The 144,179-nt window shown below is 40.2% G+C and overlaps 1 protein-coding gene across 3 annotated transcripts; it reads left to right on the top strand.

The window, feature by feature from the left end:
- The first annotated feature begins 35,199 nt into the window (after positions 1 to 35,199).
- GNG2 (G protein subunit gamma 2) lies at positions 35,200 to 141,095 on the top strand. 3 transcript variants are annotated; one of them, XM_076004028.1, is made up of 4 exons: positions 35,200 to 35,281; positions 54,945 to 54,985; positions 123,936 to 124,051; positions 140,633 to 141,095. In XM_076004028.1, exons 3-4 carry the CDS (start codon positions 123,965 to 123,967, stop codon positions 140,759 to 140,761), a joined length of 216 nt encoding a protein of 71 aa, XP_075860143.1. In that variant the 5' UTR covers positions 35,200 to 35,281; positions 54,945 to 54,985; positions 123,936 to 123,964; the 3' UTR covers positions 140,762 to 141,095. The 3 variants fall into 3 exon arrangements, with proteins under 3 accessions (XP_075860143.1, XP_020141414.1, XP_020141415.1); XM_020285825.2 differs by lacking the exon at positions 35,200 to 35,281 and adding an exon at positions 38,783 to 38,983; XM_020285826.2 differs by lacking the exons at positions 35,200 to 35,281; positions 54,945 to 54,985 and adding an exon at positions 38,783 to 38,983.
- The last annotated feature ends 3,084 nt before the right edge of the window (positions 141,096 to 144,179 follow it).

The following is a 144,179-nucleotide window of genomic DNA, read 5'->3' as shown; positions in this document are numbered from 1 at the left end:
TGTACTTCTGCAGATTCCTTTAGCCATTATGAAATCAGAAACATTTTCCTGTGCCATCAAAAATACTTCCCAAATATTTTTTAATAACTGCATTAAAATCCTTTATATAGTTGCTCCATAATTTATTCGACTACTCCTCTAATGTTGGACTTTCAGACTGTTTCCAATTTGTTCTAAATTGTTGTAAATAATATCCTTATATAAATATTGTGTGTTTTATAAGGTAAATTCCTGGTAGTAGAATTAATCTGTCAAAACATATGAATATTTAAAAGGCATTTGATACATATTGTCAAAATGCCTTCCAGAGAGTTATTATCAATTTGTCTTCCCACTAAATAGGAGAAGGCATTTCTCACTGAACTCTCCCTCAACAATGAGAAGTTACTATCAGATTGACAACTCCTAAAAAACCCTCAGATCTTACTGTTGCTTTAATTTTTATTTCTTTCACTGCAAATGAGATTGAAGCCTTCAACATTTTTAAATGGATATTTATAAATTGGCTTTTTTAATAAATCGCCTGTTTATGCCCATTGGGATATTAGTTTTTTATAGAAATGTTATTTTAATATTAGTACTATTTTCCATATTGATTTATATAAGTTCGCATTATACAAACATTAACTTTTGTTGATATTATTCACAAACATTTTTTGTTAGCTCATCATTTACTCTTTAATTTTATGAATTTTGTTTGTTTGTTTGTTTGTTTGTTTTGAGACAAAGTCTCACTCTGTTGCCCAGGCTAGAGTGAGTGCTGTGGCGTGAGCCTAGCTCACAGCAACCTCAAACTCCTGGGCTCAGCTGATCCTCCTGCCTCAGCCTCTCAAGTAGCTGGGACTACAGGCATGCACCACCATGCCCGGCTAATTTTTTTTTTCTATGTATATTAGTTGGACAATTAGTTTCTTTCTATTTGTAGTAGAGACGGGGTCTCGCTCTTGCTAAGGCTGGTTTTGAACTCCTGACCTTGAGCAATCCGCCCACCTTGGCCTCCCAGAATGCTAGGATTATAGGCGTGAGCCACCGCACCCAGCCATGAATTTTTTTTATAGATAGATGATTTCACTATATAGTCAATCCATAGCTTCTTTTATTATTTCTTCTATTGATTTTAACCTTATAAAGGGCCTCCCTATCCTTAAATCAAATATTTAGCTACCCTTTTCTTTTAGTACTTTTATGTTTTATGTATTTTGTGTTTTGATGTACATTTACAGTTAATGTTTTCATCCACTTGAATTAATTTTGGCAGGTCATATGAAATAATGATATAACTTGATTTTTTTCTCCCAAGAATTAAGCAACTGGGTAAGCATCATTTTTATAACATTATAATATTTTGCATTGAATTGCATTTCAAGACAAGATTGCTAAAAGGAAGTCAGGATACTGTTTCTGATGACATAAACCTCATAATGTAATTTGGAACATGAGTGAAGGGTATGTCCTCCCACGATGTGGACAGGGTCAGCTGAGCAAGAGTTAGGCTTTGGAAGCAGGAATGAGTTCTATTTCTGGAGGTATCTTCTGCTGGTGCAGGTGCAGATAGCAAAAGTAGGAACGTGATTACAGAACCTCTCAGGCCCAGGTGCATTCACACATACAAAAGATTGTGCAATGCCTAGCTATGATATTGCCACTTCCATTTCTATGGAGGTCTATAAATACAATGAGATGGCAATAAGAGAGAGCAGATGGGAAAGATATTATTTTAATTTGCATCACTTCATACCCAGACCTCAATCCCGACCCTATGTTAAACAATGACTCATGTCTCCACTAGTTAAAAGGCTATAGGAACTCTATATAAAACTGAATGCAAATTTGTCTGCAAAAACCTAGGATGCCTTAATGTGCGCAATTCATGTTTACTCAAAAGTCAGTGGTGACTTTCCAATAGGAGAGGAATCACTAATGAGGCCACTCCTTCCACCATGGGTGTGAACTGAGAGTGTCAGTACATATGACGGTTGTCTGCCTTTACTTGACAGATACGGGTTTTGTTTGAAAACTCAAGTACAAGGCCTAGTACCACATGCCAAGGCCCTCTGGTTAGCTTTGGTAGGCTGAGATCAGTCCTGGGGAATTGCCTTGTGTCCATTTTAGCCATCATGACAAAAAGATTTTAATTCCCATGAATTAAAATTCATTGGCATGCAGAACTGAGGGCCTCAGCAGAGAAAAAAGAGAGAGAGAGAGAAGGAAAAAATATTGCAGCTGCATACACACAACACACACACACACACACACACACACACACACACACACGTTTGGCTCAGCTTTCCTGATGAGATCTTGACTTGGAAATGAAACAATTTTGTAATTCATGCAATTTACGAAACAGACCAAAAAACAGCACTAAGTAAGTAGTTGTCACAGAAACATAACAAATTCTTGTTACCCAGCCATAGCCTATACACAAACTACCCAGAATTTTCTCTAAAAAAAAAAAAAGATGGTAGAATATCCAAGTTTGAAGGAACTCAAACTATATTGTAGTACAACCCCTTTGTTTCACATTTTGAGGTTTTCAACTTGATTTTACGATGTTTTCTTATCCTTTACTAATTGTTTCTTGATAGCCATTTCTTAGCTTTCTTCCTCAGCCTGGTTACCAATTCCTTGAGCACAGAGGCCCAATCACCTTGTCATGCTCACCAGCCTAGCTCATTGCCTCCCGTGTGAAAGACACTCATGCAGAGGATGGTGTTGGTCCTGCAATACTTTTCGGGACAATCCCAGACAGAAAATACGACAGGTGCACTGATTCTGTGTTGTTGGATGGCCCTTAAGGGTGGACAAAGGCAGCAGGTCAGCTTTCATCATAGCTAACATATGATGGCAAAATTAACTGGAGCCAGGCAAAAAGATGAGTTAGCTGTCTTGTTATTCAAGAATGGTTATGAGGTTTGTGGATTGTCCAGGCCTCTGACTTTCCTCACCTTTGGAAGGGAAAGTGAGAAGAGAGGAACACAGACTTTTCAATCTGAGTGTCAGTGCCAGTTTCTTGTATCAGTCTGGTCAAGCACAGGGTTGGCCATGTGCGTGAACTGCTTGAAGCTTCCAGATACCTCTTCTCTCAGTGTGCTGTTTTCACTCATGTTTTAATTCCTAGCAATTAAAAATGGAAATTGGGTTCATCAGTAATTTGAAGAATGACAAATTGTAAACTTTTTATTTTAAAGCTTTATTGAGGAATCATTAAAATAATCCAGCTTTAGAGCATTTCCATTCCCTTAAAAAGTATCTCAATGCCTGTTTGTGGTAAATCATGGCTCCTACCCCAGCTCTAGGCAACCACTAATCTGTTTCTGTTTCTATAAATTGCCTTTGCTGAACACTTCATATAAGTGGAATCATACATGCAATCTGCAGTCTTTTGTATCTGGTCTCCTTCACTTGGTGTAATGTTTCTGCAGTTCATCTATGTCGTAGTCTGAATCAGTAGTTCTTTCATTTTAATTGTTGAATATTATTCCATTGTATGGATTTACCATGTCTTGTTTATGTATTCTCCAGCTGATGGATATTTAATGTTCCCATGAACATTCACATCCATGTCCCTGTGTTTGACATGTATTTTTGTTTCTCTTGTAAAAATTTCTAGGAGTGTAATTATTGGGTCATATAAGTTTATGTTTAACTTTTTAAGAAACCACCAAACTGTTTTTCAAAGTGGCTGTATCATTTTACATTCCCATGAGCAGTGCATGAAGTTTCCAGTTTCTCCACATCCTCACTAACATGTGGTCTTTTGTCTGTCTTTTTGATTATAGCCATTTTCGTGGATGTGTAATGGTATCTCATCATGGTTGTAATTTGCGTTACCCTACTGACTAACATCATTTCATGTTCTTATTTTCATTCCTGTATCTTCTTTGCTGAAATGTCTGTTCATATCTTTTGCCTATTTTAAAAAATTAGGTTGTTTTCTTCTTATTTAGTTGTAAGAGTTCTTTACATATTCTGGATACAAGTCCTTTATCAGATGTATGATTTGTAACTATTTTCTCTCAGTATGTGACTCATCTTTTTATTTTCTTAATGGTGTCTTTTTTTTAAATTTTTTTTTTTTATTTTTTGAGACAGAGTCTCGCTTTGCTGCCCAGGCTAGAGTGAGTGCCGTGGCGTCAGCCTAGCTCACAGCAACCTCAAACACCTAGGCTCAAGCAATCCTGCTGCCTCAGCCTCCAGAGTAGCTGGGGACTATAGGCATGTGCCACCATGCCTGGCTAATTTTTTTCTATATATATTAGTTGGCCAATTAATTTCTTTCTATTTATAGTAGAGACGGGGTATTGCTCTTGCTCAGGCTAGTTTCGAATGCCTGTTCTCAAGCAATCCGCCTGCCTCGGCCACTCTCGGAGTGCTAGGATTACAGGCATGAGCCACCGCACTTGGCCTTAATGGTGTCTTTTGAAGCATAAAAGTTTTTAGCTTTGATAAGGTCCAACTTATCAATTATTTATTTTATGTATCATGCTTTTAATATCAACTATATTATGTCAAAAAGAAATTTCATATAAATACAATAATATATGTAATATATAATTTTATATAAAATTTTAATATTATATTAAATATATGTTATGAGGGAAATTAGTATCAAAGCTTTCTCCATTATCCCTCCTGAGACCTATTTTGTATTTTGAATAGAGGCAACAGTAATGCTCTGTTATAAACTCATATTAAGGTTTTTAAAGCCACAGTGAAAGAGACTCACTGCATATCACCTAGTGCCAGAGACCCACTCTGACACCTGGGCCACAGTGCCAATGCAAGCACATTTCCTACACCAAATTTTATGTAATTGTATTAGTTGAGCAAACAAAACTACACAGACACTCATCTGTCTGACTTGTTGATTTCCTTCCTGTACTGTGCTTCCTGTTTGTGTTTTTGTCATTTTCCTTTGTGTGTGTGTGTGTGTGTGTGTGTGTGTACGTTTCCTGCCTCTGCTGGAGTTGTCACCATGTGTACAGGAGACCCTCAAATCCCCGGACAAATGGTTTCCCAACAGGTTGCTGGATTTGTTGCTTTTCATTGTGCCGACAAAGGCATGTGCTTGCCTTTGTTGAACAGTAAATGCTGGAAGCGAGAGCATCACTGACATTATGCTTTATGCTTCTGATGCAGCTTTCTCACTAGTGCCCAGCATACTGAGCACAGAAGTCAGATTCTAGAAATAAAGACGAGTGTGCTGTTGACAATGCAAGCACAGTGCCCTTTCCTTGTGGCAGTGCAGGAGGTTAAAAAAGAAAGAAAGAAATTTTAAGAATCCTGAATACCAAATTTGAAAGCTTTTAAAGGAGGCATCTGGAGGAATTTACTCCTACTCTTGAATCAGCCATCAGTGGGCAGCAAGAGCTGACAAATGGATGCTGGGATTGTATGTGAGAGGCGATGAGGAAAACAGGGAGAGCCGGAGTCTAGTGAGGCTCAGTGTTGAAGCACAGGGTCCAGAGACAGCAGACACGCAACAGTGGGTCCTCCATGTCCGTGGGTTCTGCATCTTCAGGGTAACCAACCTGGGATTATATATATATACGTATGTGTGTACAATATAAAACAATAAAAAAATATAAATTTTAAAAATACGATATAACAACTATTTACATAGCATTCATCTTGTATTAGGTATTACAAGTAATCTAGACATGATTTAAAATATAGCGAAGATGTGCATAGGTTAAATGCAAATACTATGCCATTTTATAGGAGGGACTTGAGCATTCGTAGGTTTCAGTATTGGGAAGGTCCTGGAACCAACATCCCTGAGAATACTGAGGGACAACTGTATACTAAAGGAGCATGTAATTAATCATGCTAAGTGCCAGCGAAGTGCAGTGATGTAGATGGCAGGGTGGAGGCATTGATCTTGACCTGGAGTAGGGATGTATCATCCTCTGAAGGGGTAAGAAGGAAGAAAAGGTGTGGCTACAGATGAACTTGTTGTTTGGGTGGAGTAAAAAACAGAGAGCATGCCTGACGGAACCAATTTTACTTGCTGAAGTAGGAGATGAGGTCTTCTGAAGAGTTCAAGGAGGGGAATTAGAATGGTGAAATTCTGGAATTATCAGTGAAGCTGATGGAGACTAGAGAAGCCAAGGATAAGTTAAAAGATTCATAAGTAAGCCACAGAATGAGATGACTCTGTGCTTTCCTCCAGCTACACTTGGTGGCTGGTACTTAGGAGCAATGAGAAAATGGGTCGACACAGGTTTGAGGTTTCGTGGGGAAGGGGTGAGGCTGACACGAGCATGCAGGTGAGAGGTGTGGTTTGGGTGATTACCTATGCCCTTCAGGATGGGTAGGAGGGGAAGGGAAGCTAGAAGGTGTTGACACTAGCAGCTCCTAAACTTATCTGTACATAGAATCACCTTGGGATCTTTAAAAGATTCCAAAGGCCAAGCCACATCCCAGGTGACTTTAATCACCATTCCTGGGCGTGGGACACAGGCAAAGACATTATACTTTTTGAATTTCCCCAGGTGATTCTAACATGAAGACAAGCTTGGAAAATATTGGGCACATCTGTTAGGACTGTGGTTGTCAAAGTGTGCCTCCCAAACTAGCAGTATCACCTGGGGAGCTTGTTAGAAGTGTAACCTCTTGAGCTCCACTCCAGACCTACTGATTCAGAAATTCTGAGAGCGGGATTCAGAAATCCGTGTTTTAGCAAGCCCTCCAAGTGATTCTGATGCCTGTTCAAGTTTGACTATCATAGCATTAGGAGGACAAGAAGGAATTCTGTGCTGCTGATCCCTCTGAGAGCAGGTGTAGTGAGGAGGCCGGGAGTGATGGCGTGAAGCTCCAGCTTCGAACTAGCTCGGCTTTGAGCCTTGAAAAGGTCAAGGGATTAAAGTGTTAAGCCGCGTGTTGGATGGTCAGCCACATACACGCTTAAACACCCCAGAATCATGTCAGGGTTTGGGGATGGGGAGGAAGCTTGTGGGGCAGGCCGTGTGTCTCGGTCTGCAGCGTTGATGGGAGGAGGCCGGGCACTGCCCTGCGTCTTACCCCGGTGGAGCAGCCGCGAGTCCGCCGCGAGTCCGAGTTGAACCCCCGCCCCACCAGAGAGGTAAGCGAAGGCGGTGCACCTTCGGGACAAGGTGGGCTTCAAGTAATGGTGCTGGAAGGGCTCTGTCAAGAAGAAAATGTTGAAGCGATTGTTCTCTGTAGGGTGGTGGCTTAAGAGGGAATGGCGGAAAGGGGAGAGGGTCTGGAGAGAGGGTGAGAGTGGGAGGACACAACGGAGGCAGCATAAAGCTTCAGAAGCTGGAGGAGGATACAGGGTTGATGTTTACTCAAACATCTAGAAGCGTGGGGGAGGGCAAGTTCCTTTTGCTTCTGGGCCTGGTGGGCATGAGAGGCCTGGGGAGAGCGACTGTAGTTTCCTCCACGTGAGTTATTTGGGGCCACTGTGGCCCATTGTCCCAGATAGTCCTGCCTCCAGTCCCAGGGAGCTGAGTCCCCGTGCGGTGAGGGCCTTGGCTGCTTTGTGAGGGGCAGGGCGGCTGCAGGGGCTGGGGAAGCCACCTCCAGGTGAGCGGTGGTGGCAGAGGCTGGTGTGCTGTTAGTCCCTTGGCAGGATCGGCTGTCCTGCCATACAAAGGGCAGAGCCCCGGTTTTCTCCTACCCCGCAGGCAGCTCTGCTGGCCTGGAAAGGGTTCCTGGGCTCCATTGTTATTATAAAGGAAAGTAGGCCCAGAAAAACCTTGAAAGCTTTTAGATATTGCTTATCCTGGCTCTGACTGATAAGAGGACAGGAGGAGAAAGGGAGGAAGGGATAAACCAAGGAGATAATAACAAAAGCAGAAGCAAACAGGTCCTTTTTGCTGGGCTGAGCAGTCTGGCCTATGATTTCTGTCTGGCTCATGGCCACACTGAGGACTCTGGAACACAGCATCCCAGGTACAAATGAGGGATTCTGACAGCCACAAGGTGTGGCTTGGTTTACACGGCCATAAAACTGCCGGGATGACTGGCTGGATTGTGAAGCTGGTGAAATTTGTTTCTGACTCTACTCTGTTTGCACGCCTCTTTTCCTCCTCCAGGAATTCTTCTTCTTGGGTTCTCCTCACCTATAGCCCTGCCTTCACCCTTCCAGAATATCCCCAGGGCTCTGGGCTAGGGACAGAAGAGGTGGAGCCCCCTCCTCCTGCCTGGTGTTTTGATGTGCAGGCGTTACAGACTCTGGCTCCCAAGAACAGACACCAGCTGTGATGCCTCAGTGAAGCAGCGAGGCCTGTGCTGGCTGCCTGGCCTCTGCTGTCCACTCTGTGGGTGTAGCCTAGATTTGTCATTACCACCCATGGCAACCCCTTCTCAGTCATCATCTGTTGCCCTTCCAGCTTGTCTCCCCAACTCCAAATGTTCTTTGAATCCAACAGCTCTGTGAGATACCTACAAGCTGTCGATCCACCACCTTTTCACTGTCCCCATCCCCTGAAACCCTTATTCCCTCTGTACCCAGCTCAGATTCCAGAGTCCATTGTCATTATCACACACTCATCCTGCTTGCCTCTCTCTCTCACTGCAGTGTACTCTGTGACAACCCCCCTCCTGGTTAAACTCAACTCATCACACTACATTTGCACAGGCCTACATTTGCACAGCTGGTATTTCCTACCCTCTTATAAATAAAAAAACCTATTCTGATCCCACATTGCCCTCCAGCCAGTGACCCCTGCCCCTGCTCTCTTTCAAGTAAAATCCCTTAGAAAGAGGCACTATGTCCGATTCCTCCCCTCCCATTCTCTATTAAACTCTCCCCTGGCAGGACTTCACCTCACTCCAGCTCTGCTCCCATCACAGCCCCCGGAGACTTCCACTGCTGCGTCCAATGGTCATTCTCCATGTTCATCCTATTTGACCTATCAGCAACATTTCATAGTTGATCACTCCCTGCTTCTTGAAGAACCTTCTTCTTTTGACTTTCAGGATTCCTCTTCTGCAATTGCCCATTCCTCCTTCCCCTCCCCTTCCCCCTCCTCTAGGTTTTTCCTGGTTCTTTGTCATCTTACTGATTTCAAAATGGTGGAGTACTCCAGGACTCAGTCTTTGGACCTCTTCTCTATCAATACTCACTTACTGAGCTCATCTCTTCTTGTGGCTTTAAATACCATCTTTGTCCTGGTGACTACAAGTTTATATTTCTAGCTAAGACCTCTCACCTGAACTCCAGTCTCATATGCTAACTGCCTGTCAGACTTCTCCACTTGATGGCCAAAAGGCGTCTCATATTTAATGTGTCCAAAATAAAGTTTCTGCTATTACCTTCAAACTATCCTTCCTACAGTTCTCCTGGCTCAGCAAATTGCAACTGTGTCTTTCCAATTACTCAAGTCAAAAAGCACAGAACCATTCATACGTCTTCTTTTTATTCTCAGGCTCTACATCACACCCATCAGCAAACTTTGTCAGCTCAGCCTTCAATATATATTTGGCAGCTGACCACTCTCATCGCCCCTTGTGCCATGGCCCGAGCTGCCGATGTTTCTGACCTGAATTATTGAAACAGCATCATAAATTAGCCTCCCTGCTGCCATCACTTTCCCCTCTCTGGTCAAGCCTCATTCCCACAGCCAAAGCTCATTTCAAACATGAGGTTATATAGTTAGTTTCTCCTCTAAAAATCCTCTGAAAGTTTTCCATTTCACTCAAAATTTCACTTCCAAATCTAAAATCTTTAAAATAGCTGACAAGGCCCTAAACACAATCTGTTTTTCTGGCCTCCTCTTCTCTGACCTTGTGTCCTACCTGCTGTGCTCCTGCTACACAATGGCCTCTTGCCTGTCCTCAAATGTGCCAAGCGTGTTCCAGCCTCAGGGCCTTTGTGCTTGTTATTTGCTCCACCTGGAATGCTCCCCCCACCCAGACCTCTGCCCTGCCAGTCCCCTAGCTCCAAAAATTGTTTACCTCCAATGGCGTTAATGCCACATTCCCAGAGACCCCTGCATTTGTAATATTCCAACCTACCTCCTCATCCTGCTTTAATATCTTCTGTCTTTCCCTTTTTAAAATTCTGCCCCCCCCATGCAACTAATCACTAACATACCGTATTTGTTTGTTTATTGCATGTATTCCCCAATAGAATATAATCTCCATGAGAACAGGACAGGACTTGTTGGCTGTGTAGATAGCTGGGTAGTCCCCAGTATCGGGCACATATTATGTGCTCAATAAATATTTTCTGAATGAATGGATGAATATAGATGGAAAGGACAGCAAGGGCAGCCTTGATCCATAAAGCCTAGACTATCAGTGTCAGAAACCACAATCCGCAGGGAGAAGTATTGCAATAAAAGGGGTCACAAAAGAGCTGTATGTTGTTAGAGCAACTAATTATAAGAAGGAAGGGAAAAACTCAGTTGTCTTTTTTTTTTTTTAAAGTCAGATATTACCTGGCACTTTTTCCTTTTTGTCATGGCCTATAAAGGGGTGGACATCCAAAATAAATTTAGATTTGACATCACTTGAGAAACCCTAATATAATTACTTCATGACCAATGCCCGCCTAGTGTTATTTTCAAAAGAAATCACAGTTTAACTTCTAAAGTCATGTAAGTCTTAATGAAGTCTCATAAAGAGATACCACAGTGGCATGCATTATACAACATACAGCACTCCTAATGATTCTGATAACTGTTGAAAGTAATATTTTCAAGATTTAAAAACAGAATTCTTACATAAATATGTAGAGAGCATGTGTCAGATTTATATTAACTCATTAAAATGATGATGCTAGTTTAAAGAATAAGAGAATATAATATACAATGTATACATTATATATATTCTACAATATACTATATGAGGGTTGTCCAGAAAGTATCCAGCCATGTAACCATTCTTGTTATACTAACAATGGCTGGATACTTTCTAGACAGCCCTTGTATATTATATACTATATTTTAAATATATAGTATAACATAACAAAAGCAAAAATAAATATAGGAATAAGATTGTTAATTAGATACAAAGTGAATTCATTTATTATAGGGCAACAAACCATGATCTTTAGGGTTATCTTTTCTACTTTTAGAAATAATATGCAACTCTACAGGGCAAAAATTATTCTCTCTCAGTGTTTTAGCTCAGGCTGCCATAACAAAATGCCAAAGACAGGTGGCTTAAACAATAGAAATTTATTCTCTCACAGTTCCTAAGGTTGGGAAGTACGAGATCAGGGTGCCAGCATGATCAGTTTCAGGCAGAGGCTCTCCCTGGCTTTTGGATGGCTGCCTTCTCCCTGTGCCCTCACTTGGCAGACAGAGAGAGAAAGCAAGCTTTCTGTTGCTCTTCTTATAAGGGCACTCATCCCATCATAAGGGCCCCACACTCATGACCTCATCTAAACTCAGTTTCCTCTTAAAGGTCCCATCTCCAAATACCATCCCATTGAGGGCGAAGTCTTCAACACATTAATGTGTGCAGCAGTATGGGTGGAGGGACATAATCCAGTCCATGGCAATATAGAAAAAAACACTTGGATCTTACCAGTTTTCTGCAAAGTTGAAAGGCTAGCCTTACAGAGTTCCAAATGGTCTAATAAATAATTTATAGTTAGTAAGTCAATTTTATATACTTCTGAATTCAGATGACCCTTGGGTGGGCTTATTAGACAGGGTTCTCACATGGCAAGGAAGGCACACAGTCTTTTTTTTTTTTTTTTTTTTGCTTTTCACAGTTTGGAAAATTTTTCTTAATTTCATCCATTTACTTCTTTATTGATCCATTCAAGGATCAGATTTGTGGGGTCTGAGGCTTACATAATTTGTGAGAAGCGGCACTCCGTAAGAAAAATAATGTAAAATGAACAATGTAAACACATTGCTTGGATTTAAGGGACTTGGAAAGAGTCTGTGCCAGTGAGAACTTCATGGAAAATCCACCTCTGGTCCTTGTTTATAGCAATTTCTATAGCACCCCAAAATCTCTCTTCTAAACATTCTGTAAGAATCTTTATCTTTCATAGGTTTTCACTTTTCCCTTTCAACTCTTCTCCTTCTTTGTCCATGAATTTCTTCTAATGTAAATAACTTTAATCTCTGTAGGCATCTGCTAGTTCTGGTTTTTGCTGTTCTGTTACCTCTATAACAGTAGGCAAAAAAGAGTCGTCCTTCGAACCCAGAGTAGAGGAAGACTGTGAATGCAAATATGGTAATATTTGTTCCATCTACATTTACTCTTTAGGAAAAGTCCAAAGGCCTCTTTACACTAAAGTAGAGACACTCAATGAAGCTTAATATGTACCATCCTCAGGAATTTTTTTTTGTAATAGTGATCAAGAAGCCTTAAAGAGATGAAAACCGCTATTTATAGAAGAATTTCAGGCAGATAGACTAGAAGGGTGTGATTATTTCAGGGGCATAAAGAATGGCAATATTGATTTTTAGCAAAGCTACCAGGAACACACAGTCTATAGAATATCACTCACCAGTCACTGTAGTGTAGACAGTTCATCGCAGCATCATTGCAGCGTGCCATCTGCTGGGATGGTGCGTGGAATTACCTTTGCGTCACAACTGCCACCACTTTCCCTGCCATTTGCCTTCTCTTTTGCAGAGCTATTGGTGGCTGTGTTAGTAGTAGGGAATATACTGTGTTTTTATAGCTTGCAATAAATGTCCTGAGGGCCACTCAACAATAGCATTAGATACCCTCATTATGTGATAGCAATTGAGTTAGCAAACATGGTCCCAGCTCTCTGGAAAATTTATGGAAAAGACAAAAAAACAAACAAACAAACAAAAAAAACCAACCAACAAACAAACAAAAAATAGGCAGACAAAATGATTTGCAGAATGTTGACTTGATTCAGAAACTACATTAGATACATAATACACTGAAGCTTTGGAAAAGGGCAACAAAGAATATTTCAAAGGCTGGCAGGAGAGGAATTGCCTCCGCATTCTCCTGTTTCTGTTGACTAGTAGGATGTGCGCACCTCATTATCCATAAGTAAAGATTCTCCAGTGTGCACCCAGTGCTCATCACTGGGACCCCGAGTGGTGGAGACTGGGTAGACGTGGCCAGCACCGCCGTGGTCTCCTGCTTGCCTGGCTCTGCCTGCCACAGGCTCCCCTGCTGAGCTCAGAGCCACATGGAAGTGAGGCCTGCCTTGGTGACTGACTGAATACAGAGCTTGTCAACCAGCTGGGAGACAAGCGTCACATGCTAGGTAAAGGTGGCAGATGAAAGGCTGGCAAGATGCTAATGTTATTCCCTCCAGCGGGTAACAAGTCACAAGGAAGTGGCTCTGCCTTGTGCAGCAGACGCCGTGTTCCTGTGCTCTGTGGACATCAAGGCCTCTGCATGCTGGCGAAGGACAAGTACTTGCCCCTCGATACTGAGGTTGCTAAAGCCGTTTTAACTTTCTAGGAGAATCCTTTTCATGAGAGAGAAGGAAAGCATTAGAGGTGTCACCTAAGTGACTCTGGGAACACATCTAGTGTTATAATGCATGCAAGGTTATCGGGTACCTGACCTGAAGTGCTCATTAATAGAATGCAAATGTTCTGGAAATAGATTTTCTTTTCCATTCCCTTTAGGGTAGGGGTCCCCAACCTATGGTGAGTTGTATAATTATTTCATTTTGTATTACAATGTAATAATAATAGAAATAAAGTGCACAATAAATGTAATGTGCTTGAATCATATCGAAACTATCACCACCTCCCCTCCCCGGGACGCATGGAAAAATTGTCTTCCGTGAAAACAGCCCCTGGTGCCAAAAAGGTTGGGGACTGCTGCTAGGGCATTCAGTTTATTTCTGCTGTGTGCCACTGTGAGTTAGAATACTTTACTATATACCCGGTTTAAAGATACCCTAAATGCCTCCCCAGCTACTATATAAATGAATAAGGACAAAATTCTGTGTTAAAAAGAGCCGGGGACTCTTAAGATCAGCAGAGTCCAGGAGAGTGGAATGTAACAAATGGTGAACTCTGTAGAATTAGGCTTCAGCCAGCTGCTGAGCTTGTTTAATACCCTCTCTGAGGAACTAGCAAAACAGGAGAGGAGAGAACGAGTCCATGCTGACCTGATGTTTATGAATGCCCTTGGCTCAGCTGAGGTGAAGAGTGAACAGTAATTACCTTAAGAAGCAAGAAGCAGCACCGAACTAATCAGATATGAGGCATGAAGCAGCAGAAAATATGAAGTGAAGAGAAAGACTGGGCTTTGGAAAGATAAGGTTTTGGATTCTTTTAGTATCTAAACCTCCCTTCTTACCCCATTTCTTTTATCTTGAGAAGGAGACAAATTATTATTTATATTCAGACCTCAGATCTCCCAGTTCTTTTTAGCAGGCTCTACAGGTCAATAAGATAGCTGTTTTTAGGCTGTCCTCCCCAGCTGCCTCCCCTCTCCCCACTCCAGCAAGACCCCACATCACCTACCTTTGGTTTGAGATATGGTGACCTAGCACATCCAAGTCTAACTCCTCATCCTCATGTTCTGTGCTCCTCTACAAACACGTACGCAGATGCACCTAAAGACAAACCATGTAAGGGAAACCTACAGGATCCATTCCTGCCCCTGACCTACAACTTCTCTATTTTGAGGCTCCCAAAGCCTCAAGTGTCTTCCTTTTAATCTTGGGAATAAATGTAAACACTTACAGTAGAAAACATTAGTTAACATGCTGTATTTTTCTTCTTGCTTTGTAAAAATTAATCTTGTTGCTCATTGTCAGATCATTTGCTGGCAGATGCTTTGAGGAAGCCTTAAACATTTAACTTTGGAAATTTCTGAGAGCTGTACAGGGAAAATTGTGTTACAAATAGAGTTGATAGGTGACTTAGTTCAGGATGCTATAACAGAACACTATAGACTGGGTGGCTTACACAATAGAATTGTATTTTTCACAGTTCTGAAGGCTGGGAAGTCTAAGGTCAAGGTGCCTGCAGATTCCGTGTCTGATGAGGGCTCTCTTCCTGGTTTGCAAACAGCTGTCTTCTCATCGTATCCTTACTTGGCAGAGAGAGATCATGATCATCTCTCTCCTGTCTCTTATAATGACACTAATCCTGTTCATGCAGTTTTCACTCTCATGGACTTAATGACCTCCGAAAGGCCCCGCCTCCAAATACCATCACACTGGGGCCTCAAACACATGAATTTGGAGGTGGGTGGTGGACACAAACAGTTGCATAGCAGTCGGTGAGTAGTGGCAGTGCGGTACAACAGAGCAAATGCTGGACTTGGTGGTGGTCTCAGTTCTAAAAGTCACTAATTCTTTGAGTGACCTTGAACTCTTTGGTGCCTGTATTTTCTTCTATGTGAAATGAAATAATATATTTTATGGGGTGGTTTTGAAAGTCAAATGAGGTAATATATATGAAAATGCTTTTATTGTAAGAAGTCACACCATATAAAGGTGTTTTTATTAGTCGCCTCTTAATATACCACTGGCCTCATCAGTGTCCTCCCCTGTCCCACAGCTCTGGCAAGCAGCCAGGATGCCATCTACCATTGGTTTTGGATAACCTGACCAAAGTCTATCAAGTCTAACCTACTTCTCTTTCCCCTAGTCCATTTTCCTCTACATAGCCTTAAAAAAGATGTACCTGGAAGATATACAATGTAAAGCAAATATATAGGATTCTCTACTTTTGCCCCTAACCTACAACATCCTGATAAAGAAAAAGCTCAAGGCTAACCTGTCATGAAAAACCTATCATGAAAAAACTCAAGGCTAACCTATTGTTTTTATAAACGCAATAAACTATTTTTAGTATTATGCTTTTAAGCAATCTCACCATAACACTGATGAAATAAAAGCAAAAATTAATTAGAAAATGAGTTATCAAAGAAACATACCTCATTTAGTATTGTTTCCCACACCTATATATAGAAAAAAAGAGAAAAAGTTGGATGAGAATAAGAGCTATTATAAAACTTATTGAACACTTTCTATGAGTAAAGCGCTCTGCTAAGTATTGCCAGATATAAAGTCAAAAACATGACTCATTCAAATATAAAGTAAGACCATGTCAAAGGTTTTTTAACTCATTAATGAGAGAACCAGCAAGATAGTTCAAGAAGAATTAGAAAAATTGAAGTATTTATAGAGGCTGAAAAACAAAGAATGCTTGAATAATATTTGTAATTTAGTTATAAAACTGATTCATGTCCTGGAAGACAATTACCTTGTAACCTTGGAGTGATATATTCAACCCAGAAATCATTTTCATCTCTTCTGTGTTGTTCTTTGACAAGAATCATTTGTAGTGCTAACAGTTTTTAATGAGTTAACTTCTATACTTACAAAGTTGTAAAATATCCTAATCAGTAAATAGCAAATCAAACAATGCATATTATATGGAAGAATTTAATATTCATTATTTCATGAGATCTACACAATTCTGAAAAGGGATTATTAATATTAATCCCATTTACCTAGATGAGGAAACAAAGTCAAGATCAAGAAATTTGTCCAAATTCAACATAAAAATGATCATCTAGATCTATTTATTAATAATTATGAAGTCCTTGCTCCTCTTGTTACAATGTATACATTGACTAAAAGAAAAATGTTTTAAATTTTTTATTGAGATACAGCATTCATACAGTAGTAAAGTGCTTTTTTGTTGTTGTTTTTGGATAGGATCTCGCTCTGTTGCCCAGGCTAGAATACAGTGGCAACATCATAGCTCACTACAACCTGAAACTCCTGGGCTCAAGGGATCCTCCCCAGTAGCCAGGACTACAGTCACACACCACGAAGCCTGGATAATTTTTTTTTATTTTTTGTAGAGACAGAGTCTTGCTATGTTGCTCAGGCTGGTCTCAAACTCCTGGCCTCAAGTGATCCTCTCATCTTGGCCTCCCAAACTGCTAGGATTACAGGCATGAGCCACTGCACCTGGCCTGATGACTTTTTTAATGTGTATGGCTGTGTGTATTCTCAGCCAAACATGTTGCCATGCTCCAGACCAAGATGTAGAACATTTCCAGTCCTCAGAGTTTCTCTCATGCCCCTTTTTACTGAATAGCCACCATCATCACTATCTCCAGGTAGCCATTTTTCTAACATTCATCATAAATTAGTTTTGCCCGTTTTTCATAAAAATTAGATCATACAGTATGTATTCTCCTGTATCTAGCATCTTTCTCTCATAATAATTTCTGTGGCATACATCCATGTTGTTATATGTAGCAGTATTTTTTTAAACTTCGGTATTTTAATATATGAATATACCATAACTTGTCTATTGTCTTGCTGAAGAACATTTGAGTTGTTTCTAATTTTTGGTTATAATGCATAACACCATTAAGAACATTTTTACAGCCTTTCTGTGGGCATAAGCAAACATTTGGTTGACTATATACTAAGGAATGGAATTGTTGGGTTGCAGGTTATATGGATGTTTAGTAGGTACTGTCAAACATTTTTCCAAAGTGTTTGTGCTATTAATAGTTTACAACCTCACCAGAAGTGTAAGGGAATTCCACTTGTTTCACATTGTCACCATTCACTTGATATTATGGCTCTTTTAAATTTTAACCATTCTGTGTTATGAAAGTATTCTCTGCACTTAAATTTGGTATCTAAGCAGTTATAAAAGAAAGAATTTGATAGCTCCATAAAGCATTAGGTTTAAGAGAGTGAACACAAATAATATTAACTCTATATGGAGTGAATAGGTGGATCTGTGCTTCTAATTTGGGGTGCTACTTTAATAGGTGAGTGTAACACACTGAAACAAAATTATACCTTTTTGATACATTCCCCTCTGCTCATTTTGAGTACCACAATCTTGATGGCATTTCTCACTCAAATCTATTTGGTAAAAATACTTATTTATACCAAAGAAAGTTTCTTTAAATTTAGCACTGTATAAAAAGACTAAGTCAGGAGCCTAATCAATATGTATAGAACTATATATATTTAAATAAATATAACTGTAAATATAAAGACATCAAACTGCAATTAATACATAGAGATCTAACTTCAGAGTGGTTCCCTCTACTAGGGAGACAGCAAATGCATGGTGCTCAATTAATGTTTACGAATGGTATTGACTATGTTCCTCTTTCTTTATCTGTTCTGTGTGGGGCTTTTTATGCTGGTTCCACATTAGACTGTTTACCTCAACAAAGGCAGATTCACTAATTTACCAAAAATTTGCAGTCTCTGTTTCTACAGATACCCTGAATTTAAATTTTAAACAGTCTATAATTGTATTTCTAAATCTGTAGTTATTTTTGTTCCTGCTGTGCAAACTAATACAATTTAGGATTCTGAGGAAGCCTGCTTTCCTTCAGTGGCCAGACTTCCAATTTTTTCTAGCTCCTCTTAACTATAGTGGGTGATTGTTTGATAAATGGCTGTGATTTTTTGACAGGAAGAGAACAATTCAATTGCCTGGCTCCCAATCTTCTTTCCATCACTTACTTACAGTGTGGTCTTTAGCGAATCACTCAACCTCCATATGCTTCAGTTCCCTCTCTGTAAAATGGGGACAATAATTGCTCCTACCTTAAAGGGTTGAGAATCAAATGAGTGTTTATTTGTAAAGCGCTTAGAACAGTGTCTGACACAGCACAAACAATGTAAACAGTTGTTACTCAAAACGTTCCTCTTTGGATTCCTGTGTGCTCTCTTTGAATGTCCCGCCTGAGATCCATACATCCTCTCACACCAGTTTACACACAGTGCTCTTAATCTCAGAAGAGTAAGACACCCAGCAACAATGACTCACTAGTACACACAACACCATGGATGAACCTCCGGTACAGTATGCTGAGTCAAAGAAACCAGACTCAAGAGACTACAGATTGTATAATTCCGTATATTTGACATTCTGGAAGAAGCAAAACTGTACAGATAAAAACAGATCAGTGGTTGCCAGGAACTGGAGGTTGGAGGAAGAGTTAACTATAAAGGGGTGTGTGAATTTGGGGGGTGAAGCAGCTGTTCTATATCTTAAGCGTGGTGGTGGTTACATAACTGAGTTTTTTCAAACTCATACAACTGTACTTTTAAAAGGGTAAATTTTGCTATATGCAAAATTATACCTTTTTTTAATGAACAAAGAACAATAAATACCACAAAGTTTTTTATTAAAAAAAAAGCTTTACTATCAGTTATTCAGTTATACATAAGGAGTCCTAGAATATGTGCTGAACCATTTCTAACTTCAGACTGCAGCCAATTATTATAAGTCCAGGAGTAAATCTCTAACAGTCCTGAAACTTTAGCTAGTTACATGATGCTCTTGGAGAATTTTATTTTTTTGAGACAGGGTCTTTGTTGCTTGGACTAGAGTGCAGTGGTGTGATCATAGCTCACTGCATCCTCAAATTCCTGGGCTCAAATGATCCTCCTGCCTTGGCCTCCTGAGTAGCTGGGACTATAAGCATGTGTCACTGTGTCTGGCTAATTTTTCTATTTTTTGTAGAGATGGGGTCTCACTCTTGCTCAGGCTGGTCTTGAACTCCTGACCTCAAAGTGATCCTCCCGCCTTGGCCTCCCAAAATGCTAGGATTACAGGCATGAGCCACTGCACCCAGCCAGAGAATTGATCTTGCAGTACACATTAGAAATGTGTTGTAGTTGTTTGGTATCAGTTACTTCCATTTGGCAACCAGGGTTCTGTGAAGGACTTAAGAAGATATAAAAATACCTGCAAGAATGGGCAAAGGTGAGTTTCTCACGTCAGGTGAAATCACTACTCCATCTGGGTAGCTTCATCTATAGTGGCATGTATGGTAGGAGCTGGGAACGTGGAAGCCTGTACCTCTCTGTCTGGGAGCGTGACACTGTGTGTTCTGCTTTACCTCTAGGACTTTTTTTTTTAACCCTTATTATTTTATCATTAGGAAACTTTGTTCCTGCACTGTCTGTTGCATCTTTCCATCAGTCATGTCCCCTGTGACATCTATGAAATGTTCCACACAAAGTCTACCTTCAGCAGAGAATGAAAAGTAGCTCCGGGAGCCCGTTTGGTGCCTGCTCCCTGTTGGGCATAGTCTTAGTTCTCCACTCTGGAGGCAGCCCCCACAGTTGCCCAGTTCCCATCTCTTGAGGGACTTTTCCCCTCTGCAAACCCCCCACTTTTATTCTGCCCCTTTCACTGGTTCCCCACTCTCTTCAAGCCCTCTGCATCTTAAGTTTTGCTCCTCAACCTTGTGCCTGACTTGTCACTCATTCCATTGCCTCAGGACTTTTCCTGGGTAGAGCTGAAGGTGGCTTTGGACCCACTGAGTGGAAGGAAGCTACCTCCACTGGGCTTCCCCAGGGCCAAGCAACTAGGAGAGTAGTCTGACCCTTCATACTACTGTAGGTGACTGTCTTTGAGCCCATCTCCTAAGCTTACATGCTAGAAGGCAACTCCCTCCTTTCTTCTATATCGCTAAGTTGGATAAACAAATAATCTACCTTGCAATATTCTGAGCCCTAAAACTAGGTTCAGTCACACATATGTATAATGACTAAAACATAATATATTACCTCCCACCACAGCAAACATAGATTAATTAGAGCCCTCACGTATCTGGCAATTTTTCCCCAAGAGTAGAAATCACAGTCACACCATAAGGAATAACCACAAATGTATAATATGAAACCCAAGGTCGGTAAAATACCGTGATCAGTCAACTTAGTAAGATGGGAGGAGTTCTATAAAGGTGCACAGTTGATAGGTAAAAATCTATCAAATCTGAGACCTGCCATTAAGACTTGTAAGATGGAGAAATGTTCAAGAGAAGAGGGGAGAAGAACAAGAACACCACCACAGGAGCCCCCAGAATTTTAAGCAGCAGTTCCCAGAGTCACCCCACGAATCAGCTCCAACAGGCCCCTCTCCAGACTGACTCAGAGTCTGTGGCAGTGGGCCCAGGAATGCACACTTTAAATTATCTCCCCAGGTGATTCTGGTATATGAGTAGGAGGTTTGGGAACCCCCTGTTTAGAGGCTCCACCAGAAAAAGAGCCTGCCAGTGTTCTGTATTATTCATACAATCCTCACAAGAGGCCTACAAGGTTGGTACTATGACTATGCCCATGTTACAGACAGAAATGCAGAAGCACGAGAAAGTCACACAGCCATGAGGTGGTGCAGCCTGGACCTGAACCCAGGTAATCTGGCTTCAGGTCCACAATAATATTTCAGCACAACTAGTCAATCAAAGGAAATAAAACTAGCCATCAAAACATTAAGGCACATAGAAAGAAAAGAGTAAGAAGAGATGAGAGATAAATGAGAAAATCATTCTATAGGAATTAGGAAATTATCATGAGAAACAGACAGGACTTTCAGCAAACAGAGATAGATACAGATTCAATGAAATGCTTTTCTTCGGGCTGTACAATGACAATCGTGATCTTAACAACAGCTCCAGACAATGCAGATTCCATCAGAAAAGAAGAAATTGTGTCCAATAGACTATATACGAAAAATACCTTAATGTATTTAAGAAAGGTGTTTAACATGGTAAGGTAACTGTTCACACACAGCTACCCAGAAAATCCCATCAAGAAAAACAATCTGGTCTCTGAAAATTCTGCTTAATCAAGTTTTTGATTGACCGTATGTTGTTTTCCTACTGTCTCGAAGGCCTCCTTTTTGTCTAACCTAGATAGCCACCATGATGTCATACTTATTTGCCCTCTCCTGACCTAAGCTATAATGAAATTGAGATCCTTAAAAAATCCTGCTATTCAGAGCTAGGACACTAAAAGCTTATTCAGATATGAGACTATTGTCCTGATAATATCTAGTCTAGACATAGGGATTCATGAAAGAAGGTACAATTAGAATCTTTTAGTCTGGAGTTGATGTCCTAAAATAAATTTTCTAAAACTCCAATTATAATATGTGCTATTTTGTAGAGAGAGAAAGCAAACATCTTCTCTAGGTCTCTACCAGAACAGTTCATTGTATTTCTTCTTCCTACATCCTCTAGAGCTTTCCAAGTCATGCCCACCAATAATTGAACCTGTGATTGGCAGGCAGAATTTCTTCTGCAGCAGCCACAGGCTCTGCTCACATAAACAAAAGTACTGAGACGCTGGGGCACCCACTGTCCCAGTGCAGGGGTGACTTTTCCCATGGTCCCACCAGAATAGTCACCCAGACCTGTTATGGGTCCAAAATTTATTTAACAGGATGGTTGGCCTATGTTGCCAGAGAGATGGCTCATGTGTGACCCTTTTTCATGGAGTACAGTTATTTGCCAGAATTGAGGGGAAAAAAATGCCCCCTGGAGAACTCTGCTGCTAATCTTGTTGCCACTGAGGTAGCAGACAGCGAAAGACCCACTGGTGGTGTTATAAACCAGAAGAGACCAACAACCCAATTAAGTTATAATTAGCTGAACTATTTTGGGTGTTTTTAATCAATGCATGCCTTACTGTAAATCACAGGGAAGGTCTTCAGGGTAAAGAGAGGGAAGAGATGATGCTTTCATATTAACGCAAATAAATAACTGTTGAAGGGTAGATGAAGACACAATCATTGACCTGGTTGTCTTGGGAGTAATTCTGACCTTCTCTTTCTTGCTTTTCTCCCTGTTACCCCCTCCCAGGTGTTCCCAGACACTTGCCCATTAAGTGCCATGGAAACTGCTCAAATATTCTGAGTGTGTCACTCTGCTCTCACCTCCACCCTATTTCCCCCCAATGCCTACCCCATTTTGTCAGAGAATGGTCTTTCCAAAAGTCAAACCTGGTCAAGTCTTCTGATTAAAACCTTCTGTGGCTCCTAGTTTTTCCACATAGATTGAAATGTCGTGGCAGATGCTTCCTCAGCTGACCTAGGGCACTCTTCAGTCCACAGTGTGTCCCCTCACCATGCACCTGGCCTTTGCTCACACTATGCCCAGTCCTTCATGGCTCACAGAACAGGCTGTGCTCTGCCCAACCCCTGCCTCGAGCAGCCGTTGTCTCTCTCCCTTGGTGCTCAGACATCATCTCTTTTGCTACCTCTATTCTAAAGACTCCCTGGTAACCTAAGCAAAGGAAATACATCTTCCCACCGTGCGTCCTCTTCTCTGTTCTCTTCTCTCTGCTCCTTCCTACATTGTTTACTTGGCTGTCCAGGCTACTCAGCAAGTTTGCCTGAAGACATTCAACTTGCTGAAGTAGAAACATGGACGAATTTTGTGTTGCAAATGGCTGGTACCAGCTGTGTTCCCTCATCTGCTGCCTTTTCCCTCTCGGCCCCCACCCTTTAACAACTCTTTATGTTATAACTCCTCAGTCCCTTGTGTGTGTCAATACAATCTGGTCCTGTTAACCATCTCATATTTGGTTCAGACTTCTCTCCTCCCACACAGGGTAGGCTGGACTAGGCTGGGTAGGGGGTGGATGCCCCTTTGACACTGTCCCCTACTTACTTAGGTGTCACAATGGGAAGGAGGAGCAGGAGGAGAAGCTTCTTAAGTCCCTGCTGTCTTCATTGGCTTCCATGGTGGTGAAGCTGCTGGCAACTCGGCTGTTTCTCACAGCTGCTGGGAGGAGGGGGTCCTTACTTCGACTTTGTGTGAAAAAGGAAAACTTGAGATAAAACTCTTTGTATTTTTTTTTTAAATACATTTAGGTGTTACAAGTGCAGGTTTGTTACATGGATATATTGTGTGCATAGTGGTGAAGTCTGGGCATGTTATATAACCATCACCCCAGTAGTGTACCTTGTACCCATGAGGTAATTCCTCATCCGTCACCCCCCTCAATCCTCCTACCTCTCTCAGTCACCAGTGTTTATTATTCCACTCTCTATGTCCATGTGTACTCATTATTTAGCTCCCACTTATAAGTGAGAACATGTGGTGTTTGACTTTGTTTCTGTAAATTTGTCTCTTTAAACATTATTTTTTTGTTTTCTCACTATTCTTACTGACATCTTTGTGTAGTCAGATGGAAGCCCTAAAATCTCTACCGAAGAGAACTCAGTCTTAAGAGGGTCCCCTAAGCAGGTTCCTTCCCACGGGACTCTACCGCAACTTCCGGCTGGCCCCCAATTGGAGGGCACCACCCCGCCTCCTTCCCCCCCACAATAATTTTTGCTAAAACAATTTGGAGTCCTTCTGGGTTTTATTGTTAGAGAATTTCACTTGTTAGACAAGGTATAAAAAAATCTTAAATATATGTGCTCATGTGCTTACATTTAAACATTCTAAAAGATACCTAATTTATTGTGGATTCTATTTTTCTCTTACCTCCCTTAAGAATCTGGTTGCCTAGGGGCTAAATTAGGGTATTAAATGGAACAAATCACTTAAAAATATGTAATTTTAAATCATAACTAAAAATCCATATATCTTTAAATTATAATTAGATCTTAGAGACAATCTGACCCAGCATGTCTCAAAGCATGCTCTGAAGAATGAAGAGATATTCTGTTAAGCCAGGGTTCAGTAGTCACATCGCTTTGGGAACCACCATGTTCTCTAGAACCCCCTCTTAGAGGGTCACTGTAGATAGCAGCATGTCCAAAGCCCTGAGGAGTCCTGTAGCAAAGAAACCTGGCTACATTCTTGAATCTAAGATTTTACAGAATTATTTGAGCCCTAAATTCCTTGTCCCAACTTTTTACCCTGTGTAACACCCATCCACTGATCCAGTCTGGGACTTGCTGGCTTCAGTGATGAGGCAGTGGTGAGCGCGGGAGAGAGTATTAAGGAATGGCAGTTACAGGGCCTGCATCCGTCCTCTTTGTACTCTGTAGTCCCCTGGGCATGGAGGTTTGTCTCTGACATCACTGCTCTAGTATCTGTAAGACATGGGACACTTTAGTAAGTTTAGTTCCTTGAAGCTCCAACCTTTGACAAAATAGGAGTTAAAAAAATAACCTAATGATTCAGCTGCTGACAATTAGTAGTAAAGCACTAGTAGTGATGCGGAAAATGTCAGGTGTTGGGATGCGGCCGCTGGCCACCTCCCTGAGCTCCACATCTCTGTGGGCCAGCACTGCCCATGGCCAGTTGGAGGGCATGCTGCTGGAGCCACACCAACCGTGTGCAGGAATGCCCCCAGGCCCACGAGCCGCTGCCTGTTTCCGGCCACGCTGTTTGCGTGATCCTGATTGGGTAATTTTTGAATCCCATTGTTTTGATTGGATATTAAAGCTTGTTGGTGGTTGGATGTTAAAGCTTGTAGTTGATTGGACGCTTCTTGAGCCCTACCAAGGGTATAAAAGCAGGGGCAGAAGGGCAGGAAAGGGTCAGAAGATCAGAAGACGTGAAGAGATGCATAATGCTAGGTGTGCTGAACCTGCTGTGGAAGAATAAAGGCTGTTTTCTGGCTCTTCATGTGCCTCTAGGTTCTTTCCCTGGTCAAATGAACAAGTGCTGTAACACTAGCTGTACACGTTGCCGCAACAGTAGCTCTTTGTGTTTGTCTCAGTAAACCTATGGAAATTGTGCCTGATGAAGTTTTTAAAACATATGAAACATTCATCAAAAGGCAGAAAGGCATTTTTTGGAAAAGAAACAGATTAATTTTAAACCATTTGACCCTGAGATATGATGATGAAAAAGCAAGATGAATTGTTAATTTAGTTTTTATATATATTTGGAGTAACACAAAATATGTCTTACATGTTTAATTTTACATGTAAGTGTTCTTCATAGATATTACTAAACACAGATTACTGAACCGGGCTGTGAAAATCATAAAAATCTAGGTTAATCAATTTTTGCTATGTGGTCTTTTCTCAGTGTGTTACAAATCAATAAAAAAAAGGGAAAACAGCTGCATTTTGTTGTTAATTCTCCAAAGTTATTGAAAAGAAGTAAAAATTCAACATCAACTGAATATTAAATTAGAGTATTCGGAATCTTAATTCTAAAATCATGAAACTATAAAAAGAAGAGCATTCTTAAAAATGTCCGCGAGACCTGTTTTTTGTTCTGCGCACAGTCTAGCTTAATTCCATTTCAGCTTGCAGGCTGAGCGCTGACGAGTTGTCCCCACCTGAGAGCCGGTGGCATCTGCCTCCCCGTTGCCATGCCAACCCCGGGCTACAAATGGAGGGATTTCCCCTTCTCCCCGCCTTCCTTCCCTGCAACTGGAGAGAGACGCTCTCCTGCCTCGGGCAGAGCACTGTTTCTATTACCATGGCTTCCTTTCCTCCACTTTTGTGTGAGAAAAGGAAGCTCGAGATGCAATTCTTTGTCCTTTTAAACATTTTTTTTTTTAAATTTGTTTTCTCACTGTTCTTACTGACGTCTTTGTGTGCTGCCCTGGCCGGGATCCCACTGCATTTACATGGCAACCAGGAAATCAGTCACTCAGGGTCGCCATGGCAACCAGAGGGGGAGGGGAGGAGAAGTCCGTTTTGTCACAGTCAGGCTGTGTCGCTTCCTGGAAGCCTACAGAATTTTTAGACAGGTCATTATGAAAACAACAACAACAACAACAACAGCAAAGAAACGCCCGTTGGCATCGAGACAGGCCCGCGTGCTGGCACCAGCAAGGCGGCGGCGGCCTGCGAGGGGCGAGGGGGCGTGTGGCAGACGTGGCAGCGCGGGTGGGGCGGGGGCTTCTCGCCAGGGTGGCGGGGAGCTGACGGGGAGCCCGAGGTCTGAGAGCAGGAGCACAGCCAGACTTGCCAGGTTCTCTCTGACCCGCGGGTCTGCAAGGCGAGGCAGGTACCGGGTGCTGTGTAAGGAGAGCGCCCCGTGAGGGGTGAGGGCGGGGCGCAGCTCTGCCCGGCTGGTGAGAGGAGCCCGGCTGCGGAAGTGGGCCGCAGGGTGCTGTCCCAAGAAAAGCGGAAGTGTCTGTTAAGTCATGTTTCCTGTCACATCTGCTTCTGTAGGTAGTCACATTTCAAACTTAAAAAAAAAGAGAGTCATGTGAGGTTAACCAGGGAGATTATCTTTTGCAGGCATGCTAATTAGAATCCTCAGCCCTGCGGAATCCTCCACCTATAGGCAGGTCATGGTTTACAACAAACAAGAGGGGCCCTGCACCCTCGGAACAGACTTAGCGCCTGGATTTAGTTAGTCTGACCGTTGCAGAGTCAAATTACTAGGAGATGATCACACTTCCAACTTGATTATAAAAAGTTTTCTAATGGTAATAGTCTAATAGACTGGGAGTTGGGAATATTAGTCTATGAATGTAGATTTTTTTTTTTGTAAGATGGGAAATAACCTCTCATCTTCCTTTTTTTTTAAACAGCAGAAGTTTACTCTTTTCCTCTTTTGAAGTTGAGATGAGCAAATTCTTGATTTCCTTCCCTCCTGCCTCCAAACTGCCCCCTCCACTCTCTCATTTTCATCTGAGTAAATAAATCCGCCATTCACCATTCACTCTGGAGTCTTCCTCAGGCTTACTCTCCTTCCTTCACATCCATCAGCTGCAAATTCTTATAGCTCTAGTTTCAGAATATATCCTGAATCAAGTCTCTTTTTACCACCTTTACTATCTATCCATCATCCTAGTCCAAACCACCATCATTTTTCTAAATTCTAAAAGCCTCCTGATGATTCTCCCACTTTCCATTTGGCTGCCTGAATCCTGGTCTCACAATGCCAATCCCAATCAGTTCATGTCATACCCCTGTTCAGACCATTTCCCACCCCATCCCTGTGGTTGTACATCACACCCAGAATACAGCCATGACCCACAAAACTCTAGCAGATATGGCCCTGACTGCCACCCCATCCTCATACCCAGTTTGTGCATTCTACTGTATCCATGCCAACCTCCTTGCTGTTGCTGAACACATCAAGCATTCGCTAATCTCAGGGAAGAGTATGTTGCTGAAATATCTCTTCCCTAGATATTAGGAGGCCACTTTCTCTCAATTCCTTCAAATCTCTGTCTGAATGTCATCTCCTACAGGAGTACTTTCATAATAGCCTGGGTCTTGATAGGAAATAGAAGGCACACAATTTTTAGGAGAATGAAGGTTCTCCTAAAGGAGAGGTTTGTGCTGGGTTAAGGAAAACAACAGCAAGATTTGATGCCACACATAGGACTGAAGGGGTTAGTGCTGTAGGAGTGTAAAGAAAGCTGCAGTCCTGGAGAGCCCCATGAAGAAGGAGCTGTGGTTATTGAGGAAGGAAACCAGGAACAGAGCAGAATGCTGAGGAGTAAACACATGGGCCTCACTTTCCACCCATTGGCCAAACACAGATGGAACACAGAGGCCAAAGGAGTCAGGGTAATGTAGTATTGGGTACTATATAAGTTATTTTTTGTTGCACAACAAATTACCCCCAAAACATAGTGGCCTGAAACAACAAACTGTTATTATCTTTTACAATTTTTGTGGGTCAAGAGTTTGGGATCAGTTTATCTTGATATTTTCAGCCCCTGGTCTTTCTTGAGATTACAGTCAAAATGTCAGTTATTTTAAGGCTTGCCAGGGGTTGGAGTATCTATTTCCAAGGTGGCTCACTTTCATGGCTGACAAGTTGTTGCTGGTTATTGGCAGGAGACCTAAGGATCCTCCCACTGTGGGCCAGTCCACAGAGCTGCTTGAGTATCCTTACAACATGGCACCTGGCTTCCTCTAGAGTGAGTGATGGAAGAGGCCAAGGTGAAAGCAACAGTGTTTTTATGACGTAGCCTTGAAAATCATGCAGTGTTACCTCAACCACATTCTTTTAGTCACACAGATCAGTTCTGAGTCAATGTGGGAAGAGACCACACCAGGTATGAATAGCCAAGAATAATCGAGGGCCACCTAGGTGATACAATGGACACAGAGCAAAGCAAAGAAAAAGGAGAATGAATTGAAAAGGATGAGGGAAGGAGTGGGAATCAGAGAAGAACCAGCACCCTTCCTTGACTATTCTACTTAAAATATGGTGTGCATTCCTGCCATTCTGATGCCCTTCACTCTGTTTTATTTATCTTCACAAAACTTAATGCTACCTGACATATATTTATCTGTTAACTATTTTATTTTTGGATTTCTTCAATATTATTAAACTCCAAGAGTAAGAAACTTGGGCTATTTTGTTTCCTGCTGGCATCTAGTAAAAGCTTCCAATAAATAATTGTGTATTTGAATGTGTACGTTGTACCCCATTTTAGATAAAAAAGTAAATGCTTTTACATGATCAATTTCAGTAATATCTGTACCCTTTTTAAACCAAAAGTTTACCTCTCTCCCTCCCCCAAGAATACTACTATTCAATGAATTAGAATTTTGCTTCTGGGAGCTTTGCAGACAACATAGTTGCCTCTTGGTCCTTTTTCCCTCTCTGGCTTCTGTTATTTTTATTTGGCTGTTCCTTTGAGATTTTATTTTTGCTTTTTGTTTTTTTTTCTCCCCCTTAATTTTAGAAGCAAGTTTTCATAATTCTCTCTCTTAAAATAAATTGCCTCTTGTTTATGTGGCTCTCGTTTATGTTCTCTTTTCAGAGATTTTATTTAAAAAATAGCTGTCTAGAAAAATAAACCCTTCCTTCCTAATCTTCTCCCTTATTCCTCTTCTGTTTATTTCTGAAATCTGCTAAGGGCCCCTGCGAACATTTCTTGTCTTCTGTGGCACATGTGGGGCTAAAAATATTGCTGACCTGTGGTTACTGATGGTCAGAGGAAGAGAAGAAGACCTCAAGCAGAAAAACATTTCTTCTGGGCACTGGGAAAAGTAAACAATGTTATCTCTATGGATTGAGTATAAGGAGGAGGAACATCCACAGTCAAATCTGGAGTGGGTGGAAGGATGATATTTCTCCTCCAGAGAGTGCATTACAAATCACCACCTTTCTAGATGCCATGTAGAAGAAACCAGTCCCTTAACCCTTTGCACTCGCTTGCTTTTTTCTCATTATCCACTCGACATTATCCACACTCGACATCCAAGTGCAAAGGGTTAAATTATGAAGCAGGTTCTCTTGGAGTGGGGGAAACAATCTCACTGTCAAAAGACAGAACTTCATGCTACATGTTCATTTGTGTCATTCTTCACAAAGTCTGTGTGGAAGTCTTCATCATAAACCCTTTGGGCAATGTGATGTCTCTAGTTTTACTCTCCATAACAGAGCAACTGTTGACTCTTATGGATGCTAAACCTAATCATTTACTTATAAATAGGAATAGTGAGTTTGTTAGTCCTGTGAAATTCATTCATTTAACGAAGATTTAATGAGTGCTTACTATGTACCAGGTACCATCAAGACCCTGGATAATCAAGATAAGCACATAGTTATCTTCCTAGAAATTTAAGGGTAGAAAAGTGTTTTTACTTTTTCATCTGATGATTGTCAGAGATAGTGCATCTTTGAAGATTTTCCTTAAACTATATTCTAGAGTAAAATGGGAATCTGTCTCACTGATAATTAGATTAAGCAACTCTATTCATTGTGAACACTTTAATTTCTTCCTTGAAATCTTATTTTTCTCTAGTGCTATGTTAGCTATGGGCGTGAACAACTTTTTTCTCTCTCAGCTATATTAATTGTTATTGCTGCCACCTTCTTCAGATATAAAACCATTGATGTGTATAATCCTTAAATAAGAATGCAGGTGATATAGTTTTCCCACTCATATCAGCTTTGTACCAGGTGTGTTTATGGGATTTTGGCAGGGTTTATTTAGCCATATTTATGCTGTCAATTTTCAGTTAATACAAATCTACTTTCTAGATGCCAAAATTGGGGGATGAGAGTGAGGCATGTACATATTTTAATAGTGAACAAATTACTTGGCTGTGGTCTGGGTGAATTTCAGTATTCTGAACTGGGAGAGAATCAGTGATAATAATGAGTCTTGGGCATGTAACCCACTCTTTTCATATGAAAAAAAAAAACAAATGACAATGTGTAATGAACAAATTTGCTGTTCTAACAAGATGCTATAGGATTTATTCATGTTTTAAAAATGACAGATCTACAGATCTTTGGCTTGTAGTCTTCCTCCTAAGATGAATCTCTGTACCTTACTTGTCATGCTTTTGCCTTTATTCACATACAAGGAATATTTATTACACACCTTCTATGTCCTATGCACTGAGCATTGTGCAAGATACTAGAGATACTGTACTGAATAAGACATTTCCTATGTATCTATGTATCCTGGGTGTTCACATATGGTAGAAGACAGAGAAAGGTAAACATGCAATGAAATACAATGTGATAAGATCTATAACCATGATAAATGAGTGATGATTTGTGGAGGAGGGAATCCCTAACCCAGCGGTTTTCTTTTAGAAAACTGCACAAGTAAAAAGAGTATTATAATTTGCTAAGGAATATTATTTATAGATTATTTTTGTGAAGTCAATAATTTGAGACGACCAAAATTGCCATATGCCACAATTCTTCTCTGTTGAAATTTCCCTGTGTAATCATACAAGTAATAGTAAAAGAATGTTGAATTATTTCTTAAGTAACTGAAATCATTTTAGCAACATTTCATGGGAAGTTGTATGAAATGTCTTGCATTACTGAACTTGTACCTTGAAAGTTCACACATTTGCAAGAAGAACAATCAATTGACAACACTTTCCTTTATAAGAGGAACATATAGAGTGCGACTTCATAATCATTTAATAAAGAATGGATTTTTCCTATTGGTTTAATATTATTACTTGGTTGGTAACTTCAAGGTCTTTCCTTTTTCAAAATCAATGTCTTGTTTTTCTCCCTGCTACATCCTCTTCTCATTTTTTGATTTCTTTCTTTCTTTTTTTTTTTATTTTTTGAGACAGAATCTCAAGGTCTCATTCTGTCACCCAGGCTGAAATGCAGTAGCCTGGTGATCATAGCTCATTGCAGCCTTGAACTCCCGGGCTCAAGTGATCCATCTGCCTCCCCAGTAGCTGGGACTATAGGCATGCACCACCATGCCCAACTCAATCATTTTTATTTTTTGTAGAGATGGGGTCTTACTATATTGCCCAGGCTGGCCTTGAACTCCTGGGCTCAAGCAATCCTCCCACTCAGCCAACCAAAGTGCTGGGATTACAGGCATGAGCCACAATGCCCAGCCTCATTTTTTTTTTATTTCTGATGACATTTTTGATAATATTTTAAGCAGTGTTGGTGATTGTTTGCTCATTGTCTTAGAATTTTAACTGATTTCATAAAATTTATGTTCTTGTATTTTCAGAATGGTCAGCAGTACTCATAACTCTCTTCCATGGGCCCTGATTGTTTATATTCAGTTAAAGTTAACATGTTCTGAAATGTGTAACAAATATGCCAGGTGCTGTGCAAGGTGCTGAATACGTAGCGATGTGAGACCTAGCCCTTGCCTTCTGCGAGTGGTCAGTCTAGTATTAGTTTCTAGTGGACTTTGAAAGAAGAGACACATTCACCAGTCAACACTGAATATGACAATTCCCTCCTCAACTCCTGTGGTTCTGTTTCTGAAATTCCATCATAGGAAAACTGAAAATGAGAATCTTAAAACTTAAGTGACCAATCAAGCTGAGGGAACCAAGGAAGGTCATAAGTAAATTTATGAAAACCCTTAACAGTAGGGAAATCAATAAAGACACAATGACAAAATGCCTTCAAATATCTCTTTTAATTCCCCAGCCTCTTTTGCCAACCTATTTCCTGTCAAAATAGATCACACTGTCTGGTCCACATTTTTGGCACAGAAAAATTAAGTCTTGCATTTCTGCCTTGCTTGGAAATTATTGGCATTATTATGGTATAGCCTTTCTTTCAAGACAGTTCAAAATGATTTACTTGTGTGATATTAATCTCACTGATTCGTATCCTTTAATTCTGACATTCTTTTTAAAGGATTATTTTTCCAAGGGCTTTGCTAGTGCACAATGTTCTCTAACCTCTGTCATACTTTGTTGCTGACTCCCTCTTCTTGATCCTTTTGCTTGTTTCCTGTTGTCCCTAAATTTCTGCATCGATCTTCAGGGATTTTTTAGAGGGGACAATTTCTATTCTGCAGAATTACTGTTTCTGTTTTTATGGAAATAATGCATTTGGTTTAAATGTCATCTGACCCCAGTCAATAGCCAGCTCCAGCTTCTCCTGGCAGAGGTGGGGTTTGGAACTTATTTATCTTTGAGACAGGTTTTCACTCTGCTGCTCAAGCTGATCTTGAACTCCTGGGCTCAAGCGATCCTCCTGCCTCAGCCTCTTGAGTAGTTGGGACTATAGGCACATGCCACCATGCCCCACATGGAACATTTTCTATATGCGGGAAGGCCAGAGCTTCAGACACATAGCAGGCAGTCCCTGCTTGGGGACTTGTAGCCTCAGTTCTTACTCCTGGTCAAACTCCCTCAGGGCATGACTGATTGAATCCACATCAAGGCTTTCATGGCTCTTTCTTCCCTACTTCCAGCTCTGGTTCTGCCTCTCTGCTCATCACCTGCCTTGTCCCTATGGTGTCCCTCTGTGCTCCTTGCCCTGTTCTGAAAGACCCAATGCTCATGGTCAGCATTCCTCCAGTTCCCCCCACCCCAACTTCCCTCTACCCTTGGCCTCCTCACCCTTCCCCTTCCTCTCCCCACCAACACTTAGATTTATTTTCTCATGGGGTGTTAGGAAAGCAAATTTCTTGAACTCGTTCATCGCTGAAAATTTCCCCAGGGATGTATGTATGCAACACATGCACATTTACATAGATGTGTGACATTTCAGGCAATATCAAGAAGAATCTGGGGGGCTTCACATTACTCCATTTAACCCCCTAGTTAGCCCTGCCCAGAGCAAAGGACAGGAGAATAAGGGTCTAACATTTCTCTCTGAAGGAAGAGTTGGCTGTCATTCTTCCTGTCCCTTGTCCTACTAGCTTTTGTGCTGGGCCATGAGACAGAAATTGGCATTTTTCCTTAGTGAAAGTCAGCCACTTTCTCTCAAGAAAGATTAGTTCTGCCCACCCTACCCTCTGACTCTCTTTAAACCAAAAATGATTCAGTCTTCTTGGCTCCTAACAGCTGAGGGTTGGCTTGGATGTCTGTGGGGAGGGAACGACCCTGTGACACAAAGATCAGATCGTGATTATGCCTTTTAAAAGAACTCTTTAAAGGGGCTTCTATTCTCTTTAACTGATCCAAGAAATGCCTGGAATTCTGTTTTTTTTCTGTGATAAAATAATAGCTCAATAATTCACTTATTTTTGATTACTATTCAGCCTAACAAGCCATTAAATGTATCATCAGTATATGAGTGGACACGATTTATTACTACATGAACTCACCCTCTTGTTCCCATTCCACTTTTCCTATTTCCCTGCAGCCCACATACATACCCCAGGGGTGGCTTTGCTGGCACAGTTGATGGCTCCTTTCTGATATAATAGGCTGAGAAAAGGGAGAGAGACTCAAAACTGAGACATGGAAGGAAAAGTAGGGAGGGCTTAGCCAGAGAAGGCAAGTCAACTGAAATAGTAAAGAACTAGCTGGGCATGGTGAGGAGGAGAGAAGAAGAGATTTGCAAAGAGATTAGAGTTTGGGGATTTGGCATATGAGATGCTCTTGGACAGTAGTGAGGTGGCCAAGATTGGACAGTGCAGAAGGGGATGTGACAAGTGTTTCTGGTTTATACATTGGTCACTTTATACTTCCTCCAGAGATGCAAGTAAAAGAATAGCTTTCTTTTGTCTTTTCCATTTCTTTTTAAAATTTATTTTTTAAGTTACTTTTTTGTTGCCAGACTATGCTCCTTTATAAGCAATTCAGTTCAGAAATGGAACCAGGAGTTGTCTCAGAATTTTTTAGGGTTGCCCATATAACAAATATTCAAAATTCGGCATGCATATACCACGGTTTTCTGCAGGCAATTTGCAAAAAAAATTAGAAGGATTATTGTTTCTTACCCCATGACCAACTTCTCATTTTATTTTTTTTTTTTTTTTTTTTTTTTTTTTTTTTTTTTTGAGACAGAGTCTCGCTTTCTTGCCCAGGCTAGAGTGAGTGCCGTGGCGTCAGCCTTGCTCACAGCAACCTCAGACTCCTGGGCTCAAGCCATCCTCCTGCCTCAGCCTCCCGAGTAGCTGGGACTACAGGCACGAGCCACCATGCCCGGCTGGTTTTTATATTATATATATTAGTTGGCCAATTAATTTCTTTCTACTTTTTTTTTTTTTATGGTAGAGACAGGGTCTCGCTCAGGCTGGTTTTGAACTCCTGACCTTGAGCAATCCGCCTGCCTCGGCCTCCCAGAGTGCTAGGATTACAGGCGTGAGCCACCGCGCCCGGCCAACAACTTCTCATTTTAGAGACTTCCTTTTTCTCCCTTCCCCAGGCACCCCAAAGGAATACAAAAGCAGTTTTGGAATTTCTGCCAGTGATGCATTTTCATTATACAAACATCTATCAACTACCTGCTATATGACAAGCAAAGATGAATAGGACATGGCCCTCACCTTAAGAGGCCCAAATGCTAATGGGTGAGATGCATTGCTAACAAATCATGAAAACTGTGCAATGAATGCTGAAATGGAGGTAGAGGGTCTGGAGTTTTATGTGTGCTCACAGAGGAGGAACACTGGCTCTGCTCATGTGGTCTGGGAAGGCTTCTGAGAAAAGCTAGGTCTTAAAGGGTAAGTAGGGGGTTACTACCAGACAAATGGAGGAAGGAATAGGGCATTTTCTGGCAACAGGAATAGCACGGTCCAGATGCAGAGGAGAAATGAGCACAGCCCCATCAGGATCCCGCAGTGAAGGTGGGCGTGAGGTTGCAGCAGGCAGTAAAGTGTTGATGAGCGACATCTCAGGAGGCTCTATGCCATGCAAAGGATGAAGAAGACCTGTATCCTGTAAGCAACTGAAGAATTATAACAGGGCAATGATATGATCAACTCTTCACTTTAGAAATGTACTTCTGGTGGGAGTGGCTTAGAAGAGAGACTGGACTTAGGAGGACAAAGTAAGGAATATTGTAGTCATATAGGAAAAATGGAAGCATTTATGAAAAAAGACAGTGGCACAGGAATAGAGAGAAGGAGTTCAGGCAAAGCTATAGTTAAGTGGTGGGAATGAAAGGATGAGGAACTTTAAATCAGATGGGATAACAGAGTGAGAAGGTTCTGGAATTATTATATTCTTGTTGTGGACAACTGGTTTGTATTCCTCATTAAATACAATGGAGAATACAGAAAGAGGAACAGGCTTTGAATGGAGGTAATGTATATAATTTGAGAGCTCTTAAATGTAAGAATTCCAAGGAATATCCAGCTAGAATGCTGAATGCAAGAGAGACATCAGGCCAAAATTATGTCCTCTGTTACCATCAACCTCCTCTACTGGTAAATGTAAGAGACACAAAGTACTAATGCCTACAAGTAGGGCCATTGATGAATGTTAGCTTATAGACTTTTGTTTTATGCATTGATAAAGTGTGTCTAGGATGAGCTCATGGTTAGTAATTGATGCGTAAATTGTTAATAGTAAGATGTTATTTCTCCTAAGAAATGAACACTTTGCAGATTTAATGTGAGTACCTATTGTGCTTGTATTAAGAGCTTGAAACTGGATTAATCTTCTCTCTTGGTCAATCCTCACCCCCACACTTTACTTTACTGAAAAGTAGGCTGTTTTTACTGAAAAAGAGGCTGTTAGGACCAGTTGAAAGCAATGAGGTATTAACGACAGGTAGAGAAAGATCTTAAAATCTAGTTTTTAGCTTCGAAGAGAGTTTTGTTGGCACCTCCCAGCAATGGCCAGATTCACCTAATATGAGGGCCAGAGATGAAGAACTGGTTAGAAGGCAGCACCCCATATTCCTAGCCATCTTATCATTTGAAAGAGTTTTTCCTATGTAGGCTTAAATACAAGTACCAACCATTCTGATGGTTGAGACAGAGGCAGGGGGAGAGGGGAGAGGAGGGAGGAGAGAAAGAGAGAGAGAGAGAGAGGGAGAGATTGATTTTTTAAAAGAGATTTACAGTATTTGAATCTAGAATTAATGCCAGAATCCACTGGTCTAAAATTAACCAAAAACTTGTTTCCATAATCTTTCCAACTATTAATAACATGCTTCTTATTTTTCTTCAACTTGGCATCATTTATATGTAAATTTACATTTAAAAGCTCATGATAACCATTGGTACCAGGTTTCCTGATTTGGAGGTAACTCACATGTTGTTGGCTCTATGACCAATCCTCTCCCACTACTATAATTCTATTTGCTGGTGGTTCAAATGTAGTTCCTCATTTTAAATCCTGAAACAACCCATTTCATAATTTTCAGGTGCTGGTGAGTTATTATAACATCTAGGTCCTTTTTGATGAAAGATTTCCAGGAAAAAATAAGCAAACTCTGGTCCTGGAACATCAAATCAAATCAAAGGGTATCCTGGGACTGTCTCAGAACATTTCATAGAAATTAAATTCTGTACCTTCCAGGTTAATGTGCTGTAGTCCCCAAGGTGTGTTAGGAAGGCTCACCTGCTGAGTTATTCTGCGTCAGCCCTAGATTTCTAACATTTCCTGTCTGTTTACTTGCTGAAGGATTAAGGCAAGACTGGATTAAAAAGGTAGAGGTGGGGAATTAACTCTGTTGCCTGGGAAGATTTGCTTTCCAGGCACTGATTCCTAAGGAGAGGTTTTTTAACTCAACAGTGTTGCCTGGACACTAGAACAAGGATTTCCCTGCCCCCATCCCATGTTTAATCTGTAGCTTCTCCAAAGTAACTTGTGTTGGTATTGGGAGAAAGATGACTCACAAATTGAATAAATCATTAAGAGCATCAAGGCTTAGTCATGACTGGTCTGTAAGTGAGGGGTTGGAAAACCAAGTACTTTACTGGTCCCGGTCTGGCTGCTGACTGCCCAAGTCACTTGTTGTCTCTGAGCTCCAGTGGCCTCTAAAAATCATAAGAACTAATATGTGTTGAGTACTTCCTATGCTCCTGGAACTGTTATTAGCATTTTGTGTACCATCTCATTTAATCCTCAGATTTCCACTGTGGAGAATGACTAATAATCTCCATTTTGCAGATGGGGAAATTGAGGCACATAGAAGTTAAATAGTTTGCCCAACTTCATACAGTCAGTAATGGCAGCTTGGATTCAAATTCTGACAGCCAGACTGCCTGCAATCTCTACCCTTACCCATGACACTACACTACCTCCTAAAATGAAGGGAAGAAACTAGAGGACCCTGAGGGTCCTTTCCGCCCTGCCAGGCTTGTGTGCGGTGGGGGAGGCAGGCATTCAGTTTCTGGGTTGCGAAATGCACAGTGTTCAGCACCACTTCATTCTTTCCCATCTGTGAGAATCTTGGGGGAGTATGTCTTTACCATTAGGCCTCTAAGGTAGCATTGCAGGACTTGGTTTAGTTCCTATGCCCCACAAGAATACTTATCAGGGTCATTCTTTTCTGAGCATGTGGGTTAAGTAAGATCTCAGTGGTAGTGGGGCCTTGGAGAAATGAAGCATCTGGAATATTGGCCACAGAGAAAAATGCTGCAGTAAGAAGCTGCAAGCTGTCAGCTAGCTGACTTGATTGGACCGCGGTAAATCAGGAGGAATAGTTGAGGATGGTGCTGGATCGCAGGGCCAGAACCTGGCCAGGGGCTGTTGGCCCAAAAGAACAGCAGCAGCAGCGGCGGCAGCAACAGCAGCAAGAACAACAGACCAAGTCCAGGCTGAGAAAGCAGGCTGAGGGCCAGGAAGGGGCCCACTGAGCAGTCTGTGGGGGCTGTGGCAGTGGTGAGGGCCCTGGGGAATGAGAAAGGGAAGGAACAGGCAGCATCCCAGGGACTTGAACAAAGGGGTAGAGGGGATTATAGTCAAATCACTGTCAGCAGCCCAGGAGCAGACAAAACCACTGGAGTAAGCCCTCAAATGGAAATGAGAGGGCAAAGAAGCAAGCTGCTAACAGCTACCAAGAAGAGGAGGAAGTGGGAGATGCGCCGCTTCCTGTAGAAAGAGCGTTGATTGAAGACAAAGCTGGGTGGGGACTAGTCCCTGGGCTGCAGCCGCCCGCCGCTGCTACACATACACACAACGCTGCCGCCGCGCTCCTTGGGCAACTCCTACTACTGCTGGGCTGGGCTGGGCTGGGCTGCGCCGGAGCTCGCCTGCACACAGCGGCTCTGGAGAGAGGGGAAAAGCCACTCTCCTCTGACCAAGCCTCAGGAGCTCAGGTAAAGGAAACATTTTCCTTGTTACGCCTTTTTAATTGAGAGAGATGACCATCGCTTGTGGTTTTAGGGGTCGATTTCTAAGAGAAGATAGGGACGTGGCTTACAGGATTGGGGGAAATGATTAAGATGGGTTCTTGTGGAAGGGTCTTTGCGAATGACCAAAATTATGACACATTTGCTTTTTTAAAAAATCAGTGCTGAGCTTTGGTGACTCTCCAGGACAACACGCTAAATGCAAGAAGCTGTTTGCATAGTTCTCTTGGAAGAAAACCAGGGCTGAGTCCAAATCCATTAGGGCTGTGAAGCTGTGGTCTGATCATCAGAGCGTTGCAGTTCCCTGGTTTTAGGAGTGTAAGTGTAAAATGTTAATTGCATTCTGTCCTACACTTTGCACTGGGGTGTCTCCTGGTTTGCAACATAAAGGCTGTAATTTGGCTTTTAGGAGGGTTAAATCCTTTTGTACTCAAGATTTTGCCAACAAAGGCTGGAATTGCGTATGTGAGGGGCAGTATTTACCATTAAAAAAAACGGTATCTTCTCCCTCAGCTCTGTGCAGCTGCTTTCAGGATAACCTCAGAAACAGCTACCATTTGCCAGTAGGTCTTATCCTAAAGTTGCATCCTCGTTCAAAGGAGCGTGGCGGGTTTAGGGACGGTAACTTGCCCAGAACGAGATACTGGCATATATATGGGTTTTGTTTAAATGGATTTTATTTATCTCTAGGTCGAGGTGGATGTTAACCTCGGTAAGGGACAAAATATAAAAGTGCAGCTGGGGTGTTTTCTTACCTTTATGTATATACTGTACATAGACTGAAGTAGTAAAATCAGAACATGATTTTTATTCTTTGATTTTCTTGAGCAATGAATGTTCTTAGTAAGAGCCCGGGACCATGACTTGTTCATATTTATGAATGATATGTAAAAGTGCAATAAAGAGGGCTAACGGATTAGAACTGAGATTGGGAGATTCCTTTGACAGGATATGTAGGAGAAAGAGTTTAATACTCTAGTGTAGCATGATTTTAAAAATTAAGCTTTTTATCTTCAACAGAAAGTACAGTTAAGCAATACATAGTCATTGATAAAGGTTTTTTTCATGAGTTTTTATAATGAAGGGAGATAGTTTTTCGAAAGAAAGAGAAAAAAACTGCTTATAGTGGAGTAAAAATAATACAAATGTCATATTTTGACACTCATAAATTTTTAAAATACAGATTTTTAAACGCCATCTCTGCCAGCTGAGAGTATATGTATATACCTCCTCCTTTATCACCATTCTCAGTTGTGAAGAGCTATAGAGGTTTTTTTTAATGTTATCTTTATGAAATTGACTTGGCTTCTCAAAATGTGTGGGGTAGCAGCACATTTTCAGAGCTAGGAAGCTTTTATAGATACTAAAGAAAAAAATGTCTGTGTCTCTGTGGTTATTCTCATTAAAGTGAACCTGCACCATGACAAAGTATTGCTGGTGTGGAAACCATGAAGCTCCTCTGAAGGATTCATTGAATTTAATAAAACCTGTGGGCAAAACAAGTCACGCTAGGCTTTCATAGTTCCACTTCCTATTTGCATCCGAAAGTAAAATATGTAAAGATAATCTTCCCAGAGAGGAGACCTGGAGTAGATCTTCTCTAGAATGCTCCTGATGGAGTTCTATGATCAAGCTGCATGTTATTAAATGAAGAAAAAAGTTGGGCATCTGGGCTGTATGAATGAGGACAGGGCTTACTCTTTGGCACTGAACTCATCTACAGGCTGTATTCACTAGATAATGCCAACACCCTGCTTTGTTTGGGGACGTGTAGACAATCTGCCTTACTCTTCTGTGTGTGTTTCACACAAGAGTAAGAAAATGAAACCTCGCCCAATAGGCATAGTAGAGTCTAGAGGGTCCCCTGCCATCTTTCTGAAAACAACTCAGAGGTGCCTATTTTCTGCACAGCACAACACGTTTTCTTGATTGTTAAATTCCAGCTTTAAGCAGAACATTAGTGAGTAACAGCAGATTAGTAACTATGATGGTAGAGTGTTTAGGAAAAAGAGAATGTGTTTCTACACTGTAAAATGAGACTAGTTCCACTCATTCTGGCCATATGGAATATTGAAAGACATAATGCTTTTGTTCAGGGTATTTAGTGGCTTTTGAGGGAGATGACCAACACTGAAATTTTAATTGTATGAGGTGTCTTTTGTTTTTTTTTTTCCTGCCATATGGCCAGTGGCTGAACGGAAACATGACTCCATTATTTCATGGCCAGCCCTGGGTCTCATCTGGTGGGCATGTGGTGTATGTGCTTGGTTGACTGACTTTTTTAGCCTACTTCAAAAGGCAGGCCCAACTTTTAAGTCTGAAAGCTGTGTAGTCAAAGTCGAAAGCCTGTTTGTGAAAGATTTCTGTGGGAGAAGAAAAGAACACCATGCAGTGAAAAGAACACAGGCTGTGGAGCCAAGCAGATCTGTCTTTGGATCCCACCACTGATTCTTACTACTTGACCTGGAATGTTAGCTTATGAACCTTAGTTTCTTCTTTGTAAAGAAGAGTGGGTAGTACATAATAAGGCTTTGTTTTTGCTTTTGTGTGTGGATGAGTGAGCACCTGCTGTACAGAAGGTACTCAAATGCCATCTTGTTTTTGGTGGTGGTGGCACAAGGAAGAGTTAACATATTCTTGATCTTTGCCACTGCCTCAAAGGTTTAAGGAGACTTCTTTGTTGTGATAAAATATGCATAAAATAAAATTGCCCATTTTAACCATTTTTAAGTATATAGTTCTGTGGTGTTATGTCTATTCACATTGTTGTGCTGCTGTCGCCACCCATCCACAGAACTCTTTTTATCTTTTGAAACAGAAACTCTGTACCTATCAAACAATAATTCCCCATCCCCGCTTCTCCCAGCCCCTGCCAATCACTATTTCTGTCTATACGTTGGACTAAATACCTCATGTAAGTGGAATCGTATGGTATTTGTCCTTTAGTGACTGGCATAATTTGCTTAGCAGAATGTCTTTAAGATTCATCCATGTTGTCACAGGTGTCAGAATTTCCTCTTTTTTAAGGCTGAATAATAATTCCGTTATATGTATATACCACACTTTATTTATCCTTTGATAGACACTTGGGCCACCTTTTGGCTATTGTGAATAATGCTGCCATGAACATGGGTATACAAATATCTGTTAGAGTCCCTGCTTTCACTTCTTTTGGGTACCCAGACATGGAATTGCTGGAACATGGTAATTATATGTTTAATTTTTTGAGGAGCTGCCATTCTGCTTTCCACAGCAGCTGCACCATTTTACATTCCCACCAGCAGGGAGCAAGGGTTCCAATTTCTCCATATCCTCACCAATCCTTACTTTCTGGTTTTTGTTGGTTTGTTTTTGATAATAGCATCCTAAGTGGCATCTCCTTGTGGTTTTGATTTGCATTCCCCTAACGATTAGTGATATTGAGCATCTTTTCTTGTGCTTATTGACCATTTGTATATCTTCTTTGGAGAAACGTCTATTCAAGTTCTTTGCCGATTTTTAATCAGATTGTTATTGAGGAGACATTTTAAAATGGTGGGATCTCTTAACATAATGTGTCGTTAGATTGTGATTATAGTATTTTATTTAATCTCCTGTGTACAACAGTATTATCCCTGCCCAAATTAAATACTTCTCTTGAAAGTAACTTTTAAAATCAAAGGACAGAGTAAGAGAATATGTGTAGCTCCTGCTAATTGATGATGTCAAGAACCTGGCAGTGAAATTCAAACCTTTCTTGTGGACACGCACATGAGTGACCCTGCTGGTTAAGTCATGGACCAGCCTACTACCAGGGAAGTGCTGGAAAGTGTTGCCTCAGTGCCTCTCTGGTTCCCACTCATGAGCTGAAGTGTCTCAGGATGAGAAAAATGCTCAGTAGATAGCAGAGTCAGAAAAAGAAAGGAGAAACTAAAATACTACAGTGCTCCTAAGCCCTTTATGATGGAGAGAATTAACCTGTGGAGAGGGGCTGTAGTAGTTAAACAATACAATAGGTTTCTGAGACAAGTTTCTACCAATGAAATGGGATTCTTATCTAAGTTTCTTTCACTTTTAAAAATAAAGAATCCTTCTGTTTCATTTTTCACTGCAGATTTCACACCTAATCCTGAAACCGGTGAGACAGGGTATGGACAGAGCGGAGGAAAGCTGGGCAGAAAGATTAGGGAGACTGTTGTATAGCAACAATAGCCGAGCTTTATGGTGTGGGTGCAGACATTGACCTTAAATGATCTGAAGAGCTTCCTGAATGATTAATGTTAACTTTCTATAATGTACTCTGTGCCTGTGTTGGGAGGGAGGTTGTGAGTAATGACTCCCAACTTTATTTAATTTGCAAATCTATTCATTCTAAAATGACTGGGAGAATCCAAGTGCCTGGCTTCACTAGATCTGGATGAGAGACTAGAGTTACAGAGCTGTGTTAAGGCTTAGTCCTGCTGCCATTCCACCCCAGAGGTGATGGATATGTTAATTAGACAGGCTTGGTTATCTCATAATATATACATGTCAAAACATCACATTGTACCCCATAAGTATATAGAATTATTATTTGTCAATTAAAAATATCCCCCCCCCAAAGAGACTTAGTCTCTGCCCTGGGACATGGTAGAATGGTAGAGCTGAAAATGACGTGAAGCAACCCAGCCTATATCAACCCCCCATGATGGAGAATGCACAGGCCTGGAATTTAGTGTTGCACAGTTGATTAATGCCTCACCTCCCAATTCAAACTCCATTTCTCTTCCCTCCATTTTAGGGCTAAGGCTTTATACTTTGCTGCTTTTAAAATTATAAGACCTACATATATATATATATATATATATATATATATATATATATATATATATATATATATTTAAAGAGGGACTGTTTAAATTTGATGCCCTATGTAAATATGGAGTTTCTGTCCAAATTTATTCAAGTGTAAAAGATGCCACAGTGGAACAGAGATTCTAATTTTCAGGTAAGAATATTAGAGATATATGTGGTTCCTTAAAAAGTCTTATGTCAAAGAAAACAAGTTGTATGTAATGGGAGTCAGTGTTCAGGCAATCCCTAGAGGATTTTATTAACCACTGAAAAAGAGAGGGCTTATTTCTCAAACTTTCGTAGAAGTGGTACCATCCTGTATTGAGATAAGACAGGATCAGCCCTTTTATCTCTTTTCAAATATGCGTAAACAGTCAAGCTCTCAGGAAAGGCTTTGAAAAACCAAACCAGTCTCTTGGCCCCTTCCTGCCTGTCCCTTATCTTCCCCTCATTCCCCCAACCTGGTTGTGGGGTGAGGCTCTCCCTCATCCTCTTCCCTGGGTGTCCAGCACTCAGAAGTGGGGGAGAGGGGCTGGAAACCGGGCTGGTTGGTTCTACTCTGGATGCATTGTGTCTCAGCAGGGCCTTTGCTATTCTTTGAAAATCTTTTCCTTCTTTCTTTGTTTCACTTTTCATACACCCCTGAGCATTTTCAATGGAAACCATTCAACCCAAGTCCCCACTCCCTTTATTCATTGTAAGGGGCCTCACCTTCTCTTCTTCCGAGAAGACATATATTACAGGCTTCCTCAACCTCATCCCTTACCACCTCAAAATTTCTCTGTCTTCATTTGTCTTAGTCCATTTGAACTGCTATAACAAATTACCATAGACTGGGTAACTTATAAACAACAGAAATTTATTTCTTATAGTTCTGGAGGCTGGAAAGTCCAAGATCAAATGCCAGCAGATTTGAAGTCTGGTGAGGGCCTGTTCCTCATAGATGGAGCCTCCTATGGGTCCTTACATGGCTGAAGGGGCCAGCTAGCTCCCTCAAGCCTCTTTTATAAGGGCACTAATCCCATTCATGAGGGCTCCATCCTCATGCCCTAATCACCTCCCAAAGGCCCCACATCGAATACCATTGCATTGCAGATCAGGTTCCAACATATGAATTTTGTGGAACACAAACATTCAGACCTAGCATCATTCATTTTCTTCTTCCTTTCTAAGTCAAATTAGCATAACCTTTCCTCCAAGCCAAGAAGAAACTCTCTACTTGGACTATATATCCCATTCCCTTTTGTTTTCTAAGAGATCGTGTTCTGACAATAGTTCTGTTTCTTTCCTACATATTTAGTTTCTTCTTTTTGGTCCTTTCCTCTTTGCCTGCAAACTTACTTAGTTTTTCCATACATGCATAATATAATTAAAAAATAAATAAAACCTGCTACCAACAAAGCTTCTCCTTGACTTTTGTGGCTTCTACTAACCTTGTTATCCTCCAGCCTCTCTGAAGGCTCCAACTTCTCTAGTAACTACAATTCCTACTCCCTAAATATTAGTGTTCTTAGAATGTGATTCTTTGTGCACTTAATTTTTCCCTCTCCCTTAATTAAATCCTTTCCTGTGATTTCAATCATAGTTGCTGTGTGGGTCAGTCCCAAAACTGATTCAGCACACCGATACCTCATATACTCTCTCAGCCTGCACAGCAAACTGCCTGCAAATTTACCGGAACATCCAACCCACTGCAATTGAAACTCACATATCGAAATCCATGCTCACCATCGCCTTCCCCATGCCTCAAAACCAGCTCCTTGACTGATTTCATGACTACTAAAGATACCCTTGATTGTGTAAGCTCGATTTCACTATTTTGCTCACCACACAACCCTTGTTGTAGTAACATGCGTAGTCCTTTGCATTGTGGATGGAAAAATACTGCAACACTGTCTATTCTTTTCCATGTTGATAACCAGTGTCTTAGTTCAGGCCCTTCTAACCTCCAGCTGGGCTGATTTGTTGTTTGTGTTCTTCTCTCTCCCTGGAATAACTTTCCTGCTTCCCCTTCCACACTTCATCCCTGCAGTCTTGATTCTCTGAATAGCCAAATTCCATCTATCCTATAAGGCTCAGTTCAAATGCTACATCTTTTATGAAGCCTTCCTTGGTTTCTTCCCTCCCCTCCCGCATAAGAAACAGTCTTTGCCACCCCTGAAATCTTTTATTCTTTCATCACAGCATTTAGCTCATTCTAGTGTGTATAATAGCAATCTGCAGTTTTTTTTTTTTTCTTTTGACCACATTGCAAGCTCTTTGAGGACAGTGGTCACATCTGGTTTCATCTTTGTCTTCTTTATACCACATGATGCAATTTATCATTCGTTTACTTAATGAACTTTCTTGAGTGACTCATTTTTTTTTTTCATGCAGAGTGGGCTAGACATAGTACTCATGCTTTGGGAGCTCACAGACTACTGGGGAAAACACAAGTTACATGCAGTTAGTCTGTCCACAAGTCTTAACTGAATGTCTGCAATGTGCCACGTGCTCATCAAGATGCCAGGGAGACGAGAATGAACAAAATAAGCCAGTTCTCTTGTTTTCTTGGAACTTACTTTCTAGTGTTGGGAGAGACCCAAGAAACACATAAACCAGGGTTTTTAGATCTAGTTGCACATTAGAAATCACTGAGCGGTACTTTGAAAAAATATCTATGTCTCAGTCTCACCCCAGACTAATTAAACCAGAATCAGCTAGGATTGGAACCAATTGACGGAAACAAATTATAATAAAAGAAACTATCAGGTAGTGCCGAGTGCTGTGACGGATTAAAATAGGAGCAGGTTGAATGATAGAGACTATGCAATGATGATGGTGGTAATGGGAGGTTTACTTTTGTTGGATAATTCCTGAATGCCTTTCTGAGGAGGTGACGTTTGAGTTGACCACTAAATAATGGTGAGGAGTCAGCCATGTGAAGATCTTTGGGGGACAGAGAAGGTTTCAAGCAGAAGGTATAGGTGGCTTTCTGAAATAAGGATGAGATGAAATTTCAGAGAAAATGTGGCCGCCCTCACATAAGTGTACTATAACGTACAAAATATACCTTTTCTCAACAGAAAGCAGCTTTTCAATTAAACTAGGTAGCCCCCAAATTCAGAAAACTCGGCTGCTTTGTTGACTCCTTGGTCTGAGTTGGATTTTATTTAGATTAAATTGATTTACACAGTCATGAAAATTACTCTATTTAATTATATTTTTTTCTACACTGCAGTCAACACTACAGTGCTTATTGTCTGAATTAAATACCATTCTTATTGTTTAAACTAACCTTACACACTTGATATTATCTTTCAGATGAATAAAGAAGAGAAGGCAGTGACTTCTGCCCTTAATTCTATTTTGGGGAACCAGGGAAAACCTCACAGAGCAACCATTAAAATCACAGAGTAAAGCACTAACTCATTCGAATGAATGAAGATGAACATGTTTCAAGAATCAAGTTGAAAACTAGCATTTGTTGATCATCGAGTTTGTCCTGGATGCTTTATATACATGACTGTTTTCAGCTAGTTTTAAAAATAACCCTATGAGATGAGGATAATATTTTTCTATCAGGATACTTTTGGTTGCTGGTAAAAGAATGCCCTACCCAAATGGCTTAAAAATAAGAAATTCATCTCAAGACCTCCTGAAAGGAGGATAACTGCAGAGTTAGTTATTTAGTTTAGTAGCTGGATAATGTCCTCAGCAATCTGAATTCTTTCTTCCACTTTGACAGCCTCAGCAGACTGAGTGACACTCTCAGGCCAGCTCCCTGTGCAGAGATGGCTGCTACCATCTTGGAATAGCAGGTGGACCTCAGTATATAGAGACATAGAAGAGGGGCTAAAAGTGGCTACTAAAAGTGGCTCTTTTTAAAGTTACAGAAAAACTGTCTCCAGCAGATTTCCCCTCCCGACTCACGTGTGTTATGTATTAGTGACTAGGCAGACAGAACCACCATGGTGGGCTAATTTGAGAGTTTCCTCCTCAGGCCATGGAGTAGTCCAGCCTCTGTAAAGAATGTGGTCACCAGACCCCAGAAAAAAGGGTCTGCTTCTATTAGCCAGGAAGAAGGGGTTAGTGGTTAATGGGTAGGCAGTCAACAGAGCCCAACACCATGACTATTCCTATTTTATAAGTGAAGATATGAAGGCTATAAGGTGAAATGTCTTGCCCAAATCGCACAACTTTGAGTTGAACAGTTTCCAAGCATTTCTCTTTGAGAAAAACAAACACACATGCAAATGAAAAAATTGTTTTTATTGTTGGTGGTGATCTAGGTAGGTCAGAGGAAGAATTCTGGAGGAAAATGGAAGGGCTAAAGTAAGGCAAAGAATAACCTTCTAAACAAAATATTCCAGAAAGAAATACATCAATTCTTATAAGGCAGTAAGAATGGCATTTAATTTAGATAACCAGCCCTGCATTTCTGCATTGTAAAAAATATATATAATTAAATTGAGTTTTCCTGACTGGTCATTTAAATCAATTTGGTCTATATAAACATCTAACCTGGACCAAGTAATGAACTAGAGACGCCAAGGGTTCTGTGCATGATGTCTGTCGAACGTAAATGAAAACCTTGTTTTCTCTAGAGAGGCATGTATTTTGTTGATTATTCATTCTTCTCTTACAGGTGCTATAATCTGTGCAGTTTCTGGTTATGAGTTATTTAGAAAATAAGTTTCTCCTCTCCAACTCTGAAGGGAAAGTATACAGTTCCATGATGGTTGCATTTTCTTCGTGCTTCCTACTTTCTGCTTTGGTGCTACATTTCAGAGGCTACATATGTAAGGCAGCGGCAGTGAAAGGGAAATTTCAGTGGAATTGCCATCATTACAGTGTTTTGACTGCTTGTCTCGAAGGCGTATTTCTGTGCATTTTCATCATAACAGACTAAGCATTAATGGTAGGAGTACTTTTTCTGTAATAAATGATTGAGTGCCTCCTACTCTTAGATTTGCATTTTTAAACAGGAAAGTAAATTAATTTCTAGGCTTTGCCAACAGAGCTCTGTTTAAAGAGTATTTATCTGATTTGTGCAGAACCATATAAGAAAAATTGTGAAAAAATTTATCATCTTAGGGGCTTTTTTTTTTGAGAATTGAATTGATCCTTTGCCATTTTTTAAAACTTCATGAATTATGGTTGTGTTTCAGGAACATTGTTGTGTATGGGCATTAAACCAGTACACTAACAGTTTTATTATTTTTTTTTCCTTTGGGGAAAAAGGTTGATATTGAATAGCTCTACCACTTTTTAAATTAAAATAAGAAAAAATTAAGTAAGAAAAGATGAAAATTCTTAGGCAAGTAAAAGTCCAACTGGTTTCTTATGATATGTCTTAAAATAATCCTAAAATATTACAGTGTAGAAAAATAATATTCTAATACTTAACACACAGGAGAACATAGTAGTTAAAAGACGTTGATTTGAAGTCAGAATCATTTGGGCAAGTTACTTAAACTTTTTATGCCTCAGTTTCCTCATCTATACAATGAGAAATGAGATACCTACTTCACAAAATTGTCAGGAGAAAATTATATAACATGTGAAAAATGTTTATCATGGTGCCTGAATTATAGTAATTATTCAAGAAGTATAATTATTATCGATATAATTGTTATTGTTACACATCTGCAGTAGGGTATCTTTTTTTTCTATCCAAAGGATTCTTACCAAATTCTGCAAAAGTGATCGTTGTGGCCCAACATAAATCACAAGTTCTCAGACCTTGAAGAATCCCCTAAGGAAGCTTATGTCCCTGGGATAGTCAGATGTTGATATTTTGACTTAGTTAAGCGTTAGTCTCAAGATTGCACTATTTGTTCAAGAATCCAGGTGCTTAGCCATAAACATTTTCAGTTTTCCTTTCCTACTCAAGATAGGCTTACATTTCCAAGGTTGCGTTGGTTAGGTGTGGCCATTTGCCTTGCGTTGGCTAGTGAAACATGAGCAGAAGTAATGTGCATCACTTCCACGGAGAAGCTATAACCAGGATGTTGGTACATTCCTTGGCAATCGGCAGTGGTTGGAAGGACAGAAATGGTCTCTGCACTCTTAAGCCTGGGTCTCGCAGTCATCACAATGCAAAGAAAGTCTCTACCAACCTGCAGTGGACATGGAGTTAGAGTGAGAAATAAACTTTGCTATCTTAAGCCAGAGATTTTTTGAGTTGTAACCCAGCCTACGCTGACTGAAACACCCTGGTTTTCCCTTCGGACTCTAGAGAAAAAAATATAGTATTGGTAACAATACAAAAAATGTATAGCAATTTGTAGATAGTAATTTTAAATGACTATTTTGTGTGTGTGTATAATGTATATTAGCCTCAAGGGATTTAGGTGAAATAGATTTATATAAATAATTTCCATTGAAATTTCTTTTTTTCTACTTAACACAGAGGAAATCAACATACTGAAATTACCAACATATGTGTTCTTTTTTTGGGGGGGGTGCAGTTGAGGGAGGCAACTGTGATACCACGGTAAGGACTCTGAATGTCAGGCCTGATCTAATCATTGAGTAATGTTTCCTCCTGCTGAGAGCTTTACCCAGAATGGTACCTTGCGAAGCAAAGGAGCTTTCTGGGAGAACAAGATGCACGGGTCCATGCCCATGGCATTTATCTCCAGTGAAAAAATAGTCTTCCGCAAGCCCTATTGTGATGTGCCAGTTACAAATAATGGTGCTCAGTAAATAGAAGGCATTAAATAATAGTTATCGACTAAATGAATGGAAGTAGTCCACAGTTCTTCCAAATGTCTGGACTCTTTCATGTTTGCATTTTTAAAATAAATGTTTTTATTTTGGATGTTGGTTTAAAAACATGTTGGTGTGAAGACTTACATTTATTCTTTTGTAATACTTTACATGTGAACACGTATCCACAAATTTAGGCTACTTATTTGATATTTTTCACTACAGATTTTATTTCACCTGATTATTTCATTTGGGTCTCTAAAACTACATTATGAAATACCTTAATTATTTAAATTAGGAACAGATTAATTATCTCCAGTGTACAAACTCAAATTAATTTCATTATAAACTTGAGGTTTAAATTGATTAATATTGGAGTGTTAAGGAACCAAGTGGTTTTTTTTTTTTTCACCCTTAAGGAGAAGGGCATATTTGATTTGATGGCTCTTTCTCCATCGTACCAGTTATGCTAATAGGCACAAGAAATTTGCAAGAGAACTTTGGATGGATTTTATAAGCCAGCCAGAAACCTGTGTGTCTGGGGCTTCTAGGGGAACAATCTGTGAGTCATTTTAAAAAACAAACACACTCATAATCACAGTGCATGTTGTTACCATGGTAATTAGGCCTGTCGAGTTGGCTTGCTTATGTTCCTGCAAAGGGAAGAGAGGGAGAGAGAAACTGAGAATTCAGAGCTTTGACTGTCAGTTTCAATTTGCCTGCTGCAAGAGAGAGTTAAAGGGTTTCTTGAGAATACACTGGCACAGTCATTTTGAGAGGGAAGTGAAGAACCTCTGGCATCCTGCCTTGGTTATGGAATATAAATTAGCCATATTATTGTTGGCTATTATGGTTCACAGGGGAGAAAAAGGACCATTTGGCATGCTCTTGGGAAGAAGGAGGAAAATACTTTCTTTATCTGATATATGATCGCATATAAGTCTCTTAAGTTCAACCTTATGAATTGTCATTTGTGCCTGTGCACAAGGCTTTAATGATCCTCTGAAAGGCTCCAAAATGCTGCTGGCATAACATTATTACAGATTTAAATGATCCTCACTGTATTAGTCTAATATGGTTAGAGACCAGTTTTAATGAAGCCATTGTTTTGGGTGTGATTTCCAAGTAGACCCGGTACTTTTTCTCTATTTTATGGACTAGGTATGACTCCTTTATCTTGGATAGTCATCTTATAATGCAGACCCATGGGACACAAAGGAGACCAGGGAGGTGATGTGAACTCTGCCAAATCTGTTCCCACTCCAAGGGAAAATAAAATCAGAGCATACACTTGGTAGTTCTTGGGCCCGTGGAATGTAGGAGTGATCCATTATGATTCTATATGCAGAACAAACAGCACTCTTAAAGGTAGGAGTACACTTATAGATCTGTTTTTAAGACTGTTTCTAAATTCACTTTAAGAAGCCTGTGTATCCTCTTAAATGGATAATTATAATATGTTGACTAAAGTTTTGTATAGCTCAACCAGATTTTAAAGCAGGTTTTATTTAGAGTTGAAACAAGTTTTCCTTATTAAAACTATTTTTCAAAAGGCTTGAAGTAAATTACCATGAGGCGTGATTAAAGTGTTATACCAACTCTGAGAGTTTGTTGTGTATGTATGATGTGTGCCATGGCATGTGATATAGTAACTACTTTTAAACTATAGAATTCATTTTTCCTCTTATATGTGGAAAAAAGGCACATGTTGCCTAAACTTCATTCTGTGTTTAATTTATTTAGCATAAGTAAGCAAAGCTTAAACTAAATGTTTTTCCTGATCATCAAAGTAATTCATGCGGATTATTGAAAATCTAGAAAATACTGAAAATTATTAAAAAAAAAAATAAGAATAGCCCTGTCCATTAATTAAGTCGTTGGTTAAACTGCATGTAACAGAGACCTGATTTCATAGCGGCTGACGGAAGGTAGAAGTTACTTTTCTTCAACATAACAATTCAGAGGGTGGCCCGAGACTGGTAAGGTAGCCCTGCCCCACAAGATCACGCAGGGACCCAGGCTCCTTCTCTCATGTCGTTCCATCATTTCTATCTTGTGTCTCTTGCTTTCACTGTCTGAGGTGGCTTGCCATAAGGGCCCCACTATAACCAGCAGGAAAGAAGGAAGTTGGAAGGGGAGGGCATGACCTAAAAATTACACAAATCACTTTTGATGTCTTCCCATTGGAGTTTGTCACATAGCCACACACCTAGCAGCAAAGGAGGCTGGGAAAGGTAGCTGTTCTTGACGTGTATGTGCTTAGCTTAGCATGCTACTAAAAGCATGAAAGATAAGGAGAACATATTTGGGGCATATCTAGCAATTTCTGCCACTATCCTATTTCCTATTTCTTCCATTATCTTATAAAACGGAGGTAATATACTATTTGATGTATTTTCTTTCAGTCTTTTTCTGGAAAAATATATACTAAAAAGATATTATGAATGAGGTATACTAGAAAATATTGTGGATACATAATATATGTCATAAGTTAACACATATGCATGATACTTTAGAAAAATATATATTCAAATATTGAAAATACACACATTAGAAGATAAAATTAGAAATAAAATACACACATTAGAAAAATGTGTATATGTAAATATATATTAGAAAATTAGTCGAAGTCACACTATATAACATTTTCTCTTCTCTTTTCATGTTATATCATGTGCATTTTTCTAATCTGTTAAATCTTTTGTATTCATTGTTTTAAAGTTCTATCAGGTAGAGTTTCTGTTTTACTTAATAGGTTGTATTATTGGTATTTACACTATTTCTAACACCTTGATTATCATTCTTTGTCTACATTTTGGATTTTTCATGGTTAAAGTCAAAGTGTGGCATCATTAAAACAATGAGAACATATTTGCCTCTCTTGATAAATAGTACCGAACTACTTTCTAGAGAGATTGTACTGATTTACATGCGCTAGCACCAATCGTGTATAAGATTGCTAGACTCAGAGCACCCTTGCACAGGCTTATTTTGCAAGTCCCATCTAGTCATTGTTATCCCTAGGGTTCATTGTTCATTCTCTAAAAATAAGTTGTTTTTTTGCCCTTGGCTTTTTTTTCCTTTTGCTGTCATTAATCATGAGATAATGGTTTTCTAATAACTTTAGCCCATTTAAAAACATATTACCACTAACAGTCATCTGGGAACATAATTGGTTGGGTTGAGGTCATAGCACACATGCCAGTCTCCAGCAATTCAAGATTGCCAGAGGTACTGTGTTCACTTGGTCCTAGGCCCCAATGTGAATTTGAGTGCCATCCTTAATCATAATACTCTAGATGTGAAATATCTCTTTGTTTTGAAACACAACAAAATAGGAATGGTGAAGTGTTTCTTGAGGCTTTGGCAATTCCCTTTGAGCTGGGTGCGCTGTAGCTTTTCAGGAATAAAGAAGCTCCTTCCTCTACATAAGAACTTTCTTAGATATGAACCACACTAGGCATGAAACAAAATCAGGCCAACTCTGTTCAACACCCACAAAGGGCATTAGTGGCTCAGGGTATTGGTGTCTTCCTACTTCTTTTTAATTTTTTTATTTTTATTTATTTTGTTTTAGAGACAGGGTCTCACTCTGTCACCTAGATTGGAGTGCAGTGGCATGATCACAATTCACTGCAATCTGGGTGAGGGCAATTGCAAACTGCAGTTACCATTCCTGGGCTTAAGCGATCCTCCCCAGTAGCTGGGATTATAGGCGTGTGCCAGCATGCCTGGCTAATTTTTAAAATTTTTCTGTAGAAACAGGGTCTTACTATATTGCTGAAGCTGGTCTTGAACTCCTGGCCTCAAGCGATCCTCCCACCTCAGCCTCCCAAAATGCTGGGATTACAGGTGTGAGCCTCCTCGCCCGGCTGCCTTTCTACTTCTAAACAGCCTGTAGAAGCTTTGGATGCTAAAGATAACTGTTATAACCACTATCTTGCCCTTTCCATACGCTTCAAGGGCCAGATATATACAAACTATATGTACTCCAACTCTGTCCCTAACACTTGGAGCAAGAGTATTGGCTCTGCCACTTGGGTCCTGCCAGGAGCAAAACAGGTTAGATCAGGAGGAACGCTTGTTCTTATCATCCCACTGGTACACAGCCTCTGCCACCAAAAACTCTTTCCCTCTGTTCCTAAGTGGGCTTTGTGTCTTCATGTTTTATTGCAAGGTAAGGAATTTCACAAAGAAAGGGACTCCTATCTCACAAATCCATTTCTTAACATTTCTTAATTTTGTTAACAAAATGTTTCCAGGCTCCAAAATGTAAACCTGTGAGACCTCCTGACCTTATAACTACTCTGCCTTTACAACACTAACTGTAGTTTCAGAAACATTCATTCTACTCACCCAGCTCTTATGTATCACGTTATATCTCCTTTTAAGAAATTCATTTTCCTCTCTGCTTTCTCAACAGCCAGATCTGCCAGTGAGCCTCAGGCTTTGGGAACTAAAGAGGTAAGACTTCTGAAATATTTTCTTCTGGAATCCCATTGACTCTAACCAGAACTTCAAGGGGGGAAAAAATGTTATGTGGTCCTATAGCTGAAAGCAGTTAAACACGTGATGTTTTACTGGAAAGAAACAGTCATTGCGTCTTTACCAATATTGACATGACCTCAGGATTTAAAGAAAAAAAAAATAGTTTAATGATAGTTTAAGATCAACTTTTCACCCCAAATTTTTCCATTTTTCTTCTAAAAATCTGAGTTAGAGAGCCTTTGAGGTTGCTGCCTTAACAAAATGTATCCCTATGACACCAAACATGGTTAGGGGGTTGCAGGCATTGAGGGTATACCCTGTGCAGACAAAACCTTGGAGCAGATTAGATCAGAGAAGGGTAAACCCTGTTCTTAACAGATTGGTTGTAAACATTCTGTGGACTTTTTCAGCAGCAACAACAACAACAAAAGGTCAATTTACTGCTGTTCAGATTTCTTCTTGAAGAAGTTTACTTAGCTTTTGGAACTAGCTAAAGCCATTTGAATCTTGTTATAGAGTTGAAAGGTCACCATAATTCTGAGATAGGTGATAATGTGTTTGCCCATCCCAACCAAGATATACAAGTTTCTTTTAGTCAATGACTTGATTCCCTGCACCCATTTTAAAATTTAACCTCATTATAAAAAACTTTAAGCATATACCAAAGTAGAGAGAATAATATAATGAACTCTCACGTCCTCATCACCCAATTTCAACAGTTATCAGCTGATGGCCAGTTTCATTTAAACCCTCACCCATGTCTCTTTCCCCATTGGATTATATGGCAGCTTGTTGGATTCGATTGTTGAGTTTTTAATTATTCATACAACTGGTTAGTGGCTACAGCAAAATGTTAATTAAAAAACCTACTCACAACCTGACTTAGTTTACTGAGGCTGGTCATTCATCCATTTATTTGTTTAGCAGGTATTTGTTTAGCTTTTACTAGGTATCAAACCTTCCTCAGGGTAAGAGTTTCAATTTTCCTCACCTCACATGTATGAGGGCTTCAAATTTGAACTTTTGATATCTCCAAATGGGGTGATCTGTCAGAAATACTCCGAAAGAATGAAAAAATGACCCTTATCATCCAAGTTTAATTGTTAAATGTGAACATTTAGAATCTGCCACAATTTTTGAAACCCGTTTTTGACATTTCTTCACTTTTTTTTTAATCCACTGGGAATAAAGAAACACAGAATAAAACAAAGCAACCAACCCTCTGACGTACCTTCCTGTCTTCATCATAAATTCTTATCCAGTGGTCTGCCTCCCTTTTGAGAACGTAAGCTCTGTGAGAGCAGGAATAGTGCCTGACTTACTAACCATTTGCGGCATCTGGCAAGGTGTCTGGCACTTGTTATATATTAGTAAAACTGTTGAATCAATAAAACAGAAGAATGAATGCCAGATGCTGGGAATATGAAGATGAAAACACACAGGCCTTGCCCTAGAGTGGCTCAGTCTCACGAGGAGAAAACCTTATAAAGAAAGAGGTACCATGGTTGGTGTTGGTGAGGCGTGGGGCAGGGCATTGTGGGTGCTGGAGGGGAGAGGACTAGCTTGGAGAGTTTGGCGAGCAGCTTGATGGGCCAAGGGGCATTTGAGCTGTGACATGAGGCACCATCCATGAGTCAGAGAAGTAGGGAAAGGCATCCCTCCATTCTACCAAATATTACTAATAATGAAAACTGTTTTACAGGTATCTGATGTTCTTTGTCTAATGTTTGTGTTGATTTCTTTCATGCTCGTAAATGTACTGCAGGTTTTCAAGTCAGTCCAAGCTGAGTTTCTCAATGGGGGTTGCTGGGACAGTTCTTCATTGTGCTCTTTGGTATCCCCGTTCTTGGCTCACAAAAGGCTTGTGGCATCTCCCAGTTGCTATGACATTCAGACGCCCTAGGGAGACATTGAGAACCACTGTGTCTTAGCACACAACCTTAAAGAGGTTATTTGGCATTTTCTACTCTCACCTAAAAGCATTTTTCCTTCATACAAAACTATGGGTTTTGGTTATGCTTGCTGGCTCCTTATGTAATTTGTCTGTATAATGACAAACTAAAGCAAGAAACTAAACAAAGTAGAAAAGTAAAAGGAGGTATTGTTTGTACTGTCAGAGAGATTTTGAATATATTTGGTCTAGTACTAAATTTATTTTTTGTAGGTCTACACAGAGAAGCAAATTAGGTAATGGTCAAATATTGAGGTTTAAAGCAAAATACTACTAAGGCATCATGCAAATTAAAAACAGCAGCAGTGAAAGATGTATTAGTTTTTTATTGCTGCTGTAACAAATTATTACAAACTTAGTAGCTTAAAACAACACAAATTTATTATAGTTCTGTAGAGATCTCACTGGGCTAAAAGCAAAGTATCAATAGGGTGCTTTCTTTTCTGGAGGCTCTAGTGGGGATTCATTTCCTTGCCTTTTACAGCTTCTAGAGGCCCCCTCCTCCATCTTCAAAGCCAGCAACATTGCATTTCTGTGTGTCTTTCTACCACAGATACTTCTCCTTCTAACTCTGAACTCAGCCAGGAAAGGTTCTCTGATTTTTAAGGACCCATGAGATAAGACTGGGCACACCTGGATAAACCGGGCTAATCTCCCCATCACAAGGTCCTTAATTTAAGCCTCTTCCAAGTCCCTTTATTCAGGTAAAGTTATATATTAATATTTATAGGGTCCAAGGATTAGGACATAGATATGTCTGAAGGCTGTTATTTTGCCTAATATAAAGTAAAAGAGATTAATTCTTCAGAAAGATGGAAATGCTTCGGGTGGCAGAGATATGGCTAGCTAACAATATATCAGATTAAGAAGGTTTAGGATTCTGAAGAGGATGAAGCTAATTTTTGTCTTGACTCTGCAGTTCTCATTTTGTAGGTCCAGGTACCGAAGGCTTTTGGTTTTCTTGGAGTACTTGGCATTGGATCAAGTGGACAGGTTGAAGTCCAATGGCCCCATTTTGGCCAGACTTTCTGGGACTGTAGGTGTGCTACTTTTGGCATTTTTCCAACTGCGGAGTGTTTGCTCACAGTTCACAGGTTCCAAGGTCTTTGAATAGGACCAAAGAAATGTGAGTTCTTATTTTATGCTGTTTATGTCTGCCTGTCATGTTATGTGTTATTTGTTAGGCTTTAAAATGTGGAAATTGGAGGAAAAAATAACATAATATTTCAGAACTTCACTGTAGTGATATTTATTATAGCCAATTTCCAGATATGGTTTAATTTCCTCCATACATCAGGTAGATCATCTGCACAAAGTAAGAAACCACTTTGAAAACCTTCTTTGGAGTGGAATGTGGCTGGAAATTTTTGGTGGAGATTTTAAATTTATCAGTTATTTTTGTTACAAGTCCTATTTCAATCCACTTCTAGACACTACAGCATTGCAGATCTGCAGTCGAAACCTGTGGCTAGCAGTGGGGCAACAAACTACCCTGATTTGCCCAAGGTTGAGGATTTTCCTGGGACACAGGACTTCCAGTACTAAAACTGGGAGACTCCCCGACAGAGCAGGATAGTTGATCACCCCAGATGTCTAACAGAATGGCTCCAGTGGAAAGCAGCTATCATGCTGATAAATCATTAAAATATAAATTTTGATCATTAGAACTAAATAATACAGATAACCCCTGAGGTTTGTGTTGGAAATGGTGGTAAATCCATCTGCATCCATATATACATGTTTGTCCAAATCAGTTTTAAAAAGCCAAAAAACAAAAACAAAACCCCAAAACAACAACAACAAAAACCCTAAGATTCAGAACTGAGAAGAACCAGCTATATTTACAAAATCTCAAGAATACAGCCTGCCCTTTCTGTTCTCCATTGTTGCCTTTGATGATGGAAGCTTTAATAACTCTGTTACTGAGATGACCACAGGACCTGGCTGAATCCTTTTCAGCCTGCCAGCATGCATGGAAGTTATAAAACCCAAGTTTGCCAATGCAGCACAGAGCTCTCTTGGCTCGAATCTTGCCTTTTGTATAACAAAATTAAACTTTTCAAGAGATAGCATAGACTGTTCAGGAAGAGATAAGTATTAGAAAGACTATCTTGAATGGCCAAGGGGAGGGGACTCGAGTGCACAGTGTCTTGGAGACTGATTCGGCTCTAAGAACGTGGTGCTTCCTAACCTCTCAGCGGTAGAGCATGGCTACTTCTCCTGATGTCAAGTTGCTTCATCTGAGTGAAGAGTCTTGTTCACCCTTTCCTTCCTGCTACCATAGTACCCTGCCCCTTGTCATCCACAGCAAAGCCAGACTCAGGAATTAGAAACACTGAAGGTCCTAGGGCCTCATCCCTTATATTTCTGTGGCTTTTTTTTTTTTTTTTTTGAGATTTTTATTCTCTAAATTGTTGGGACTAAGCAAAGGGAGCTATAATTGTACTTGAAAGAGCAATAAATTAACTTTTCCAGAATAAGCATTTGACTTTAAGGAGCTGGCAGACTTCTTCTTCTTTTTAATATATTTAATCATTTCCTATCTTCCAAACTTTCCTAGTTGGTAAATTTAAAGAATTTTCTTTCAAGTCTATTTCCCATCCCCCACCCCCGCCCCCAACAAAAGATTTAGCACTATCAGTCATTGAGGTAGGATCTAGCTTTCTGACGAGGATAGGTCCCAGACAGAATTATGGATTATTTTGATTTTCTCCTCAATCTCTTTTTTGGGTTCCTTCCTTCTAAGACTTTTGATCCTGGTTGCATTTTGCTAAGACTAACTTGATTTCAGCTTCAAACCTCTACTGGTTTTTGTGAATCAACAAGTTCCAGAAGAAATGAAAACAGATCAAATCCTTATGCTATAATTTAAACTCAGATCTTTTATTCTTTTCCAAAAAGAAATTAGAGAATAAATGTAAATAAGAGATCAAAATGACTACTTTTCTAAGTTTTCCTTTTGGGGTGATAGAAATGTCTTGGAACCAGATAGAGGTGATAGTTGCATGACATTGTGAATGTACTAAATGCCACTGCATTGTACACTTTAAAATGGTTAATGCTTAATTTTATATGTGAATTTTACCTCAATTAAAAGACAACATGATGATTGAACTTCAAGAGGAAAAGAAAAAAGACTGCTTCTCCCTACCTTCAGTTTCAGGAACAAGTCTACAGCCCTTTTAATACATTCGTGTTAAATTTCTAGACCAAATTGTTATTCTATTCTGTTCCATTACTGGGAGAAGATATTTGGATTAAAAGTGTCTGCAAGGCAGAACTAATGAGGGAAATCTCAAAAGGGTGAAAGAGGAACATCTCCGAGAGTTAAGACATTAGTTGTTCATTCTTGATGTATAGCTTCTGTTACTAGATTATAGACTGGCCTATACTTTACAAAGTTGATCACAATCAAAATTTGTTTTTTAAGTTAAAAAATTTAAAACACTGGCCTTTCTTCCACCTATAAGCGGATAGAAGTTGCATCAGCTAGATTTTTTTCATAGACTATAGTAACAGACTGCAATTGGTAATGAGTCCAGATGTGATAACTTTAAGGAAATGTGAGCAAGGTAACACATGTCATATATAGAAATGTTATTATTAAAATATCTCCCTAAGACATCCCCAAAGGCCATTACCTGATAGGGATTTGTTTCAAGGGATGACCGTGTGGGGGTTCACAAACAATCCTTTGTTTAATTATGAAACTTGGGGCTTTACATTTCTTCTAGATTTAGAGACAACCATTTTAACCTTTCTACAGAGATGTAACTAGGCAACCAGTATAGCACTTAACCAGTGCATAGCATCCAAACTTCATAGCTATTGCATCATTTTTAAAAAATACTATTTAAATCTCTCTTTTAGCTTTGGCATATGCTGCCATGTAACCTTTAATTTCTTAGAAAATATCATGCAAATCCTTAGCTGTAAAATGGTATGGTTCCTAGAAGCCCAGCATCCTCTTATTTTAATAAGGAAGTATGCTTACAAGAACAGTAATAGTGTTGAGAGGTAGCCACCTGCACTGTGTTTTATAATTGGGAATTAAGAAGGTAGGTTTCATTTTTGGAGTGTGAATTTGTAAGAGTTTAAAACCATACCCTCTAGCCGGGCGCGGTGGCTCACGCCTGTAATCCTAGCACTCTGGGAGGCTGAGGCGGGCGGATTGCTCGAGGTCAGGAGTTCGAAACCAGCCTGAGCAAGAGCGAGACCCCGTCTCTACTATAAATAGAAAGAAATTAATTGGCCAACTAATATATATATAAAATTAGCCGGGCATGGTGGCGCATGCCTGTAGTCCCAGCTACTCGGGAGGCTGAGGCAGGAGGATTGCTTGAGCCCAGGAGTTTGAGGTTGCTGTGAGCTAGGCTGACGCCACGGCACTCACCCTAGCCTGGGCAACAAGCGAGACTCTGTCTCAAAAAAAAAAAAAAAAAAAAAAAAAAAAAAAAAAAAAAAACCATACCCTCAGCAGGTGGTAATGCACATTCCTTGTAATGCAATTCATGGAATATGTACATTTGGGGTGATAGAAATGTCTTGGAACCAGATAGAGGTGGTAGTTGCACAGAGATCAAAATTAGGTTCTATATCAGTGAAGTTGATTTTATTTTGCTGATTAGGTGGTAACTGGAAATATCTAGTTTGATCAACAAACAAGAATTTATTGAAAGCTTTTTATGTACCAGATACTATACGAGGTATATGCTATATTCCATGATAAACACACTTGTAATTTTTTAAACCAGTTTTTTTTTTATTATGAAAGGAATATATGTGAAAGACTTAAAATTCAAGTAGTAGAGACAGGCTTAAATAAAAAATAAAAGTTTCTTTCCCACCAAATTCTAGCTTCACTCTCTGGAGGTAACCACTGTTGATAGTTCCTTGTGTATCTTCCAGAAATTTTCCATCTCCCAGTTAATCTGTATTGAAAGGTGAGTGTGGTAAGTGCCATTGAACCATCTGTCATAAGTGTCTCTTGTGAGCTAAGTTTTGAATTTTGAGACACTATTTGATGCTTCTTTTTGAAATGTGCCTTTTAAAACTGAAAGAGTGGAAAATGTCAGAACCAAAGTGATGCTAATAGAGAGGGCTGGTGGTAGCCAGAACTACAACTGAAGAATGTTAATGTGTAATTTTAGCCTCGTAACATTTATATAGGGAACTTGAGTAATAAACCTTAATGCAGTTCTGTGATGGTTTTCAAAGTCATCTGGAGTACGTTATCTCCTTTTATCCTTCTGATGACCCTGTGACGCAGGATTTGTTTACAGAGGAGGAAGTTGTGGCTCCCAGAGGTTAAGGAACTTGCCCACGGTCGTACAGCTGACCAGTGGCGGGATCACAACTAAAATCTAGTCTTTTCCGAGTTTTAGTCTTTAGCCAGACCACATCGATAACTGAAGAAGGGACATGCACAGGGACCCTCTGTGGCTCCTGCAGTGAATGGCTGTGAAGTGACGGGGATGGGTGTAGTGGGCAGATGCTGTAGCTATTCTGATTGTGCCCTGTGGGCAAGTTATTGAAGGCTGTACGTTCACACTCCTCACAGTTTCCTCGGTGGCTATTCTAGTCCCATTTTGTTTGCTTGTTGGTTCATCTTGGCCGCAGGGCTGGGGACTTGACCCAAGTGGAGGAAGCCATAGTATTTCATCCCCAGACCACAGGGGCTGGTTCAGAGGGTGGGCATGCACCCAGCAGGAGCCAGTAGTTCTTCCTCTGGAATTTTCCAACTCTAGTTGAGGAAGGAGAGTTCCCATTCCTTTCTGGTTTCAAGGTAGCAAGAATCATGTGGGGCCATGTTTCAGTCTGCTGAGAGAATGCAGTCCAATGGACAGAAGAGAAAGAGAAAGAGAAAGGGTGGGAGAGAGAGAGGGAGGGAGGGAGAGGGAGAGAAAGGAGGAGAGCGCCTAGTAACAGTTGGAGTCCACAAATCCAGCAAATATCAACCAATACATTTCCATTTTTTGTCTAAGCTGCTATCAAACTGCTACTATTAATAAAAGAGTCTTGCCGGGCGCGGTGGCTCACGCCTGTAATCCTAGCTCTCTGGGAGGCCGAGGCGGGCGGATTGCTCAAGGTCAGGAGTTCAAAACCAGCCTGAGCAAGAGCGAGACCCCGTCTCTACTATAAATAGAAAGAAATTAATTGGCCAACTGATATATATATAAAAAAATTAGCCGGGCATGGTGGCGCATGCCTGTAGTCCCAGTTACTTGGGAGGCTGAGGCAGAAGGATCGCTGGAGCCCAGGAGTTTGAGGTTGCTGTGAGCCAGGCTGACGCCACGGCACTCACTCTAGCCTGGACAACAAAGCGAGACTCTGTCTCAAAAAAAAATAAAAAAATAAAAAAATAAAAGAGTCTTGACTGATACTCCAGGCCTTAGTTTTCACATCTGTAAAATAGGGTATAATATTTGCCTTGACTATATCTGAACTACTGTAAGCATCAGTTGAGATAATGAATAGGAAAGCACTTTGTATTATAAATTATAAAATATGGCACAAATGGAAGATGGTATTATTCATATGTCACATTGAGTTAGAAAAAGTTGAAAGAATGAAATTACCACTCATCTGGAAAATAAGAAGTGAGAGCTAAGAGCCATCTGATGTTAGGCAGAATTAAATGAAAGCTGCCAGAGTTCCCCAGATTTCCTTTTGAGATCTCCTTTCAAATAACTCTAAAGTTTTGATAGATACCCATGATGAATACAAGGATAGCTCTTACCTTGCTATCAATAGCTCAGGATAATTCAATAGATTTCTCTTTTCTAAATTCTGCCCTATTCTATAGCAAATATATGCACCTATAATAACACAAACCAAACAAAAAAAATTAAGCATCATATTAACATTTTAGCGTTTTCACTTAAAAGAGCTTTACAGGTTCATGCTAAATAATATTTTGGCTTCATCAAAGAAAAATCACTGAAGGAAATGAACCTTAAAGTAGCTGTTCTACTTATACTTCATTTGGGAATGATACAGTTGAGCTTATTCTAGGGGTAGGAGGTTAGTTGTTTGGGGCTTAGGTAGGATCAAAATCCATCTTTTTCTTAATGGACTTAATATCCTTGATATTAGCTCTAAGTAATCAAAATCTACTTGAGATTATAATTTATTCATGACATAAGAAGCATTACTTTCATAGCATTTTTCACTGTATATGATAATACCTCTCAATGAGGGAAAACAGATGGTATCTCTCTGAAATCTTTGATTTGCCATTTATGCAGTTTTTATTGTAGCAAACATCTTTCTTTATATTTGATAATTAGAAACCCCAAAAGTGGCTTAAAGCTTCAATCTAGGTAGAATACGATATGCAAAATGGTTGAACACACCATGGAAATATGACTTATAAGCATGAAGAAGCATGATGTATCAACCTGGAAATGATTTGCATTTCTCACATTTTAAAGTCTGTGAAATGTATCTATCACCTTCAGTGTTCTCATGAGTGTGTGTGAATATGCCTTCTCCTTACACAATTGGTAGTGCATATCGGTGTGAGGTTGAATCGTACTGTTTGACCAGTTCCCCCAACACCTCTCCTAGCCATTGTTTATCTTTGCCTGGGCTTGGCGTCAACTCCATGAATGTCAGTGTTTCATATAAATGAGGATGTGGAATAAGTTCGTATTCTGATTAAGGTATACTCTTAGTCCTCAGAAAATGTCAGCTGTATTGGAAACAATTGGCATCCTCAAACTGGTTAATTTCAGGAGAGCATAATAGAAAGAATGCTTCCATGGATATGGACAGAGTATAGGGAAACTGCCAAAGAGAGTGCAGTTCTCCAGGGCTACCGTTTACCATCCTTGGGCCTGAGGGATGAGGACAGTGAGGAGAGGACCTCCTGAGTGGAGCTGTGGCCCCCAGGAAAGGTTATAGTCAGATTATGACAGCCCTGTAGATAGACAGCCCAGGAAACAAATACCCTGAGTGGATCTCCCTCTCCCTATAATTTCTTGCTTATGTTCCTTGTTGGTCAAACCCAACTGGAAGGCAAACAGCCAGGAAGCCTGCTACTGAGTCCATGTAGTTTAATTTCTTGGGGCATAGAACCAGGTAGAACAGGATGGAGAAAGGATTTGGAGGGGGAAATGGGAGATATCCAGCACTGTTAACCTTCATTATGAAAGTCTTACATGAAAGAAATGCAGCATTTCCCCCACCCTCCAAAATATAGCTATCTTACAAAAAATTGTTTAGCCAACTTTCACATTTTCATTAATTTTACTTAGTCAAGGTCATAGCCCACATTCAAATGGACTCAAATACAATGGTAACATCTGGACAGAGTTTAGTTGTTTATATTGTGAAAGATGATCTGGAGGAGGTCCATAGAGGGAGGAACCCATCCTCATCCTTGCCCTTTTTGGAGATGAGATGGCAACCTTGACTTGGAGTTCAAGTTTGCTGCAAAGAGTAGCTGGACACAGCAACTTTAGATAGCTCACATTCTTGGGCCTCCCATGATCAAAGAGTGACTGTTATCCCAAAGAAGTGCAATGCCTGGCTAGTGGGTTGAATGGACAGCTTTTGGTTTTGTCCAGCTTGCTTTTAATATCAGATGAATTATTTTCACTCCTTTGACTAGGAACCAGGATTACTTGCCTTGATCTAATTTAGATCAACCACTCAGATCCACAGAAAATGAATATATCAACTGAATCAGACAAATCCCCATAATTGGAGAAGTAATTTATGGAAGCACAAAATGATAAGCAAAAGAAAATAAATGTGGAATGCCCCCCCTAAATTGTAAGTCTCTCCTGTGGACAAGAAAATTCCCTGACTTGGCAAATGCTGGGAAGGGTTGGGTCTGTACAGGAACAGTGAGAGGCAGCGTGGTATAGAGAAAAAAGCATGGGCTTTGGGGTTAAGACTGAGAGACCTCAGCATAATACTGACTGTAACCACCTTGGCATATTACTGAACTTTTTCAACCTCAAGTTTTCTCATGTATAAAATGATAATGATTTGACTTGCTATAAAATTAATTGAAACCATATATGCAAAACGAAGGCAGTGTTTTCCAAACAGTAGTCATGCAAATACTTTTTTTTAGGATATATACACTTTTTAAAAACAGCTATATTGAAGTATGATTGACACACAAAAAACTGCACACATTTATTGTATGTGATTTGATGAGTTTGGATGTAGTCACTTTTAAAAACATTATTTGTTACAATAAATGACACAAATTTAAAGTGTATGATTTGATGAATTTTGACTGAATATACTATGAAACCATCTCCACAATCAATATAATGAACATATCCATCCAGATGTTTCCTCATGCCCCATGGTAATCTTTCCTTTCATCCCCATCCCTTCATCCCCATCCCAGCATAATTACACTGAGATACATCTATGTTGCATCTGTCAACTGTTAGTTCTTTTTGTTGTGAAGTAGTATTGTATTGGTATACCGCAATATGTTTGTTTGCTCACCTATTGGTGGACATTACTCAATTATATCTTAATTCCTTTTCCCTTCTTCTTTCCTCATTAATAGTATAAGAAAAAATTCTTATAATTCTGTGTTGCCACAGCTGACAAAGTCATTAACATCCTCCGGGAGTAGTATAGTTTACAAGAATTGGCTATAAATGTAAATATAACAGTAATTGTGTTTATTAATCTATGCTTTAGCTTGGGTTCACAGCTGAAGTCTGGTTCCGTCTGTTTCCTAAGCTTGCTTTTGTTTCTTACCATAAATAAGCAACCTGGAGGAAAGAACCCAAATGTCCATTACCTGACGAGTGGATAAACAAAATTGTGGTATATCCACATGATGGATTATTCAGTCATAAAAAGGAACAAAGTACTGATACATGCTACAACATGGATGAACTCCGAAAACATAGTGAAAGAAACCAGATACAGCAGGCCACGTGTTACATGGTTCCATTTACTGAAATGTCTAGAATTGGCAAACCCAGAGACAGAAAGTAGATTAGTGGTTTCAGGAGCTGAGGGGAGGAAGGAAGGGGAAAGGGAAGGTGATTGCTAATGGATAAAGGTTTTCTTTTGGGGATGAGGAAAATGTTCTGAAATTTGATAGTGGGGATGGATGCATAGCTGTGAATATACTAAAAATGACTGAATTGTATACCTTAAAAGAGTGAATTTTATGATATTTCATTATATCTCAATAAAGTTGTTATTTTGTAAAATCAATCTGAAAAACTGCTTGGGGAGAAAATATTCAAGAGAGTAGCAGTTACTTTAATTTCCTTTTTTTGTTTGCTATGGGGAAAATTTAAAGCTCTTTACCTCGTTGATTGTGCTGGACCTGTATTTCCAGGCCTTGAGCACAAAGTGGAACTTTCCAGCATTAGGAAGTAAAAACATGATATCTGCAAATAAATTGTAAGTTGTAATTGCAGATATGAGGTGGTTCAATATTACATTGTTTTGGTTTATTTGAGATGATAAAGTCCCTGTAGCTACTTTGACTTGTTTGTATTTTCCTTTCCTTTTAAAAATAGCATGCATTCAGATTGTCTAATCGCTCTTTCCTCTAGCCTTACTTGGTTAACTAGATACAGGATATCCTGTCAGTAAAGCATCTTAGCTAAATCAGATTATCTGACAAACTCCTAACAGCAGTAGATAGAACGGGGTGAGTAAAATAGAAGTTGAAAATACTCAAAATAATCCTTGGAAAGGAAAATAATCCTTGTTGCAGGCAGCTGTGGGGGATGGGAATAAGGACAGACTTCCTCCCTTTCTAATTGTCTTCCTTCACCTGGTGAAACACCGCCTTATTTAGAATGCTTACAGCTGCTCTACTGGACCAACAATGTAATATCTGGAAATAGAACTCCACCTGGTCTACCCAGTAAATCTGTGTTTCCTGGTTTCACATGATTTATAGTTGAGAAAAGGCATTTTTTTCCCTTACTCTCAAAAATCTTACTAGCCAAGGTTTGAGTTTTGGTGTCATTTATTTTAAATCTTAAGGTGAATGAAAGATATCATTAACCCATGGTAAAAGTAAAACCAATATAACTCTACTCAGAAATGTTACCTTTGTTTTTTGCTGCAACATGACAAGTTTTCCCAAGGTGACTTGAAAACTTTTATGTCAGAGCATGTGTTTAGCTTGAGTTTTCTGTTATATTCTCTCTGACTTCTGGCGTACTACAAAAAAATTGCCTAAGTTTCCATTTTACCCTGGCACTGGAAGAACATGGCTCCCAGGGATGTTCCTTTGAGTATTATTCTAGAAATGCATGTATTCACTTACGTATTAAGCACCTACAGCATAAAGCATACCTGGAAGACAGGTAAGTGGCTTCTCCAATAAGAGGATGAGCTTTGGAGGGGAAGAAAAATAATTTCTCTTCCACATTCATAGGTTCTGAGTCAGAAGGGACCTCTGTAACAAAAGACAAATTAACAAGACAAAAACAAACAAGTTTATTAACATGCATATTTCATATATACATGGGGGACATCCAGGGAGCAAGCAGTTCTCCAAGAGGTGGCTTTTGAATTCCAGCTTATAGAGCACCTCAACAAAGAACAGTAAATCTTTAGAGAAGTGAGAAGTCAATAAAAAAGGACTTTGAGTCTCTAGAGGCAGCAACTTCCGGGAAGGCAAATAAATGGCAGATAAAGGCTAGTTAGTAAAGGGTGCTGATGCAGATTCCTCTGGTACCACCTCCAGGCCATTAAGCGTCTAAAGTTGTGATCAGTGGTTAACTTTTCTGCTACCTGGTAGAGGAGGAGGAGGGTGGGGGGGGTGGGATACCTTTTGTCTTTGTAAATCCATGTCCTGCTTTTAGGCTAATGAAGGGAGGGCAGAGAGTTTTCTTGCATCTGCCTCTTCTTAATAGCCTTCAGCTCAATAGTCCTTCATATTTGGGGGTTGTATATTCTGGTCTCCCATAAATTCATAGGCATGAACTAACATACACCTAAATTCTTTGTGTGTGTATGTGTGTAACATACCACACATCAAAAGAGTACATGCATGTACACACATATATATTAAAAGACTATTAATAAATGCATATACATTCTCCATCTTTTAAGAATCACTTTGCGAAATTCCTGTATCCCTCTCTCTAATTCCATCCTCTTTTTCCCTCCTTCCCAAAAAGCCATTATTTGGACTTTTTATTTATCATTCCCCTGCTTTTACTTACATTGTTCAGTTTGCCTGTTTTTGAACTTTAAATAAATAGAATCGTGTTTTTCTCTGGCTTAGATTTTTATCCAAATTATGTTTTGAGATTCATCCGGACGGCTGTACATAGCTGTAGTTCATTCATTTTCACTGATATCGGCATTAATTAGTGTATCATTATCGTTCTTCTACTGTATGAAATATAGCTACTTTATTCATTCTACCCATTTTGGGCATTTCGGTTATTTTTCACCCTGATGCACAGTGCTACTCTGTGCATTCTGTGTATGTCCCCTAGTCCACACCCAGGAGCTTTTCTAGGACATTCGCCTTGGAGTCCAGTTGCTAGGGAATGAAACATGCAAATGTTCAGCTTCGCCAGGTTCACCATTAGTGGTTACACCAATTTACTCTTCATCAGCAGTGCAAAGAGTTCCTGTTGCTCCACTTGTCAACGGTAAAGTGTTGACAAGTTAAGTGTTGAACTGTCACTCAGCTCTCTGAATTTTAATTTTTACTGGTTTTGTTGCAAATATAGTCTTAAATTTTTTTAAAATAACAAAAAATTGGGTTTTCATTGTTAACTATCTTGGTGAAAGAGACAAGGAAATATATTGGTTTTGTTTATTACATTTGATAAAGTTAAATGTGTCATTGAGGTAGACTCTGCCCCTAGATACATGTTTTCAAGCAATATCAAGCCTAAAAGTCTTTTTTCTTTAAATATTTTATTTCTTAGATATTTTTAATTTACAAAAGTAATATGTTCTTATTTTTTTTTAATATGTTCTTATTTTTTTATGTAAAAAGCTATATAAAGACATTCATTTCTTCCCTCTTCCCTTGTGTCTCCCCAGTGTAACCAATGTTACTCCCCTGGTGTAACCAATGTTAGTGCTTTGGGATGCCTCATTTCATATTTTTCTTCATGCTCATAAGTATATAATAAACGTATGTTAAGTTGCAACTTATGACATTGTCATTTTATTAGGTCAATGCAGTTGAATATCAGCAATTTCATATAATTCAATCACATACATTCATATCATGTAGTTGTTTGGGGATTTTTCAAATGAATTACTGTGCAATTATGTTTTACATGACAAATGTCATAGGCGATCACCTAGCCCGTAGGTGTGGATCTGAGTCATTCATGTTAATGATTCATAGTGCTCACTCCATTGTTCCATGTGGATAGATGTTAACTTGGTCTCCCTCAGTTGTGGTTGTTTCTTTTAACTAACCCGTCCTTGTATACCAGTGCTTCACTCTGGTTTAATCCCAGCAGGAGTATTGTTAAATCAAAGGGCACATGTTTCTTACATTTTAAACTATATTGCTAGATTTCTTTCTGAAAAGGTGTTGGCAATTCAGACTCCCATTAGCAGGTAGGAGGAGACTACTTGTTTGTTATAGTCTAGTCATCATTGAGAATTTCCACTTTATCAGATGTAGAATGGTATTCTATTTTAATTTGCATTCCCTTGAATTCTGACAAAGTTGAGCATATTTTCATGTTTTCATTAATCTTTTGCATTTTATCTTCTGTGAATTGTCATTTTGTATCTTTTGCCCATGTCTCTATAAGGTTGACTCCTCCTTCATTTTATAGAGAAGCTTAGTTTATTAGTGATAATTGTCTGCTTTACGTGACATAGATATAATATTTATTTCCCAGTCTATAATTTTTCTTTGATTTTGTTTATAGTAGCTTTTGCCATAATTTTTTTTTCAGTGTTTAGTGATATGTCTTTTACTTTATGGTTCCTTGGCTTCTTGTCTTGGTTAGGACCATTTCCTCTATCCAAGTAATATAAATATCTTCCTTACTCCTAATATTTTTTAAAATACATTTTTTTTTCACATGCATATGTTAAATCCACCTGGAAAATATTTTTATATGGTGTGAGGTATGAATATAACTTTATTTTCCTCCAAATAGCCAAGTCTAATGACACCATTTACTTTAAACACCCTCTTTTATCTACTGAATTAAAATGCCACCTTAGTCATATATTGTTTCTACACATGCTTGGATAAATTTCTGTACTTCATATTATATTTCCTGGATTTATTTTCTATTCCTATGTCAATATGATGCCATCTTGATTATAATAATTTTGTTTTAGGTTTTAATATCCAAAAAAGCAACTGAGTCCCATTTTCCTCTTCTTCATCTTCAATATTTCTTGATATTGTTTGACATTTATTTTGCACATAAGCTTTAAACTCAGTTCATACAGTCCAAAAAGGAAAAAATAACCATTGGAAATTCTGATTACAACTGCATTAAAATCATATATTGCTGGGAAGAATCAACTTTTTTTATATGTAGTTTTTTCCATCTGGAAAGATGCCTCTCAGTGCAACTATTATTTGATCTTCTTTGATAATATTTTATAGTGGTTTTAAGTAGGTACTGTAGCTTTCTTTTAAAATGGATTCTTCAGTATATAAGAAAGTTGGAAATTTGGTAAAATGGCTGGTTGTGTGATAAATGTAAAAATAAATTGCTTTTCATCTCTTAATGCTAACACTTGTTCTCAGAATAAAATAGGGAGCAGTCCCTAGTTCAGCTCCCCAGAGACAGCTGGGATAAGAAGAGCTTTGTGCCACTTGACCTCATTGCAACTTTCCTACCATGGGTCAGCATTCTTATGGATGCAGACAGCACTCTGAGCTCTGTGTGATTAGGTATGTTCTAGATCAGCCATGATTTTGTTAAAAGTTAAATCTTCATAGGGAAAAATAATTATTATATTTACATTTCAATTTTCTTTGAAGCATAGTTTTATCTGTTGGACAGAGGCCCATTTGAAGATAAAACCTCAAGATATAAGCTATTGGTAGATAGAGGAATCTTATTAATACTTATTGGAGGAATTTTTAATGAGTTATAAAAAATCTAATACATTACTAGTACATTTAGTACATTACTTCTAGTAATGTACTTACTACTAGTACTTTGCTACATTAGTAGTACTACTACTAGTACATTTGTTTATTACTTCTAAATCTAGTACATTACTTCTGTACTTTTTTCTTAAGACTAAAATTTATAAGTAGAAATATTTTTGCCTCTGGGAAGCTAATGGCCTAAGTAGCAGTTTAGATAGCCTTCTTCATATTAAACTCATTAAAATGACAATGAAAATGACTCAAACAAAAATCTTCAACAACAACTGCAACATCCAAAATAACAAGTCAAAGAAGAATTTTTAAAATAACCCAACTAATTTTTAAAAATTGTAATTACAAAGAACAAAACTGTAAAGGAGTAGAAAAAAGAACAATACACTTAAAAATAGTCTGATATAACTTTTGAGACAACTAAAAAGTCTCAATCAGAATTCAAAATATATTCAGCTATATTTTAAATGAGAAGAAAGAAGATGTAAAGCCAGGAAACAAAAGCCATGTAGTGTGTCTTGAAATATCACAATTAGCATTTCCAAAAGTAGAAAGGAAAAGAGTTTACAGTACTACTAAATAGTTAATCATGAAAGCCTATTTATTAACTACAGAATCAAATTGAAAATTAGATGGCTTAAGTAAACACCTGTAAATAACGATGGACCAAAATGATCTATTTCTAGAAAGGAGCACTGTGTTTTAACTTAACAATGATGGGGGAAAGTACTTGAACTATATGGTAAGTAAATTTTAAAGAATCAACAATTTAAGGTAGAAAGTATTTCCAGAATTAATCAAAGACTTGGCCTATATATTGGGAAATTAATCTGGCAACTAACATCAAGAGAAAGATGCCAAGACATTTACCTATAACATTTTCAAATTTCAGTGAGGAAGAAATCTTAAACATCTGGAAAGAAAGACCAGATAACATTCTAAACACTGATTTCAGATGCAGCCAAAATTGAGACCGTGAACTCCCCAAGGAAATGAAACAACATCTGCAGCTCTCTTTGTGGAAAAAATTATCCAGGCAAGATGTCATTCATTGGGAAAACTAAAGAAAGATTTTCACATATCCCACCAACCCTAAATAGTCACTGACCTTACACTTTGGGTCAAAAATAGGGATTTCTTCACACTGTGGCCACCTTATGAAGTCCTACTCTCAAGATGGAATATTAAAAACACTAGACGGATCAATGCCTCTGACCATAGTCCCATTGCAAAGTAAAATTGTGATCTAAAACTTCAAGGGAAGAGAGGAAAGGGACCAGTATTTAGGGAGCGTCTATTATTATCAAGTTCCTTATAATACAATATTTCATTTAGTCTGTAAAAACCCTGGTAACATGATCCCCTAGTGTCAGATGAAAAAACAGTCTCAAAGAGGTTAAGTAATTTGTTGTGTTAAGTAGTAGAGTCAGAATTTGAATATGTGTTTTTCTGATGCCCAAGTAAAATAGAAGTTTCAGAATAACGGACCCAAGACTAAGAATGAGATGAGATTAGGAAGGACTAAAACCAATAGCTCAAATGGTCTTTTTTTACCCACAGAAGGAAGCCTAAGAATTTTGAGTTTTATCATCACTATAACTAGAAGTCAACAGAAAAATGAATTTGATTTTCATGGTTTGTGTGTGTGTGTATGTGTGTGTGCAGATTTGATTTAAGTAAAAATAATTTTACTTGATATTTTTTTCCATACATTTCAGAAGAAAGAAGGAAGCATGTATATGGTGCTTAATTAACACCTATGGCATTTACAAACCAAAATAAGGACTAGCAAAAATAAGAGAAAATGAAGAATGATAGATGGGCAAAATGTAACCATCATATTAAAGTTAAATATGCCACATAAGACAGATGCACTTAAAACAAAAGGTCATATATTAAAATACAAGGTGTGCTTATAACACATTAAACAAATCATAAGGAAATAGAATAATATGCTATTGTTGAACATAATGTAAAGCAAAAAAAGATGAATATATGACTTATATAAGGCCATCAAAAATAAGTATAAGGGAAAAGTGTTAAAAACAGAAGGAACAAGCAAATAATGTTACAATTCAATAGATGCCACTTTATTTGGGTGGCATCCTTTTTGCCACAATCCAGGAATTAAAGTTGATTTATGAGGTATATTCCAAGAGCCCTCAGTTTAGAAATATGTGTTGAATAACTCCTGCTTTACTAACGCTAACTACAGTTGGTCAGTCCAGGTTCATCTGGCCTGAGATGCAGTAGGATCAAACCATTCACCTATAGTCAGGAAGGGTATGAGTTTCCTTGGCTCAATCATCTAGGGGAGGAAAGAGACTTCATAATGTCGGGCAGCTGCAAAAGTGATGGCCCCTATAGCTAATGAGAATGGAAAGAGATGCAGGAGGCAGGGTCACCATGCTGTACAACTCTGGGGTGGGGAGTGGGTCCTGGGAATAAACCTGTGCTATGTTATAAAAAGGAAAACGTTAGAATTAAGAGATGTCACTTGGGCAGGCTCTACAGATGGAACCAAGTTTCTAGTTGAACCAGCACTCTAGTAGTAACTTCAAAAAAGGAGAGAGGGATTGAGAAATTTGATGAAAAAGTTATTAGGTGGATGAATTAGTGATCAAATTTGCTTCCTGGAAACACAAGCCTATCTGTAATGTTGCCTTTATTTCTGAGTATGTTACCAAATAGTTTAGGCTTCCTTCTCACCTGGTTCTGGAGGGCAGGGGACTCTCTGGTGGAAGGCTAGGTGGAGCTGAACATGGCCCTGCCCTGTTGGAACCAGGGTCCCAGAGTGTTGTAGCAGCTGCATGTTCCACAATGTGTTGAAGGAATAACGTTCTAAAGCAAGGCAACAGGAAATATCGGCATAATACTAACATTCTTTCCGAGTCCTGACATAAAATGAGGTGATTGAGAGGCCGGAAAGTATGAAAGGGGCTCTATCAGCAGAGAGACCCTCTGGCCATGGATTTAACCTTCCCTGACTGTTCTCTGGAGGGTTCTTGCTTTCTGGGTATTGTTTTCCATTTGTTATGTTTTCTATCTATGGCCTGGGCTTCTCAAGTGAATTGTTTGTATCCTGTGGTTACATATGTTAGAAACCATGGCTTCTAGTTTACAGATCTCATACTCTGAAAATTTTGGAGTGGCATTATTCCAACTATTTCCCCAAGCTGCCTTTGAGGCTAATATTATTGCTTAAAAATGATTGTGAAATATTTAAATTACACAGGAAAGGACAGAGCATTTCTTTCTTTCTTAGTGGTTCTTTTGAATGACTTATAAGAGCAATTTTAGGAGTAGAAGCAGCCCCTGCATTTAGATTTTTGCTGGCTCTGACATGCATTTGGGAAGGTAGAGGAAGAAGCACCACAGACCTAGCCAGGAGAAAAGATTGTTCTCATAGCTCTTCACTTGCTTCCTTGTCCGCATTTAATAAAAGTGAAAGATACAAGTAACACGAAACAAAGCTAAAAAAGATCACTCATTAAAGAACGAAAGAGAAAATTGTTAAAATAACAGTTCCAGCAAAAGCCCAGTGGAACAAACAAAACAGCCACAAAGGACCAGAGAAAGTTCTTTGTCTGAATTAAAAATAACTAAAAATGGTTGGGTGTGCACTGAATACAAATGTGCACTTCATTGCAGAGCCCTGAAGCTCTGTCACTTTGCAACCTCTGAGATGAGGGATGCCTGTACCTCCTGCAGGGAAGAGCTTCCCGGCCAACTGCTCCTGGGGCCAAGGCGCTGTCCCTGTCTTCTTTGACAGTCACCTCCAGCATGTGCGCATTGTCGACACTCCTGCTGCGAGGCTTGGTGGAAATCAAACAGGTCAGGGTGATCTACACCACTAATTAGTAAAGACCTTAAGGTTCTGATATATTTGTCCTCCGGCAGCAGTGAAGAGAAATGGGGAAAAGGAGGAAGGGCAGCTGTGTGATAAAATCTGATAAAATCTCCATATCTGATGGTGCCTTGTTGAGCTTTCTGCAAACCCATCTCTACTCTGGAAATGACTTTTAAGGACCTGTGTGTGACCAAGTGTATGAGACTTTCCCTTTGAATGCTACCCTGTCTCTACAGCTTGCTTCTGGCCTGGCCCCTTTCTGACAAATAGAGTTTGCTCTTGGGCTTGTTCGGGGAACTCAGTTCTTTCCCCTCTCCCAGCCCATTTCTGCGCATCAGCTCTTGACTGGCCTTGGCTCTGCCTGGTTCCAGGCTCTCTCCCACTGAGGCCACAGACTCTGAACCAGCCCCTCCCTGGGGCTCCGGCCATACCTCGCCCAGGCCTTTGTTGGAACTGAATGGTTCTGACAATAAACAAAATTATGATTTATGTTCAGAATGGAGGGTAGAGAGAGGAAAATATACTTTTTTTTGTTCTGTTTAATGGTGGCAAAATACCCATAACATAAAGTTTACCATCTTAACCGCTTTTAAGTGTAAAGTTCAGTGGCATTAAGTACATTCACATTGTTGTACAACCATCACCACCATGCTTCTAGAGGACTCTTATCTGGCAAGATTGAAACTCTGTACCGATAACACAGTATCTCCCCATTTCCCCCCAGCCTCTGGTACCATCATTCTAGTTTCTGTCTCTATGAATTTGACTACTCTACATACCTGTAATTGGAATCACACAGCATTGCTCTTTTTTTTTATGACTGACTTATGTCACTCAGCATAAACCCTTCGAAGTTCATTTTGTAGCATGTATCAGAATTTTCATGCTTTTCAAGGCTGAATAATACTGCATTATAAATATATACCATTTTTTTGTTTATCCATTCACCCATGAGTGGACACTGGGGTTGCTTCTACTTTTAGCTATTGTGAATAATGCTACTGTGAACATGGCTGTACAAATATGTCTTCAAGACCCTGATTTCAATCCTTTTGGGTACATACTCACAACTGGAATTGCTGGATCATATGGTAGTTCTATTTTTAACTTTTTTAGGAACAATCATGCTGTTTTCCATAGCAGCTATACCATTTTACATTCTCAGCAACAATGCACCAGGGTTCCAGTTTTTCCATATCCTCACCAATTACTTGTTATTTCTGTTTTTTTTTCAAATAGTAGCCATTCTAATGGGTGTGAAGTAGTATCTCATTGCCATTTCTATTTGCATTTCCCTAATGATTAGTGATCTTGATATCTTTTTATGTGCTTAATTGATCATTTGTATATCGTCTTTGAAGAAATGCTGATTCACATCCTTTTCCCACTTTTTTGAATTGGATTGTTTGGGTTTTTTTGTTATTGTTGTTGAGTTGTAAGAGTTTTTAATATATCCTGGATCCTATCAGTTACAGGATTTATAAATATTTTCTCCCGTTCTCTGGGTTGCTTTTTGACTGTTGATTGTATCCCTCAATGCACAGAAGTTTAAAATTTTGATACAGTTGAATTTAATTATTTCTTTTGTTGCCTATGGAAAATAAATGTTATTCTCTCAGACTCATAAAAAGTTATAAAAGTGTGTGCTCTACCTGAACACAGGTAGAGTGTGTGCTCTACCTGGAAACTTTCAATAAAAACAGAGACATTATGCTATTATATGTCAAATTCTATGCTATAGTACAACTCTTTATTATAGTGGTAATATAGAAGCTATATTTAAAATAATTTGGTTATACCTAACAGAACAAAGGAGAAATGTATTACTTTCAAGATTGCGATAGTCTTCATTCGTTTCTTCCCTGGGATTAAGACAAGTATTGGTCAGAGATGAAAAGGAGTAGACAATGTTTGAGAATGGGAAGAAGGAAAAGGGCAGTGGCCTTTGGGAGCACCTGTAATCAGTCAGGGGTTTTGTGGATGTTATTATATTAAAGTCTCACACCAGGCCTTGCTGTTGCCATTTCCCAGTCTAAGCCTTGATATCTTGCCCAAAGTCACAGAGTTATAAAGCAGCAGGGATTGGGTGGGGACCTCAAAGCCTGTTTTTTTTCCCAGCCTATCACCACATTAATTAATAGTTAACCAAGTCAGCAATTCAATTGAAATATTTTTTTTTTTTTTTTGAGACAGAGTCTTGCTTTGTTGTCCAGGCTAGAGTGAGTGCCGTGGCGTCAGCCTAGCTCACAGCAACCTCAAACTCCTGGGCTTGAGCGATCCTTCTGCCTCAGCCTCCCGGGTAGCTGGGACTACAGGCATGCGCCACCATGCCCGGCTAATTTTATATGTATATATCAGTTGGCCAATTAATTTCTTTCTATTTATAGTAGAGACGGGGTCTCACTCTTGCTCAGGCTGGTTTTGAACTCCTGATCTTGAGCAATCCGCCCGCCTCGGCCTCCCAAGAGCTAGGATTACAGGTGTGAGCCACCGCGCCCGGCCTCAATTGAAATATTGATGGGATACTTTTTGGAATGAAACAAAATTATTTTAAAACTAATTGGTAAGAATTAACTTTCAAACAAAAAGTAATAATAAAAGAGAATTAGCCCTACTAGATATTGAAAATGTCTTATAATGTCTCACAATTCAAAATAGTGTGATGTAAAAATGGAAATTTAAACAGATTATTGTGATTAGAATAAAGAGCTTAGGAATAAACCTTCATATAAATATATAATACTCCAAACTTAAATAATTTCCAGGAAAAAGTGACTCAATGTTTCATCAAGGCTGGGATTACTAGAGGTCTACATTTAGAAGAAGTACTAGATCAGGTTCCACACTGGCCAGAAGTTTTGTTTGACCAAAGAGGTGCGTGCGTGTGTGCGTGTGTGTGTGTGTGTGTGTGTGTGTGTGTGTGTGTGTGTGTGTGTATGTATTTGAATGCTTCTATTGGGACATCTGGGTTACAATTTCTCAGGGAATCTACCATTCCCTGTTATCGTACTCTTGTTAAATTTGTGTTTCTGTACCTGCCTGGGCCCTTTGGCATTTAAGATTGTGACTCTTGATTTATACTCATTCTAGGTAAGTGATTCTCAGAATTGAGCAGGCATCAGAATCACCCAGAGGTCTTACTAAAGATTGCTGGACCCCAACCCCAGAGTTTCTGCTTTGGTAGGTCTGGGATGGGGCCCTAAAACTGGCATTCCTAACAAGTTCCTAGATGAAGTTTAGTTCCTGGACCTGAGATAAGTACATAAATTGAGAGTAAGCAGTTAGAAACTTTTATATTTTCAAAAAACTTACATTTTATAGAGTAATTTGGGTTCTCTTGAATCTAATAAAAATTAGGTTTGCATTTTCTATGAATTTTTATTTTATTTTTCTAGTTATATATTTTTATTGGATTTTACAATAGTATTGGTCAACAAGGGATTAGAAATTTAAAATAAACGAACAAAAAATGTGCGCACAGCCATGGATAGTTTGAGAAGCACTGCCACTGGGGTCTCTACCAGCTGGTATTTCCCTTGGTGAAGGCACGTGACCTGGAGTGGGCCACAGCCCGCAGGCCCAGAAACGCGATCTAGTAGAAGAACCAGTATTGGTTTAAGTACAAGGCAGACACATGCTGTCAGGTCCCACAAAGAACAGGAATGTAAAACCACATGCCAATGCCAATTTATTCATTTACCATGAAAACTGAAACTACCAACTGATGGGTTATTCATGCTGGCCTGGCCAGTGAATCACTTCCCTGTCAGGGAAACTAAATTAGATTTCAGAGGTTACTTAGTGAGCATGGAAATGGGAAAAAAAAGAGAGCAAGTTACACGGCTTGTATGTTTGGTGACATTAGGCTGGGTACCTCTTGAAGTTGTAGTCCCCCATATACACTTGCTAAGTAGACCCCTGGTCAGTAATTGGATGGATGGACATTTGCTTTTGAAACTTCCACTGCTGATCCATCAATTTCCCCTTCCTCACTGACATATGATGAAATTAATTCAGTCCAGTTACTGCTGTCAGTCTAGTCAGCCTTCTCTGAAAGTTATTCTGCTTCTTCAGCAACGTCTTTGCAAATCTCCAGTGCAACGTCTTTGCAAATCTCATTGGGTTGTGATTGTCAGAGTCAGCTTAGAAACAGTTAAGAACATGAATCTCATACAAATGCATAACAAACACGTGTCAAAGATTTAACTAACTCAATAAAGGAAACAGAGTGAAAAACCTGATTTAAAAAACACAAGAGACTGAGTGTATAAAATCAACGAAAGAAAAAATACTGAAATAAGATTGCCAGTTTAGATACAAAACTGGTTAATGTTCTATAGGGCAATAAAGCTATAACCTTTGGGGTTATTTTTTCATTCAAATAACGTTCAACTCTACCAGACAAAAATAATTTGCAATTTATTAATCCTCTATAGGTGAACTAACTTTACAGAGTCTGGGCCTTTTTGTTATATTTTTAAAAAATGTTTTTCTCCTACAGTGTGAAATGAACCTGAGCTCTAGTATGATATTGGAAGAGCACACAGTAATGTTTCTGCCTTCTGTGTGAGCTTTGGAATATTTTTCTTAACAGGCTTAGTAGTCTTCCAAAGAGCAATTCTGTTTGCTTCTGTGATCTCTGGAAGAGAGTAGTGATGGGTCTAGGGGCAGAGCAGAGAGAAACTTTCACCTTTCTAAGTTTTTTCCAACTGGAGTGACTTGGCCTTAATGATATTTTGGAAGCTCAATATTCATGATTGAATGAAAATATCCCTGTTCCTCCTCACCTAGTGGTTAGTACAGTCGATCCTCATTATTTGAAGATTCGTGTTTTTGAATTTGCCTACTTGCTAAAATTTGTTTGTGACCACAAAATTAATACTCATGCCCTTTTGCTGTCAATCACAGACATATCCAGAGTGGTGTAAAGTGAGTTGCTCAAGACTCATGTCCCCAACAGTGGTTAAACCAAGGAGACACTGCCTTCTTGTTTCAGCTCTCATACTACAAACAAGTGTTCTTTCCACGGTCTATTTAGTGCCATGTTTTTTGCATTTTTGTGCTTTTTGTTGTCGTTGTTAGTGGTGAATTTACAGTTTACAGTGGCCCCCAATCATAGTGCTGAAGTGCTATCTAGTTTTCCTAAGCACAAGAAGGCTACTGTGACTTGAGCAACGTGGACTTGCACAATAACTCCTTAGAAGACAGCAAGAACTTTAGCAGACATATCCAGTATTTTTCCTTGTTCCCCTGCAATTTCAGAAAGTGACAGCTACTACCAGTTCTGTGGTTTGGGAAGAACCAGTGAGTGACAAGGTGGCTGTGCCTTACGGAGAAAATACACGTATTATATAAGCTTCATTCAGGCATGAGTTATAGTGCTGTTGGCCACAAGTTTAATGTTAATGAACCAACAATGGATATTAAATAAGGTATATTTAAACAGAAAAATACATAAAACAAGGTTATATGTTGACCGATTGACAAAAATGTGGCAGAGGCTCCTGGAAACCTAACCCTGCATTTCCCTGGGGTGCAATGCTTCAGTGTCTCTGGTAAAAATATAGAACATAGCTACTGAGAATAATGAGAACTGACTGTGGTTTAAATGAGGATGTGGTCTTATGTGCTCATATCTGGTCAGATATTGTTGGTGATATTCAAAATCTTGGGCAAGGCAGAAAAAGATAACTGCTTTTAGGTTATTGTATTTTTTTAAAAGTCTCTTTATGGCAATGAACAAACACAGTTCCAGACCTCCATGACTTTCAGTCTTTTGTAGAGTTTTCAGATGTCTCATTCCCTTTTTCCCCTCTAAGATCAGTAAGAATATCATTATTTCAATAGCATAGATTTGTATAATAAATCCTTAGATGATTAACTGGCCTGGCCCACCCACTCCCAACTAAGGCACCTGGAGCATAATTCCTATCAGTGCCCAGGCTTCCCAGGCTGCTGTAACTGCTTTGTGTGCGTCCCCCTTCCACTGTAGTGTTGGGGGAAGGGAGAGAAAGAGAAACTATATACATCGATAAAATGTATATAATTTTAAAGAAGTACCAAAATTAAGTCTTTTGACTCATTCACGTTCTAAAAACATACACAAAAATCAAGGCTCTAAAGAATCTGCATCCACACCTATTGTGAGATTCAAATATGACTTTCAGTGTCATATTTGTATCCTGGCAAGTTTTTGATCAGCTTCATTTCTTCAAAAAAATCATTCTTGAGAAGGCACTTTATGCCCGTTGATATAGAAGACAACTTGAAGCAATTTCTCTGTCTGCCTGACTGTCCAGTTAGCTGGAGGCACACAGAGCATGATGATTTGGATATGATGGTTTATGACAGACCTTGATGGCTAAGATGTCTGCATTTTACAACATTTTTCTTTTTCCATCTTATTATAATATTTTTCATTGTCAATTTCTCATTACGTGAGCAAGACGGGTTGCAGGAGGCAGGGGAGGTTGTGTTCTCTGCAGCTTCTGGCCTGGCTAGCTGCATCCAAGCTCCTAAATCACTCCATCACCCAGGGATTGGAAGGAGTTGGTTTAAATAATCATTTACCTTTTGCTGTGGCCCCCATCTTTAGAAAATTCTGGTCTTGCTTCTCAGACACATGGGATTCTGTAATATTTCATTTGAAAGACTTTTGCTTGCAGAACAATTGTAACTCTTACATTTTTATTGTGAGACAGCTGTGGTTTTTAATCTTTGGAGGGTTGTGTACTTTTTGACTATGTACCACATAAACGAACTCTATAGCAAATAGGTAGCTTAAAAATAAAAATGATAGTTATCTGAGTTAAAATTGCAATAAAATTTTCATCCTAAATACCTCTACTACATGGTTAGGCTGAACTTTCCTGAGCATATCTTTAAATTAAAAGTGAAAAAATAAAAATAGATTTAGGGAAGTTGGGCCCATTTTAGTTGCCTTTACTTTTTTAGTTCAAATGGTAGACAAGCTCCAAAAGAACGGAAGCTGAATATGCAAAGAAGTAGGTCATCCGTGGTGACAGAGGGGGTAATCTTTGGCAGGGTGCCACGCAATACAACAGAGACCTGAAACAGACAGAATTTTCCTTTACCCTTCTAAGTCAGTAAACTCAGGGGACTATCGCTGTCCATTTTATGGAAGTTGCTAGACCTGGGCTTTCCACATTAGACAAGACTTTCTACTCCCTCTCTTTCCTACATCCTGACATTCAAGGGCCCTGCTCTGTTCCTTTCTCCTCCTCCTCCTCCTTTCTTTATTTTACTATTTCATACTAAATTCTTTTGCCTACTAGGTATGAAGACATTGTGGTACATTTTGTGTACCATACTTAATGATGTATAATAAGTCTTCTTTTTGTTTAAAGTGTGTATTCTGGAAATGTAAATCTATGTATGAAGCATGATTTGGTATAATCAATGCACTGAATGAATGTTCACCTTTAGGGAGTAGGTAAACTGGATTACGTCTCGGTGGAGAAAGAGAAATTTTTTATCTCACAATAGCATCTCTAGAACAATGATTCCTAGTATTTCAAATTGGAAAAGTCTTTTCTAAAAATAAAATTTCATAAACTCAATGTATTATGTGATAGGAGATGTACTTTTAATATCTATTAGTTGAGAAAGCTATTAATTGAAAAGTGTTTTTAAATGAGTTTGCATTTACCCACCACACTGCCATCTCCCTATATTTATGAAAGTAGAAGAACGTATGTGTGTGGAGTATATTTTGCATGCAGCCTGTTGGAGAATCCTTTGCAGGGACTACGTTACCTTATTGCTAAGCCATGCTGCAGGCACAAGTGTGACAGCTCCTGGATTTTATTCAGGCTGGCGGCCACTGCCAAGTCTCTTTGCACCGAGCTGGCAGCAAATTGATGGTGCTCTGGAAGAGATTGGCTCCCTCCAGACATGCTGGCCATGCTCCCCTGACCTCGCATTTATTTTTGAGGTGCTGATTCATTCACACACTTTTTTTAGTTATGCAAAAATGTATAATACATGTACCAACCATTTTAAACAGAAAATCAAAGCCATCCTAGAACTAATCGAACAGATGCTTCTGGCTGGATTCAAAACCGTTGTAAATAAGGGTCTCAAGTAGAAATATACTAACAATAATAGCAGAAAAAATTTTTACAACAATGAGAGTTTCTCTCCTCTCTGTACTTGGTGTTTACCAAGATTAAACTTACATTTGAAAGGAGTCCATGTCTTCTTTCATCAGAGATCCCAAGTAGAAGGGAAACAACAGACAGCTTCCAGAGTTCTGTCTTCTTCTCTTTGTTAGGGTGTTCTCCTAGGACACTGACTTTGAACCACTGCCTGACTCCATAATGTCACAGTTTGATTGGGTCAGATAGAAAAAGCAGAAGTCTTTTAAAAAGCACAGGATTTCATTTGGAAGGTTCGATGACCAAGTCAGTTCCTGGCTCCTGTGATCCGGGTGACTTGCCTTGGAATCCTCTCCCTGCCCCCATCATCAGTGATAGCTTCCCCAGGACAGAACAAAATATCCTCCACTAACTTTAGTCATTGGTCGTTATCAGTTTGAGGCTGTACAAAAAAGGGAAGCGGTGTGAGACTCAGGTTAGAGTATACAGATGGTATGTGGAGGCTGGGAAAGAGGTGCTAAAAATTATAGAGTTAATTGGGTCCTGAATTACTTATCTATGGCTACGTAACAAAATAACCCAAACTTAGTGTGTTAAGACAACAAACATTTATCCTCGCACAGTTTCAGTGGCTCAGGAATCCAGGAGTGGTACAGCCAGGGGCTCTGGCTCGTGAAGCTACAGCGAAGGTGCTGGGGATTGGGGGGGAGGGGTCGTTGCCAGCGTAACTGGGTCTGGAGCGTGTTCCCAGCTCATTCATGGGGCTGTTGGCAGGCAGCCTCAGTTCCTCACCACAGGGGCCTCTCCACAGATTGCTCATGACACGACTTTCCCCAGAGCCAGGGATCCAAAGAGAGAACCCAAGACGGAAGCCATGGTCTTTTATATCTTATTTCTAGAAGTGACATACCATCATTCCTGCCACATTCTGTTGGTCACACAGGATGTAAATACAAGCAGGCAGGAATTATTGCGGGTCGTCTTGGAGGCTGGCTACCACAGGTCCAAATTTCTAGCTCTTCTAGAAACCATGGATAGCTGCATGCTTTGTAAGTCTGGTGCTATGCCTAAGGACAGATTTGTGATCAAGTTAATGATAATGATCTGTCATATTTTGCTAACAATGTTTATACCTTTGCTTTGAAAATATAAATTTGAATGTTTTATTTAAGTAAGATGCTTATGAAATCTGTAAATAGTAAGTACTAGGGTACAATATAGAAATTGAAAGTTTTATATACATTCCTTTTAAAAACAGTTATTCAAATATATATCACTATAAAATATATTTATTAAAAACTATACATTATTCTGAATCTTGATTTTATTCACTTAATAGTATATTGTGGATATCTTTTGATGTCAGTATATAAAATTCATTCTTTTTACTAGCTGCCTAATATTCCATGACATGACTATAGCAAGTGGACTAACTTTACCAGGGTTATCTAACCAGTCCCTACTATTGGACAGTTGACTTTTTTCTTCCAGATTTTTAATAAAATAAGAATTGTGTTTATATAGATATATATTTGTGTGCTATGAGAGAATTCTTCAGGGTAAATTTTCAGAAGGTGAATTCTTAAGTGAAAGGGTGCATTAAAAATTTACCAGGTATTGGCCAGGCATGGTGACTCATACCTGTAATCCCAGTGCTTTGGGAGGCTGAGGTGAGAGGATCACTTGAGGCCAGGAGTTCAAGACCCAAGCCTGAGCAACATAGCAAGACCCTGTCTCTTACAAAAATTTTTTTAAATTAGCCAGGCATGGTGGCATGCACCTGTAGTTGAAGCTACTGGGGAGGCTGAGGTAGGAGGATCACTTGAGCCCCCAGGAGTTAGAGGTTACAGTGAGCTATGATCAGGCCATACTGCACTCCAACCTGTGCAACAGAGCAAGACTCTGTCTCTAAAAAAAAATTAAAAATAATTACCAGATATTGCTGAATTATCTGCTAAAAATATTGTATCTAATTACTCTCTTTCCAATGGTGACAAAAGTGTCATAACATTTGCCAACCAAAGTCAGCCTCACTTCACTTTGATATACCTAGCTGTGATTTTGAGGAAGGCATAGTGTTGTACTTGGCAGAGGAATTTAAGACAGAAAAAAGAGGAAAAGTCCTACTATAAGATTATAGCAACCGTCAGCAATTGTGAAAAGAACCCTGCGAGGGGTTGGCTCCTAGGCCGTGCCAGCCACTCCAGAGTGCTGCATGTGGCTTCAGGGCCCAAATTTGACTCCTCCACCTTCAATGTGGACTCCGGGGATGTTTGCCCAGCTCATCTCTTAATGAGATAAACTCCGACGTATCCGGGTGTGTGTCTGAGCATTGGTGAAGGCAGTAACAGGTAGAGGTGAAGATAAATGTGTTGCCAAAAGCCAGCTACCCCGGTTTTTCCCCACAGCTTGCCCCATTCCTTTCTGAAAAGCCCGCTGTTGCTTTGGCTGAGACATCAGACTCCAGATCCTTTAAGCAGCATACAAATTGTCCAAAAAAAGTAATGCATTGATAGTAGCCATTAGCATATAAGCAAGGTTAATATTTCACATTAGTCGAAGAGACTAGGATTCTGTAAGCATGGAATTCATTCATTCATTCATGGATTCATTCAGTCATGAATAAATACTGAGTACCCACTGTGGGCCTGAAGCCCAAACAGGGACATCATGGAATTTCCTATCTAGTGAGGAAGATGGGCAATGGGCAATCACGAATATTAATTTATAAACTAATCATGTCTAAGAATGGGCAGTATTTCAGGGAGCTAAGAAAATGGAGATCTAAAGGATGAGTCTGAGGTCAGTGAGAGGGATGCTAGAAGAATCATGACAGGCACAAAACAAATGGACACATAGCACGCGTGCAAAAGCCCTGAGGTAGGAAGGAGTTGGGCTGTTTGGGAAACTGAAAAAGGCCGATGGTGGCCAGGGGGAGTCATGGCAAGAAATGAGGCTGGAGAAAGAGCTAGGAGCCAGATCACGTAGGATCTACACGTTTTGCTAGAAGGAGCAGTTTGTAAAAAAGAATTCAGGATATGGAAATGTTGAAAAGGACAGATACGGAGAGGAGGGGGAAAGTGATGACCATTGGGCTGGAAGGGAAAGATCTCAGCTGGGTAAGAAGGCCCCAAGGGCTCTATTAGCCTTGAATCTCCTACCCATCATTGTCTACCTGGGCTTCCTGGACAGCCCCTTGTGCCGGGGCCTGTGACGGCACATGGTGCACACTCCAGGAGCCACGCAGCCCTGCCAGGGCCCACCTTTCCACCCTCATGGACCTAACAGTCTGTGCCCCGCTTTGTCTTCCAGCCACCTGGGAGGATTCCAACAGCAGTCCATGCTTCGTTCTGTTAGCTGAATTACAGAGGAAAGGCCCTCGTGCATTCAGTAAACCTCAACCCACCTGCACGTTAGCCTAAAGTGTTCAATGTTGTAAAGAGCCCACAGCCGCATGCCTCTAAAACAGCACTTAATTGACACAATATGGGTCACCTGTCTACATGGAATTAGCTGGCAGAGCTTCCAGAACAACCTACTTTCCCCTCCCTTTTGTCTTTAGTTTTTGAACTTTTGAATTGTATCACTGCTGCTCAAGTCAGTTTTGAGCCGTTATTTAACAAAGAGGTATCCAGTTGAGAGCCGCGCTCCTAGCTCAGAATTTGTCTAGCGGTGCAGTTAGGGCGTGAGATGGGAACATGGTCAGGGGCCTGTCCATACTGCCCACCAAGCTGGTCAGCTTCAGCATGTGCAGTAAAACACAAAGTGTACATGGCACGGCTTGGTGTCGTGATTTAATAGCATACACTTTATAAAAACTGTGCATGTTTGTGTTTGGAATGGGGAATGTGCATAAATTCTGTTATGGGGCAGGGAAGGGAATGATTATCAAGACCCGTGGGAATGATATAGTCCCTGAGCACTAACTTGGTGTTCTTGTGTCCTGACTCAGGAAGCCACAGAGCTGAATGGCCCAGGAAGTGGCCCTTGGAGACCCATTGCCTCAGTTCAAATCCTGGCCCCTCCACTGACTACCTGGGAAATCTTGGAAATTTAGTGAACTTAACCTGAGCTTCATTTTCCTCATCTGTAAATAAGAATAAAGATAGCCTTTTCTTATGGGGCTTTCATTAGGATTAAAGGAGCTGAGGCATGAAAAGGGCTTTATATAAAGTGATTGCTTAATGAATGAAAAAACATAGCTAATAGTGTCAGGCACTGTTCTAAGCACTTTATAGATGTTCATTTATCTACTCTTCACAAGGTCCCAGGAAGTATGTGCTGTTATCATCAGCCCCACTTTCAAGATAAGAAAATGGAGGCACAGGGGTTCAGTAACCTACCCAAGATCCCCTAGTGGTTACATGGCAGAAGTGAGACTCATACTCAGGCAGTGGGGCTTAGAGTCCAAGCTCTTACCCTGCTTTGCTCACTGACTCTCAACCACATACAAATGTTAGTTTTCATTGGGAGATGGAGAAGAAAGAATGGGGGAAATACGGTAGGAATGGCCAGAAAAAAAGGAAGAGAGCATAAAGATTCCCTCATATCTTACATGGAACTGTGAGCTACTCCTCCCTCCACCTCCACACCTCCTCCTCGAGCCTTGACCCCTGAAATCCCTCAATCCCAGTGGCTCGGCCTAAACACTGAGTGTGTCCTGGCAAGGTCACACCCTCGCTGATTCCAGTTAGGCCAGGGAGAGACTGTCACTTCCTACTGCTGCCACAGCTGTCTTGGTCGAAGGCTGACCAGGGGTCTTCCCAGGGATACCTGACACCACCTCCAAGACAGAACCCCTCTTGTGGGTCGAGTCCTGTCCACTTTCATTACTGCTGGGCTTCTTCAGGCAACCAGAAGTGCCCAGGGGTGAAATTCCCAAAATGGAACTGCATGACTGACCACATCTGACATTCTAGAGAGTTATTCCCTGCAGGATTACCAGCCTAGATTCTTTCTTCTAAGATGTCAGTGATTCTAATATGAGGCCAAAGGCACCACACAGGGGAACAGCACTGTGTGGATAGTCCTTTACAAAAACCATACACCAATTATGTAACCTGTATTTCAGCTACCTCGTGTGCATGTGTGTGTGTGTGTGTGTGTGTGTGTGTGTGTGTGTGTGTGTGTGTTGTTTCCTGGAGGTGGGAGATTGCCCAGGAAAAGCTAAAACAAATGTTTAAGTAAAAACTGCTGAAGCTCATTAACTCTGCGGGGAATGACTCGAACCTATAATCTTATGTTTCTGCCATCAAAGGGATGCTACTGCTGACATGTTCAGGGATGAAGTCTCATGATACATGCCACCTAGTTTCAAACAGCAGGAGAGAGAGGGACGGAGAAAGCAGAAGTGACAATTGTTAAATCTAAGCAGTTGGTATGTGGGTGTTCATTGTTTTATTCTTTTGATTATATTTTTAAAAAACAATAAGTTGGGGGAAATATGAATATAAGAATTAAAAAAATAAAGTTTATGGGAAAGAATTTTAAAAACAGGTGCTGTGGGATCTATAGAATGGGAGGGCAGTACAGGATGATTGGTCCTTTCTCCCAGGTCATCTGTGGGGTCAGGGAACAGCAAAGACGTAGACGGGTGGTAGGGTGGAGGAACAGGGGGAAAAGGTGTGCTCCAGATAAAGAAATAAGCACCAGAGCTCTGAGTTCTGCTGTAGAACCAGAAGTTACTGTGGGAGTGGAGGTTATGCCCTTTAAATTACACTTATAAGTCCAATATTAGGATCAAAGTATTCCATATTTTCCCTTAAAACTGACCCAACAATAACAAAAGTGTTACACATATATGTTAATAATGTATGCATATGTATATATTAAAATGTCACAATATATGCATATATGTTCCATTGATATAAATATCTTTTTCATACATATGAAGAATAATGGGAAGACTGTTACTAAAGCTTTATCTCTTGGTAGTAGGATGACAAATGATTTTTATATTTTTCCTAAGATGTCTCTAAATTTTTCAGGTATTTTTCAAGTGATATGTATTATTTTATAATCAGGGGAAAGTGTTATATGAAAAACAAATGTTATGTATGTAGTATCTCTAGGTAACTTGTTTTCTGTATTTAGCACTATTAACCACTGTATCAGATGGAATATATACCTTTCTATCCAAAAATTAAAATTAGAAATTTCTAGGGAATATGTCCATATCTTAACAGGGGTCAATGAATAAACCTTTAATGGCTTTATTCATAGTTTTTACTTTATGAATTTTGGCCATATTAATATTTTACCTAATTTTGAGGAGTTTTCTACATTTATTAGTTTTTAACAGAGCTTTGGTCAATAGTTCCAGCATTACTTTCTTTAGAACTGTGGAGTAGTTCCATCCTGGACTGGTAACTTAACTAGATGGAGGTAGTCTGGTTGAGAGTGTTATGTGCATTTACCACTGTTTGATTTAATTGCTCAGACATTTCTCTTTCCCAAGGTTATTTTCAGATGGGAATCTCCCCAGTGGCTTCCTCAGTAAAGATCAACACCAATAATTCATGCAGTTTCTTGACTTAGGTATTTTCATCCCTTAGCCCATATTATGTCCGCAAACAACCAAATGATTTTTTAATATTTGTGTGACTAAGTTTTATAAAGGGCACACAAAATTTCTACCCAATTTGCCATACTTAGGCCTTTCTGAGCTGTGCTGGGATAGGAATTTCTATATGTGTGCTTAAAACTGGGAGTCTCTGTATCCAGTATAAAGTTCAAGGTTTTGCTTGCTTATTTGCTTGCTTGCTATTTTTATATACTTTTGCAGAAGGTACTGAAGTTGCAATCATCTTCTGTTTTTTTGAGAAAGTAGTGGTTCCATTTTAGCTCTTGAGCAGGTCTGCCACCATTTTTATTCCAGCAAGAGGTTGCCAGACATGGCTGTGCCATTCAGTGGGGTCATTAGGCAGCATAAAATGGACGAGTCAGACTAAGGCAAAATGGAAGACAACTGCCATCTTGGGCTGCTTCGTTATGTCTGAAAGAAATCCTGGTAAAGAAACACTCGCCACAATAACCCTAGCTCCTACTTTAATCCTTTCTCCTTGAATCATCTGGAAGGATCCTCCATGCTAAGGGTGCCCAGGGTGGGGGAGCAATTAGAATAAATACTGTTTTGGCAAGAGGTTTAGTAAATCATCTTGGATGTTAAGTCCCATGCAACATTATCTGTTAGTAATGAGGTATCAGCAGTTTTTATCTATTTAAAACTTTAAATAGACCACATGAGTAATGTGCTGCAGGTGCTTATCTCTACTTAATTAATTCATTTGTAAGTGAAATACCTAATTAAAGCAATCTAAGGGAGCTCCTTTGCGATCTGGTAACAAAGAGAGATCTCTGCTGATGAAACTTGTTGAACTCATCCCCGTGGGCTAATTAGCTTTATCAGATTTCCGTTGAGTTCTTTTTGGAGTTTTTTGGGGTTTTTTAAAATGTAATATAGGCTTGAACTGATCTTTAATGTTCACCAGAGTCACTCACTTATTCATAGCTTTGGAAAAAATCTGAAGATGACATGATTGGAGTTTCTATTGATAAAAAGGGCAAAGACAATACATGCCCTGGTGTCGTGCCTTTTTGTCATCCACAGTGCCATCAGGAAGGGCCAAAGAGCCTGCCACTCCATGACCGCTTGCTTGACTTTAACTTCAGGGGTGTTTCTGTCTACTTAGAAGTTTGCTTTGCCTTTACTTTGTCAGACAACTACGTAACCAAAAAGGTTTATCCTTTCACCTCAGCTATTAAGAAATGTTAGCCATGTTTAAAACTCACATGTATTGATCAGTTCAATTATCTGTTCCCTAGGCACCCTTTCACCTTGGTTGTTCTTTTCTTGGAATAGGGTCATCATTCTTGAAGAAAAAGAGCCAGTGCCTTGTAAAGGCATTTAACTATACCCAGCTAAGGATGACAACTTTGGTTGAGAAATTTCTCTTTTATCATATTGCACCTGTGTTCCCTGATGAGGGAAAAGGATGCATTTGAGTGTGATAATTATGACTGACTTAAAATATGTTTTGCTCCTTGCAAACTGTTAACAAAGCATAAATGAATTCACAAAAGACACCTCAGCTGCTCTCAGGATACAGGAGGGATTTAAAAGAGGCAACAGGAAAACAAATTGACCTAGGGATAAATGGAAAATTAGGGAGGGGAAATGGGTAAATATGATACATTAGAAGCCATCTGTTCTGTGGTTAAAGTGACTTTTTATTTTTTTTAAAAAAGTCTTCTATGAATATTAGGACATTAAAATATTTCTCCTTAACAGAAAATTGACATTTTTCTAAAATGTTTTGTAACAAAATGCTATTTGGAAAAAAAGTGGCATGGCGCTAACTTAGTGCTTCGAAAGGAGCACATGCTTAGCATGAAGGGATTTTTGCTCACATATGTGAACTAAGGGTCCTGCATTTAGAGCTTAGCACACAGCTGAGGTCCTCTTCTCAGGCAGAAACACACTGCAGAATACCACCACATCCAGGATTTTGGGTTCTCCCGAGACTGTGGCAGTAGGTGACAGGTAATAATATTTGTTATAAGCTAAACCTGTAATTACTGTCATTTTAAGAGAGGGAGACATTAGAATTACAAAGCAGGACTATAAAAGAATATAAAAGTTGGCATCAAAGATAAACTCCTTCAGAACAAGAGCCTTTTCCTGTTTATTTTTTATCCCTTATTGTACAACATAGAGTAGGCACCAAATGAGTAAAGAACAATCGATTCAGTGAATGTAATCATGTATCACTCTACCTATATAATCATTTTATTTCTGTGTAAAATTTCTTTGTGTTCAGTGGTAGCTGATAGTGTCTAACCAAGGGCTAAATTTAGTTAGAAAGCCATATTTTGCAGCCATTATTATTTTAGCTAGACGAAAACACAGAAATTGAGTGGGTGCTGGAACACATCCATTATTTGCCCCCTGGAGATAAACGGAGTAGTTGAGAATAGTGCACCGTTGGCAGAATATGGTGGGAAAATTTGCACATCGGCTTCCCACAAGGACCTATTTTGTGCTGAGTTATTTCATATTTCAGTCTCTAGGATGCCAGTGTGACAACATCTTAACATGCTAAAATTTCTCCACCAAAATAATTCCAGAAAAAAACAAATGGAAATTAGTCCAATTAAACACACTCTCCTTGGAGAGTGGATTTGAAGCCGGTGCAGCTTCAACAGTGGCCAGTGGGAGGGGAGGGGCCAGGAGGGGCCAGGAGGAGGAGGAGGGGCAGGCCCAGGGAGGCTGAGCTCCTGCAGCTGCCTGGCACCACGCCCAGGCTGGCGTCAGCATCCCAGGGGTGCAGTGTGATGGACAGCGTACATCAGGTCGTGAATAGTGTCAGGGTTCCAGGGCTGGCTGTCGGCTTTGAAGCCGCCTCCCAACTAATAGCGTTTATTAAGATTCAGGGAGGAAGGTCTCACCGTTGGGGCTTAAGGCCTGGCAGAAGGCCCAGACAAAGGGGTGAGATGCAGGGAACATTATCTGAGTGCCCAGGTGTTCCCCAGGTCCCTACCTACGAGGCTTAAGCAAGCAAAATCCTTTTCAGACCTCACCCACTGATGGAGATCTGACTTCATATCCACTGCCGGATGTGTTTAGCGCTGGCTTGGGCACTGGTGGGCACAGCCTGCTGTCGCTAGAGGGGAGAAGGTGGCAGCTAGGAAAAAACAGGACCTCATGGACTATCTGTAAATCTTTGGCAGCCTTTAGGCATGTGAGCACATCCTCCACTGATCCTCACCCCTTCAAAGTATCTCTGAAATTTCTTCCATCACGGTGAAAACAGTCCCCACATTCTCCAGAGTCAAGACACTCAGCAGTCAGCACGCTTCCCAGTGAGACCCAGCCGCTGCCGGGAAGCAGGGTGGGCGAGAGACAGTTTGTCCACAGCTGCACTTGCCCAGCCCCAGGAGGAAAGCACAAGAAAACTGTGTCCCATTTGTCAGCAGTGACGTGACTGGTTGCCTTCATACCGCAGTTGCCTCTGTAATCTTCCTGCGAGACGCAGCATCCGCTAGGCAACGAGTTGGAACCTTCGCCCGGTGCAGAGTTTATTAGAGCCGTGTCTTTTTTTAAAAATCAATTAATATCCAGCAAATATTATAAATCTTGCACGTACTAAATTTCCTCTGATTAAAGGTATTTAAGATTAATCAAGGGAGATTTGTTGTTTCCTGAAAGTAAAAGTTAGGATTTATTTTTAATTTAAAACCATACTATTGAGCTATTTAGCCATGATTATTTCAATCACAATGGAAAATCTGAATTTTGGGTCCTTTCCTTATTAATCACCAGTTACAAACCAGCCCCACCCCCCCAACTAGGGAAGAAGACAAAAGCTACGATCATAAACCAGAAGTGATGGGATAAAACGGGGGATTCAACCCTATCCCCAAAGCATTTTTATTGGACAGTGTCACAGACACCTGCTGAGGTGGCACCTAACGAGCCTTGGCCATGTCGCCAAGATGCTGTCATGTGTGTGGGAAAGAGCTGCACCATCTCTGCACTGCAAAGGGCCGCTCTTTGCCAATTTTGCTTCTTAGTTGTCCTTTTGTAGACATGAGTCCCAACTGGGAGCATTTTTCAAAAATATAAAGTCAACTTTTACCTCCTTCCTTTAAAAGCTATAGCAGATTTTGCAGTTTCATCTGAATACAATTAGGCAAAGGGTTAAACCCCAATTTTAAAATTATCCATCCCAGCTTACACAAAGCTATTTTCTGTAAAAAAAAAAAAAAAAAAAAAAAAAAAAAGAGCAATTGTTTATCTCTGGCATGGTCCCTATGAGAGAGTGCTCACCTTGTGTTGGCAGTCTCTCTTTCCAATAATTTATGCTTCTGAATATAAGTAAATATATACACTAACATATATAGTGCAAAACTAAGATAGTTTTTACTTGGAAACCAGCTACAGAATAAAAACTAAGAAAGATTGGCTACTCGGGCACAAAAAGGCTCTACTGGCTTGCATCTCTTTTCTTATTAGCTTCATCATGAAAAGGTTAAAAAACAAAGCATAATTGTGCTTAGAGAAATTCTTACATAGCATGGTCAAAGAAATGGAATTTAGAAAACTACTTATGATTTTACCCTTAATTTTATAATTAGAATAAAAGCCTCATTAATTTAAATTCTACTAATTCTCTGTTTTATTTCAGACAGTGACTGGAGTGACATTTAATTTTACTCAACAAACCTTTTCTTTGTGGATAATAATGCACATGTTAATGCAATTATGTGAAAACAAGATTATAAGAATAATGTTTAAAATGTTGAATGATTTGGTTTTGAACGTATTTAAGATCTTTAGGAATAGTTCTGTACATATAAATAGTGAACATGCCAAACAAAAATTATTTTATCTAGTCTTTCAAGGGGGTCCCCAGAAGAAGTGTTTGCAGCATACCTTCTTCACATACTGTGAGTTACCCTCAGAACTTAAAAGCAATACATTTATCCCTGAGACAACCCCTAATTTGGGTGTTTGAGACTGGTCGTTTTCCTTCTACTTAGTTTGATGATTGAGGTTTAACAACGTAGCCCGTTCCAGCTAGTGGGTTCCTGGCCCCTGGGTGAAAGGTAGATTTGTAAGGCAGCTAAGCTTTGCAGATTGAAACTTGTTTGTTTGCACATGTTCTGCCCTAGGAATGGCTATGGTCCAGTGGCTGCATAATGGGCACCAAACAATACATGTTTGTTAGGCAAAGCGTGGAGCAGCCTAAGATCGTCTTTCACCACCGTAATGCTGAGACTTTGGTGTAAGATCATTTAACAAATTTTAATTGAACCCCTATTTATGTATAAGTTCTAGGTATTTACAGGCAAATAAAACAGACATGGCCCTTGACCTCATGGGGGTTACAGTCTAACTGGGGAGACAGGAACTACATACATACATAATTCCATATATGTAGTCATCCCGCAGTAGCCACGGGGAATTGGTTCCAGGACTCCCCCAGCATAACAAAATCCATGGATGCTCAAGCTCCTTATATAAAATGGTGTGTACTATTTGCATATAACCTGTGCACATCCTCCTGTTGACTTTAAATCGTCTCTAGATGACTTAGAATACTTATATGTAAGTGTCACGTGAATAGTTGTTGTTTAAGGAATAGTGACAAGATAGAAGTCTGTCCATGTTCAGCACAAATGTAATCATCCATTCTTTTTTCCCTAAAATTTTCCATCTGTGGTTGGTCGAATCAATGGGTATAGAACCCGTGGGTGCAGGAGTCTGACTGTAATTACAAATGGTGATAGAGAAGTTCTCCAAAGGGTAGGAACTGAACGCCATGAGACTATGGGCTACCATGAGAAAGACTTGCTTTGGACAGAATTTATCAATGGAGAGGTCCAGGTGAGCACCAGAGATGTTGAGCTTTTAGTTTAATGTCCCGCAAACAGTTCTTATTCCTTCCTTCCCTTGCATCGTATGTTGGCAGTGAAAGATGCTCCCACCATGAATTTTACCTGGTTATTGCCAGTACAAGTATTGATCTTTTTTAACCAAGACATCATGAGTTTGTACAGGCCCGACAAATTGCAGTTTTGGGGGCCATGGGAGCATGGGAGCTGGGCTGCTTAGGAGGATGCGAACTCTTTGGGCAGGGTGAGGGGTGTGGTATTTACCAATTTCATTAGGATGAAAGTGATCTTAGTTCTGCTCTGGCCTTCACCAAGAACTAGCTGTATTCCTCTGCATGAGTCACCTAACTTCATTGAATGTCATTCTTTCTCCTATAAAATGAGATTATTAAGATGAGATAATTTCTAAGATAATTTCTTTTTTATATTCAATACCCTAAAAAAGCTATATGGTAGAGTGAAAAAAAAAGTAGACCCCGGAACCAGATTTTCAGGGTTCATATCCCAGCTCTGTCACCTACTAGCTGTGTGAGTTTGGTAATTTTCTTCCCCTCTCTGTATACCCATGTCCAAAACTGTAAGATGGGAGATAATAGTAATACCTACCACTTAGTGTTGTGAGAATTCAATGAATTAATATAAGTAAAGTACTTAGAATAGTGCCTGCCCCATCGTAAGTACATAAGAAGTGTTACTGCTGTTACTGTCCCCTGAAAGGAGGTCAGCTTATTTAAGGACTGGGCTCTAATAGAGGCAGAATATTCAAGACACCAGAGTGGACACACAAACAGAATAGTGTGTGGGAACCAAGAATCCACATTTCCACACTTCCTACCAAACCTCCCTTGGTTTCAGGCTTGTTTTATTTAAAGGTGCAACTTTTTATTGCTGGAAGAGGAGCCAAACCGTAGAATGCTTTATTTCATACCTGCATGTACTCTCTTCTTCCGTGGGACGCGGGCAGGGAATGAGGCCCCTAGGTATGGGGTATGTACAGGATATTGAGCTAGTGCTTACTTCATAATGCTTTCACACCTGCGGCCAGGACAAGAAAGCAGCAGAGATAAATGCCGTTGCCAGGGATGCTGAGAAGTGGCTTCTCTTAAGGCAATGAGTTTTTGTTCTTCTCAAGCAATGTGATGAGACCTCATAAATTAAACTTGGAAACGAATTTTCAAATTGTAAAAAAGATTCACTAAAAAATGTATAGGCATTAACTTTAGCTGACTTCTATCTATTGTAGAGACTCTATTTTAATGAATCTCATACAGATTTGGAATAACAAGTATCATTTTCTCTTCATTTCTTAATGCACCCAAATCTCTAAAACTCTATCATTTTCTCCCTTTGTACTGTTTTCTTTAGCATTTTTATCATAAATGGTACCTCTTGGACTTATATTTATATTATGATAAATTATTATTAAATGTTTAATAAAGAATGAGACTTTAATACATATCTTTTTTTTTCCTGTATACATGCGTATGTAATCTTGTGACAGCCAAAACTCTAGCCTTTTCCTACATACTACTAAGATTTGGGGATGTCTGAAATAATTTAAGACATTATGCTCCTGTAGTTAAAGAGAGAGGAACTGTTTTTTTCTGTGACAAATGAGAGTAGTCTGATGGGAAGAAAATTGCTTGTGAATCATGTAAAATAGAGAATGTAGCTTCTTCAATGAAAGGAAAAAGAGAAGAAGAAGACAAAAAATTGCCTGCTTAGAGAAAACCTAATTCCCTGACATTTTTCTAGAGACACACGTGCTAGGGTCACTGCTACATGGTGCTTGCCAGAAATGAATCCCCTCTTGGAAGGGAAGACCCCAAGTGGTTGTGAGCAGCGGACTCCTCCCCTAGCCCCGACAGCCACTCCCTGCCAGCCATCTAGCAGTGTGGCTTCTACCTTAGAAAAGTAGATTTCAACCTCTCTGACAATGTCCCCTGCCCCTTCTTTGTCCCCAGCCTTGTAACATCCTCCCTTGAACCTTCTCCCTGTCTTCAGTTTCTTCTCTCTCTCTCTCTCTCTCTCTCTCTCTCTCTCTCTCTCTCTCTCTCTCTCTCTCTCTCTCTCTCTCTCTCTCTCTCTCCAGACTTTTCAGAAGGAGCTCGGGTTTTTCCTAAAGAGTAAGAAACAAAAAAGTCTTTATGTGGGAGTCTGTTTAAGAAATAACGGACTCTGGCTTATAAAGGGCCCTTTCATTCTGCTCGCTGGTATGTGCTTCCTGAGCAGCCGGGGGTGGGAAGCTCCAGCAGAGTCCAGTCAGAGATGGCAACTGCAAATTTCCAAGGCTGCAGGCTGGGGGCGGAGGGGAAGGGGTGGCGCCACGCATGCCGCGGTGTAGACGCTTTCTGCAGGAGCTATGCAGAGAGCAGCCCCCGGGGTTCTTGGCTTTAAACGCGCCAACGTGTGTTTTGTTAGCAGAGCAGCTCTTTCTGGCAAATAGCTTTCTTATGGTTTCCTGTGTACAGGATGCTTTTATTTTCCACAAAGCGCCCTTATTTAAAAATAACAACTGAGCAGGGAAAATGATAGGCATTCAGTAGGGAATGGTTGGAAGCTAAGGTTTCTCTCTGTCACAGGCTGTTGAAGGGCTGCCATGGCAAGCCAGTGCGACACACTTCCTGTGGAAACCTTCCAGAAGGGGCCTGGAGTGAGAGGGAGCATGTCAAAGGAGCATTCCCTCTTGGTCCTGGGTCTTAAGGTAGAATTACGTAGGGGCAATCAAGCTTCCAGGAAGTTTGAAATTTGAATCTGAACTATGGAGGTAAAGAGAGGGTTGGTGTAGAGATTCACATTTTTTTTTTTGAAATTGAAATTAAATGGTTTCACTTTTCCCATACATCCAAATATGTCTGTAGACACATTTACATTTTTCTATTCTGTATTGGTAAATATATGTATTTATGTATATATTTGATTTAGATTTAAAAGACATCTGTTTGACAGACTTTAAATGGATTTCTTACCATTTTTAGTATCTTCTTAAATTGGAAAATTGCAACCACGAGCCAAGATTAATGTGATAAAAGTTTCACTTTATTTAAAATTTATACTAAAATAAACACGGAATAGAATGCAAAATGTATATGAATTTAAGATAAAAATGGGATACAACCCTTGCTTGTGACAGGAAAGGCTCCCAGAGTCCGCAGGAGTGGAAGTCGACTCTTTCAGCCTCAGCAGGGACTCTGAAACACCTAGGCTTAGGGCTGGTGGCACGGGGCCAGCAGGAATGGGCAACAAAAATTGGAAAGATTCTCTGCCCGAAGATAACCAAATCCTCACTCCCTACGCCTACCTTCATTCAGTCATAATAAAATCACTATCGTTTTCAGGTCTCTTTTTTTCTTTAGTGACAGGGTCTTGTTTTGTCCCCCAGGTTGGAGTGAAGTGGCCTAATCATGGCTCACTGCAACTTCAAATTCCTGGCTCAGCCTTCTGAGTAGCTAGGACTGCAGGCATGTGCCACTATGCCTGCCTAATTAAAAAAAAGTGTTTTCAAAGTTGGGATCCCACTGTGTTGCCCAGTCTGGTCTTAAACTCCTGGGCTCAAGGGATCCTCCTGCCTCAGCCTCCCCAGTCTCTGCAATTACAGGAACGTGCCCCTGCCAGGCTCAGGTCTTTCTTTTTAAATGCATATTGGTCATTTACATCTTAATATGAATTACTTTAAGCAACAGCTTTCTATTGTGATTGACTTCATAGACCAAATCAGAAGCTTTAGGTTCCTAACCTAGGTCATCTAACAGTTTTGTGGACTAGAGCAAGCCATTTAATTCATCTGAACCCCAGTTTCCCAGTCTGAGACTAGGAATAACACCAGCCTCTAGGCCTCCAGCCATCATAGAATGGCTATGAAGTCAAAATGGTATAACATAGATGGAAGACCCTTATTACATTATGAAGTACTATTTAAATATCAGTCATCATCACTGTTAGTCATTTTAGTTGAGATTAGTAATACAACACTATGCTTAATCATTTAGTTGAAATTAGTTAATAGAGAAGAATGGTATGGGGAGAGGTAATTCTAATTTAAGACGTGGGAAGATTGGGGCCAACACGTGTTACCTCAGTGAGGGACGTTAGCATTTGAAAGTACTACAGGTCAGATGAGAGAAGGAAGAGGATGGAAGAGAGTAAATCTGAAAACAAATTTGTTATGCAATTTAGCAGAGGAACCTTGAGGTAGAAACAGCCCCTGCCAACCTAAGTTGCTATAAAGGGAAAAGTCCATAGATGAGATTAATCACAAATTGTTAGGCGGCCCCCAAGACACAGGCTATGGAGTTCTGAGTATACTATTTCTCAAAGCAGGGATCTACCAAAGGTGTGAATAATTGACGGTAAACCCTGGCCTGCCTTAGTGTTAAAAATATGTAATGCCCTTGCCCACTTCTGCCTGTCAGTGCTGCCTGGCATCTCTTCTCTCGTGTCCATCATCCTAATAATAGACAGCAGTTGTTAAGTTGTACTGTGTGGGGGGCACTATTTTAACCAGGACATGAATCATTTTATCTGCACAGCAACCCTAAGAAGTATATACTTTCATACTCCCATTTTATAATGGATTCAAAATTATAGCTAGATAGGAGGAATAGTTTTTAGTGTTCTCTAGTAGTGTAGGGTGGCTGTTGTTAGCAATCATTTATTCTATATTTTCAAATAGAGAATTTTCAAGAGAGGATTTTGAATGTTCCCAATGCAAATAAATAATAAGGTGAGATGATAGATATGCTAATTACCCTGATTTTATTATTTTACATATATATGTATATATTGAAATATCACTATGTGCCCCATAAATATGTACAATTATGTGTCAATTAAAAATGTTTAAAAATTCTATTTTGAAGTTGACAAAACTGAGACTGCCTGTTTAAGTAATTTGACTGGTTAGTATATGACAGAGGATGCAGTTAAAACCAGGCGGTGTGACGAGAGCTGGGCAGGTTCTGCGCCTCCTTGTTGTCCGTGCAACCCAGTGACACCATAGCCGTTGCAGGTAAAGGTAATTGAATGTGCAGAAGACAGGAAGCGCTCGCAATCACTCCCCTGAAAATCAGAGAACACTCCCTTCTTTGGGGCCTGCTGCTCAAATCCTCTTGTGCAAGACTTGACATTAAAGTCTTAAATATACTTGGAGAGGTGAGGACAAGTAGATCCAAAGAGAAAAACACTCCCAAGGAAGTGATCGTTTGTGCTTGTTTCATTTTCTAAAGCTGAGTAAAGGTTTGAGAAGAACAGAGATCTAAGGACATTGAGAAGGGAAAGTGTACATTTTTTAAAAAGAAGTGTTATTTAGTGAGTCCTCAATCTGCTGTTGTTTTGCTGTCTTCCAGAGTCTCCTGAAATCATCAGTTTGACACGTTTGCTAATAGCACCAGGCTTCACCAAGGCATACTTCAGTTTATTTAGAAAACAGTCATGAAGAGCAAGGCCAAATAGTGGATCTTAGATCTTAACTTTTGAAAATATTCCATCTCTTTCCTTCTAAATAAGTCATAGAAATTATAGGCAGAGGTAGACTCATGTGTAAGAAAAAAAAGCAGAGGGTTTACTCTGACTCTAGAATGAACTTTGGACTAATGTGTTTAGGGGTAGAGTGTGATGGGCAGAAAGGCAGGCTGTTTGTTTGGTGCTCAGCAGGCTGTGATGGACCCAAAATGGCCATTCACACATGAGAATGGTGGTTCCCATACTATTCCTCATCCAAGATTACTAATCTTTTAAATGACTAGTTTTGTTACCCTGTACCAACTGTTATTAAAAAAAAGTCTTAATAAAAAGTAGATTAACATTTATAATAGTGTAGATAATAAAATTACTAAAGACAATAATCTTTTAGAAAAAATACTTGGATTCAGGTACCAGATATTTGCATTTCTGTATTTTCAGGTTCATGCATATAAAATAACTTTTCACTTATGACACGATCAATAACGTGGGCAGTAGTGTGAGCACCTTTGGCTTAAGGTCTTCACAGATCAGGCCCTGGGAGGTAGATGCCTTGGTCTGGCTTGAGGCAAGTTGCCAAACACACTTCAGCTGGGATGTTTTCTTGGGCTGTTAATTAGTAGAAGTTAAGAGTCTTCTCTCCTTCCTGGGACGTGCTTGCCTTCTCACTTTTTGTCTCCTGGATCATTAGCAGTTCCATTTGGTCAGACAATTCCATTTAAATGGATATAGTCAGTCCAGCAACATGATAAATAATTTTGTCTAGGATCAAATTTTTATTGCTTGTCTGGATCTAATGTCATTTTGAATTAAAGTTACCATACTTCTTTATTCTGCTCCATACTACAACTTCATAGTATTAAAATTCTTCAAATTCAGACATTCTTTTATAAGGCAGGGTCTCCAGTCCAATTAAGACTCAGCTACCCATGAGTGAGTGATGATAAAACAGCATTAGACCTCCAAAGTCAGGCAGGTCTGATTCTTTATGTCATTGATTCGAATCGTGATTCTAGTTTGCCTCCATCAGGTGGCCAAAGATCAAATATCAATTTATGTCCAAAGCTGGGGAAAATCTCTGTTTTCTGTTTCTGTTGTCAGCTCTGGTCACACATGTAAAATAAGCTCCTCCACCTTTCTCACTGTCACTCAAAGCATTATGTTTGCCTTTAGCTGTACGGCTTGAAAAGCCATGCCTATAAGCTGAGGGGTGCACTGAGCTTTGTATTTATTAGCTAGAGAGAAATTCTTTTTTTTTTTTTGAGTCAAAGTCTCACTCTGTTGCCTGGGCTACAGTGCCATGGTGTCAGCCTAGCTCACAGCAACTTGAAACTCATGGGCTCAAGCGATCCTTCTGCCTCAACCACCCAAGTATCTGGGACTACAGGCATGCACCACTGTGCCCAGCTAATTTTTTCTATTTTTAGTTGTTTGGCTAATTTATGTCTATTTATAGTAGAGAGGGGGTCTCGCTCTTGCTCAGGCTGATCTTGAACTCCTGAGTTCAAGTGATCCTCCCACCTCAGCCTTCCAGAATGCTAGGATTACAGGCCTGAGCCACTGAGTCCAGCCGAGAAATTCTTATTTAATCTAACAGAGCGCTATATTTCACAACAATATTATAAACTAAACTTTTCTTTCTCTGTGAGAAAAAAGGGTTAGGGTATCCCTCCTACATGCTTCCACTATACCCTGGGCTTTCTCCTAGCGTAGTACAAATCATACCACATTGAAATTGCATATTTATGGGTTTGTCTTTACCTGTAGAGTATAAGCTCCTTGAAAGCAAAGGTCATGCCCAGTTCCCTGTTCTATCCCTGACTCCAAGCACTGCCTGGCACACTAAGTAGGCAAGCCTAAAATCCCTCAATGATGCTGAAATCTGAAAGGAAGTAGCCCCAGAGGGCTGGCAAGATTTCTGTTCAATTGCCCAGTTTAGATTAAATAAAGCCACCTAGATGTTTAGGAAGAGTCCTCTGTTACGTAAAGGAAGACTGAGTTTTAGAAAGGAAGTCTTTTGGTGTTCTTTGCAAACAACGAGAAGAAAAGAGCCAATCCCTTTGTGTCATTAGAATCCTGAGGTTTTTGTCCTGACACCAAAACACTTACTGGAAAGACCAAGTCTTCTCTTAAGTCCCTGTTGAGTGTTTGCCTTTTTCCAGCCTTGGTACCATCGCAGTAACTAGTGGGAACTAAATCCTAGTCTGTTATAAATGACGGGCTTTCTTTGTTCTCCCCAAACCATAACTTTAGGAACTTTAAAAGACTCTTATTCAACATTCTGTTCTGTCATTTATGTATATGTGGAACTCAAGAACAAAAAGTATTTCATAAGCAAGGGGGATTACTGACATCAGGGTTTGTAGGGCCAAATCCTAGGAATTTCAGATGACACCGTGATGTTAAAGGATTAATTAATTAGGACTCATTTGCTTAATCAGGAGTCACCTGAGTAACAGGCTCAGCAAGTAACCTGGCTTAGATGCAGGGCTGTCTGTTGTTTCTCTTCTAGCCATTTTAAATTGCTGCTGTAATGGGGCCCCTGACTGCTTCCCTGCATCCCATCCCTGCCTATCCCCAGTGGCTGGTGCAGTTCATGCCTGTCTGACTCATCCTACATTTACTGACAAAGTGAGAGGAATGTGAGGATGCTGAGAATCAAGAGTCACTAAGCAGCCTTTCAGGACACACAGGGTTTCTGAAAATGAGTGTCTGTACATCACAGGACACTCTAAGCAGCTCCAGCAGAATTCGCCCCTCCAAGCAAGGTGAAAGGTAAAGAAAAAATACCAGGCATTAGTCATAAATATAAGCCTTATATACCCAGAGCCAAAAGTTGATTGGAGCTGGGTGGGGTTAATGAATAAGACAAGTGTTAAAACTCAGAGTGACACCTGCATCCCCTTCCTACTCAGTTTTGGTTTGATTTTCATGAAAAAGTAGCATTCTTTAGCATGAGACTGAATCCATTTGCTGCAGGAATATCCTTGATCCCTCTGTGCTTGGTAGGGCGGAAGACACAGGAGGGTGTTAGGCCGGTGCAGAGAGACGAGCTGACAATAGTCATTGACGTCAGTTGCTCTCTGCCGGTGTGACGGATAAATGAAAATTTTATAGGAGATTCAATACCTCTGGAAAACGATTTGCTAGGATGATATTATCTGTTCTTGTCAGCCAGAAGAAAATGTATCACCCTAATTTTAAATTCACCAGTAATGAAAGCATCTATCTCTAGAAATTCCAGAGCATGTTTCTATACAGACCACCAATCACCACTCCCCTGTAAAGTGGCCCATTCATCTTAGCTCAGCCTGTGTGACGCTTAATAACTCTCGGCCGAGCCAAGGATGCTCTGCCTGGGCACGCATTGGTTTTCGGATTCTTTTGCGTGTGCTGCCTTCAGCATATGTGGCCAATGCACCATACAGATATGGTCGGAACACGCTCATTCCTCCTGGCAGAGTCAGCTCCGCCTATTCCAGGACCACAAAAGCCTGGTCCGGCCCCATCCTGCCACATCCCTTGGTGATGGGGGACACAGAAGCCATGAGCCTGGCTGATCCATATCCATCAGAAGCAAAGTGATTCCGGATGTGAGCTCCATCCTGGGCCCCACTTTATGGGGGAAACTAGCCATTTCCATAGAAAAGACCTAGTACGAACAAGGATTCTGTTTCCTGGGGCTTCCTACTGTAAGTCCTCGTTCTCAAAGACGTGAGAATCGGCGTCCGATCACCATATTTGACCTTGGTCAAGTCACCTGATCTCTCTATTGTTTAGTCATCTGCAAAATCTGTTTCTGGTTTGCCTCAGAGGTGTTTCCCCCAAACAGGGGAAAATACAATATGAGTCATGGAAGGTAACCTTTCACTATGATACTGATCATTCTAGACCGATGGCCTCATAATGAAATGGAATAAATAAGCCCCAGAAGTATCCTTAGAAGTCAGCCTCAAATCCCCTAGCCTATAGGTAAGAGCAATGTTTGGAGAGTCCAACAGGGAACCTGTTTTAAAGCTAACTTTCTATAAGCTTTTTTTTAAAGATTCAAAGTGCCAAACCTCTCAGGGCCCATCTACAAATGATTAATAGAAGCAAATCCCCTTTTGGGAAATGACTCTTTTGACAAGGCATTATATGTGCTTTACCCATGCGTTCATACTATGAATAGTTATTGAAATGAAAACAGTTATTCATTCTACCATGAGCCAGGCACCATTCTAGGCACCGGTGGTTTGCCAGTAATCAAGACAGACTAGTTCTCTGTTCTCATGGAACTTATATTTTAGTGGGCAGTCCAGGCAATAAAAATGAAAAAAATAAAGATAAAATATATGTTAGGTGGTAATAAGTGCCAAAAAAAGACCATAAAGCAAGGTCAGGGGGATGAGAAGTGCAAGCAAGAAGGAGGGTGCTTGTTTGGACAGGAAGGTCAGGGAAGGCCTCTAGTTTATGTTAAATCAGACACTTGAATAAAGTGAGGGAGTGAACTGTAAGAAGAGCATTCCAAATAAGAGGATGAAGAGGTGCAAAGGCCCTGGGGCCAGGAGTATGCTTGCATGTTCAAGTTCAAGAAACAGCAAGGAGCCACAGTAGCTGTACTGGAGTACACCAGAAGAAAGGGCATGTGTGTGTGTGGGGGGGGGGGAAGCTATTTAGAGTGGATATAAGAAAGAATTGGAGAAGAAGAAGTGGATACAGCAAGGATAGTCAACTCTTTCAAGTTGTCTGTAAAGGGAAGCAGAAAACTGGGATTCTGGCTGGGGAAGGGACATAGAGTCAAGGGACAGGTTTTATTTTGGGTTTTGTTGCTTATTTCTTAAGATGTAAAATACTTTAGCATGTTTATATGCCTCATGACATTGCTCTGATGGGGAGGGGAGAAGAACTGGTGATACCAGAGAGAACAAGAACAAAAGAACGAGGCTGAGTCCTGTAGTCGGCAAGAGAGGGCGGGAGCCGGTGGTGGAGGGAAGGAGCTGCCCTGGGACAGAGGCAGAGCTGAGCCTGTGAAGACAGGCGTGCGCATGCAGGTGAGCTGGTGGAGTTGGGAGAGTATGGGCATTCTCGGCTTGTGGCTGCTGTCTTCATAGTGAAATGAGAGGCAAGGTCACCAAGGTAACCAGCTGAGAATGAGGATGGGGAGAGAGGAGATATTAGAGGTTTAAGGAGAGAAGAGAAAGTGTGAAAAATTGTTATAAGGTGACTGAGAAACTGAGGAAGGAAAGCTGGGTGGCACTAAAGGATCCACTTGAAGTTTGTGAATTTTCACTGAGACCAGCCCCCACGGCTGTGTGTTTATGCAGCGCTCCAGAACAGGTTGACAGTTGGGTCCAACCGGGATTAGGGGTTTTATCAGCCCCTGCGATGGAGGCAGAACGAGGTGGGATTGCTGTGAGCTAAAAGGGAGTGAGTGTGGGGCGCGGTGGCAACGCCATTCTAAGATGGCGCCCGCTTCTTGGTCAAACCCTGCTGTTAGTCTGACAAACAAGTGCTCAGCGCATGTGCAGAGTTTGTCTCCTCCCTTCCAAGTGCCTTATCCAATCAGACAATGCCCAGTGTACTTACTGCCTTTATAAGCAGCCGCCGAGAACGCCTCGGCGTCTTCCGCATGTAACCAGTTAAGCAATCCCCATTAAAGCGCTGTCAGAAGAACTCCGGTTGCCGCGTCTTCCTTGCTGGCGAGGCGGGCGCGACAAGTGGTGCCGAAACCCGGGAACCGAAACAACTTTGAGGCACCAGCGGAAGACGACCTCGATAGAGGAGAGTTCAGAACTGACGCGTGGGACGGAACCGAATTCGGACCTTTGCTGACCAAGGCAGGCGCGAGAGCGCGAGCGCCAGGAGAAAAGGCCGAGAAAGAAGAAAGGAGAAAAGGCCGAGAAAGAAGAAAGGAGAAAGGGGAGAGAAAGAAGAAAGGAGAAAGGGGAGAGAAAGAAGAAAGGAGAAAGGGGAGAGAAAGAAGAAAGGAGAAAGGGGAGAGAAAGAAGAAAGGAGAAAGGGGAGAGAAAGAAGAAAGGAGAAAGGGGAGAGAAAGAAGAAAGGAGAAAGGGGAGAGAAAGAAGAAAGGAGAAAGGGGAGAGAAAGAAGGAGAAAGGGGAGAGAAAGAAGGAGAAAGGGGAGAGAAAGAAGAAAGGAGAAAGGGGAGAGAAAGGGGAGAGAAAGGGGAGAGAAAGGGGAGAGAAAGGGGAGAGAAAGGAGGAGAGAAAGGAGGAGAGAAAGGAGGAGAGAAAGGAGGAGAGAAAGGAGGAGAGAAAGGAGGAGAGAAAGGAGGAGAGAAAGGAGGAGAGAAAGGAGGAGAGAAAGGAGGAGAGAAAGGAGGAGAGAAAGGAGGAGAGAAAGGAGGAGAGAAAGGAGGAGAGAAAGGAGGAGAGAAAGGAGGAGAGAAAGGAGGAGAGAAAGGAGGAGAGAAAGGAGGAGAAAGGGGAGAGAAAGAAATGTAAAGGTACCAAAAATAAAAATGACAAAGGACAGGACAGGACAGAAGACAGAGGAGATGCCTGCTTGACTACTGATACATTCCTGTTCCTGTTTAAGCTCCTAGCTCTATGACTGTTTAGATCTCGCAGAGATTTCGGGATCACAGCTGCGATTCATACTGCTCAGGCTCTCAACAATCTATCTGCTGGAGTAGCCGCAGCCCTCGACACTCAAGCCACTCTGAATGCCCATGTGAAGGGTGGGATTATGCTTCTGAATCAGCGAGTGGATTTAGTACAGGACCAGGTGGACACTCTTTGGCAGCTTGTGCAGCTGGGTTGAGTGGAGAATGACCGGCCTCTGTGTCACTTCTGTGCTCTATGAGAACTTTACCTTTGCCGCTAATCTTTCTAGACAGCTGTCTAGGCATCTAACAGGCAACTGGTCTGCACAGTTTGATTCCTCACTCAGAGACCTGAGACTGGCCATCATGCACGTGAACTCCACTCGTGTGGATCTGAGCCTTGCCACAGGACTGACAGCATGGATTCAACAAGCCACCCATCATCTGAAGGAATGGTCCGGTCTTGCAGCCGTGGCCGTTTTGCTGATCGTTGCGGCTGTTGGCGGACTGTGGTGCATCTGTAGGCTGCAGGCCCAGAGACGGAGGGACCATGTGGTATTGGCACAGGCATTTGCTGCGCTTGAACTGGGACAGTCTACACAGGTGTGGTTGACCATGCTTAAGGGTTAGCCTAGGTTTGGGTTGCACCCGCTCCTACCCCCAGGCATTTGGCAGACATGGCCTTTGCACCAGAGAAGGCATGTCCTCAGTCCCACAACCAGCCTTTGCACATCTCAGAGTTTTGCTCATTGCACGAGGTAAGGTGGTTGTTGTTGGGTAAGTGAGGCTCTGCATCCTTGATCGCACTATCGAAGGATGGTGCTGAACGGTTGCTCAGTTCTCATTTAATTAATAAAATAGGGGGAGATGTGGGGCGCGGTGGCAACGCTATTCCAAGATGGTGCCCGCTTCTTGGTCAAACCCTGCTGTTAGTCTGACAAACAAGTGCTCAGCGCATGTGCAGAGTTTGTCTCCTCCCTTCCAAGTGCCTTATCCAATCAGACAATGCCCAGTGTACTTACTGCCTTTATAAGCAGCCGCCGAGAACGCCTCGGCGTCTTCCGCATGTAACCAGTTAAGCAATCCCCATTAAAGCGCTGTCAGAAGAACTCCGGTTGCCGCGTCTTCCTTGCTGGCGAGGCGGGCGCGACAAGTGAGCCCAGGGTAGACCACGGAATCTGCACCTGGAGAGGCGGCATGTGAGGGCACGAGGGCTCTGAGGAACGGTGACAAGGCAGCACTCTCCAGAGACCAGGGTCCGGTGGAGTCACAGCATCATCCAGGGAGCAGTGGGAGTGATCTAGACGCCAGGAAATGGACACCAGAGAATGGAAAGCTTAAAATCCCCTCTCTAACCAACTGGGTCCTATTGGTCTTAGGGCTTTTCTGCGTGTTTATCCACTCTTCTAGAACATTTAATTTGGGAATATGGGCTGAAACTTAACTGTGCTGAGAGAGTCCCAGAGCTGTGGGGCTCACTGATGCAGTGACAGGAATAAAGCTACATTAGGTCTCTTGAACAACTGGCAAAAACTAGAAAGGAATCAAGCAGTCATCTACCTCAATATTCTCGTTTTACAGATAGAGAAACTGAGGCCCAGAGGGGTGACATGAGTCTCCCATGATCGCTCAGCAAAGATGAGACTCAAACCCAGACCTCCAGCCCCAGAATTCAGTACTCTGCATCGCCCCACGCTGATTCTCACGCCGAGCACCAGCTCAGTGCCGCGGGGAGCCAGGACTGTCGGCTCATTAGGCGTCCTCATGGCTCTGCTTTCTTTCATGCTCTTCTGCTTTTTCCTTCACATTTCCATCTCAAGACACCACATTTATAAAAAGGAGACGTTCTCTAAAAAAATTCCCGGGAGATCCACACAATTATCTGTTTCTCCCTGTGCACAACATTAACCCTATTTTATTAACGTGCAGAGACCTGCCTGTCAAATAGTACCCAGACGTTAATCAGGGAACCTTTGTAGTCAAATTTGCTGGCTTTTTAGTCGTTGTAAAACAGTGCACAGAAATAACTAAAGTAGAAAAATCGAGCCCAGTTCCTTTAAGCTAACTATATCAGAATGTGTCACTACTTCATAGTGATCACCTTAGGGAGGTGAGAGGTCAACAGAGAGAATAGGATGTGATTTTCATTTCACTGACTCCCACCCATCTGTTCTCCTCGTAGGGTTTCTCCAGTAGTGACCATACACGTGGAGGGAAGATAAGACAACTCAGAGAGAAACTAAACCTTAATAATGTTCCCAATTTGGGGGGTAGTTAGAAACATGCAGGAAACAGTAAAAGGTGCATCTAACCAGGTATCTTAAACCTGGGGTTAAGTCCTTGGTTCTGACACTCAGTTATAGCTATGTTTTCTAAGGCAATTCATTTAATCACTCTGTCCCTTAAGTTTCTTTTATCTGTGAAATAAGGGTTGTGGTTCAATAGGTTTTAAATGTCTCATATTTAACCTCTCTTTAAGGGTCAGTGACATAAATTTGCAAAGGAGCCATTTCCTAACTTACTCCTTTCTAGAAAATTCCTCAAGCCCTGTCCCGGAGAGGCTCTCCTTTCAGAGCCACCCAAACTGGACCAAACTTGTTAATAAAACACAACGCCACTCTGGACTCCAAGCTTTGGGAGGAATTTTCTAAATTATGTTACAAGTAATTCAAGTATATCGTATCAGTGGTTATAAAGGAGATTTCTGTAGTCCGTTCTGCAAGATACTTCTGGGTTGTGCTAAACTCTGAGATTTAAGAACTCCATGGTATATTAAATGAGGTCAGTCAAGTTCATAGCCTTTGCTTTCTCAGAACTGCTCTTGGTACCTGGGGACTGGTCTCAGAAGTGTTCATTCTATGAGGATAGGCTAGAAAAGGAAAGTGAACAGCAAAGGTGGCCAAATAGCTCCTTAAAATAGTCTCTGCAATTGTGGTTTCATAACTATATATACACAATTGTCAACCCCTTCTATTGGCACACACAAAAAAGGTGAATTCTAATGTACATAAATTATACCTTGATAAGAATGACTTAAAAAATAGTATCTGCAAGATGAACTCCTGGTCCCCAAGTAAACAGTTTCAAACAAGCTCCTTTCATTCTTTAGAGATGGCAAATAGACAGTTGTTCTGTAAAGAAAGGTCCTTTCTATGGGTCTCCTCCCAACCAACCCAGGCTATTTCTGAATCAACATAGGCAATAGTGTCTGCACCCTTGCTTAGTGACAAAGTAAAAGTTACTTGTCCCTTCATCTGTAATTTCTTACATTTTTCCTCTATTCACTCGTTATAATAAAAGGGATATTGGCATGGCAATTTATTTCATGTACCTAGAGAAGTCACTTTAAAAATAGTATTGATTAAAAGGATGAAAAGTGGCTCTGTACTGTATGTATCAGAGATGTGTGATAGCCTTAAAAGATGTTATATAAAATTCAACACTTGAGTAATGGGGAAAAATTAAAATCACTTCATTCTCTAGAAGCAGTGGGGGGTGGCAAATCTTCAGTATACATAATGAGAAATCATCCCGGAAGGTCCGCATTTACATAGGGCCCAGCAAATGGTTATGTATATTAGTTAATATTATCTTCCCAGCATGCTGCTACACACAAAAAAGCAAGCACTCCAAGTGGAGGAAAGCCACTTGAAAAATTACAGCAAAGGTTAACCCAATTGTCTATAGATGGTGGATTGTAGGAGATTTTTGTTTTCTGAAGCTTTTTGCTTTTCAGTTTTCTGAAAATGGCTGTTTATTTCTTTTATAAGAAAAACATATTTTAAAAAGTGAATTGGCTAGCCAGGCGACAGAGTGAAAAACCCTGTCTCAAAAAAAAAAACCAAAAAACAAAAAACAAGTTTAAAAAGTGAATTGGGAAAAAAATGTGCTATTTCCCATCCCTGACACTGAGCTTATAAAAGGAGGCAGGAACTTCTTTGCGGCATTTTCAGGGGCTGCAGCCTCATGCTGGGATACTATAATATCTGAGACCTGGTCACAGGGTGATTGAGGCAGGGACGCAAAGCCAACACCACAGAGGAGCTCTCAGCATTAGACCGATGTTTAGGCTTTCAAACAGAGTTTCTGTGTAACTTTGCAATTGGGAAAAGTAACTGAGGTTTATATATGTTGCCAGACACAACCCAGATTGCATCTGGTTACGTGAGGATCTGTCCTTTCTTTCTTTCTTTTTTTTTTTTTTTGGAAACATAGTCTCACTCTGTTGCCCAGGCTACAGTGCTGTGGCATCAGCAACCTCAAACTCCTGGGCTCAAGGGATCCTCCTGCCTCAGCCTCCGTAGTAGCTGGGACTGCAGGCATGCGCCACCATGCCCGGCTAATTTTTGTCCTTTCTTGATAGTAGCCAGGAAATGGGGAGAGGGAAGATGGTGCACCAGTCTCAAGCTTATATTTGCCCCAAGAATGTGAGGGTCCTCAAAGGTCAGATAGATGGGGTATAGTCAGAGGCTGGGGAGTGGCCCTTTGCAGATCACCCTGCGTTAGTCCTTTTGTTCTGAGGAGAAAGCGATTGTAAGCAGTCTGGCCCCGGGAGCCTCTGTGTGGCGGTGAGGCTGTGCGCCTGCTGCCCACGCCAGAAGCGGTTCCATTCCCGAGCAGCTAGGTGCCGGGGGACTATGGAGGACTTGCATTCATTTAACAAGTATTATTGAGCACCTACTGTGAACACTGCAGACGGAGTCGCTGCTCTTGGTTTACATTTAGCAGAGGAAAGAGATTGATGATAGCTAAATTAATTCAGTAATTTCAGATTGCAATGTATTGAAGAAAATAAACAGTGATGTGCTAGGGCATAACAGGCTGGACAGGGGCACTTTATACAGGGTGATCAGCAAGGGACTTGTCACTGGAACCTAGGCGTGAGGGAGAAAGCGGCAACCACGGGCAGCGCCTCACAGGGACAGCCTTGCGACAGACATCACAGGCGGAGGAAACGGCATGCGAATGGCCCCGGGTGGAGCCTCATGTGGCCTGTTTCACCAGTGAAGACGGACAGACAACTATTTTGGAGATAAAGTGGCAGGTTTAATAAATATTTATTTATTGATGAATGGCTGAACAAAATAATGACAATAAGACCAGTCAGCATGTAATTAAAAAAAAAAAACAGCCAGAGAAACGGTTTGGGTGTCAGCACAGGCTCCTGGGCTGGTGCGTGCTCGAGGACCTGAGGACCTGCCCTGGTCACTGGGAAGGGTTCCTCAGAGGAAGAGAAGCTTGAACTGCGCTTTAAGATACAGGAAGAGTGAGGGGACGAGAAACAGGACAAAATCATGGCCGCCCCGGGCCTGAGCTGTGTTAGGAGAACAGAGGACAGGCTGGTTTGCTGGAAGATTCGGGCTGGTGATGCTGGTCTCGGCAGAAACGCTTACTGTGTGTGCATGGGCGCTCGGTAGGGCCTTTATATGGGATCCAGGCCTGAGAAGGAGGTGGTGGCAGCCAGTTAGGGAAGCCTCAGGTGCTAGGCTTGCACGTTTATTTTGTGGCCACAGGAAACCTTTACAAACACTATATGGGGATGTGAGCTTTGCCCTTTAGAAGATAACAGTGAAAGAAAAGAAAGTGCCTCCCTAGGATTAATGGGGTAACCCACAGTACTCTCAAATCTGCTTGGTGGCTGGTTTCCTTAGAAACTTAGTATACTGTGTGCATGTACTTCTGGGTCACACACATTAGAAACTCAATAAATCCTTGTCAACTCATTTTAAATCACAACTGATTTTGAAATAATCGCCATTTCTTGAATAGGTTGTCTATGAAAATTAAAAATTTCAAAATTGGATGTAAAGATGTAATAATCCTCTCCTGCCCAAAAAGGATTTTTCTCTCTTAGGATTATTTGTTAAGTTGTTGCTTAACTATTTAAGTTCTTGCTTAATAAAATAACAATTGGTGGTTTCCATAGATTTTTCTCTTTGCCCTTCTCATTCCATGATTCTTGGTGGATGTTCTTTGTTGTGAGGAGTGGAGATTAAGTATATAATGTTTTAGGTCAGTGCTTAGCAGTTGCTCAATAGTGTTGAAAATTTTTTGTGTGTTCATTCCTATTCCTTGTATAGCACTCCTTAATTTCCAATGTGCTGTCACAAATATTAGGTGCACTGTGTAATCCTGAAGTCATTATTCCCACTTTATGGCTGAGCAACAGAGGCCCAACTAAATTAAATGCTTTTGTCACTGTAAAACAGCTGAGAGTGTCAGAGCAGCCTAGAACCCAGCTTTTCTGTCTCTTGGCACATGCTTTTCCACTCTTATACCATCCATCAGTTGCACCACTGGAAATATCTCCAGACACACAGTGATAGAAAACAAACCTGAGTGGAAGAGATCCAGTTCTTATTTGGGGAGCTTGGTTGGGGAGCTCAGCATCTCTTTGTTCGCCTTGTGTTATCATTTTGTAAGCCTAAGAGACCATCTGAGCAGTGGCAAGGAAGCTCAACCCAGGAAGTCTCTCTGAACTAAAGGGGTTGCCTGAGGTTTGAGATCCACTGAGGATTTAGGATTGAAGCAGTAGTGTTTTTTTATAAAGAAATTAATTAACCAATAGATAATTTCCTACAAGGAGGCAGAAGGCTGCTGCCTATCAGATGCCCTGGCCTGCTGTTGCAGAGTATTAGATATCAGTAGGTTAACAGAGCCATTTCTATGGAAACTAGCTCATTATTTCTCTTTTGTTGGAACCCTACTGGTTTGTGGTCTGGGCTTCCATATTAAAAAAAAAAAAAAAATCCAACATATACCATACAAAGTACTAATCTTTTTTTCCTTGGAGTGAACAAAGCCCACCTAGCATCTAAGAATGCCAGCTCCTATTTATAGATACCAGCCATTTCCTTATTCAAGTCTCAGATAAAAACTAAAAGCTTACACATCATTTTAAAGTTGCAACATGGCCTAGTCATTCCTGTTTCATTTTACAAAATTTGTGACATCCCTGACTTTGAAGTCAACATTTTTCAAGGACCGTGTTTTCTGTCAAGGTCGTTAAAAGCAGCCAACCAGTGACCCTCTTTCCAGAGAAAAGCCACGTTGTGTAGGGGTTAATATTTTCAAAAACAGCAGTTTACTGGAAAGCACAGAGCTGTTATTTCAAATAACGTTTCTGGTGCTCAAGTGAGGCAGGGAAGCCGGGTTGTGTCTTCCTCTCCACCCACACAGCATAGACGGCTCTCATGCTGATTTGACGGAAGTCACACTTGATTTTGCCTTTTTCTCATTTGGCGAGTGGCACATTCCCAGCAAAACTGCATGGAAATAGCACAGAGTGGGTTAAAGTCAGTCTGTCGGTATGTGGCTTCCTTGGTTCATTTTCTTCCCGGTCAGCACCCAGCAGGCTTGGTCGTTAGGGCTTCCACACTGGTCCTCATTCGCATTAGCTCTCCTTGTAGCTACACAGACCGTAAAATTGCTATTATGTTTGTGAAAATGGCCACACATTTACCGTAGACCCCAGATTAGGATCAGTCTGGTGCCTTTGAAATCTTGTGAATTGAGAAGGGCTGAAAGAAAATCTTTCCCCGGGGTGATAGCCTCAGAACCGCCCTTCTCACTATTGTGCTGACTTAATCTAAGCCTCAGTTTCCTTCAGGGAGGGATGTAGCACTCACTCCCCTTGGGTTGTGAGGATGAAACAGGATAATGGTTAAAGCACTTGGCCCGGTTCCTGACACAGGGCAAGCTCTTGGCCTATGAGCTAATATTCATGTCAGTCTGAGTTCCTCCTGGTCCTCTGGGGAGGGAACAGAGATTTTGGCCTGTAAATGGAGTTCCCGGAAACGAGAAGTACTAAAAGATGGGGAAGAGGGACAGAAAGAGAAGGGAGGCACTTGGACACCTCCTGTTTTGTTTGGCTTACGAAGTCATTCCTTCTCCCGGCCAGCATGTGTTGTCCAGCTGTCTGCATTCTGGCCCCCTGTGAACTCCCCGAGGCCTCCCAGGGATGGATACCTTCCCGTGCCTCCCCTTGCTGGCCTTACCTCCGCTCTTCAGATACAAACCAGTGTCTCATGGAGTCCAGGTTATTCCATCCCCTCCATCCCCAAGCTCTTCCACGCCTGTGGGTGTGGACACCTACCCTACACGCCTCTGGCCCCCCTGCTCTATTCTCATCTCTTGTTTAATTCTCCATCTCAAACCTCCTCGCTGCTGCTCAAAAATGAGCAAAGGCAAGTGAGGAAACCAACACAAGGTGACACCGAAGACATCTGTGTGATGTGCCCAATTGTCGACAGAGTGAGCGAGCACTCAAGGTGGATTCCAACCTGAGCGCTCTGTGTTGAGGAATGCTAAGTGTTCAGGGAGAAGCAGCATCACAATAAATCCCCTATTGATATGAAACATCCCCAGTGGCTGGGGAAGTGAAAGAAATTAGTGTTTGCTGATTAGCAGAGATTGGAATGTGCTATTTCGGTATTTTCAGGTCAAAGTGGCCAACGGGTAATAGAAAAAGATGCCTGACAAAAAAAAACTATCCTGAAACCTGGCAGGCTGATGTTTTACAATTATTATTTGATTCACATTGCAGCCACTATGAATAAGTTCACTAGTACTCTGTTTGTGAAAGTCCTTCACAGGAATGGATATTAATTGTACTCTTAGTATATATAATTTAATATTAGAGGCTGGGCACAGTGACTCACTCCTGTAATCTTAGCACTCTAGAAGGCCAAGGTGGGAGGATCACTTAAGGTCAGGAGTTCCAGACCAGCCTGAGCTCTGAGTGACAGTGAGACTCCATCTCTACTAAAAAAAAAAATAGCCAGGTATGGTGGTACCCACCTGTAGTCCCAGGCACTTGAAAGGCTGAGACAGGAAGATTGCTTCAACCCAGGAGTTTGAGGTTACTGTGAGCTAGGCTAATAATTAGTATATATATCAACCTAATTAGTATATATATAAAATATTAATTGATGATATGTATAAACATATGTATCATTTAGTATGTATATAATCTAATATATATAGATATATATATAATATCAATTTTATGATGGTATACATACCTGCTACACAATCAGTTAGAATAGGGATCAAAAAAGTGAGTGACAAAAATGACCAAGCTAAACTTGAGTTGTGGTCTGAGCATTTAATAAAGACATTTGTCTAGATGACTAGTTGCAGGAGCTCTAAAAAAATTCTAAAGTGGAATCTTTTTAAATTAGCCCTCTAATTCAAAAGCAGCTAACTACCAATCACCAGTGATGAGGCTAATAGACGAGTGAGAATAATAGAGTGGGAGATTATAAACCTCCAATTTGTATTCTAGACCTAGACATTGTTTATTTTGTTGCCAGTGTAATCCTGACCTGTAAATACACAAAACAAACAAAAACACCTCAACACCTACTGCAAATATCAAAACACAGTCCTGAGAAATACACAGCTGTAATTAAAGGCCCTGGGGAAGTCTATCTGGATACCACCCTTGAAAACACCATTAAAGTATGAAAAGAATGGAATCCTCTGCAATTAACCTACAGGCTCTAATCAAAGATCTCATTCTGAAAACATTTATTTATCTTTGTGCCACAGAAAAAAGGGGTTGTGTTTTTATTACCATGCCTAAATGACAAGAAAATGTATGGTTTCTTAACAGAAAAGTTCCTCCTAAAATAAATTAAAATGCAAGTGTACTTTTAGAAAAAGAAATCTCCTCTAATGGTTATTATTCCATAACAGGCCTGCTTCTCACGTTCCTGGGGGTGGCGTGAGGAACAACCATTCTCATCAGTTGAAAAGAAAAAAATTCCTTCTGTATTATTCTTCAGTTTGGAATTCAGGTGGGATAATTAGGGCATTCTTGCAGAATTCTACCAATCTCTTACACACAATTCCTATAATTGTTGTAGGAATTTTTGTTATTTGTGTCCTTTTTGCTTACTGGCAAACATAACCCAGCATAATCTTATTCTACTAGAACACTGCACAAAAGAGACTCTGCTCTATTTTAAATGAGCTGGGACCAGATATTCATAAAGCATAATAATGCTAGTGAGAATTACGAACACTTAACATATATTCATAACTGGGACAGTGATAGAGATTATAAGACGTAAGAATATAAAAGCCTAGTTAGTTGAACATTTCCACATGGAGTGCTTTCTTTGAGCATATTTTTCATGTATGGCTTTATGGATATTTTCGGGGTGTCCTTCCATATTTATCATTGAGGGTACTATGGGCCTTTTAAGCAGTACCATTCATTGTTGCCTGGCATGCTTAGAGACATTAGAGTCTCCACCTCTGCTCACTGAATGCCAGAGGCATCCCCAGTTATTGTCATAACCCACACCACCCCCACACATTTCCAAATGCCTCCTAAAAAGCAGTACTTCCCTGGTTGGGTACTGCTGCCAGTGAGTTTGGTGTAGGACATGCAGAAAAGATTGAGTCCTACTCGAAATTTCCAAAGGGTAGATTATTAGAATTTTAAAAACAGATTTTGGCTGTAGAATTTGGAAAGAATAAGCCTTTGGTATTATAATTCTCCGATTCAAATGTAAAGAAGTGTACCCATACACATGGTTACCAGATAATGTAGTATCTGGCAGGTGCTAGGGCTGAGCCCAATTCCTGGGCTCAGAACAGCTTGCTAGACAAAAGAATGTCACTTCAGCACTATTCAACCTTTGGTTATCGCCCCAGCTGACTCCCAGAAATTTCTGAGATCCCAGAATTGGCTTCAGAAATTCAATTTCCCCAAGAGAACCAGTTTCTGACTCTATTTCTCTCTGTCCCACCAACTCCTAGATAGGTAGAATCCACCACTGGGTGTGTCTCAGGAGGTCCTCTGGTGGCTCCAGGATGAGGCTGGGCCCCTGCCAAGGTAAACTTCAGTATGTGCCAAGTCACAGTGCATTACCAAAGACTGGGCTGATTGGGTGAGGGAGGAGCAGTGTGTAGAAATGAGCCACACTCTTTTTTTTTCCAACTAAAAGGGTGTTTTTTTGTCATTTGTCTCTAAGAGCTATGTTTGAAGCTTTGTCTACAGGATCTTCTTAGCAGACTTCTTTTATAGCTATGTCAGTGGTTAATGGTTCAAACCATTTCCCTCTGTCTTAAAAAATAATTTTTGCACAATTTGGGTTCCATGCAAAATGAAAAAGGAGCATTAGCAAAGAATATCTGATGTGTGTCTGTGCTTCCATGGTGAAACTGCCTAAGCATCTCATGGGACTCTGTCAACCCTTTTTATTGACCCCATACATTTCCTCAACAACACTTCTCATTGTGTGCAATTACTTTCAATTCAGGTGCAAGTGGAAGACAAAAGGTTTCCTCTTCCCCGTTAAGAATCAGTGATCTAGCATTGTTAGCGACACTAACAATGAACAATATGAAAAGGAAATTAAGAAAACAATTCCCCTTATAATAGCATCAAAAAGAATAAAATAATTAGGAATTAACTAAGGAGGTAAAAAAACTTATACAATGAAAACTAAAATATAATGCTGAAAGAAATTAAAGAATACAAAAATAGATGGAAAAAGACATCTCATGTTCATAGACTTAATAGTGTTAAAAGTCAATGCTATTCAAATCAATCTGCAAAGTCAATGCAATCCCTATCAAAACCCCAGCAATGTTTTTTGCAGAAATAGAAAAATCCATTCTAAAATTCATATGGAATCCCAAGGGACTCTAAATAGCCAAAACAATCTTGAAAAAGAACAATTGGGAAGACTTAACAATTCCTGATTTCAAATTTACTACAATGCTATGATAATCAAAACCATGTGGCACTGACATAGAGACAGACAACCCTTATATAGTCCAATGGAATAGGATAGACAGCCCAAAAATAAACTCTTACTTATATGGGCACATGACTTTTTGACAAAAATGCCAAGGCCATTCAGTTCAGGCTGCTATTATAAAAATAGTTTTGACTATTATAAAAATAGTTGTGACTTAAAGAACAGACATTTATTTCTCACAGTTGTGAAGGCTAGAAGTCTAAGATCAAGATGCCAGCATAGTCAGGTGCCAGTGAGGGTCCTCTTTCTTGTTTACAGATAGTTATCATTTCCCTGTTTACTCACATGGCTGAGAGAGAGTGGGAGGAACCATCTCTCCTCTGTCTATTCTTAGAAGGGCACTGATCTCATTTATGAGGCCTCCATCCTCATGACCTAATTACCTTGCAAAGTCCCCACTTCCAAATACCATTACATTGGGGACTGAGCTTCAGCATATGAATCTGGGGAAGGGTCACAAACATTCAGTCTGTAATTCAGTGGGAATGTTGATGACAATCTTTCAACGAGGTGCTGGGAAAACTGAATAGCCACAGGCAGAAGAAAAAAATTAATTCAAAATGGGTCAAATACCTAAACAAAAGAGCTAAAACTACAAAACTCTTAGAAGAAAACATAGGCCAGAATCTTCATGACATTGGATATAGCAATGATTTCTTGTATGTTACACCAGAAACATAAGCAACGAAAGCAAAATTAGACAAATTGGACTTCCAAAACATTAAAACTTTTGTGCTTCAAAGGACAGTTCAACAGAGTAAAAAGGCAGCCCACAAACTGGCACCTTGATCTTGGACTTCTAGCTTTCAGAACTGGTAGAAAATATTTCCAAACCATATATCTGATAAGGGATTAATATCCTAAATATATAGAGCCTCTCAAAACTCAGCAATAACAAAAAGCCCATTCAAAAATGAGCAGTGGGCTTGAATAGACATTTCTCCAAAGAAGATACATGAATGGCTAACAAACACATGAAAAATGCTCAACATCATTAATCATTAGGAAAATGCAAATACAACAAGATAACTACTTCATACTCATTAGGATGGCTACTATAAAAAAAAAACAACAGAAAATAACAAGTGTTGGTGAGGATATAGAAAAATTGGAACCATTGTCCACGTGGGAACGTAAAATGGTAGAGCCACAGTGGAAAACAGTTATGGCAGTTCCTCAAAAAAAAATTACCATATAATCCAGCAATTCCACTTCTGGGTATATACTCAAAAGCATTGAAAGCAGAGTCTTGAAGAGATATTTAGATACCCATGTTCATAGCAGCATTTTTCATAGTAGCTAAAACATGGAGGCAACTGAAGTGTTCATCAGTGGATGAATAGATAAAGAAAATGTGGTGCATGTTTATGTATGTGTGTGTATATATGTGTGTAATAGTCTGTGTTTATATGTGTGTATAATGTGTGTATAATAATGTGTGTTTTTATGTGTTGTATAATATTCCATTGTGTGTGTGTGGCCAAAACTTATTCCTACCTGTAAGGGAGGCTGGGGAGTGTATACTTCAGCAAAATATACCTAGCTAAAATTCAGGGCTCCTGTGGTCTCTGTTTAAAAAAGAAAAATAAAAATTGTCATTACTAATGAAGAAGAAAGGAAGAGGTATTGGGAGGCAGGTTGTGGTCTCTGCTGCAGGTCACTGTGTGATCTGGTGTAAATTCAAGGGCTGAAGAGCAGCTGGCCAGATTCCCAAAGCTCCTGCAGACCCAAGGAACATTTGGTAATTCTGGAATAATCTGCATTCCCAGTGTGATGAATGAATTCTAGTATGGCATAAACATTAGCTTCTCAGAACAGTGTCCGGGGTCTTGTAGATCATGGTTGCTTCCAACTTTGGATGAATGAAAGAGTTGGGCCAACCTACTGCGTGGGTAAGTAAGTACTCCATCTTGACCCTGTGAAGTCTTCCTAGGCTGTTAGCTATTTGTTTAATTGTAAGGCATATTATTTCCTTGTAGGACTAAGATGTTTAGGTCCCTAACCATGCTGATGAAATCATGGTTTTTAAAGCCTCCTTTTATTTTATTTTTTTGTTTTGTTTTTATATGCAATTCTTCCTCCTTTGATCTTCAAGCATATGAAAGTAGAGGTCACAGATCTTTGTGACTTCAAAAATTCCTCCCATTTTATTGTCTCCAAACTCTCTTTTAAAAAATTGAGGAAACAATTATCCCTCCAATTTATTCCATAAATGCTCTTGGGTGGCTTATTTTACAGTATTCTTTATAAAGTAACACTCTCTATGCAGGGCCTTGCATGTTTCCAGAAAGTTTTACATAGTGTCTTCTTTTGTCTTGAAGAATTAGATATCAATACATAAGTATTAGAGGAGATAATTTATAGACTTCTGGTACAAGAAAAACAAAAATTGTTTCTTGATTTTAATGAGCAGGTAAAAAATTTATGTACAGAATTTGTTATGGGTTATTCTTCCTTCCCCAGGTTTTCTGTCTTTTTAAGATAAGTAACCTGATCTTACTTCATCCCTAGATAAAAAGATTTCCCAAAGCTAGCAGGAGTCACAGTTTTTGAGATAATGTCTTCAGAACAAGAGTCTGCTGGTGTTGACTGGGGCAGTGTTTAATGCTTCTCATTTCCTGGATCACGCATTCTGGTCAAATCAAAGCTCTCAGATATTGCTTTGCTATTGGATGTCAGTGACCTCAAGGGGCCAATTTACACAGATGTCCTGAAACAGCATATAGCACCTTGACACAGAGCAAGACGCGTTCAGAATGTGGGGGAAATGGGCATTGAAAATAAAAGAAGATACTTTTTCAGGATGAACAACAGAAATAAAGTGAGATCGTGGGTCAAGATAGGGTGACAAGAGAAACAAAATTGGGATGGGACTTGAAGAGGGCGGGGAGCACAGATGGGGAGGGGGTCAGGCAGGGCCAAAGAAACCACCTTGCAATCTCCATAGGCACAGAACTCTGCTCCGAAACATTTATGTTCCTTTGCCATATTTATAAAAGTAATAAGTCTGTTGTGCTGAATTTAGAATAAGACTGGTGAGCTAACCGATGTATTTACCAGTTTAGACATGGCGATCCCTGCCCCCTGATATGATAGATATGTTCCAAAGAATTGCAAGCAAAGAAGATAGTTGCGAATCAAGCCATATTTCAGAGAGAGTAGAGAGGAGTGGCTATTTCCAACCGTGATGGATTAAGTGACCCTGAAAAGCCAAGCCTCCTATGGCAGTGTCTCTGCAGTAGAAAAGGCTGCAGTGGTCACAGTTAACCAGAAGGGAGGGGTTTGAGCCCATCAGGAGAACACTGTAACACTGTTTGGTCCTGAAGGAGTTTATAATTTACCATTCATCCCTCCGCCCGCCCTCACTCATCCTCTGAGGGCAGTTAACGTGGTATCTGACAATAGTAGCAGATGAACAACAACAGCAATAATGTACAGTGTCACCCTTACCATTTTGAACTCATTTTAAAGATTCAGATAATTTTAACAGCTTGCTGTCTTAATGTGGCAGCATGTCTTATTCTACCTGATTTGGTAAACATTCTCCTTTGGGTAGAGAGGGAAGGAGGGTTGGAAAAATCAAACATCTTCTGGTCTGCCTGCCAGTCAGACATAGTGCTGACCACAGATGGAGAGGGCTGGAGGAGCCGGGCCTGGCTACGACAACGGTTCTGGTATTTCCTGGGTTCTGGTGAACCTGCACCTTTGGCAGCTCATATGGATTCTCTGATAACATTCTTCCTCCTTGTTTTCTTTTGTAGTGTGTCTGAAAAATCCATCCAGCACTCAGATGGCCAGCAACAACACTGCCAGCATAGCACAAGCCAGGAAGCTGGTAGAGCAGCTGAAGATGGAAGCCAACATCGACAGGATAAAGGTGAGGACAGCCTGACCCCACACCTCATCTAGCCTCATTATAAGGAGCATGATTTGCAGCCATCTGTCATCTGACTACTCTTCCATAGAGAGGCCAATAATGAAAAGAGTGAAACCAATAATGAAACCAATAACTGAAACCAATAATGACAAGAGAGTAGCTTAATGATTAGGCAGAAGTTTCCTTTTCTAATGTGTCTTTTGCCTTCTCCAGATTTCTACAGCATGAAATGATAGAATAAATTAAAATGATTCTCTCTGTAGATTTTAGAACAAAACAACAAAACAAAAAAAGCAAAACAGGCTCATGGCTAAATTCCAGCCAAAGAAATTGGAGAATACATAAAACATATCAGTCTCCCAGTTCACCTCCTTGACCTTGTGGATAGCCTCTTCTCATTTGGATGTTAACTCTTTCTGTCCTGGTTCAGGTTCTTAGGTTATGTGTCTATTTTTCTGGTTCAGGTTCTTAGGTTATGTGTCTATTTTTCATGTCTAACCCTTCTAATCATCGTGGCAGGTTATTAGTTTTTTTCTTCTTTATACTTTATTGGATTTTTCTTCCTAAAAAACACAAAAGTCACACCTTGTCTCCCTAAGAAGTCAAACAACATAGAGGTTTAATGGAAGTTCACGGTCTACTTCTTTCTCTTACACTCCCAGACCTGGAACCTGAAAGCTTTGCTATAAGTTGGGGCTAATTTATATTGAACCAAGACTTTAAATCCAAACCCCTTTGTTGGTAGATTTCTAATGAAAAGTTGACCCATTGAGTGTGTGCTAGAGAGTGAAGAGAGAGCTCATCTTCCTCCCTAAATAAGTTGAGCAATTATCCTTGGACATTTTCTCATCTGTCCTAAACTTGCTTTGTAAAATTTGACTCCTAGTAATAGGTCACAAGATTTAATCAGCTCCTGCTCTTCTTTAACAGCTTTAATTCTTCTTTATTCATCAGTGAGATAAATAAAGCCTCCTTTGCCACCTTCCTCTTCTCTTGTCTTGCCTCTTGTTTTTTGCTTCTTCATTCCCTTTCCAAGAGAACGAAAAACTACCAAGTGACAGGTGGGCACAGGAACTGCTGAGAGAAGTGAGGTGGCCCAAGGATTGTGGTTATCAGAAAGGGTCATCCAGTTATTTTTGGAGGGAGAGGAGGTTCAGTCCATGGGCCTCTGGAAAATACCACTTTACCTGTTGGGGTGGCCCAGCTGAGATCAAAGTTGGTGAAGCCCTATCGCGGTTGGCATTTCCTGTTACTATTTGGTGTCCCCAGGCACTGTTCCTAAAGGAGAACATGATGTGCTGGTGTGGAGTGAAAACTGATGGCGGAAGAAAGAGAACAGAAATAGACCTTCCCAGCAATAGGTCAGACTTCATCGTCCGTCGCCTGAATGGCTGACTGCAAGGGGTTCCTGCCTGCTCTCTGCAGCCCACCTCCGTCTCTGCCACCAGTGACCTCCACACTGGGGCCAAAGAAAACGTTCTAAAGAAAATCTCATTATGTTCCTCTGCCACTGAAAATCGTCTCATGATTCCCCATGACCTGTAAAATAAAATTCAAATTCTTTAGCAGGGTATACAAGGTTCCTCCGGCCCTGCCCATCTTTTCAGCTTCACCCCATCCGTTCTCCTGGATGTCATAGTGAACTGCCTTCAGCTCCCTTGATGGAAATTTCGAATGCCTAGAATCTTCAATCTCCTTTGACTCTCTACCTTTAACCTTTACTGATGCTAACTGCACTGACTCCTTGAAGAGTCAGACCAGTCATTGTGTTCTTTCAGAAGTTTTTCTAGACCCTCATCATAAGGTTGTATTTTGCTGTTTGTTCAGTTATTCATTTATTTATCTAATAAATATTTTATTGAGAGCTTTGTAAATTGCCAAGACTTGTGAGGTTCTAGAGATACGGAGATAGATAAAGACATGATTCTTGCCCTTAACCACTTCGGTACGGCGCTCACAGACCGGGAAACCTTGCCCACAGGCAGCACTCACAGTCCGCACGATAGTTTGTGCTGTGCACTGACGACGGATCCGTTTTGCTCTTGTGTGATGATGAAAGCTTTAAAGCATTGAAAGGTTGTTTTACTTTACAGGCAGCTTCACTTGTAATGTAAATCAGAATAGGTAACATATACATCTATGTTTCCATTACGTTATTTTTAAATGTTCACAATTTTATTTTGATAAATGAAAAATTAGAAAAGTCATATCACGGCTGTCGGCTAAAGTCGACGCTTGGCTGTGCGTGTTCATCTGTGGCTATCTACTACAGTGGACGCTTAAATCAAAGTAGTTAAAGATCTCCAACCTAGTAGGGATTATAAAAAGTAAGAACGAGACCTATTACAGATGCAAATAAGTTATCCGAGAAGCATAATTACCAAATGTCATCAGAAACAAGCCAACATCACACCTTGATTGCCCTCTGAACAGACACAAACGCATCACTACTAAAAAAGACAAAACAGTAGCCCAATAAACTAAGCACCAGTGGCTGCCTTCCTGGACGATCGTCACATTCAAATCTCTGAATCCCTTGACATCATGAGACCTGAAATTGTTGGAAATACAGCAGCATCCTGTATTTCAGCATTTATTCGGCACCTCCGAGCCAGGCAGGCATGCTGTGGTGAAGTGACAGGTTATTTTTAGTGTAGCTGTTGGATAAAATGTCGACTGTGTTGACACAGTTGTCAGCTAGCTGGTTTAGGGCTTGGTTATCTGCCGTAGGAGGCCCTTCAAGGCTTCTGAGCACTCAGGCTTCTTCACCTACTTTCTGTGCACAATGCTGCCAGCAGGAAGGGGCTTCTCTGAAGTTTCCAGGTTTGCGATTTTCCAGTTAGAGTAGTGACCTCTTCAAGCTATAAAGGATAGCAATGGCTTTATGCACATCTGGCAGAATCTGTTGCAGCTCAGACGACAAAGAACAGGACTCTTAAGTAAGGAGGCATGGGGGCACAGTGGCACTGGAGCTGCTGAGGGCCCCTTAAGTAGGGGAGGGGCTTTATCCCTCATGTGGGCGCCAGAATAACTCCAGCTGCATAGAGTAGCCCCACCTGATCTGAATGACATATTGGTTTTTAAACCTTCTTGTGTTCTATCCCTTTACATCACAGATCCTGGGATATTTGGGATAATGAACCCATTATCTGTTCATAAGCCTCAGGCATATGTAAATTATACTCCCAGCCTTTCTGTATTTCTTTGTTAGTATTTCATTCAAGGACAGAGAGTAAAGAGAAATAAAAGGAAAATGGGTAGGGGGTCCGGGAAAGGGATAGAGAGAGGTTGTGTTCTATGACACTTAGACAAATCAAACAGCAATATACTCACATGACCATTGAGCAAAGACAAAATAAAAGAAAGCTTGTCCTTACAGCACAAGTGGAGGGAATGTACACAAAAGTAAATGACAGCAGAGTTTCAGTAAATCTCTTGATTCACCACTGTATTAGGACTCTTTGGGTTTCTAATAATAGGAACCCAACCCAAGCTAGCTTAAGCAGAAAGAAAGGATTGATGATAAAAGATACAGGGTGTGTCAGAATCTAGGAGCAGAAGTGAAAATGGGCAAGCAGTGGAAGTGGGAACTGGATAGCTACTAGGAACTGCAGGCACCATCATATGTTTCTGCTTCTCCCGGGGTGTCCCCCTCTTCCTTTTCCTGGGAAGAGTGATTTTGAGCTGCAAGGTCCATGTGGCAGACACAAGATGGCTGCTCACAGCTCCAAGGATCACACCTCATGGTCCAGAGATAGATTGATTCAATCTCTCAGTCTCCGTTCCATAGTCCAAGAGTGGCATCTCTGTTCTAGTAAGAATAAACCATCTCCACCTTCACTCAACTGACATTAAGATTGGACCACATTATATAAACACGGTAGGAATGAACCTAGCCACGTGTATGGGAATCACTGTAAGCTGGAAAGATGCTCTTTGATGAGGGATATTGTTACTATTATGCAAAATAATGCAGATATAAGAGCAAAAGAAAGCCAAGGCCAAGAGCATGGGTGAAATCATTGCTTCTTAACTAATTAGGTGCTCCATAAATTGACTTCACATAAAAATGTCAAATTTATTTCTTATTTTTCCAAAATATTCCCAATAGACATTTCTAACTGGTTCTCCTTGCTGTTCCAGGGATGTGCTATGCAAATTTCCACCTCGCTGGTGATTCTGGGTCCCTCACTGAGAACACCCTTCCTCTTATTCTTTGCCTGTCCAAATCTTATTCTTCCATTAGGGATCAACCCAAATCCCCACTTGTTCCTGAATCTCTTTTTCTGTTCTAACCATATTTAGTAATTAATTTACTGATCAATTTCACCTTCATCAAATAAATTTTCCAACTAGACTACATAGTCTTTTTTTTCTTTTTTGAGACAGAGTCCCACTCTGTTGCCTGAGCTAGAGTGCATCAGCTTAGCTCACAGCAACCTCACATTCCTGGGCTCAAGCAATCCTTCTGTCTCAGCCTCCTGAGTAGCTGGGGCTACAGACATGCACCACCATGCCTGGCTAACTTTTTTCTATATATTTTTAGTTGGCCAATTAATTTGTTTCTAACTATTTATAGTATAGATGGGGTCTCGCTTTTGCTCAGGCTGGTTTCAAACTCTTGACCTTGAGCGATCCACCCGCCTCGGCCTCCCAGAGTGCTAGGATTACAGGCATGAGCCACCGTGCCCGGCCTAGACTACATAGTCTGAAAGACCGAGCTGTCTACTTCTTTGAATCCTTTATGGTGCTGGGGCACAAAGGCATTCAGTAAGCACTTTTTTTAGTAGATAGCTTTAGGTTTATGTATTATGAATGTCATATAATAAGACATTAGGAACTGTATTTTTCATGACTTTCATTCCCAATCACATTACAGATTTGGAGATTCTAAGCATGAATATAATTGGCCCAATAAAACTGTGGTAATGGGAGAGAATTCAAATGTAATTTGAAAACTGGTCATTTTAAAGAAAAGTAAGTTGTTTCATATCATATGATCATAAATAGCTAGTATTTATAGTATACCTTCTTTTTGGTATCAACATTAAAAAGACTGATTTTTAATGACTGACAAATATATATAAGTTAGTAAACCAAATCTGAGCATTTCTAATGATTAAATTATCCTTCTGATTATTGACTCATAATAGATTTGAGTTGAATGTCGTGGGGCTCTTCACTGAGAAATGGGTCATTTAGACAACATGCTTGGTACTAGAGAGAGGACATATATCCTAGGTTTGAGACTTTTAAGGTATTTTTCCAGCATTTTAACATCCTTCCTCTAAAATGCTTGTGTTCAATTTTATTAGATAAAATGGGATACAGTCTTCCTTATAGGCCAATTTGAGAGTAATTTTAGGAATGATAAAAATCAGTAAAATATATTAAAGGATTTATAGAGGGTAGGGCTGTGGTCAAAGATGGCTAGTCCTAACTGATTTAATTTGCTGAAAACAAAGCAAAAAGTTTAAAATTGAATTCAGGCATACATTAATAATGGAATATAAAAATTCATTTTTATGAGACTTGATGCAATTTTTTAAAACTCAGTAGATACTTGTTAAGCACCAAGTATGTACTCAGTCTTATGCATCCCACTTAAGCAGCTGTAGAAGTAGTACTATAAATCCTTGGTAATTGAAATCCTTGGGAAATGAATTTTCCTGAATAGCCCAGTTTTTAGGCCAGATGAAGTCTCCCTTAAAAATGTAACTATTTTGGATGACAATATTGAGTGTCTTTCTTCTTTTATTAAATAAAATAAATTAAATATAATATACTTTTCTTGATGACGATTGTTTGGAAAATTATTCTATTCTTTCTTTTTAAAAGATGCTATTGATAAGTGTCATCAGTTTAATGTCACCCTGGAGGAGCAGGGAGGGGAAGACTACTTAAAATAGTCATTCATTATTTAACAAATACAAAAATAGTAAATATTTATTTATACAATTATTCTTTCTTTTGTGTCACAATCAAAGTTTGATCCTAGGCACTCTTCACAATCATAGTGCAAAGATCCTTTAGTCTCACCTTTGGCCACTGGCCGTAATGCAGGTATCATGGTGATATAGGCCATCATGAAAACACAGACCATCATGGTGATGATGAGACCATCATGATAATATAGATCATCATGGCTGGGTAAGACACCATGGTTACATTAGGACACTGTGTTAGGTAGGGCACCATGGTTTGGTAGTGCACAGTGGCTAGGTAGGGTACCATGTTATGTAGTGCACCATGGTTCAGTAGTGCACAGTGGTTAGGTAGGGTACTATGTTATGTAGTGCACCATGGTTCAGTAGTGCACAGTGGTTAGGTAGGGTACCATGTTATGTAGTGCACCATGGTTCAGTAGTGCACAGTGGTTAGGTAGGGCACCATGTAAGGCAGGGCACCATGGTTTGGTAGTGCACAGTGGTTAGGTAGGGCACCATGCTTAGGTAGTGCACAGTGGTTAGGTAGGGCACCATGTAAGGTAGGGCACCATAGTTTGGTAGTGCACAATGGTTAGGTAGGGCACCATGGTTTAGTAGTGCACAGTGGCTAGGTAGGGCACCATGTAAGGTAGGGAACCATGTTAGCTAGTGCACAGTGGTTAGGTAGGGCACCATGTTATATAGTGCACCATGGTTCAGTAGTGCACAGTGGTTAGGTAGGGCACCATGTAAGGTAGGGAACCATGTTAGCTAGTGCACAGTAGTTAGGTAGGGCACCATGTAAGGTAGGGCACCATAGTTTGGTAGTGCACAATGGTTAGGTAGGGTACCATGGTTAGGTAGTGCACAATGGTTAGGTAGGGTACCATGATTAGGTAGTGCACAGTGGCCAGATAGGTCACCATGGTTTGGTAGTGGCTAGGTAGAGCACCATGTTAGCTAGTGCACAGAGGTTAGATAGGGCACCATGTAAGGTAGGGCACCATAGTTTGGTAGTGCACAATGGTTACGTAGGGTACCATGGTTAGGTAGTGCACAGTGGCTAGGTAGGGCACCATAGTTTGGTAGTACACAATGGCTAGGCAGGGTACCATGTTACGTAGTGCACCATGGGTAGGTAGGGCACCATGTCTGATAGGGCACCATGTTAGGTAGGGCATTATGGTGATGCAGACGTCATGACTGATGCAGGCATCATGTTGACATGCTGCTTTTCATTCCCTACATTGGTGATCTTGCTCTCCTTAGCACCTCTCATATTTTCAGTATAATTCCAAGACATATCAAAGAATTCTGAAGTTTCTTCTGCATTTACTGCTGCTTAACATAGATGTTTTTAATTTTCCTTACTTGAATTACACATTAATGATTCAAATAAAAATAAAGCCTTTCTTTAAAGTAGCCAGCAGCTTTGATCTGAGTAAAAGACCTTTTTAGACAGATGTCAGACCAACCTCTCCTAGTTTAAAAATGCTATGACCTATTCCCAGAGGTTTGGCCATTTCTTTTGCCTTCACTTACATTGCCAGGCCTGTGACAGGCAATCTTTGATGTTCAAGGTAACTTGCTGTGAAGTAAAAAGAAATACGTATATTGGTCTCTGCCTTTGGTTCCTGACACAGAGCTCTTAAAGACTTTGTAAATAGAGGTGCTAAGAGAATCTTTTGTTCTAATATTTGGTCTTTGACCCTGGTTTCTGAGACAGCTCCTGAGACCTACGTAATTTCCTGGATTTTAGGAGCATCTTTTGTTCTAATGAGGTGACTCTTGGCAGGCTCCACGATAAGGATGGGTCACCAGCAAGACCAAGGCATGATTAGATGCTTGGAACCTTCAGTCCCACCCCCATCCCTTATTTCTCCATAGAGAGAAGAAGGGCTGGAAATGGAGTTTATTATCTATCATGCTTACCTGATGAATCTCCCATAAAATCCCAAAATAACAGGATTTGGAGAGCTTCTGGGTTTGTGAACACATGCTTGGAGGGTTGTGCACCCCAACTCCACAGAGACAGAAGCTCCTGTGCCCAGGACCCTTTCCAACCTTGCCCTGCATCTCTCTCCATCTGACTGTTTATATCCTTTGTAATAAGTTGGCAATAGCAAGTAAACTGTTTTCCTGGGTTCCGTGAGACACTAGCAAATCATCAGAGTTGGAGAACCTCTGACTTATAGCCAGGTAGGACAGAAGTTGTGGGTAGCCTGGAGGCCTACTACTTGCGATTAGCACCTGAAATAGGGGGCAGTTTTGTGAGACTGAGCCCTTAACTTCTCGGATCTGATGCTGTCTCTTCAGAGATAGTGTCAGAATTGAGTTAAACTGTAGGATACCCAAGTGGTGTCAGAGAATTGCTTGCTGTGGGAAACCCCACACATCTGGTGTCAGAAGAGAAGTATTGAGCGCAGTATGAATATAGAGCAGGAGAAAACAGTTTGATTGTTTTTTCTATATACACTTCCCATTTCAAGCTTCCATCCAGTATAATCTTTGAAGTCTTTTAAAGCAACAAATTAAAGTTAAGTCAACCTTGCATGGCTTCATGAATGCAGGCAACCCAACTGAAGGAGTGATTTTATGACTGATAGCTTTAATGCACAGGCAATTTGCCGCATGCATGGTCAGTGACAACCTGCCTGTCCTCATTTTTTTGCCTGATGGCTTACAAGCATTTTGCAACATCAATTTTAAGATGTGTAGCAATTTCAGGATGTCATGAAACTGGAGCTATATCCCTACATTTCGTTTAAGTTTGGGGTTCTGGTTTTTATCCTTACAACTGCTGCATCTTGGAGCTGTCAGAGTGTCTGCCTAGAGTAGGTTCATAGTCTGGTGGGCTTTATTGAGGCTTTCTAGGGTCCCCCTCACCTTCCCCCCTCCCTCTTGGCCACAGTCTGCTTTGGTGAGGTTTCTGGATAGTTGGGTTTCAGCAGTTGTCAATCTTTGCAGATCCCTGTTGTTATCAGAAGTGAATTCCTTCACTTGTGCATCAGATCCCATCTCCCTAACCAGGAAACTGCTCCACCAGTTTATCTCTTATCCTATATCACCCATTTTTGCTTCCCTTCTTCATTATTTTCATCAGCATACAAGCATAGTGTTATTTCTCCATCTTAAATAAAATTTGAATTTTTTTGAACCCCCCTTCCAGTAAATGCCCTATTTGTTTGCTCTTTTTTGTGGTGTAACTTCAAAAAGGTTATCCATGTTCATTGTCTCTTTTTTTTTCCCTTTCTTTTGAAACGTTATTTTTATTCTGGAAATAATTTCAAAGTTACCGAAGAGTTGCAAGTATGGTGCAAAGAATTTCATTTTCCCCTGAACCATTTGAGAATAAGTTGTCAAAAGATGTCCATCACCTCTGTATACTTTAACATCTATTTCCTACAAGTAAGGATATATTCGTCTACATAATCATAATACAGTCATAAGAATCAGGAAATTAACATTGGTACATTACTACCTTCTAATCTGAGATTCCATTTAAGTATTGCAAATTATCCCAGGAATGTCCATTTTAGCAAAATGACCCCATTCAGAATCATGTGCTACAATAATTGTCCTGTCTGGCACAGTTCCTTAGACTTCCTTGACTTTAATGACCTTGACACTTTTGAAGGAGATAGGCTATCTGTTACATAGAATGCCACTCAGTTTGGGTTTGTCAGATAATTCTCTATGATTAAATTCAGGTAACAAAACTTTTACATTAGTATCATAGCTCTGATGGAGTATTCATTTCATTGTATTCTGTCAGTGGAACATGATCTCAAGTTGTCACTTACTGGTGATGTTGACTTTGATTACTTGACTAATGTGATGTCTTCCAGGTTTCTCCATGCAAAGCTACTAGTTTTCTCTTTGTAGTTAAAAAGTATTTGGAGTTTGGGGGAGGTCACTTGAGATTACATAACTGTACCATTCCTCATTCAACATTCCGGGCTTTTTAATTTATTTAATCATATTGACATGAGCTCATTATTTCCTCTTTTATTCAGTGGTTTATAATGTGCTGCTATAATTTATTTTGATGTTTAAATTGGCACAGATTGAAAGTGGTCACTGTGTCCTTTTGACATGCCTCCATCATGCTTTGAGCACATCTTTAGTTTTTGGCACAAACAGATGTTCTAGGCATCTCTTGTTTTCCCTGCCCCAGTTCTGGAATCATCCTTTTGCCTAAAGAGCACTGGTTCTTTTGAGAGTGGTATTTAGAAACCAAGATCTAGATGCTAAGTGTGCTCATTGCTGAAGTGCTGTTGCTTCCAGATCCTCTTAGCGGACAGACCTAGAGAACACACACACACACACACACACACACACACACACATAGATACACACACACACATATACATGCACACACACACACTCTCTTTACATCTATATTTCTTTCTGTAACTCTATATATATGTAACCTTGTGTTCATACCAACACCATCAATTCTTATCCTACACTGCAGGGTTCATTCTAATTTTCTACTTTCCATATATTTATAATTTCCTTCGCTGACAATGAGACACCTGGCTCTCCTTATCCTTGTTTGATAATTTCCCTGTAGAGAGCCAAGCTTCCACTCCATGGCCTCCCATCCCCACATGCATGCCTTGCACATCCTGCTTGGGCCCCCTGTACTTACTCCTTACCAAGCTGCCCCTTGCACAGGTGCCCTCTTCACTCTGCTTGGGCTCTGACATCCCACCATGGGTCTCCGACCTAGTGTGGAAGCCTAGCTTACTTGCTCCCACCTAATAAATAGTTTTACGATTAAATTGTTCAGGAAGGAGGAGGAGGAGAAGGCCCCACTCACTCTTAAACCCATTCCAGTGAGGCTCCTACTCCCACCATTCCACAGAAGCTTCTCATCAAGAGCACCAGTGACTCCAGAGTGCTAAATGTAGTAGTCGATTCTCTGTTTTCATCTTACTTGTCATAGTGGCAGCATTTGACATAGTTGATGACTCATTATGCCTAGAAACCACTTTCTTTATTGGTTCTCCATATGCTCCACTTTCACTCTTATAATTCTCCTTTTCTGGTTCCTCTTAAGTTCTCCAGCTTCCTACATTGGAGTGCTTCAGGGTTCAGACCCTGTTCTTCTCTACTTTCCCAGTGACCTTGTTCACTCCCAAGGCTTTATATACCATCTCTGTGGATTTAATTCTCAAATGTATAGCACTAGTCCAGGTCTCTCTCCCAAACTCCAGGACCATATAGTTAATAGATAGACATTTCAGTTTCAACCTGTCTAAAACTGAACTCCTGATCTTCCCCCCAAAAAAGTCTCTCCCTGTAGTCCTATCCAACTCAACTGATGGCAACTTCATTTTCTGTTTGCTTATTCTAAAAGTTTAGAGCTAGTCTTAATTCTTCTTTTTATTCATACCCTACATCTAATCCTGGTGATTCTATATGCAAATGCTGTATATCCAGAGTCTTTGTACCACCTGTGCTGCTACTCCATTCTGGACCATCACTACCTGTCACTTGGATTACAGCAGTAGCCTCCAGAATAGTCTCTGCACTACCCTTAACTCCCATAGAATACTATTCTGTCTGTAATATAATTCAATGGCTCACCATTTCTCTTATTATAACCTTTATTCTGTAAGTTTTTACCCAGAGATTGATTACCTTCTCAAGCCTAACTATTGCAACCTGTTCCCCACCCCCCCACACACATTCAGTCCCTTTTACTCTGCTCTAATTTTTCATCCTCTCATAAAACTTACTACCTCCCAACATTCTCTGTAACTGTTTATTATGTTTTATTGTCTGTTCTCTCCATTCTCTCACTCAAATACTATATAAGCAATTGGATTATGCTGTACATTGGTGCAGTTTGATTCATGTTTCTTCATCTGGGGTTTCTTGGGTTACTTGAACCTGTGAGTTTGTAATTTTCATTAAATTTGAAAATTTTTCAGTCATTATGTCTTCAAATGTTTTTTTCTTCTTTCTCCTCCACCCCCTATCTCTCTCCTGTCCTTCAGGGACTCTAATTATGTGTATATTAGGCCACTCAAAGTTATCTCCTTGCTCAATGTGTTTTGTTCATTTTTTTAAGTCTGCTTTTGCTCTGTGCTTCATTTTGAATGGTTTCTATTGCTATTTTCAAGCTCACTGATCTTTTCTTTTGCAGTATCTAATTCCATCAATCTATTTTTCATCTCTAGAGACTTGATTTGGGCCTTTTTAGTACTTTCCATGTCTATTTTTATCATGTTTTGATTTCCTCTACCTTCTTGATCTTATGGTCAATATTTATAGTAGTTATTTTAACAATATCCTTATCTACTAATTTTTATCAACTGTGTCATTCCTAGGTTTTTTTCCTTTGGAATAATTTTTCTTTTCATTATGGGAGAGATTTTTTTTCTTGCTTATTTTCATGTCTGTTAATTTTTTTATTGAGTTATAGACATTTTGAGTTTTATCTTGTGGCATATTGTAATTTTTTACATTCCTTCAAATATTTTGGGGTTTTGTTCTAGAGTGCAGTTAAGTTACTTGGAAACATTTTGATCTATTCAAGGCTTACATTTAAATTTGGATAGGCAGGTCTCCAGCAGCTTTTAACCTAGGGCTATATGGCATATATACTGAAGCAATACCCTTTGTAGGACTCAAGCTCCTCTGTGTTAGAGGAGATCTGGAGAGTAGATCTTTCTACTCTGGCTGATGAGGACACAAACTACTGTGGCCCAATGTGATCTCCAGGGATTATTTCACTTGAGCCTTTCTGATATTCTTTGCATAGCCTCAAATGGTTTTCTCCCACACATATGCTGATCAGTATTCAGCTAAAGACTCAGGAGAACTCTTCTGGAGGCCTCTGGATCACTTCCTCTCCTTGTGTAACTTTCTTCTCTGTTACTCTCTCCTTGACTCAGGGAGATTGCTGAACTCTAGGCACTTCTTCCTGTGCCATAGCAGGCAGTAAGCTGGGGCAACTACAGGGTTTATCTTATCTCCTTTCTCTTAAGGATCACTGGCCTGTGCTGCCTATTGTCTAACACTTAGAAACTTCTTCATGTATTTCAGGCAGGAGGATATACATTGTCCCTGTTTCTCCACCATAGCCAGGATTGAAAGTATAGAATACTTCCAATATATAAGCTCTGTGGGGACAGGCATGTTTGTATATTTTGTTCCCTGTGTATTCAAAGTGTCCAGAACTGTACCTGGCATATTAGGTACTCACTCAGTAGCTATTAGTGAAATAGAGTATCTGTTGAATAAGATTAGATTTGAGAAACCCTTCAGCAATCACTGAGTGTCTACTATGTGTCAGGCACTGATGTTACAGTGATGAATAAAACAGGTGTGGCCCCTGCCTTCATGAAGCACAGTGTCTAAAGGGAAAGACAAATAGTAAACAGCAAATAAACAGTGTTCATAATTATACACTGTGATCATGTGAATGTTATGAATGAAAAGAGAGAATAATGAGAAAAGTCACTTTGGATGAGGTAATCAGGGAAGGTTCTACCAGGAGGCGATATTTCTGCTGACTCCTGAGGGAAGAGAAGAAGTCAGCCTGTTGAGGAGACGGGAGAAGTGTGTTCAGGGAATTGAATATGTGAAGCTCTCGAGCAGAAAAGGACTTGGAGCTTTTGAAAATTAAAGGAGACTTGTGGGGAGGAAAGAATGCCACAACATGAAATTGGAGAGAGAGAGGTAAACCCAAAATATGCAGAACCCACAGGCTAGTTTATAAAGTTTGGGTTTTCTACAAAGTACAATGAGAAGCTATTAAAGGTTTTAAATAGGGGAGTGGTGTGAGCCAATTTATAGTTTTAAAATGTCTTTCTAGCTTCAGTACAGAGATTATTCCTTCTGGCACAGTTATAAAAGCAGGGAAGTCATTTAGAGCTGAGATTATTAAAGTTTTTTGTGCCCTCGGCCCATTTGGCTATCTGCTAAAGCCTGTGGTCCCCTTCTCACAATAATGTTTTTAAATTACAAAGGAAACTAATTACATTGAAAAATAGTTCATTAGAATATTTGTGTAAAACACTTGAAAATATTTTAAATATCAATTTTTTAAAAATATGTGAGAGATATATATATGTATTCCTTTATTAACTGATTATATAGGACCTGAAAGAAGGTCTGTAAACATAAAGTGGATGAATATAAATGCAATGTCAAGGTGTCTGCAGTAACTATGTGATTGAAAATATCTGATTTCTATCAGTGACTAAGTCACATGTACTGCTAATGCTACTGTAGTGTGTTGTCTATATTTATAATGAAATGTTAAATTTCCAGGTGAGGTTAGTGAAAATAAAGCAGTAGGTTTTTGTATTACTGAAGTTCACAGACCATCCCCTTAGTTCTATCCATGGATCCCTGTGGAATCTGAATTAATCACTTTTTATTTAGGAAGTTATCAGTAATCATGAAGAGAGAAAGTGGAGGCTTGAGCTAGGGTAGTTGCAACAGAGATAACAGGAAGGGGGCAAAATTTGAGATATTTTTGGAGAAAGAAACAACAGAACAGAAAAGGGAAAGATTTTGTAGAGTTACTGGGGAAATCTCAATGGAAGAAACAGGCCCAGGAATGTATAAAAAAAGAAAAACTATGTGCAAAACGTTAGCAGGGCTAGTCAGAAAGCAAGAAGATCTGCTACGCAGACTGTTACTGTGACTCATCGTAAGGTAAGGGACAAGGATGACAGCCAGGGGCTGGATAGGAGGAGCATTCATAATGATGAAGTCAGAAACAGAGAGACCGGGGGCCAACACTTACTTAATGAAGCCTCCACTTCACATATTTAAGATGAGGATAATAATAGAATGTGACCTATAATGTTATTGTGAGGATTAAATAAGATACTGTGTGTAAAGTGGTTAGTACAGTTCTAACACATAGCAAGGGCTGAGTTTTAATATTAGCTGTTATTCTAATTACTATTGGGTTCTGACACTGTGTTGGACCATCGCCTACAGGACATTGCAATCTAGTTGAGGAAACAAGATAAAACGCACAGTATATTTTGAGAAGAAAACCATTCTGAATCAAGTGTTCAAATATAAGATATGAGCAACTCTTAAGTTATTAATTTTTCCCAGTATAGCACTTTCTGAATCATAAAAAAGATTTTGAATAGCCGTGCTGCATATTTGCGTGTGGGTGTTGCAAATGAGCAGGGATGGGTGGTGCTGGATCTCTTAACAAGTGGGGTTTAGGTATTACTGATTTACAGTTTCTGCTGCTTAACAGCTAAGCTCCTGTTTGATGTAATAATGACTGTTGCTCAAACAAGTAAAAAGCACACACAAAAAAAGTGATCTTGATTCAGTCTGGAAGCCTTTCCTTTGTTTTCATGCAGGGGAGCTAAGACATGAACAAACTGTTTCATTTTGTCATAGTAGCCTTTCATAAAGAATCTCAGTTTCAACCTTTGGAACTCTTCCTGCGTTTGAGTAGTTTGCATGTAGAGGGCTGTGGCTTAATGGCAAAACATCAGGGTTCATGTTCTTTTCCTACACATGCTTTGCTGTATGACCTTGAACAATTTATGTAATCTGCTGAGCCTCAATTTTTCCTTCATAAAAAGAGGATAATGATTCCTACCTCAGGATTATTGTGAAGATCAAAAGAGAAAATTGAATGCAATGTCTGGGTCAAAATAGGAGCACAATAAAAATATTTTTTATAAACACTGTAATGTCTGTTAAAGAGCGAGACTGATTTTTACAGAAATATGCTATACTGGGTTAAATAGTATCCCCTGAAAGTCGTGCCCACCTGGAATGTTGGAATGGGACCTTATTTGGAAATAGAGTATTTGTAGATGTAGTCAAGTTAAAAGGAGGTGATACTGGATTAGGGTAGGCCTAATGCAATGACTGGTGAGATGGGAAATTTGGACACAGAAGAGAATGCCATGTAAACACAGACACACGCAAGAGAGAAAATGCCCTGTGAAAACAGGCAGAGATTGGAGTGATAAATCTACAAACCAAGGGACGTCAAGGATCGCCAGCAACTGCCAGACACTGGGAGAGGAGCATGGAGCAGATTGTCCCTCATAAGCTCCAGTAGGGCCCAGCCCTGCTGGCACTTTGGTGTTTTTTGTTTTTTGGGTTTTTGGGGGATTGTTTTTATTTTGTTTTATTTTTGTTTGTTTGTTTTATTTCAGAGTATTACAGGAGTACAAATGTTTTGGTTGCATGAATTGCTTTTGTACTATTTGAGTCAAAGTTACAAGTGTGCCCTTCACCAAGATAAGCATACATTGTACCCATTAGATATGAATTTACCCATCTCCTCACCCCCTCCCACCTGCTTGCTTTCCGCTGAGTTTTACTACCACATGTGCACGAGTGTTGATCAGTTAGTCCCAGTTTAATAGTGAGTACCTGTGTTTGTTTTTCCATTCTTGTGATACCTTGTTTAGAAGAATGGTCTCCACTTCCATCCAGGTTGTTACAAAGGGTATTAGTTCCCCATTTTTTGTGGCTGGGTAGTACTCCATGGTATACATAGACCACGACTCCTGCTGACACTTTGATTTCAAGCCTCTCACGCTGACAGAGATGCCCTTGATGCCCACAGGGCTCCAAACCGCACCAAACTCTTAGTCCATGCCTTGTCTACAGTTTCAGTTCTTTCTGTCTTTCTTTCCAGGTGTCCAAGGCAGCTGCAGACTTGATGGCCTACTGTGAAGCGCATGCCAAGGAAGATCCCCTGCTGACCCCTGTCCCGGCGTCAGAAAACCCATTTAGGGAGAAGAAGTTTTTCTGCGCCATCCTTTAAGTCTTCAAGAGGAGCCTGAAGAGCCTCTGGGCTCCTGGGACATTGATGTAGAGTTTTTAGCAAAGTGGGCGCCTTTCTAGTCCACGGCATTTGAAGAGAGCGAGGAGAACCATCCTGGAAACTCCAGGCTATGCATGTTTAAAGAACTGGTCCCCTTACGAGAATGCGAGCCGATCCACATCCTGAGTTAAGAGATCTGATTCTGCAGAACTGCCTGGAGGAGGGGAATATATAAAAATAAAATTGGTGTCACTTCTTTTCTGCTATCTCTACCCCAAAACCTTATGTTTCTGCTTTATATTTAAAAAAATAAAAATGAAAACCAACAGCTGTACTGAGCTAAGATATGTATGACCTTCTTGGAATGAATATTGTCTTTAGAATACCCTTTGATAAGCTGAGTTGTCCAGTGTAGCCATGGTTTGGTGTCATGGCATCGATGTTTAGTCTTTGTGCCTTTCTTCCTTTTTCCTTCTCCCCTTCCTTCCTCTAACTTTCCCCCTTATAGTAGTTTGGAGATAAGGCTGGACTTGTCTGTAAGATTGAACTCCCAGGAAGAGCCCCCAAAATGTTTAGGGAGATGTTCCCCATGGTGTATCCTCATGGTAACAACGACGACAAAAAATGCCGGTTGTCTCTGTTCTCTTATCACTATTCCTAACATTTGTACATGATAGCTTTGATTCTGCAAGTATAAGTAAATCATGTGTTGTGACTGGTGCTTTCATATATTTGTGACAGTTTTTGAGTAATACTGCATGAAAATGTCCCTATGTTACATCCATTCAGAAGTTTTATTGTTTTGCTGAAAGGTTGGAAAAAGAAATGAAAAGGAAAAGATGCTGGGGAGGAAAAAAAACTCAGTATTTGGAAAATTAAGGTTACTCCGGAGCCTTAGCCACGCCTAAAATACCTCCTAGGTAAGAGTGGTGTAAATGCCTCTTCAGTATATTTTCCAGAATCCAAAGCATTTTTTTGGTTAATCCCAGATCCAGGGCAGCACAGCTACCACCAATCAGGAGAGTAAAGGATTCACCATGAGTTGGGAAGTGCTTTGGTCATAGAGTATAAGCAGGTCCCCTCTTTCCCTGAATCATCGAAATTCTAGATTGAAAGAACACTTTCTGTACTCTTAAGAAATCCATGGCCCTCCTTTATTCAAGTATCAGGAGAAATAAATCCACAGCTCCAGAGAAGGTGACCCAGTCTTAGAACCCTGGCTGTTCGCCCACCGGGGAGGACCCCTGCCAGCCACTCTCTGGGCGGCAGATGTGGCGTCCATAGCTGGCTCCACCGGAAAAGGTTCTCTGTTTCTCCACTGAAATGGTCTTGGATTTTTCACTCATCAAAATTTGTAATAGAATCTTTTCTTTGGTTTTGTTCTCCATCTTGTTTGTTAGAGTCTTTCAGTCTTTATTTACAACTCCCTGCAGATAGAGCTCTCTCTTGCCAAGACATGACATTGAGACTGATTTTTCATTGCAGCTGGAGCTTCCGTCAGTAACGTCAGGCCCCGAAAGCCTTTATCACTGTTTTCTGTGTCATCCCCAAAGAGGGCCTCTCTTACATCTTGTTTGCTTTCAAATCCCAAAAGACCATTTCCCAATTAATTTTATTCTCCTCTCACCCCTTTCCATTCTCTTTTTCCTGTTTAAAAAAAAAAAAAAAAGCAAAAAAAAAAAAAAATCAAGTATGAAAAGGGAGGGGAAAAGAAGATAAAGAGACTTAATATGCCAAGGACAGATTTTGAAACAGACTTGGTCAATGTTTTCCTTACCTCCTTTATGGGCATGCTGGTAAGAGAATAAGGGATTCAAATTAAAGCTCACGCGGGGGGGGGGGGGGGGGGGGGGGGGGAGAAGAGGATACTGAAACATTTGTGAAATGTATGAATATACTTCTGTAACCAGATGCTTCTGTTCTTCTGTTCAAATTTTGGAATTTTGTTACAGTCAGTGTAATACTGATAAATATTTAGCGGGAAAAACCTGGCAGAGAACTTATTAAATATAGTATTTTACAAGTAGCTTAGGAATATTGTGTAGTCAGCTAAAACCATATCACATTTTTAAATGAGCCAAAACATGAATATGTAGTCACATGAAAACAACTGTGAATAAAGCACTCTTAGGTGGTGATTAAGGCATCATTAGAAGGCTCAGATGATTTTCATAATCCACAGCATTTCTTTTTCTCAGAAGGACTATATTTTCATGTAAATCTAGATCTTTGGAGCAATTAAGATGGAATTAAAATTTTCCGGAAGCACCATGATATAGATCTGGTAATTAAAAGTTAAGGAAATCCCAAACTGCATGTCACCACGTTTATAAAAGGAGAGAGGAGGCAGAAAATACATAGCCCATCTGAAATTAAGTTCAAGGAAAATGTTTTGGACTTTTTATAATTTCATGTCTTACAGTATGGAATTATAATACCAAAATCTTTATATAAGTTTTGGCTTCTTGATATTTGTACTTATTCAGGGGAAAAAGTCTTTTGATTACTTATGCCTCTAAAGAGCTTAATTCCTTTAGAAATTTAACAATTATTTTCACCAGCACAATTTTATCTTAAAGGGTAACTAATAAAATTCATCTTAATTATTTAAGGCCCTAGTCTCTATAGAGAATATATCAGTAATGAAAACCTGCCATGGAACTAGTTAATAAGCAGTAACAATAAACTTCATATTTAGAATGTAACTCTATAAGGAAAAAAATCTTACATTGTCCTCAATATTAACTCCAGTTTAAAAATTGTTATTTTTTTCAATTTGAAACCAAGCACTATTTAATTTAAATCAAAGGATGCAAATTAGTACTTTGATCTGAATTTGCTAATAATATTTGAAAGAGATTGCCTACCAAGAAAAAAATTAAACAATAAGAACTATTTCTTCATACACTCATACTCACATAAGGAATTTTGAGAAAATAAAGCATGCTATCTTAAGGGATTTTTATACTTTTTCTTTCCTTTTAAATATTTGTTTCTAGCTGCTCCTGGCAATGACGAATTGTTAACTTATATATTAATGTTTCACAGATCAATAATTGTTCACATTTTTCCTATATGAGATCTTTGGTGTGTGTATTTCAAAGAGAGGGAAATACAGAAATGTTAAAGCAAGAAAACCTGAATGTGATGTGCACGTTTTCATCCCCCATGGACAATGTATTTGTTTTAATAAATGGAATTTTCAGATTCATTTCATATGCAAATTCATTGTGAAGGCAAGTGGACCACCTCACCCATTGATTCCCTGGTTAATTTCAGAAGGATCTGATGCTACAAGTGGATGAAGAAATGGAATCCATTGATTTTCTTTAGGATTTTGTTAATAGAGATGTCCTAAGCCTCTTTAGAAGCCTTTCTCCCTGGGTCTTGCATCTCAGGTACAGCCCTTGGGGCAGGT

The sequence above is a fragment of the Microcebus murinus genome, chromosome 6 (genome assembly GCF_040939455.1).
Source record: "Microcebus murinus isolate Inina chromosome 6, M.murinus_Inina_mat1.0, whole genome shotgun sequence".
Lineage (NCBI taxonomy): Eukaryota > Metazoa > Chordata > Mammalia > Primates > Cheirogaleidae > Microcebus > Microcebus murinus.
This window is presented reverse-complemented; position numbering and strand designations above follow the sequence as displayed.

Bases quoted from the DNA above. Each gene is read 5' to 3' on its own strand.
- GNG2 (XM_076004028.1), top strand. From the start codon at position 123,965: ATGGCCAGCAACAACACTGCCAGCATAGCACAAGCCAGGAAGCTGGTA. The intron at 124,052-140,632 runs GTGAGGACAGCC...CTTTCTTTCCAG, and splicing joins CCAACATCGACAGGATAAAG to GTGTCCAAGGCAGCTGCAGA.